General features: G+C 47.7%; 1 protein-coding gene across 1 annotated transcript; it reads right to left on the reverse strand.

The window, feature by feature from the left end:
- Positions 1–9,045: 9,045 nt before the first annotated feature.
- Positions 9,046–90,068, reverse strand: zfand3 (zinc finger AN1-type containing 3). Its single transcript, NM_001017147.2, is given in 6 exon segments — positions 9,046–10,009; positions 17,451–17,615; positions 20,646–20,711; positions 37,815–37,994; positions 57,584–57,624; positions 89,909–90,068. Coding segments are annotated over 6 exon segments (678 nt in total). The 5' UTR covers positions 89,980–90,068; the 3' UTR covers positions 9,046–9,854.
- Between the last annotated feature and the right edge of the window lie 54,111 nt (positions 90,069–144,179).

Raw genomic sequence — 144,179 nt, forward strand, 5'->3', positions numbered from 1 at the left:
AACTATAGCAGGGTGACTGTTACCCCAATGTTTCTATATATCTGTAACCTTGTTATGGGCTAAGGGGGCCCAGCCTGAAGGCCAGTTAGGGGGGGATTTGGGGTGAGTGCTTATTTGTGCCCTGGGTACCCCTGGAACTATAGCGGGGTGACTGTTACCCCAATGTTTCTATATATCTGTAACCTTGTTATGGGCTAAGGGGGCCCAGCCTGAAGGCCAGTTATGGGGGGATTTGGGGTGAGCATATTCCCCCCAGTCCATTTTATCTCTATACAATAAGAACACAAATGAATCCTTATCGATGTAGCGGGGGGGTTGCCCTGTGCCAGTATAATGTGCTTTATGGCCCCATTAGCAGAACCTCCCAGCCCCTGTACTAAGCACAATTCAGCAGGAACAGCCCCCTAAGTTTGCTCATAGCCTGTACAGAGAGATACCATAAAACTATGGCACATAGGGATTCCCCTGTACTAAGCACAATTCAGCAGGAACAGCCCCCTAAGTTTGCCCATAGCCTGTATAGAGAGATACCATAAAACTATGGCACATAGGGATTCCCCTGTACTAAGCACAATTCAGCAGGAACAGCCCCCTAAGTTTGCCCATAGCCTGTACAGAGAGATACCATAAAACTATGGCACATAGGGATTCCCCTGTACTAAGCACAATTCAGCAGGAACAGCCCCCTAAGTTTGCTCATAGCCTGTACAGAGAGATACCATAAAACTATGGCACATAGGGATTCCCCTGTACTAAGCACAATTCAGCAGGAACAGCCCCCTAAGTTTGCCCATAGCCTGTACAGAGAGATACCATAAAACTATGGCAAATTAAGAGAGAGGGGGCGGAGCAGGGAACCCAGGGGGAGGAGACAGTGCCATGGCTCAGGCTGTGGATAAAGGTCACCTGATTAGCCCCTTGCAGCTCGTGCTCCATCTGCTTCCCAACGTTCTGTGCTTACACAGCAGCCAATCAGCTCGCTGGAAATATCCGCCCATGGATTTGTGCTCAAACCATACAGAACCAACCCGCCCGGTGCTGCGGAATAAATGTGGGAAGGTCTGAGTAACGTTGGGTCGCGCCGCACAGCAGGGTTTAGTCCCCCTTTAACCTGCGACCCTTTAGGCAACCATAAGCCGCTACTGCCGCCATCTTGTTCTACTGTAACTACTACTCCTTTACCGACTGTCCCAGATGTCATTGTAAGAATTCTGCTTTAGCGGCTCATTAAAATACACATGTGGGCGGGGCTTATATAGAACCTCCCCTACTGTTTGTTACCTGCATTGCCTTATACTGCCCACTAGGTGTCAGCTGTGATCTCCCATTCAGACTTTAGCATTTTTGGGGGGCGCAGTGCTGGCGTTTGAGTTTGAGGGTACAACAGCCGACCAATGGGCTACTCTCAGTGTTGTTTCTACTCGCCCATTGCACAGAATAGAACAGCTTAGTTCCCCTTTACTTCTATCTGTTACTCAGTCGAGCAGGAACGCTCCCTGTTCTTTCTCTCTCTGTTACAGGGAAGAATTTCTGTTTGTTTGTCCCCCAGTGACACCGCGTTGGCCACAAAGCTGCGAGCGTCCAAGCGCAACTGTCGCCCCATAAAGCCTGTCTGCCCAACCGGCGGCACAAATACCCCCCGCTATTAATTACTGGGACTTGATCCAGACTCCTGGGAGCCGGGAGATAAGGGGCCCATCAGCCGTGTATAGAGAACAAGCAGATTATAGAGTACCCCAAGTGTGGCCCCCGCTGTGCCCCCCCTAATCCTGTCTCATCATGACACGGGGCTTTGTGTCCCACCCTGATAATGGGGGCTGTCGGGCAAATAGAAATGGCACTTAGTGATTAAGTGGCAGCACCCACCTATGGGCCCTGGGTACCCCTGGAACTATAGCGGGGTGACTGTTACCCCAATGTTTCTATATATCTGTAACCTTGTTATGGGCTAAGGGGGCCCAGCCTGAAGGCCAGTTAGGGGGGGATTTGGGGTGAGTGGGTATTTGTGCCCTGGGTACCCCTGGAACTATAGCGGGGTGACTGTTACCCCAATGTTTCTATATATCTGTAACCTTGTTATGGGCTAAGGGGGCCCAGCCTGAAGGCCAGTTAGGGGGGATTTGGGGTGAGTGCTTATTTGTGCCCTGGGTACCCCTGGAACTATAGCGGGGTGACTGTTACCCCAATGTTTCTATATATCTGTAACCTTGTTATGGGCTAAGGGGGCCCAGCCTGAAGGCCAGTTAGGGGGGGATTTGGGGTGAGTGCTTATTTGTGCCCTGGGTACCCCTGGAACTATAGCAGGGTGACTGTTACCCCAATGTTTCTATATATCTGTAACCTTGTTATGGGCTAAGGGGGCCCAGCCTGAAGGCCAGTTAGGGGGGGATTTGGGGTGAGTGCTTATTTGTGCCCTGGGTACCCCTGGAACTATAGCGGGGTGACTGTTACCCCAATGTTTCTATATATCTGTAACCTTGTTATGGGCTAAGGGGGCCCAGCCTGACGGCCAGTTAGGGGGGGATTTGGGGTGAGCATATTCCCCCCAGTCCATTTTATCTCTATACAATAAGAACACAAATGAATCCTTATCGATGTAGCGGGGGGGTTGCCCTGTGCCAGTATAATGTGCTTTATGGCCCCATTAGCAGAACCTCCCAGCCCCGTAATGAATCTGCCTCCTTTATCCCCACTCTGTATCCAGATTTACTGCTTTCCAATAGCCAAACAGATGGAATATCCGTATACCGGGGGGGTCCCTGCGCTGAGACACCGGGGGGCCGGAGCTTTTCCATTTTACTGCCCTAAACTCATTTATTTGGGGCTACGAACCTGTTTCTGTTAGAGACCAATCTCCGCTCCCTAATGGAAACACTGGGACCCGGGCGGATCAATCGGCTTCTAATCAACCCCAGGAACACGGGGCAATTCCTATGTAAATCCCAATAGCTCCAGGTCTCTCTGTATATTGGGCCCCGACCCTGGGCAACGAGACCTGTAACGACTGGGCAGATACAGACCCCGAGACCCTTATTGCCCCCATTGCTGGGGTATATAGATCTATAGATGACATTTGCCTGTATTTCCAAGGCTACAAACAGTGTTTTTCAATCTCACAGGTTATTATCACTTCTGTCCGTGGGTACAAACCATAATACACAGCCCTGAGCCAATCAAACGGCAAATAATGAGGGGGGGGGTCTCCAATAATCATATAGCATTCTGTCACAGTGGCACAGATCCTATCTGATCCCCCCATGTAAGCAGCAGTCCTTGCCCTGCTTTATGGCTGAGATTCTAGCTATCTGTATAACAGAGCATTCTGTCACAGTGGCACAGATCCTATCTTGATCCCCCCCCATTGGTAAGCAGCAGTCCTGCCCCTGCTTTATGGCTGAGATTCTAGCTATCTGTATAACAGAGCATTCTGTCACAGTGGCACAGATCCTATCTGATCCCCCCCCCCCCCATTGTAAGCAGCAGTCCTGCCCTGCTTTATGGCTGAGATTCTAGCTATCTGTATAACAGAGCATTTCTGTCACAGTGGCCACAGATCCTATCTGATCCCCCCATTGTAAGCAGCAGTCCTGCCCTGCTTTATGGCTGAGATTCTAGCTATCTGTATAACAGAGGCATTCTGTCACAGTGGCACAGATCCTATCTGATCCCCCCATTGTAAGCAGCAGTTCCTGCCCTGCTTTATGGCTGAGATTCTAGCTATCTGTATAACAGAGCATTCTGTCACAGTGGCACAGATCCTATCTGATCCCCCCATTGTAAGCAGCAGTCCTGCCCTGCTTTATGGCTGAGATTCTAGCTATCTGTATAACAGAGCATTCTGTCACAGTGGCACAGATCCTATCTGATCCCCCCATTGTAAGCAGCAGTCCTGCCCTGCTTTATGGCTGAGATTCTAGCTATCTGTATAACAGAGCATTCTGTCACAGTGGCACAGATCCTATCTGATCCCCCCCATTGTAAGCAGCAGTCCTGCCCTGCTTTATGGCTGAGATTCTAGCTATCTGTATAACAGAGCATTCTGTCACAGTGGCACAGATCCTATCTGATCCCCCCCATTGTAAGCAGCAGTCCTGCCCTGCTTTATGGCTGAGATTCTGTCACAGAGACATAGTGTTATTCTGGGGTAGTCAATGCTGTTTATTAAATGGTTAAGTTATGGCTGCCATTCATGCGCAAGTTTTCTCTAATCCTAAACAAAGGAACATACCCCCCCCACCCCAGAAATCTCACAGTGGATATGTTACATATTATACACTGATATAAGGAGCTCCCACTATAGCAATGCCTGGCTCACTCCCACCCCAGCACCCACATATACACTGACACCCTCATGAATACACCCCCCCCCACTACCAGCACTTATTAAATCATATTGGGACACTTTCATACCCCCCCCCCCCACACACTTACTGTATAAGCTCAGGCTGCAGGCCACGCCCCTTGTGGTTTCCCGCCATTTCCCAGCAGGAAGTCCCTGTCCTGCCTCAGGGCTCACGTTTCCACCCGTATCTGCTCCAATGGCCCCTGAATGGGAAGGAACATGTGGCAAAACAGCAAAAGGGGCATCAAGCTTTTCCCAGAACTCTCTATGGCAGAGCTGCCCCCGCTATTGGGCCCCTTTCTGCTCAAACCAATTCAGATGTAAGGGAACAGGTAAGTTATAGTTGCACTACGTTCAGGCCAGTAAATTACAATTCTCTCTCACTTTGGGCCCTAATTTGCCTTTTCCCTTCCAGTTCTTTGGGCACCGCTGGCCGACCTGCCCCACGGATGGGCACCCCCTGCTCTATTGGCCGTTCCAGTCAGAGGAAGAGTTGGATGAAGCAGCAACTGTTGCCCAAACCAGACCCAGTAACAAATAGGGCAACTGCATGGCTGGTAAGAAAGGCCGCTTGTTACACGGTAAGTGCTCCCCCACTGAATGTCAGAGGGTATTTCTGCATTAAAATAGCCTCTAAATAATAAGTGCCCCCCTCAGTGATTGCACCTTTCCTAGGTACAATCAATGAGGGGGGGGGTTTATTATTTTGGCACTCCCCAGTTATTGTACCTTTCCTTCTCCTTTAAAGGACAAGTAAACAGCACACACAAAAATCAGTGAACAGCCTTGTTGAAATAATAGTGAGGCTGCAGTGTCCTCTTTATCACTTAGATTTCCTTCTCCTCCTGTAACCCACTCGCCCCCCCTCAAGAATTTGCTTTGGCTCCTGAGCATGCTCAGTTCTTCCCAGCTCAGATTACTAAACACACCCTCCATTCTAGCAGCCAATGAAGACATAGCATTGCTGGTTCCCATAGAAACTCTAGCTGTCTGCTCCTAGTATTCTCTCCTTACCTCCTCTCCTGAGCTAAGCTTAACCATTACAGTGCTCAATCCAAGCAGAACTTTTTATCAGAGTAAGTTCTGCCTGTGTAAGCCTGCATTCTTGATGAAATGGGCACTAAATAGGGGTCTTTGTGTGTGTGTATGCTGTTTGCAGATGTAAATGTCATCGATGATGTCAGAGGGAAAATGGCCGCCGGGCGAACGCTGCTATTTGCTATAGAAAAATGCGATGGTGCTGGGGAACAGAGGGATATACACAGTACAAATGATGCCATTTGGGGGGGCCCATAAGGGGGATTATTATGGGATGCTCCAATCCCTTTCCTTGATACACAGCGATTGAGAGCCAATAGGAGACAATATCCGACATGGGGGACAGGGGTGGGAACCTTCCCGTTAGAGCTCGGTGCTTCCATTACTAACACTGAATTCCCCGGGTTCCTGAGGGGACAATACGGGGCACGATGTGTGTTTCCTCCTATTGTAACCAATCAAGGTGAGACCTCACTCAGACTCTTGGCCTTTTGTATTATTTTGGCATCAGCAGTCTCATATTATAATAAGGCCAACATTGGTCCGGAAAGTTCCACTCTCTGTTTCATGTTGCGTCTTAATAACTGGGTATTTAGACACCGAGAGAGACAAAAGCTTGGAAAGCTATTCATACAGGCACCCATACAGACACCCATACAGGCACCCATACAGGCACCCATATAATCATACAGACACCCATACAGACACCCATACAGGCACCCATATAATCATACAGACACCCATACAGGCACCCATATAATCATACAGACACCCATACAGGCACCCATATAATCATACAGACACCCATATAATCATACAGACACCCATACAGGCACCCATATAATCATACAGACACCCATACAGCCACCCATATAATCATACAGACACCCATACAGGCACCCATATAATCATACAGACACCCATACAGGCACCCATATAATCATACAGACACCCATACAGGCACCCATATAATCATACAGACACCCATACAGCCACCCATATAATCATACAGACACCCATACAGGCACCCATATAATCATACAGCCACCCATATAATCATACAGACACCCATACAGAGACCCATATAATCATACAGACACCCATACAGGCACCCATATAATCATACAGGTACCCATATAATCATACAGCCACCCATATAATCATACAGACACCCATACAGGCACCCATATAATCATACAGACACCCATACAGGCACCCATATAATCATACAGACACCCATACAGGCACCCATATAATCATACAGACACCCATACAAACACCCATACAGGCACCCATACAGCCACCCATATAATCGTATGGAACAAAGTTTTGTACAATTTTAGGACCAACAGTGGGATCCTAATTATCATCTTGACAATTTTTGTACCATGGTGATCTGTCATTTAGTCAGTTGGACGGGTTAGAAAAATTTGGGCGGAAATCAAACCCGCACCGGGCCCTTACCCGCTCTCTAGCTACCCGCACCGGGCCCTTACCCGCTCTCTGGCTACCCGCACCGGGCCCTTACCCGCTCTCTAGCTACCCGCACCGGGCCCTTACCCGCTCTCTAGCTACCCGCACCGGGCCCTTACCCGCTCTCTAGCTACCCGCACCGGGCCCTTACCCGCTCTCTAGCTACCCGCACCGGGCCCTTACCCGCTCTCTAGCTAACCGCACCGGGCCCTTACCCGCTCTCTGGCTACCCGCACCGGGCCCTTACCCGCTCTCTGGCTACCCGCACCGGGCCCTTACCCGCTCTCTGGCTACCCGCACCGGGCCCTTACCCGCTCTCTGGCTACCCGCACGGGCCCTTACCCGCTCCTGGCTACCCGCACCGGGCCCTTACCGCGCTCTCTGGCTACCCGCACCGGGCCCTTACCCGCTCTCTGGCTACCCGCACCGGGCCGCTTACCCGCTCTCTGGCTACCCGCACCGGGCCCTTAACCGCTCTCTGGCTACCCGCACCGGGCCCTTACCCGCTCTCTGGCTACCCGCACCGGGCCCTTACCCGCTCTCTAGCTACCCGCACCAGGCCCTTACCCGCTCTCTAGCTACCCGCACCGGGCCCTTACCCGCACCGGGCCCTTACCCGCTCTCTGGCTACCCACACTGGACCCTTACCCGCTCTCTGGCTACCCGCACCGGGCCCTTACCCGCTCTCTGGCTACCCACACCGGACCCTTACCCGCTCTCTGGCTACCCGCACCGGGCCCTTACCCGCTCTCTAGCTACCCATACCGGGCCCTTACCCGCTCTCTGGCTACCCGCCCTCTATCTTCCCGTGTATGGCCGCCTTAAGTAACGCCAAGAAAGCAGTCGATTGTAATCTGATTGGTTTAATGTTTCTTGTCAGCAGGAAGGAGGGAGGGGGAAAAAAAAGAAAGTTACAGGATTTTTTTGTAATATTTTTTCTTTTTTTTACAATGTTAAACTAAAACAGCGCTAGGCTACGTGTGTTAAGTAAATCTAGAACACAAAATGGTTAAATAAGATTTTCATTTCTTAAAGATACAAGAACTTAAACTTTGCCTTAACTTTGAACAAACTTCACAGAACAGGTAGGAACAACCCAGTGAATTCTCATCATTGTACAGTAAGCCGTCCGTAAAAACAAAAGAAACCCTGGAACGATCGTCGCTCTCTTTACTCCAAAGTTCATCGGGCGCCCAACACACCGGGGCCGTCGGAACGAGGTCTTTGTAATCAGTGAAAAAACAAGTCTTTAGGGTTTAGTTGTAACAAAGTCAAGAAGTGAAACAGCAATGGCTACGAAATACATCGGATTGCGTGATTACTAGTGGTCTCTGTGGCCAATCAGAGAAGATGCAACTGATCTTCTTTGCCTGTTGAGGGAAGATCGATTCCTGAAAGAAACAAGAGTCTGGAAATGGTGCACGACAAACCTAGAAACGACAGCCTAGAACCGAAGAGTTACCTTGGTCACGGGTTTCCCTAATAACGACAAAAACTGGACTCTCCTTACGTTATATTGTAAACTCTTGTATTGTCTCCTAAATGTAACTACGTATGGTGGCCGCTACCAATGACTAGGCACAGAGCGTGTATGAGGAATAGCCACTTTGCCGCCGAAACAGTCGCCCAACTATTTGGCTAATGACTAACAATTCCACAGTGTCCCTTTGGATAAGGAGGTAACGTTATTTATTACTATTGTGAAGCATTTAATATCCGGAGTAAGCCAAGTGGACACTACATTTCTGCTCGTTCAAAGTGCTGTAAGGTAAGAAAGATGCGATTAACTGGGAGAGAGGACTACGTTGGAGAGAGCTCCACGTTGGAGAGAGCTCCAGGTTGGAGAGAGCTCCAGAAGACTCGATGAGAGAAAGCACCTTGGGGAGCCGCTGAGAAGAAAACACTGCTAACAGAGAGTAAAATGGAAAGGCAACAGGAATACACTGTAGTCCTGGGAGTTTGTAGACCTTGTGGTATAAATATATAAACATCCCCTGTAATTAATGCTAACACGTACGTCTATGCTCTCCTCCTCGTCCTCGGAAATCCTGCATATAATATAAAAAGGACTCTTCCATTTCCATCCCTTTATGCTACTCATGGGCTGATGAAGAGAATGTTTCCGAGCCCCGTCCAAATCGTCCCCACCTCTGGCTGCATAGAGATAAGGCTCGTTAGCCCTTTTAATTAGCTTTTTTTTTTATGAACTTGCTAACACTTTGGAGGTGAGGATTAGAATATTGACAAAAGGGGGGGAGTTTTCCTGGTTGTTCCTCAATACTGTTACTGAGTTCCGTTTGCTACAAAAACAAAAATGTCCTTTATCCCCCAATAAATGTAGAGCTACAGAGTCGGCTTGCAGAGTCCAACCGCGGCTACTGCCAATTAGCCTTATTTGACCAGAGACCATCACTTGGCAAATTGCAAACAAAAGCCAATCAGGTTAAGGCTGGTAAGGAAGGGGGCGTGGCCAGTAAAATTGAGTGCTCTGTGTGCTTGTGAAATAGATTGTGTGTGGGGTAATAAGTTTAACTTCTACCTAAAACTCTCTCACTACATCTACACAGGGAGGGTTGAGATACCCAGGTAGGGATCCAATCAAATCACCAGTGGGGCGGGGAATGGGCGGGGGGAACAGTGCATAAGTGGCCAATCACTCTCCGGATTCATTGTTACTCCACACAAAGTTACGGTGAAAATCTAGCTAGCTCGGATAATAGTCATTTATTTCTTCAGTGGAATGGAAATACAAATAAAAATCAAATTACCCCAAATGTTACTGATGCTTTCCTGCTTGCCATTGGGTCACAAGCACAGCCAACAGCCATCTTACAACAACTTGATTTATTAAAGTACCTGCGCGTTCAAAAACAGAAGAAGATAACCTGATTGGCTTGTCGTCTGTCCCTTGCCCAGTAGTGAGAGCCTAGTTGACTTTATCCTAAATAAGGCTAACTGTTGTGAACTAAGAGAAACAGCATTTGGTTGGAGAGTGTGGCACTCAGGAGCAGCCCTCGCCAATGCGCTGGCAAGACCTGCCCACTTTCCGATCTAGTTTCACCATTTTCATAATGGCCTCCTCGCGTCCGCGCCCCATGTGGTCGAACGTGCAGTCGTGCTGTTCTGGAAGTCGATGCAACATACAGAAGACGTAACCTGCGCAGAAAAGAGAGGATGGTCACAATCAACACTTCATAGATGCTTTCTGCACCCCTAACCTGCCCACTGGCGCCCCAAAGTGCCACGGGGGAATCAGTGAAACCAAAATCAAAATGATGCCGAATGGTAATGGGAGTGCAACGGGGGGTTACTCAATTAATCCCACAGGATCGGGGGTTCTTTAAAAGTTGACATCACTGGTTGACCTCCCATCACTCAACGGCACCCATGACCAACGGCACCAAATCACTCAAATCATTGGCCGTAATGAGTGGATCACAAGGCCCTTTATAATGTCTTTCAGCTGCTGCTACAGAGGCAAAAGTCAGAGCGGTCACGTCGTGCCATTCGTTTGTGGGTGTCGGAGAGCGCTGGGTGCTCGCTCGTCACATAAGCAAACAGCTTGATATTTGCATTTGCTAATATTCCAGACTCAGTCGGGACTCAATGTGGATTGTAGCAAAGGCAGTGTGTGCACGTCTAGGCTACGGTCACCTTCCTCGCAGTCCCAGAAGCACAGGCAAGCGTTGTATCTCTTCCAGCCCGTCCCTTTAGGAGAAACGGGAACTTATATTAACTCACAAACCCCTGAGAAACTTACATCTCATCCCAACTGGCATGTTTCTGTTATGTTAGGCCCTTGGGTTCAAGGAATGGACAGACATTACTGCTGTGCACTGCTCATTCCCTGCTGCCCCAGCCTCAGTAGAGTGTATTAACTGGAAAAGATACCCCAAGATGGCTGCATACGGTAGTATGGGTTTTCTGTAAGATACTTGGTCATTTGTGCATAATCTCTAGTAGAGCTGGATAGATGCTTGGTCACTAGAACATGATCTCTGAATAGAGATGAGTAGAGATACTAAGTCATTAGGACATAATCTCTAGTAGAGTTGGGTAGATGCTTGGTCACTAGAACATGATCTCTGAATAGAGATGAGTAGAGATACTAAGTCATTAGTACATAATCTCTAGTAGAGTTGGGTAGACGCTTGCTCACTAGAACATGATCTCTAAATAGAGATGAGTAGAGATACTTAGTCATTAGTACATAATCTCTAGTAGAGTTGGGTAGACGCTTGCTCACTAGAACATGATCTCTAAATAGAGATGAGTAGAGATACTAAGTCATTAGTACATAATCTCTAGTAGAGTTGGGTAGATGCTTGGTCACTAGAACATGATCTCTGAATAGAGATGAGTAGAGATACTAAGTCATTAGGACATAATCTCTAGTAGAGTTGGGTAGATGCTTGGTCACTAGAACATGATCTCTGAATAGAGATGAGTAGAGATACTAAGTCATTAGGACATAATCTCTAGTAGAGTTGGGTAGATGCTTGGTCACTAGAACATGATCTCTGAATAGAGATGAGTAGAGATACTAAGTCATTAGGACATAATCTCTAGTAGAGTTGGGTAGACGCTTGGTCACTAGAACATGATCTCTGAATAGAGATGAGTAGAGATACTAAGTCATTAGTACATAATCTCTAGTAGAGTTGGGTAGACGCTTGGTCACTAGAACATGATCTCTGAATAGAGATGAGTAGAGATACTAAGTCATTAGGACATAATCTCTAGTAGAGTTGGGTAGATGCTTGCTCACTAGAACATGATCTCTAAATAGAGATGAGTAGAGATACTAAGTCATTAGTACATAATCTCTAGTAGAGTTGGGTAGACGCTTGGTCACTAGAACATGATCTCTAAATAGAGATGAGTAGAGATACTTAGTCATTAGTACATAATCTCTAGTAGAGTTGGGTAGACGCTTGGTCACTATAACATGATCTCTAAATAGAGATGAGTAGAGATACTTAGTCATTAGTACATAATCTCTAGTAGAGTTGGGTAGACGCTTGGTCACTAGAACATGATCTCTGAATAGAGATGAGTAGAGATACTAAGTCATTAGGACATAATCTCTAGTAGAGTTGGGTAGACGCTTGGTCACTAGAACATGATCTCTGAATAGAGATGAGTAGAGATACTAAGTCATTAGGACATAATCTCTAGTAGAGTTGGGTAGACGCTTGGTCACTAGAACATGATCTCTGAATAGAGATGAGTAGAGATACTAAGTCATTAGTACATAATCTCTAGTAGAGTTGGGTAGATGCTTGGTCACTAGAACATGATCTCTGAATAGAGATGAGTAGAGATACTAAGTCATTAGGACATAATCTCTAGTAGAGTTGGGTAGATGCTTGGTCACTAGAACATGATCTCTGAATAGAGATGAGTAGAGATACTAAGTCATTAGGACATAATCTCTAGTAGAGTTGGGTAGACGCTTGGTCACTAGAACATGATCTCTGAATAGAGATGAGTAGAGATACTAAGTCATTAGGACATAATCTCTAGTAGAGTTGGGTAGACGCTTGGTCACTAGAACATGATCTCTGAATAGAGATGAGTAGAGATACTAAGTCATTAGTACATAATCTCTAGTAGAGTTGGGTAGATGCTTGGTCACTAGAACATGATCTCTAAATAGAGATGAGTAGAGATACTTAGTCATTAGTACATAATCTCTAGTAGAGTTGGGTAGACGCTTGGTCACTAGAACATGATCTCTAAATAGAGATGAGTAGAGATACTTAGTCATTAGTACATAATCTCTAGTAGAGTTGGGTAGACGCTTGGTCACTAGAACATGATCTCTGAATAGAGATGAGTAGAGATACTAAGTCATTAGGACATAATCTCTAGTAGAGTTGGGTAGATGCTTGGTCACTAGAACATGATCTCTGAATAGAGATGAGTAGAGATACTTGGTCATTAGTACATAATCTCTAGTAGAGTTGGGTAGACACTTGGTCACTAGAACATGAGCTCTAAATAGAGATGAGTAGAGGTAGCCTGGTCATGAGTAGCTGTGCACAATACTTTTACTAGCCACTGCTAATTACTGCTGCAAACCTACTTGTAATTCAGGGAAATTAAAGTTTCTTCTTCTCTATAGAGGTCAGGAACTGTCTACCTTTAGAAACAACAACAAAGCCGCTGTGCACACAATCACACTGTGTTTATGGAGTTACTTATTGCATTTGTATGGGGAAGAGTATCCCCAGGGTGTCTCTCAGGCCAAAACACAGCAGTTCTACCTTGCTTTATGGCCAGAAATCTAGATTTACACCCAGGATCAGGGCTTTGGTCTCCCCAGTCCCATCATTCTGTACTAATGGGGGAGCGGCGTTCGACCCAACACACCGGCGCTGCTTTATACAACTGAAATGACAGATTCTCTTTACAGAACGGATAGAATTAGAATGAAAGCCCCTCGCTGCTCCGGGAAACAAAATGAACGCCGCGACAGGAGAGCCGTATAAATCAGAGCTGCTTTGTATGGATTTGTTGGTACAACTCGGCGTGGACGCGCTGACAGCGCGGCGGATAAATAAAACAGATTGTGGGTCGGAAGAGATTATAAAGCTTCGCACATTCCCAAGGTTTCAATTGTCCATTCTCCGACTTGTTTTCGTGCAGGAATCAAAATGAGTTTCCCACACCGGGTAATGAAATGCAGGAGAATAAATGATGTCTTTGCATCGGCTTGTGCGGGACTACAGGCGGCACCCTGGCACCGCGTTCTGCATACCAACATCGGCCAGGGAAGCGACTGTGTGCGAGAGAGCACCCCTCCTTGCCCGGATCCCAATGGCACCCCTGTTAATGCTGTTACTGACTTTTATATATTCTATAATGAAATATATATAGTAATAAGAGGCGACTGCACGCCCGGGGCGTTCGTTCTCTCCGTGCTGCTCGCCCGGGGCGCTCATTCTCTCCGTGCTGCGCGCCCGGGGCGCTCATTCTCTCCGTGCTGCGCGCCCGGGGCGCTCATTCTCTCCGTGCTGCGCGCCCGGGGCGCTCATTCTCTCCGTGCTGCGCGCCCGGGGCGCTCATTCTCTCCGTGCTGCGCGCCCGGGGCGCTCATTCTCTCCGTACTGCGCGCCCGGGGCGCTCATTCTCTCCGTACTGCGCGCCCGGGGCGCTCATTCTCTCCGTACTGCGCGCCCGGGGCGCTCATTCTCTCCGTACTGCGCGCCCGGGGAGCTCATTCTCTCCGTACTGCGCGCCCGGGGCGTTCATTCTCTCCGTACTGAGCGCCCGGGGTGTTCATTCTCTCCGTACTGCGCGCCCGGGGCGTTCATTCTCTCCGTGCTGCGCGCCCGGGGCGTTCATTCTCTACGTACTGCGCGCCCGGGGCGTTCATTCTCTCCGTACTGAGCGCCCGGGGCGTTCATTCTCTCCGTACTGCGCGCCCGGGGCGTTCATTCTTTCCGTACTGCGCGCCCGGGGCGCTCATTCTTTCCGTACTGCGCGCCCGGGGCGCTCATTCTCTCCGTACTGCGCGCCCGGGGCGTTCATTCTCTACGTACTGCGCGCCCGGGGCGTTCATTCTCTCCGTACTGAGCGCCTGGGGCGTTCATTCTCTCCGTACTGCGCGCCCGGGGCGTTCATTCTTTCCGTACTGCGCGCCCGGGGCGCTCATTCTTTCCGTACTGCGCGCCCGGGGCGTTCATTCTCTACGTACTGCGCGCCCGGGGCGTTCATTCTCTCCGTACTGCGCGCCCGGGGCGTTCAATCTCTCTGTATTGCGCGCCTGGTTACCCAGGGCCCCATACAGAATGTTTCCGAGAGCGAAGCACCTGCTTTCCGATGGGGTAAGTAAAATGATTTGTGCGCGAGCCTATGGGAAAGATGTTTTGGCTGCAGCCATAATTATCCCATCAGGACACAGTACAACGGCCTCTCATTCTAAACATTCCCCCCTCTTCCCGACAGCCTGCGGATTCCTAGGTTTAAAGGGCAAACTAATCATGGCAGGTAGCAGAGAGGATGATGGCAGCGTTTTTTCTAGTTCAGTCACGTAGTGTTGGTGGGGAAGGAGATTACAGGCGCGCGCTGATCCGGCCCGGACTGGGGGAGCCAACAACCTGCCTTTTAACTCTGCTGGTTTCAATTTCTGCTACACTTTCAATTTGGCTCATTTCTAAAGTGCAGGGAGGTGGGCAGTGCCCTCAGCCAGGAGTCACCTTGGCACAAATGCCGCGCCGCAACCGAGAGCGAGAAATGCTGTTGTACTGGGGGGGGGGGGGGGGGGCGGGCGAGACCAGGCAGCTGGGGCAATAAAACAGAATATGATTCCTAAGTGAAACCCGGGTGTGTGTGTAAAGGGGAGACGTCACACTTTATATCCTTATATGAAGGGCTGAGAATAACTAAACCTTGTCTCCTGTGCCTGCCTGATACTATCCCCATATCATGCCAACCTATTGTTTCTCCTACTCCCATGTAACTGGAGGAGTCCCAAGCCGGACTTGGATTTCTTACTATTGAGTGCTATTCTGATACCTACTGGGAGCTGCTATCTTGCTCCCTTCCCATTGTTCTGCTGATTGGCTGCTGGGGGTGAGGGGGGGGGGTATCACTCCTGACTCCGCGGGCAGAGCTTTCAGTATCCGCAGGAACAATTAGCTATTCCTCTCACCTCTCCCAGCCGGCTGGGTAAGGGACGCTCAGAACTCATCTTACAAATTGCTCTTCTGAAGATCAAAGCGGAGCGGAATGTGTCTGTATGCGCCACAGATGAGACTCTAATTTAATGAATTTATTTCTCTCACCCAGCGAGGGCCGGGCAGGGGTGCCATAGCGGCTCCGGGGCACAGATTGGCGGACGCTGCAGTGCAAAAATAGAGAATATGGGGAGGGGGGGACGCGGCTTGGTGACTTCTCCCCTCTCGAGTCCCCGCTCCGGCTTTAATTGGCACCTCATTAAAATGTAATGAAAAACGACAAGCTCTGCTCTGTGGCTCCGGGCTCCGCGCGCTACAAAGGGGCCGAGCGCAATTCACAACACGTTCGGTTTATGCAGCGACGGCTCTTACGCATTATTTATGGAACGAGATTTCCCGTCAGCGCTTAATAACCCGCCAGGGAGGGAGAAGTCACTCGACTGGGAAAAACCCACAAAAAGCACCGTTTTCCCTCCCCGCGACCCGCCGGGATGTTCCGAATCTCCTGTAGAACATTTTAATTCTCCTCCTTTCAACTTATTTCTGCTCCCAATTCATCTCCAATTACTGGCTCCGGGTTCAGTAAGTGAGGCACGTAGCATAAAGGTCTGGATTGGGCAGCTTATCTGCCTGCGTATGGGCCCCCATGGGCCAACATCCGGCCTAGAATTGGGCAAATCTCGTTCTGGCAGGTTCCATCAGATTCTGGACCCGATCAACAAGCCTATGTCGTCCCCGATCCGATGGAAAATCAAACCTGTCAGAATGAGATCCGACGGCGCCAATGGCTGCTGTTGTAATTCAAGCGTTTGGCCCTAGGGCTGAATGACTGAATTAGCCCCATATTGCCCACCTTTAGGTGGCCCATTCTAGCTGCCGATATGGGTCCCTTAGACCGACTCAGCAGATTATCGGCCCGTGTATGGGAACTACCGACGGGCCCGCCCGACCCATATCGGGTCTTTAGTCGGATCAGGGACCTCGTCGGCTCGTTGATGCGGTCCCAGGACTGACTGCGGCTATACCCGTCGTTCTAATTCGATCGTTTGGCCAAATGACAGAATTAGCCTGAAATAGCCCAATATCGCCCTCCTGTGGGTGGGGATATCGGGAGAAGATCTTAACTTGTATGGCCACCTATGGGTGGGCAATATCGGGGAAAATGTAGGCTAATTGGATCGTTTGGCCCTGGGGCCAAACTATTGAATTATAATGGCGGCAATGGGGCAATCGGTTCGGGGACTGCATCAATGAGCCAATGCGGTCCCCAATGCGACTAAATCTTTTAACCTTCCTGCTCTGCCCAATTTCAGGCCAGATAGGCCCCTTGTTCCTGCCCCTGCACGGGCCGATAAGCTGCCAAATCGGTCCAAGGGGCCCATATCGGCAGCTACAATCAGCCCGTGTATGGCCACCTTAACTTACGAGCAAATCTTCCAGTGTGGCCACCTTAAGGCTGAAAGGGTATATGCCCTGGGTTGCCATGGTGAAACGTGGCAACCAGATCTGGTCACTAATGGTCCAACAGACACAGATCAATACACTGACCCCCAGCCTTTCCCTGCTGCATCTCTATCACACTGGAAACAACTGTGCTAGTCCGGTACATATGGATAAATATATATATATATATTTAGGGTGAAGACACACAGAGCTACTAAGTAGCAGCTACTAAACCCCAGAAAATACTCTGCCATAGACAATACTGAGAATATCCTCTGCTAAACACACGTAGAGATAATTATCAGTAAATGATCAGCATTGTCTTTTTCTGTAGCCGCTACTAGTAGCTCCGTGTGTCTTCCCCTTATAGATACGTGAGTGCCCCGAGAGACAGGGATTCTTGGGCTGAAATAATACAATAGGCAATTAATTGCCCCTGCCACCCCCCCCCCCCCCACACACACACTTACCACAGCGGCAGGATCCCAGCTCTTGCTGTACCAACTCCAGTTTTATTTGGCAACGGAAACAGCGACGGCGACTCTTCTGTTTGGACCGACTGCTGTCTGGCCTGTCCCCGCTGTCTAGTAGCCGAGGTCGTTTCATGGGGGAAGCGTCATCCTCTGACTGTGAATCTAATGTCGGGGGAGATATGGTTACGGGGTGAACTGGGAGCAACACCTGGTGACCGGGGGTATGTTCTAAGCACAATTCAGCAGGAACAGCCCCCTAAATTTGCCCATAGCCTGTACAGAGAGATACCATAAAACTATGGCACATAGGGATTCCCCTGTACTAAGCACAATTCAGCAGGAACAGCCCCCTAAGTTTGCCCATAGCCTGTACAGAGAGATACCATAAAACTATGAAAGCATAGGGATTCCCCTGTACTAAGCACAATTCAGCAGGAACAGCCCCCTAAGTTTGCTCATAGCCTGTACAGAGAGATACCATAAAACTATGGCACATAGGGATTCCCCTGTACTAAGCACAATTCAGCAGGAACAGCCCCCTAAGTTTGCTCATAGCCTGTACAGAGAGATACCATAAAACTATGGCACATAGGGATTCTCCTGTACTAAGCACAATTCAGCAGGAACAGCCCCCTAAGTTTGCCCATAGCCTGTACAGAGAGATACCATAAAACTATGGCACATAGGGATTCCCCTGTACTAAGCACAATTCAGCAGGAACAGCCCCCTAAGTTTGCTCATAGCCTGTACAGAGAGATACCATAAAACTATGGCACATAGGGATTCCCCTGTACTAAGCACAATTCAGCAGGAACAGCCCCCTAAGTTTGCCCATAGCCTGTACAGAGAGATACCATAACACTATGGCACATAGGGATTCCCCTGTACTAAGCACAATTCAGCAGGAACAGCCCCCTAAGTTTGCCCATAGCCTGTACAGAGAGATACCATAAAACTATGGCACATAGGGATTCCCCTGTACTAAGCACAATTCAGCAGGAACAGCCCCCTAAGTTTGCTCATAGCCGGTACAGAGAGATACCATAAAACTATGGCACATAGGGATTCCCCTGTACTAAGCACAATTCAGCAGGAACAGCCCCCTAAGTTTGCCCATAGCCTGTACAGAGAGATACCATAAAACTATGGCACATAGGGATTCCCCTGTACTAAGCACAATTCAGCAGGAACAGCCCCCTAAGTTTGCCCATAGCCTGTACAGAGAGATACCATAAAACTATGGCACATAGGGATTCCCCTGTACTAAGCACAATTCAGCAGGAACAGCCCCCTAAGTTTGCCCATAGCCTGTACAGAGAGATACCATAAAACTATGGCACATAGGGATTCCCCTGTAGACACCGAGAGATAGAGACAGACACCGAGAGATAGAGACAGACACCGAGAGATAGAGACAGACACCGAGAGATAGAGACAGACACCGAGAGATAGAGACAGACACCGAGCGATAGAGACAGACACCGAGCGATAGAGACAGACACCGAGAGATAGAGACAGACACCGAGAGATAGAGACAGACACCGAGAGATAGAGACAGACACCGAGAGATAGAGACAGACACCGAGAGATAGAGACAGACACAGAGAGATAGAGACAGACACCTAGAGATAGAGACAGACACCTAGAGATAGAGACAGACACCGAGAGATAGAGACAGACACAGAGAGATAGAGACAGACACCGAGAGATAGAGACAGAGAGATCGAAGTGTTTCACAAAGAGCCCGGAGTGCAGGGAAGGAGCCAATCAGAGTGCAGCTCTCTCAGAACCGAGGATGAAAGCGCCCCACTCGGCCCCACGCTGCTTCCCCTCACGGGGAGACCAATCTAAATGTAAATCCGCCGGCGCCGTGTGATCCAAACAAAAGAACAAACCCGCGGGCGTCTGGCGCCTCCGAGCCACTCGCCAACCCTCACAGGCCACTACATTACCGGCATTAAAGGGAACTCTCACCTCTACCCAGCAACCCCTGGGGCCTCATGTAAATATCTTTGTGCGGATTCTCCCACACTCCCAAGCACGGGGGGGGGCGGCTGTTCCCCAATGGAGCTCAGGCCCATTCTGGCTGTGCTAAGCATGCTGGGAAATGAAGTGCATCCCATTTCAGGGGTCCCCTGTGACTGTGCCCCCCTGTACTTTGCCCCAGCCTCCTGGTTACCCCTAGTTACAGCCCTCTCCATGGTGGCAAACCCGGGTCTCCGTGCCCCAGTAGCGACCAATAATAAATGTGCAAGTGTGAGGGGAAGGTTCCCCTTTAACCGCGCAGCACAATTCGCCCGACGCATTACGGCTGTTTATCTGCCTGTTACTTACAATAAGTGAATAAAGTGCCATTTGCACAAACAGCGAGTTACTCGCACAATGGGAACGTCGAGGCGCCGCTGGAATTATTTAATAAAAGGAAATCAGGATCCATTCACTGCCGGCGCCGCGTAATGATCCCCTTTCAGCGAGTAATTTCTCTGTATCAAGCGCATAATGGAGCCGCTCGCTATTGTGCCGCCGAGAAACAGACACAAGCAGCGCCGCGGCCGACACCCACCCCTACCATCAGCAAAGGAAGGGGTTCCTTACTGTAAGGGCAGTCAGGTTATGGGATTCCCTACCAAGAGAGGGGGAATGAGTGATACATTGGGGGTGGGGAGGAAAGGGGATCTCACCGTCAGCATAGGAAGGGGTTCCTTACTGTAAGGGCAGTCAGGTTATGGGATTCCCTACCCAGAGAGGGGGAATGAGTGATACATTGGGGGTGGGGAGGAAAGGGGATCTCACCATCAGCATAGGAAGGGGTTCCTTACTGTAAGGGCAGTCAGGTTATGGGGTTCCCTACCAAGAGAGGGGGAATGAGTGATACATTGGGGGTGGGGGGGAAAGGGGATCTCACCATCAGCATAGGAAGGGGTTCCTTACTGTAAGGGCAGTCAGGTTATGGGATTCCCTACCAAGAGAAGGGGAATGAGTGATTCATTGGGGGTGGGGGGGAAAGGAGATCTCATCATCAGCATAGGAAGAGGCAAAAGAAAGCAAATAATTCAAAAACTATAAGAAATAATGAAGACCAATTGAAAAGCTGCTTAGAATTGCCCATTCTATAACCTAACAGTTAACGTAACCCTCAGGGAAGATGCTTTTGCCCCAAGGGCACATACCGGGCTCAATTCAATACATTACCTGAGTCGCAGGATCTTTTGGTTGGCGAGGTTAGCGAGACATGAGCGGTGTCTGTACAGGGCCCACCTGGCGAGAGAGAGACAGACATTAGCGCCCCATTATGGGCTGGAGGTGTAACTGCATCATGGGAGAGTAACTGGGATAAAGGGGTTAGACTATGCACTGAGCCCCTAACTCTTCTGTACCCAGGGGTCCCATTCCCTTAGCTACAAACTATATAACTGCAATGAAATGTATATTTGTATTTATACATATGGGTAGGGGGTGCCATAGTGTTTCCCTTAGACAGTACAGTATGGGGGTACAGCTTATTGTGTGCCCAGAACATTCCTTCTCTGTATATTTGTATTTATACATATGGGTAGGGGGTGCCATAGTGTTTCCCTTAGACAGTACAGTATGGGGGTACAGCTTATTGTGTGCCCAGAACATTCCTTCTCTGTATATTTGTATTTATACATATGGGTAGGGGGTGCCATAGTGTTTCCCTTAGACAGTACAGTATGGGGGGTACAGCTTATTGTGTGCCCAGAACATTCCTTCTCTGTATATTTGTATTTATACATATGGGTAGGAGGTGCCATAGTGTTTCCCTTAGACAGTACAGTATGGGGGTACAGCTTATTGTGCGCCCAGAACATTCCCTCTCTGTATATTTGTATTTATACATATGGGTAGGAGGTGCCATAGTGTTTCCCTTAGACAGTACAGTATGGGGGTACAGCTTATTGTGTGCCCAGAACATTCCTTCTCTGTATATTTGTATTTATACATATGGGTAGGGGGTGCCATAGTGTTTCCCTTAGACAGTACGGTATGGGGGGTACAGCTTATTGTGTGCCCAGAACATTCCTTCTCTGTATATTTGTATTTATACATATGGGTAGGGATTTTATTGAAAGTAAAAACATTACAAGTAAAATATAAACATTTCAGAAACAGAAAAGCAAACAAAAATGCATCACATTATTACTCAATGAAATTCAGAAGCAAAGAAGAATCACAAATGAAAATGTACATTTACCCAGAGTGCAACATTCTCTGCCTTTCGCTCAGTCTCTCTGGATTTAATGAAAGCAAGTTCCCTTACAATTGCCCCTGTGACTTGCCCCACTGCTTCTCTCTTCTGACTGAGGGTTAACTTGCAGCGCATATGCCACAGATAATAGCGCATAACAGATATTATAAGATACAGGGTTTCCGTAGTTACCGCGCCAGCACACTCACGCCCCACTATCCCGTACGCCATCTCCGTATAATTCAAGTTCTCCAAAAAACCCAAGTGTAAAGTATTTGCCAGGGAAGATTTGAGGCTCTTGGTAATGACACAGTCTAACAGAAAGTGCTCCTGGGTCTCATCCGTGCCGCAGCCCCAGGGGCATTCCCTGTCCCCCACATTCAGATACCGTAGGTTCCCCCTGACAAACAGTTTCCCCTGGAGGGAGAGCCAAGCGTTATCCTGAAACTTTTTGGGCAGTCTCTTACTGTTTAGGAACTTTAGGCTCAGAGCCAGGGTCTCGCTCGTGCAGTCTCTCAGAGCAAGGGGAACACAAAAGAAAACCTCCAAAATCCTGAAATAAATGTTTTTCCTAGGGGCAGACTTGAGTTCCTCCATCCCTATGTGCCACTTCCTAATGAGCTTCAAGGCCTGAGCTACATGGGGTGGGACACAACCTCCTCTCATCCGGACACTCTTCAACCTATCATTGAGCAGCCAGTCCTTGATAAAAGGCGATACCCAGGCCCTAATACTGCTCTCCCACAGAGAGTCGTTCCCCTGAGCCATACCCCCAAGGTTACATTTGAGGAATATGACACAGAAGAAAGCCACCGGGCACAGCATGCCCAAACCTCCCTCCTTTCTCTGCAGGAAAGTTACTCCCCTTTTAACTGGGTTCAGTCTGCTCCCCCAGAGCATTTGGAAGAACAGACTGTGGACTCTTGCGTAGAAAGATTCTGGCAACAAGAAGATATGAGAGACAAACAGAAGCAGAGGGACCAAGAAAGACTTGATAACGTTAATCCTTTCCCTATAGGTCAGCCTCCAAGCCTTCCATCGCTGAACCTTTGCTGCACAGGCATTCAGTTTCTCATCCCAATTTGCCTTTGCATCATCGCCCTTCCCAAATTTTACACCCAAGATCTTAACCCTCTCTGGGGCTACAGGGAAGTCTTTTAGTTGGAAACCCGGCTCTTCCTCTAAGACCCAAAAAGCTTTCCGATTTTTCTTGGTTGACAAGAGACCCAGAGGCCTCTGAGTAGCTTCTGATGTGCTCCATTACCATAGACGCCTCCTCTGGTCTAGACAGAACAATGGTCACATCATCCGCGTAGGCTACTAACTTAAAGGGCTGACTCAAGGGAAACCGAACACCCTCCAATGCACTATGCTGTAATGCTCTTAGGAAAGGGTCCAGAGCAAACACATACAAAAGTGGACTGAGAGGGCACCCCTGTCTTACCCCTGCTCCCACCTCAAAGTCTTTGCCTCTCCAACCATTAATCAATGGAAAGCTTCTTGCCCCTTGATACAAAGTCTGTAACCATCTGACAAACTGACCCGGAATGCCGTATTTCAGCAAAGCAGCCCATAGGTATTGGTGATTAACTTTATCAAAAGCCTTTGCTTGGTCCAAGGTCAGGAGATACTTTCCCCATTTATGGACTTTGCACCTCTCTAAGGCCTCTCTTATTGTAAGGACTGCTCCAAAAATGCTACGCCCCTCCACTGTGCAGTACTGAAAGGAAGATAGTAAAGTGCCAGCAAACTTACTTAGCCTTGAAAAGAGAATTCTTGCAAGAATCTTTCTGTCAGTGTTAAGAAGAGCAATGGGCCTCCAATTCTCAACATGCCTTGAGTCCTTCCCCTTTGAAAGCAGGATCAAGGAAGAGTATCCCATAGAGGGAGGAAGACTACCCTTCTCCAAACTCTCATTGAAGACTTCAACAAGAACAGGAGCAAGTCTGTCTTTAAATCTTTTGTAAAACTCTGCTGTTAGACCATCAGGCCCTGGGGCCTTTTTCTTTTGCTGTTTGTCTATGGCCTGAATCACCTCTTCCAGTGTTATTTCTGCTTCCAAAGTGGAAAAATCCAAATGATCAGTATTGGGACCTGGGGTCGCCTTCAAGAAAGCCTCGGTCTTTCCCTTATCCAAAACTCTTTCCCTGAAAAGCCCAACATAGTAAGATCTAACGGCTTCCAAGATCCCCTCCCTTGACTTATGAAAATGACCCTGGGAGTCATAAAGACCCTCAACCAGCTTTTTCTCAACAACCTCTTTGCAATTCTGGCAAGGATCTGGGCAAACAGAAGCCCCATAATCTCTTTCCAGAACCAAAGACTTGTACCGGCTGTACTGATGTTGCCTGATCTGTTGCTTGAGTCGGTTTCGCTTTTCAGCCCCCTCCCCTTCCGAAATACAGATCTCTAGCTCCTTTCTCAAGGACTGGTACCTCCTCTCCTTCTCCCTCCCTTTTTTATAAGAGATAGACTTGAAGAGGGACCGGAAAGAATCCTTGGCTGCATCCCACCATACAGATAGAGAATCATACAGCTCAACCTTTGATATCTGCACCAGCAGCAGATCCTCAAAAGATTGTTCTGCCTGTTCTCCTTCCAGGGAACCTACATCAAGTCTCCATAAACCCCTCCCAATCTTGGGCTGGTTCCGGATACCATACAGAAAGGAGAGTACCGAGTGATCTGAGAACTCAACGGCCTTCTCACAGACCTCTGTAAAAGATTCACCTTTCTTAACAAAAATCATATCTATTCTGCTGCTCCTCTGCCCACAGAAATACGTATGTTTGCCTGCCCGACCCCCCCATGTGGCCACATCTACTAAACCCGCATCCTCAGCCAACTTATTCATAAATGAACCCTCATATTTACAGAATCTGCCAGTCCTGTCTACTGCCCTCAGGACTTGGTTGAAGTCCCCTGCCAAAATGACTGGACTTGATGTATACAGGTACGGTTTGATCTCTAATAAGAGTTCCCTTCTCTCTGAGGGCCCCTGGGGGCCATACACATTGATCAATCTGATCAGATTCCCTTGGAATACAATGTCAAGCATCAAACAACGCCCAACCTGGATTTCTATGATTTTTTTAATCTCCAACCCCTGAACATTTTTGAAAAGTATTCCTACCCCTCCTGCCGGCTCCTCAGCAATAGACCAAAAGGAGGGCCCGTGCCACCAATCTCTTTTGGCTTCAAAAATCTCACTTCTGGTTGTGAGCCTGGTCTCCTGCAAGAAAAGGATTTCAGCCTCCACCTTTCTAAAAAAATCAAAAGCCAAAAATCTGGTCTTCCTATTCTTGATGCTACAGACATTGGCTGTAAGGAATGGGATAGGATGATCCATCATTAGGTCTTGTTTTGCTTCTGCCTACCACCAACCCCTTCATCACCCCTTCTTTTCACCTGAACTTTTGGGGTACTCTCTGCCCCCTCCAGGTCAACCACCATCTCCTCCCCTGGGGACTCTGCCTCCTGACTCTCCTCCCCACTCTCTTTCCTCTCTCTTTTTTTCCTGTCCTTCTTTGCCAAGGCCCTAGCCTTCCTCTCCTCTTTCCTCTCCTCTTTCCTCTCCTCCTCCCGCAGCCTCTCCTCCTCTTCCTCAGCGAGATCCCCCCAGGTTTTACCATCTGGCAGGACAAATCTGTTGTCTGTTGCTACCGTCATTTTTGGGGGAATGTTTTTATTTTTCTCTGAGGATTTTCCCCCCGCCACACTCCACTCCCCTTCTCCTCTAGGCTTACTGACCCTCTGCTCTCCTTCCTTTTTCCCACTGTTCCCCTTGGGTAACCTCCCTTGTGCCCCACCCATCACCTTAGTAACTGGGGCAGAGGATTCAGGCTGCACAGCCTCCCTCTCTGGTTCCACTACCTCTGAGGTTTGATCCCCTTCCTCCAGAAGTTCCATTGAGAGGCTCATTTCCTCCTCCAAATTAGAACATTCTGCCACCATATTGTGCCATGCGTCGGGGCAAGAGCTGTGGGCGTGGCCTAACTTTAAGCACAAATTGCAGCGGATTTTCTGGCATTCCTTACTGGGGTGCCCAGTCTCACCACAGAGGGCGCACTTTAGAACTGTGCATTTAACTGCAAAGTGCCTGTTTGATCCGCACTTGAAGCACACCCTGGGTTGGCCGGGGTAGAAACAAACACCCCTGTCCTTCCCAATAAAAAAGGAATTGGGGAGATGCTTGGGGACATGGAGATTCATGTGCAGTTTGACCTGCACCTTCCACCCTCCTACCCAGAAACCCTCCTCATCATACAGTGGGGTGAAGGGGGACAGAACGGTGCACTGTCTCTTTAGCCAGATCAGCACGTCATCCGGGTGCACAGACTCAGTCTTAAACATGATGGTGACTGTCTTGGTGTCGGGCCTGGAGACTGGGGTCACCCTAAACCCCTCCCACTCTGGGGCACCTTTCTTACCCTCATACCTGCGCCAGAAATCATCCAACCCCTGAGACAGTTTGAAGCCAAGATCAAACTCAGTGTCTGTGACACTTATCAGCCCACTTACGTCTGCAGGGGTAAAACCCAGGGACTGTTTGATGAGATTCCTGCCCACAAACCTGCGCCCCGGGAACTCACCCCTCTCCTTCTCCCACTTGATCTTCACTACATTCTTCCTCCTACTGGCCGCACTCTCACCCGCCATAGAGACATTCTGCTGAAACAGTCTCTTACCATCCCAGGCACCTCTCCTCCCTTGTGCCCCTTCACTCCCGGTATTTACAGGGGGATTCCCTGCACCCTCTGTGGCACCACTTTCACCCACTCTTGCTGCAGCATCACATACGGTTTTATCAGTCAATGGTGCAACCATGTCAGTACTCCCTGCAGCCATGCCAGTACTCCCAGCAGCCATATTAGTACTCCCAGCAGCCATATTAGTACTCCCAGCAGCCGTGCCAGTACTCCCAGCAGCCATGTCAGTACTCCCAGCAGCCGTGCCAGTACTCCCAGCAGCCATATGAGTACTCCCTGCAGCCATGCCAGTACTCCCAGCAGCCATATGAGTACTTCCTGCAGCCATGCCAGTACTCCCAGCAGCTATACCAGTACTCCCAGCAGCTATACCAGTACTCCCAGCAGCCATATGAGTACTCCCAGCAGCCATGTCACACTGCACACTCACATGAGGCACACTCCCACCAGACACACTCACAGTATTAACATTATTACATGGCAAAGAATCAGTCAGTGGATCCCAGGAATCCGCACATGACGGACCCCCATTCCCACCCGCAGGAGTCACAGTCCCTTTAGGAAAAGCAAAAGAGTCTTTCAAACCCTTTTTCAGTTGGTTTCTCTCCATTTCCTGGAACCTCCTGCGGTTATGATAAAGCTCTCTCCAGGGCTCTATAACTGCCAGAACCCCGGTAATGTTACTTTCAATGTCCTCCAAGTCTTTATTTAAATAAGCAATTTTTTGAATAGCTTTTGCTCTCTGTGCCCCCCTAAGGGCCCCCAGTCCAGCCACCATATTGTCTATACTCCCCTCCAAAATGTTCCTTTTCTCCTCCAAAATGTTAATGTCTCTCAGAGCCCTGATGATCTGGGTCTGATTGGGCCCAGCTGAGCCCACAGTCTCTGGCTTCCCAGCGCCATTGCTAGCAGCTGTCTCTCCCCCATCACACAGGTGCATTGCTCCTACCTGGGCCATTGCAGCAGTCTCAGAGCTCTCTCTCAGCGCCTCCTCAGCCACTTCCATAGCCACACAGCCTGCGGCCTCAGCACTTTCCATGGCTGCCTCGCAGCCTGCAGCACTTCCCTCCTGGGTCCCAGCATGCCTTGCAGCAGCTTCCTGGCTTGCCTCTGAACTGCAGCTCCCAGCAACAGAACTGCCGTTTTCCGCAGCAGAACTGCAACTCTCTGCAGCAACCTCGGCTTGGTCGTCCAGGGTGTTCGCTCGCTCGGGGACCTCCATTACAGATGGAACGCCGCACGTGCCGGTACTTTCTCCTTCCTTGTCACTCTTAGCCATGGCCTTCACCTCCTTGCGCACCTCACTGCTCTCAGCCGCTGCTGCCAGATTGGGGGGAGCAGCCTTCCTGCTGGATCTCAGGCAGATCCTCACTCCTTTACCCGGAGTTACTACAACTTTCTTCCTCATTTTTTGGAGGAAATGTTTTTTGGGGAAAATGCAGGAAAAAAAAAAAATAAAGAAATCTCCTGAGAGAAATCCTCACAACCTGCAAGGTTTGCAGGTAAAAAACACTCCTCCCAGACCCAAAAAGGGCCTGGGAAACCCTCACAGTCTGGAGCTCACACACACACCTCCTCTCAGTATGGGAGTACAGCTTATTGTGTGCCCAGAACATTCCTTCTCTGTATATTTGTATTTATACATATGGGTAGGTGGTGCCATAGTGTTTCCCTTAGACAGTACAGTATGGGGGTACAGCTTATTGTGTGCCCAGAACATTCCCTCTCTGTATATTTGTATTTATACATATGGGTAGGGGGTGCCATAGTGTTTCCCTTAGACAGTACAGTATGGGGGTACAGCTTATTGTGTGCCCAGAACATTCCTTCTCTGTATATTTGTATTTATACATATGGGTAGGAGGTGCCATAGTGTTTCCCTTAGACAGTACAGTATGGGGGTACAGCTTATTGTGTGCCCAGAACATTCCTTCTCTGTATATTTGTATTTATACATATGGGTAGGGGGTGCCATAGTGTTTCCCTTAGACAGTACAGTATGGGGGTACAGTGTATAATAAGGCAAGATGCTGTCTGAGCCCAAACCATATTTTGATTGGCTACTGGAGTAAAGAGCTAAATGCCGGCAGGGCGCTGCTGCCTGAGGCGCTGGTACAGATTTGGATACAGTGGGGCCCCGGGGGGGGGGGGGGGGGGGGAGGGTGCAGGGGTTGATGTTTCGTTGCTCTGTATCAGTATTTGGGCTACAAATCACTGCTGCCCATGAGCCACCGCCTCCATCTCCCTCTCCTGAGAGCTTGTTAAGCCGATGTGCCAATCCCGTGTATTCGCAGCAGGGCCGAGAAGCGACGCGTTTCACTACGGACGGGTTAAGATGAATGGATCCCCCCAGTAAGTGGCTCCGTGCTGCAGCTCTGATAATTGGGCGGAGCGGGGGGGGGGGGGGGGGAGACAAATTAAAGCTCCTGTTTCCCAGGGACACCGGCATCACTTAACTTCTACAGTCTTAGGGCCGAGAGCGGGGGCAGAATCAATCTCCGGCCCCGGAGCCACCGAGCTACAGAACCCAATGGGTATTCCCTGTATAACCAGCCGGCTGAACTCTATACACCCTCTAACGGAACAGCAACAATACACAAACATAGGGGGAATGCTCTGGGCATGTAGTATGTTATAACCCATACAGTACTGTCTAAGGGAAACACTATGGCACCCCCTACCCATATGTATAAATACAAATATACAGAGAGGGAATGTTCTGGGCACACAATAAGCTGTACCCCCATACTGTACTGTCTAAGGGAAACACTATGGCACCCTCTACCCATATGTATAAATACAAATATACAGAGAAGGAATGTTCTGGGCACACAATAAGCTATACCCCCATACTGTACTGTCTAAGGGAAACACTATGGCACCCCCTACCCATATGTATAAATACAAATATACAGAGAAGGAATGTTCTGGGCACACAATAAGCTATACCCCCATACTGTACTGTCTAAGGGAAACACTATGGCACCCCCTACCCATATGTATAAATACAAATATACAGAGAAGGAATGTTCTGGGCACACAATAAGCTGTACCCCCATACTGTACTGTCTAAGGGAAACACTATGGCACCTCCTACCCATATGTATAAATACAAATATACAGAGAGGGAATGCTCTGGGCACACAATAAGCTGTACCCCCATACTGTACTGTCTAAGGGAAACACTATGGCACCTCCTACCCATATGTATAAATACAAATATACAGAGAGGGAATGTTCTGGGCACACAATAAGCTGTACCCCCATACTGTACTGTCTAAGGGAAACACTATGGCACCTCCTACCCATATGTATAAATACAAATATAGAGAGAAGGAATGTTCTGGGCACACAATAAGCTGTACCCCCATACTGTACTGTCTAAGGGAAACACTATGGCACCTCCTACCCATATGTATAAATACAAATATACAGAGAAGGAATGTTCTGGGCACACAATAAGCTCCACCCCCATACTGTACTGTCTAAGGGAAACACTATGGCACCTCCTACCCATGTGTATAAATACAAATATACAGAGAAGGAATGTTATGGGCACACAATAAGCTGTACCCCCATACTGTACTGTCTAAGGGAAACACTATTGCACCTCCTACCCATATGTATAGATACAAATATACAGAGAAGGAATGTTCTGGGCACACAATAAGCTGTACCCCCATACTGTACTGTCTAAGGGAAACACTATTGCACCTCCTACCCATATGTATAGATACAAATATACAGAGAAGGAATGTTCTGGGCACACAATAAGCTGTACCCCCATACTGTACTGTCTAAGGGAAACACTATGGCACCCCCTACCCATATGTATAGATACAAATATACAGAGAAGGAATGTTCTGGGCACACAATAAGCTGAGGGGAGTGAGTTTGCGGGAGAAGCTGCTTTACACCCCCAGATGTGAGTGTGCGCTCACAGGATCGCCGTTAGCAGAATATAATAGGGGGGCTCACACCAAAGCACCATCTTTGCACAGATTTATGGGGCTTTCAGCATTCTCTTAATTAACATGACATTTACATAACAGTAGCTCATTAATTCCAGGCTACAGGCACTAATTAGTGATACATTACCCCTACTGAAACAGGTTGTCAAATTTGTTCCATTATCAACATCATCATCAACAGCAGCAGCGTCGCATTAAAGATTTAACTTTTCTGCATCAAATGCGCCTCATCCACCCTTTCAGTGCTGGGATTCCTGTTACGCCCCAACAGGACAGGGGGGCAAGTCACCATGGCTACAGATACAAGTCTGTAAGATGGCGATCAAACTGGGATTGGTTACACTGGGGAAGGGGCAGTTAAGGGGGGGGGGTCACTATATATAAATATATAAGGGGGGGCAGTAATGAAATAGAGAAAGTACAGGGAAGAGCGACTAAGCTGATAAAGGGAATGGGCTCAGTTATGGGGAAAGGCTGGCCCAGTTGGGATTGGTTACACTGGGGGGGGGGGGCAGTTAAGGGGGGGTCACTATATATAAATATATAAGGGGGGGCAGTAATGAAATAGAGAAAGTACAGGGAAGAGCGACTAAGCTGATAAAGGGAATGGGCTCAGTTATGGGGAAAGGCTGGCCCAGTTGGGATTGGTTACACTGGGGAAGGGGCAGTTAAGGGGGGGGGGGGGGTCACTATATATAAATATATAAGGGGGGCAGTAATGAAATAGAGAAAGTACAGGGAAGAGCGACTAAGCTGATAAAGGGAATGGGCTCAGTTATGGGGAAAGGCTGGCCCAGTTGGGATTGGTTACACTGGGGGGGGGGGGGGGCAGTTAAGGGGGGGTCACTATATATAAATATATAAGGGGGGGCAGTAATGAAATAGAGAAAGTACAGGGAAGAGCGACTAAGCTGATAAAGGGAATGGGCTCAGTTATGGGGAAAGGCTGGCCCAGTTGGGATTGGTTACACTGGGGGGGGGGGGGCAGTTAAGGGGGGGTCACTATATATAAATATATAAGGGGGGGCAGTAATGAAATAGAGAAAGTACAGGGAAGAGCGACTAAGCTGATAAAGGGAATGGGCTCAGTTATGGGGAAAGGCTGGCCCAGTTGGGATTGGTTACACTGGGGAAGGGGCAGTTAAGGGGGGGGTCACTATATATAAATATATAAGGGGGGGGCAGTAATGAAATAGAGAAAGTACAGGGAAGAGCGACTAAGCTGATAAAGGGAATGGGCTCAGTTATGGGGAAAGGCTGGCCCAGTTGGGATTGGTTACACTGGGGAAGGGGCAGTTAAGGGGGGGGGTCACTATATATAAATATATAAGGGGGGGCAGTAATGAAATAGAGAAAGTACAGGGAAGAGCGACTAAGCTGATAAAGGGAATGGGCTCAGTTATGGGGAAAGGCTGGCCCAGTTCCCAATTCCCAAGCCAAGCCTATACAGTGGAGGAAATAATGATTTGACCCCTCACTGATTTTGTAAGTTTGTCCAATGACAAAGAAATGAAAAGTCTCAGAACAGTATCATTTCAATGGTAGGTTTAACAGTGGCAGATAGCACATCAAAAGGAAAATCGAAAAAATAACTTTAAATAAAAGATAGCAACTGATTTGCATTTCATTGAGTGAAATAAGTTTTTGAACCCCTACCAACCATTAAGAGTTCTGGCTCCCACAGAGTGGTTAGACACTTCTACTCAATTAGTCAACCTCATTAAGGACACCTGTCTTAACTAGTCACCTGTATAAACGACACCTGTCCACAGAATCAATCAATCAAGCAGACTCCAAACTCTCCAACATGGGAAAGACCAAAGAGCTGCCCAAGGATGTCAGAGACAAAATTGTAGACCTGCACAAGGCTGGAATGGGCTACAAAACCATTAGCAAGAAGCTGGGAGAGAAGGTGACAACTGTTGGTGCGATTGTTGGAAAATGGAAGGAGCACAAAATGACCATCAATCGACCTCGCTCTGGGGCTCCACGCAAGATCTCACCTCGTGGGGTGTCAATGATTCTGAGAAAGGTGAAAAAGCATCCTAGAACTACACGGGAGGAGTTAGTTACTGACCTCAAATTAGCAGGGACCACAGTCACCAAGAAAACCATTGGAAACACATTACACCGCAATGGATTAAAATCCTGCAGGGCTCGCAAGGTCCCCCTGCTCAAGAAGGCACATGTGCAGGCCTGAAGTTTGCCAATGAACACCTGAATGATTCTGTGAGTGACTGGGAGAAGGTGCTGTGGTCTGATGAGACCAAAATAGAGCTCTTTGGCATTAACTCAACTCGCTGTGTTTGGAGGAAGAAAAATGCTGCCTATGACCCCCAAAACACCGTCCCCACCGTCAAGCATGGGGGTGGAAACATTTTGCTTTGGGGGTGTTTTTCTGCTAAGGGCACAGGACAACTTATTCGCATTAACGGGAAAATGGACGGAGCCATGTATCGTGAAATCCTGAACGACAACCTCCTTCCCTCTGCCAGGAAACTGAAAATGGGTGGTGGATGGGTGTTCCAGCACGACAATGGCCCAAAACATACAGCAAAGGCAACAAAGGAGTGGCTCAAGAAGAAGCACATTAAGGTCATGGAGTGGCCTAGTCAGTCTCCGGACCTTAATCCAATAGAAAACCTATGGAGGGAGCTCAAGCTCAGAGTTGCACAGAGACAGAAACCTTAGGGATTTAGAGATGATCTGCAAAGAGGAGTGGGACCAACATTCCTCCTAAAATGGGCGCAAACTTGCTCATCAATTACAAGAAACGTTTGGCCTCTGTGCTTGCAAACAAGGGCTTTTCCACTAAGTATTAAGTCTTTTTTTGTTAGAGGGTTCAAAAACTTATTTCACTCAATGAAATGCAAATCAGTTGCTATCTTTTATTTCAAGTTATTTTTTCCATTTTCCTTTTGATGTGCTATCTGCCACTGTTAAACCTACCATTGAAATGATACTGTTCTGAGACTTTTCATTTCTTTGTCATTGGACAAACTTACAAAATCAGTGAGGGGTCAAATCATTATTTCCTCCACTTTATATTATCCCCAAGCCAAGCCTATCTATTATTCCCAAGCCAAGCCTATCTATTATTCCCAAGCCAAGCCTATCTATTATTCCCAAGCCAAGCCTATATATTATCCCCAAGCCAAGCCTATATATTATTCCCAAGCCAAGCCTATATATTATTCCAAAGCCAAGCCTATCTATTATTCCCAAGCCAAGCCTAGCTATTATTCCCAAGCCAAGCTTATATATTATTCCCAAACCAAGCCTATATATTATTCCCAAGCCAAGCCTATATATTATCCCCAAGCCAAGCCTATAAATTATCCCCAAGCCAAGCCTATCTATTATTCCCAAGCCAAGCCTATATATTATCCCCAAGCCAAGCCTATCTATTATTCCCAAGCCAAGCCTATCTATTATTCCCAAGCCAAGCCTATCTATTATTCCCAAGCCAAGCCTATCTATTATTCCCAAGCCAAGCCTATCTATTATTCCCAAGCCAAGCCTATCTATTATTCCCAAGCCAAGCCTATCTATTATTCCCAAGCCAAGCCTATATATTATTCCCAAGCCAAGCCTATATATTATTCCAAAGCCAAGCCTATCTATTATTCCCAAGCCAAGCCTAGCTATTATTCCCAAGCCAAGCTTATATATTATTCCCAAGCCAAGCCTATATATTATTCCCAAGCCAAGCCTATATATTATCCCCAAGCCAAGCCTATAAATTATCCCCAAGCCAAGCCTATATATTATCCCCAAGCCAAGCCTATATATTATTCCCAAGCCAAGCCTATATATTATTCCAAAGCCAAGCCTATCTATTATTCCCAAGCCAAGCCTAGCTATTATTCCCAAGCCAAGCTTATATATTATTCCCAAGCCAAGCCTATATATTATTCCCAAGCCAAGCCTATATATTATCCCCAAGCCAAGCCTATAAATTATCCCCAAGCCAAGCCTATATATTATTCCCAAGCCAAGCCTATCTATTATTCCCAAGCCAAGCCTATCTATTATCGCCAAGCCTATCTATTATCCCCAAGCCAAGCCTATCTATTATCCCCAAGCCAAGCCTATATATTATCCCCAAGCCAAGCCTATCTATTATTCCCAAGCCAAGCCTATCTATTATTCCCAAGCCAAGCCTATCTATTATTCCCAAGCCAAGCCTATCTATTATTCCCAAGCCAAGCCTATATATTATCCCCAAGCCAAGCCTATATATTATTCCCAAGCCAAGCCTATCTATTATTCCCAAGCCAAGCCTATCTATTATTCCCAAGCCAAGCCTATCTATTATTCCCAAGCCAAGCCTATCTATTATTCCCAAGCCAAGCCTATCTATTATCCCCAAGCCAAGCCTATCTATTATTCCCAAGCCAAGCCTATCTATTATTCCCAAGCCAAGCCTATCTATTATTCCCAAGCCAAGCCTATCTATTATCCCCAAGCCAAGCCTATCTATTATTCCCAAGCCAAGCCTATCTATTATTCCCAAGCCAAGCCTATCTATTATTCCCAAGCCAAGCCTATCTATTATTCCCAAGCCAAGCCTATCTATTATTCCCAAGCCAAGCCTATCTATTATTCCCAAGCCAAGCCTATGTATTATCCCCAAGCCAAGCCTATATATTATCCCCAAGCCAAGCCTATATATTATTCCCAAGCCAAGCCTATATATTATTCCCAAGCCAAGCCTATATATTATCCCCAAGCCAAGCCTATATATTATCCCCAAGCCAAGCCTATATATTATTCCCAAGCCAAGCCTATCTATTATTCCCAAGCCAAGCCTATATATTATCCCCAAGCCAAGCCTATATATTATTCCCAAGCCAAGCCTATATATTATCCCCAAGCCAAGCCTATATATTATCCCCAAGCCAAGCCTATATATTATTCCCAAGCCAAGCCTATATATTATCCCCAAGCCAAGCCTAGGGAAAGCTCTGATGTATTCTACAAATTTACCTAATGGGGATTAAGGAGACCCATATATCTAGATAAAACTAGGAACCCCGCAGTAAGGCATAATATCCCACCCAGTATATATATCAGTACAAGATATTTATATTTATGTATATATAGTTCTGAATGGGAACGCTAAAATAAAAACTTACTACAGGTGGAAAGTTCCAGATGTTTCCACCCATATGAAATACACTGATTATCTGGAACTACGTCGTTAGAATAACAAACAGTAAGAAGCTCATTACAGGGCACAATTCTTGATGCGACCATGTTTCTGATGAATCACATGACTGAGCCCCTCCGGCACCCAGTGGGTTTGGGGTTCACAAGGAGCCGTTCCCTCTGAATGTGGAAGAAACCCGTGGCTGCCAACGCAATGCCCCCCCCATGCACTTTCCTGATTACTCTCCCCCCCCCCGTCTCCGGTCACCTTGAGATCTGCATCTTCCCCGCTGGGTGATTGTCGTCCTTCCAGTCTGTTGTTTTCTAATCATTTGCTCAAAAACATCACTTTTTTTCCCCTTTGTTCCGAGCGCCACGGAGCGCCAGGGTTCAGGTGATTAATACGTTCCTAACCGCCGGCGAGCGCACGTTTGCCCAAAAATATTGTTTTAATCGTTAACCTGCAGAAAGAGATTAGTACTGACTAAAGGCTCGTTCCAATTAAATCCAGCGAGCGGCGAGATTGGGTGAAAGTGCAATACGGCGGGGGGCGGCGGCTCATCTCGCTGCTTATACCGTCTGCCTAACGAGCCTTTACATAACGGCTTCGTTTTACAGTTCTGCTGCAAAAAGTTGGGCAGGTTAGTTGGTCAAGATCATCATTCCAGGCTCCATTTATGGGTCGTATCAAGTTGGTCATAACTAGTGACAAAGGGAGCCTGCCCGGGGGGTTACATAGTAATAATACTGCGCAAATGGCTAAGGGAACCCCCAAAATGCCCCCGTCTTATATCAGCGTTAATGTGGGTAACAGGAACAAATATGGGGGTACAATGTGATCTCATCCCTTGGAAAGTGAATCTCTTATTGTCATAGAGCAAGAGAAAGGGAGCCTGCCCGGCTGGGTAGAAGAGCTGATATCCAGAATACTGGGGGGCTATAAATAAAACCCCAATCCCCTGGCGGTTATGGGATGCCAGCGAGCGCAGCGTTAGATGGAAGAGGCGCCCGGAGATTCTATGTCGATGCCAAGAGACACCTAATTTTAGCAGGTGAGTCTCATCTTCGCACGAGAGCTCTCGAGCCCCCCCCACTCGGGGAAACGTATCAGCAATTAATTCCGAGGGCCGTTAAGGGTCGGAAATGAGAATATACAAAGCACGCACTCTCAACGCTGCCAACATCTACTTATATCATTATAAAACTTACACTTATTATAGCCCCGCCTCCAGTTCGTTTATTAATTAATTAAACACCTGGAAAGAGATGACGGCGACACGACTGCCCCCTACTGGTTGCTAAGTGCTGTAGCTCACAGGTACCATGGGTTAGAAGGAACTGGACAAGCAGCAAGCACTTTATTCTGACCCAGGCTATGGGCATCCAAAAGGGCCCAGATCACAAATCAGGGAACATTTGATTGGATAATTCTGGCAGTGATGGCGGGAGGGACCTCTTCTCCTTGTCCGACGGGCCCAGGGATGGACTGAACACAGGGCTTTATGTAGCACAGAATGGGTTAAAGTTTAGTCTCCCAGTGAGAGAATATTTTGTCACAGTGGCACAGATCCTATCTGATCCCCCCATTGTAAGCAGCAGTCCTGCCCTGCTTTATGGCTGAGATTCTAGCTATCTGTATAACAGAGCATTCTGTCACAGTGGCACAGATCCTATCTGATCCCCCCATTGTAAGCAGCAGTCCTGCCCTGCTTTATGGCTGAGATTCTAGCTATCTGTATAACAGAGCATTCTGTCACAGTGGCACAGATCCTATCTGATCCCCCCCCCATTGTAAGCAGCAGTCCTGCCCTGCTTTATGGCTGAGATTCTAGCTATCTGTATAACAGAGCATTCTGTCACAGTGGCACAGATCCTATCTGATCCCCCCATTGTAAGCAGCAGTCCTGCCCTGCTTTATGGCTGAGATTCTAGCTATCTGTATAACAGAGCATTCTGTCACAGTGGCACAGATCCTATCTGATCCCCCCATTGTAAGCAGCAGTCCTGCCCTGCTTTATGGCTGAGATTCTAGCTATCTGTATAACAGAGCATTCTGTCACAGTGGCACAGATCCTATCTGATCCCCCCATTGTAAGCAGCAGTCCTGCCCTGCTTTATGGCTGAGATTCTAGCTATCTGTATAACAGAGCATTCTGTCACAGTGGCACAGATCCTATCTGATCCCCCCATTGTAAGCAGCAGTCCTGCCCTGCTTTATGGCTGAGATTCTAGCTATCTGTATAACAGAGCATTGTGGCACAGTTTGTTAGAGGGGTCTGTTCCCCTGGGAAGGAAGGGGTGGGGGGTCCGACACACTTACAGTCTTCTTTGCTGGGAGAATCTACATTCAGTTCTGTCGGGAGTTGCTGGGTGGGGTTAACAGTCGGTGTGGGTATCGAGGTATTGCCGTTGTCACTATCTGTCTCGCTGGGAAACAAGTCTGATTGGCTGCTGCTTGTGCTGGGGGCGGTGTCCTCATCTGGCTGTTTCTTTTGGAAATCTGAAAAACACAATAAAGTCGAAGTTTGTAAGAAAGCAAATACCAGAAAATGCAGAAAAGATACAAATATTTCCCATAAGTCCCTGCCCCATGGAGCTTACAATTTAAAGCCCCTAGGCAGGTAATGTGCGGGAAGGAAACCCACATCTCTGCAGTTTTATTGGATGGGGGTCTGAATTTTCCTCGTCTTCCCATGATTCTTAGCTAAACTGCACACGGAAGGATATACACCCAGACCCTGGGTGGCACTATAGGCAGCATTATTGCCCGGAGGGGGGTATATTTCCGAGGGCATGGGGGAATCGTTATTTATTTTTGAATAATTCATTTTATTGTCTCTCTGTGGCCTGGGCAATTAGCAGGCAAATAAGTGGCCCCTTGTATAGTGGGAGGGGCTACTGGAGCCAAGCAGCTGAGGGGGGTGGGGCCTTGTACTGAACAGACCTCTATGGCAGTCTGACCCCGGCTAAAGGGGAAATAAGCACAGGTGGCTGAGCAGGTACAACAGGAGGACAGGAGCAGCGAGAGGCGGTTTCTTTACTCGGGGAAAGTTGGGGGCCGGGAAGGAGTGGAGAGGCAGCTTGTCCCAAACTGTCTGGGCCCATCCTTCATTCCGTGCCGCTGCTGCTCACGAGGCCCAGCGCCGAGATGCACAGAGAGACATTTCCATACGCTCATGCATCAAAGTGTCATGGCGCCGGCGCGGCAAGGGGAACTGACCCACATTTCTGCACCCAAAAGGTCAGCGCAGAGAAAATCTTTCTGCATGGGCTCAGCCGGTGTAAAATAACCGCGGCGGGCGGGCGTAACCGCCTGCGCAGTCTGGGAGTCAGCTACTGATTTAAGGGGAAGAAAATAGTATCAACCAAAATGGTGGGCTATAGGTTACTAGAATCAGAGCAAACACTGCGCCTGTTTTTTAATGCCCCGGCCCCGCTAAGCTACATATATGGCACAGAAACACTCGGACCTGCCTCCTAGGAGCCTCTAACAACATCATTTACTCAGAGATACCTGGACCTGCCCCCTAGGAGCCTCTAAAGACATTGTTCACTCAGAGATACCAGTACCCACCCCCCTAGGAGCCTCTAACAACATCATTTATTCAGAAATACCTGGACCCACCCCCAAGGAGCCTCGAAGGACATCATTTGTTTAGAAATACCTGGACCCTCCCCCCTAGAAGCCTCCAAGGACATAATTTACTCAGAGCTACCAGGACCCGCACCCTGGGAGCCTCTAAGGACATCATTTACTCAGAGATACCTGGACCCACCCCCTAGGAGCCTCTAAGGACATCTTTTACTCAGAGATACCTGGACCCGCCCCCTAGGAGTCTCTAAAGACATCGTTCACCCTGGGAGCCTCTAAGGACATCATTTACTCAGAGATACCTGGACCCACCCCCTAGGAGCCTCTAAAGACATTGTTCACCCTGGGAGCCTCTAAGGACATCATTTACTCAGAGATACCTGGACCCACCCCCTAGGAGCCTCTAAGGACATCTTTTACTCAGAGATACCTGGACCCACCCCCTAGGAGCCTCTAAAGACATCGTTCACCCTGGGAGCCTCTAAGGACATCATTTACTCAGAGATACCTGGACCCGCCCCCTAGGAACCTCTAAAGACATCGTTCACCCTGGGAGCCTCTAAGGACATCATTTACTCAGAGATACCTGGACCCACCCCCTAGGAGTCTCTAAGGACATCTTTTACTCAGAGATACCAGTACCCATCCCCCTAGGAGCCTCTAAGGACATCACTTATTCAGAAATACCTGGACCCACCCCTTAGGAGCCTCGAAGGACATAATTTAATCAGAAATACCTGGACCCTCCCCCCTAGAAGCCTCCAAGGACATTATTTAATCAGAAATACCTGACCCGCCCCCTAGGAGCCTCTAAGGACATCATTTACTCAGAGATACCTGGACGCGCCCCCTAGGAGCCTCTAAGGACATCATTTACTCAGAGATACCTGGACTCGCCCCCTAGGAGCCTCTAAGGACATCATTTACTCAGAGATACCTGGACCCGCCCCCTAGGAGCCTCTAAGGACATCATTTAATCAGAAATACCTGGCCCTGACCTCTCGGAGCCTCTAAGGACACAATTTGTTTAAAAATATCTGGACCTGCCCCCTAGGAGCCTATAAAGACATAATTCACTCAAACATAAACTAAATTCAGCATTATAGTCCCTACCAGTATATCTTACATCACTGCTCAAGGGCAAGACCATAAATTACCAAACAATTAATATGTCACTTCAACCCAGAACAGGGGTTCTGGTAAGAAAAGAGTTAAATATTGGGGCCTATAACAAAAGGCTGGTGGGCCCCTCAGATCCTGGGGCTGCAGATTTCCAAGTGAAAAGGCCAAGTATTCTCTAAAAACCCCCGAAGTTCAGCCGCACTGTAAATTAATGTTTCTCCTTCCAATTAGCCGAGAGGCAATAACGAGGCAACTGCAGAGCGAGAATATAAACTTTTATGGGGTGCGTAAATCCCACGGATAAATCATTAATAAACCAGAAGCAGGATATTACAGCGCGAGGCCCATTAGCCGGGGCCCTAAATTATACATTCCCTCTGCGAGAGCACTGCTGCTTTATACTCAGGTATAGATACAGTAATGCCCTAATTAGCATATGGAGCCCCGCCCCCCGTCAGTAAGGCACAACGCAACTCTGCTTGAGCGAATAAACACAAGGTAGGAAAAATACTGAAAAAATAAAAATTGGATAAAAAGGACCAACTGCTACATTAACTACATATTAAATTAAATAGTAAGTTATATGAACTTCCCCTTTAAACTGTGAAAGAGAAAATAATGCGCATGAAATAGAGTCAGAGATGGGCAAATCCCCGAGTGTCCACAGGGGGGAGACAAACAGCACCGGTCTCTGTATCAAGCATTCAGCTGAGAAATGGCTTTATTGTTATAATGTTACAATAATAATAGCCTCTGGGAAGGGACTGGGGCTGTGGGATAGCAGGTATAGTAGGGAGAGATGGTGCCTATAGTAGCAGTGGGGGGATAATAGCCTCTGGGAAGGGACTGGGGCTGTGGGATAGCAGGTATAGTAGGGAGAGATGGTGCCTATAGTAGCAGTGGGGGGATAATAGCCTCTGGGAAGGGGCTGGGGCTGTGGGATAGCAGGTATAGTAGGGAGAGATGGTGCCTATAGTAACAGTGGGGGGATAATAGCCTCTGGGAAGGGACTGGGGCTGTGGGATAGCAGGTATAGTAGGGAGAGATGGTGCCTATAGTAGCAGTGGGGGGATAATAGCCTCTGGGAAGGGACTGGGGCTGTGGGATAGCAGGTATAGTAGGGAGAGATGGTGCCTATAGTAGCAGTGGGGGGATAATAGCCTCTGGGAAGGGACTGGGGCTGTGGGATAGCAGGTATAGTAGGGAGAGATGGTGCCTATAGTAGCAGTGGGGGTATAATAGCCTCTGGGAAGGGACTGGGGCTGTGGGATAGCAGGTATAGTAGGGAGAGATGGTGCCTATAGTAGCAGTGGGGGGATAATAGCCTCTGGGAAGGGACTGGGGCTGTGGGATAGCAGGTATAGTAGGGAGAGATGGTGCCTATAGTAGCAGTGGGGGGATAATAGCCTCTGGGAAGGGACTGGGGCTGTGGGATAGCAGGTATAGTAGGGAGAGATGGTGCCTATAGTAGCAGTGGGGGGATAATAGCCTCTGGGAAGGGGCTGGGGCTGTGGGATAGCAGGTATAGTAGGGAGAGATGGTGCCTATAGTAACAGTGGGGGGATAATAGCCTCTGGGAAGGGACTGGGGCTGTGGGATAGCAGGTATAGTAGGGAGAGATGGTGCCTATAGTAGCAGTGGGGGGATAATAGCCTCTGGGAAGGGACTGGGGCTGTGGGATAGCAGGTATAGTAGGGAGAGATGGTGCCTATAGTAGCAGTGGGGGGATAATAGCCTCTGGGAAGGGACTGGGGCTGTGGGATAGCAGGTATAGTAGGGAGAGATGGTGCCTATAGTAACAGTGGGGGGATAATAGCCTCTGGGAAGGGACTGGGGCTGTGGGATAGCAGGTATAGTAGGGAGAGATGGTGCCTATAGTAGCAGTGGGGGGATAATAGCCTCTGGGAAGGGACTGGGGCTGTGGGATAGCAGGGATAGTAGGGAGAGATGGTGCCTATAGTAGCAGTGGGGGGATAATAGCCTCTGGGAAGGGACTGGGGCTGTGGGATAGCAGGTATAGTAGGGAGAGATGGTGCCTATAGTAACAGTGGGGGGATAATAGCCTCTGGGAAGGGACTGGGGCTGTGGGATAGCAGGTATAGTAGGGAGAGATGGTGCCTATAGTAGCAGTGGGGGGATAATAGCCTCTGGGAAGGGACTGGGGCTGTGGGATAGCAGGTATAGTAGGGAGAGATGGTGCCTATAGTAACAGTGGGGGGATAATAGCCTCTGGGAAGGGACTGGGGCTGTGGGATAGCAGGTATAGTAGGGAGAGATGGTGCCTATAGTAGCAGTGGGGGGATAATAGCCTCTGGGAAGGGACTGGGGCTGTGGGATAGCAGGTATAATAGGGAGAGATGGTGCCTATAGTAGCAGTGGGGGGATAATAGCCTCTGGGAAGGGACTGGGGCTGTGGGATAGCAGGTATAGTAGGGAGAGATGGTGCCTATAGTAGCAGTGGGGGGATAATAGCCTCTGGGAAGGGACTGGGGCTGTGGGATAGCAGGTATAGTAGGGAGAGATGGTGCCTATAGTAACAGTGGGGGGATAATAGCCTCTGGGAAGGGACTGGGGCTGTGGGATAGCAGGTATAGTAGGGAGAGATGGTGCCTATAGTAGCAGTGGGATAATAGCCTCTGGGGAGGGACTGGGGCTGTGGGATAGCAGGTATAGTAGGGAGAGATGGTGCCTATAGTAGCAGTGGGGGGATAATAGCCTCTGGGAAGGGACTGGGGCTGTGGGATAGCAGGTATAGTAGGGAGAGATGGTGCCTATAGTAGCAGTGGGGGGATAATAGCCTCTGGGAAGGGACTGGGGCTAGTGCTGGGCGGTATACCGGTAAAAACCGATCACCGTTTTTTTTTTTTGAAACCGATATGAATTTTCTACATACCGGTGTGCTGAATACTTCCGGGTGCGCACGTGACGTCAGCGCGCACGTGACGTCAGCGCGCACGTGACGTCAGCGCGCACGTGACGTCAGCGCGCACACTCTACAAAAGCGCCATCGCTAGGACGCATTCAGAGTCGGATACCAATGTGAGCTGTCGGGGGGTGCCTGGCCAGTAATTATATTTTATGTGAAGGGGATGGGGTTGTGTTTGGGGGGGTGGGGTGGGGGGTTATATTTATGTGAAGGGGATGGGGGGTGTTTGGGGGGGGGGGGGTGGGGTGGGGGGTTATATTTATGTGAAGGGGATGGGGGGGTGTTTGGGGTGGGGGTGGGTGGGTTATACTTATGTGAAGGGGATGGGGTTGTGTTTGGGGGGGTGGGGTGGGGGGTTATATTTATGTGAAGGGGATGGGGGGGTGTTTGGGGTGGGGGGGGTGTGCGGATGGGGGGTGTTTGGGGTGGGGGGGGTGTGCGGATGGGGGGTGTTTGGGGTGGGGGGTGCGTGCGGATGGGGGGGTGTTTGGGGTGGGGGGGTGCGTGCGGATGGGGGGTGTTTGGGGTGGGGGGGTGCGTGCGGATGGGGGGGTGCGTGCGGATCGGGGGGTGTTTGGGGTGGGGGGTTGCGTGCGGATGGGGGGTGGGGGGGTTGCGTGCGGATGGGGGGGTGCGTGCGGATGGGGGGGTGGGGGGGCTGCGTGCGGATGGGGGGGTGCGTGCGGATGGGGGGTGGGGGGGCTGCGTGCGGATGGGGGGGTGTTTGGGGTGGCGGGGGGGTGCGGGTGGCGGGTGTTTGGGGTGGTCACCTAATCATGCATGGGGAAAAAAAAATACCGTCAAATACCGTGATACCGATATAATTTTGAAAAATACCGTGATATAAATTTTTGGTCATACCGCCCAGCTCTAACTGGGGCTGTGGGATAGCAGGTATAGTAGGGAGAGATGGTGCCTATAGTAGCAGTGGGGGGGGGGGGGGGGGGATAAGTGGCTGTGGGATGTACAGGGTTAAAATGGGAAAGCGAGTGATATAAGAGGGTGATGGAGGGTGATGGAAAAGTGAAAACACAAGAGGGGGTGACTGTCATTTCTCTCACCTCCGTTGGAGCAATATGAGACTGCTCTCTGATCTGATTGGAGATTCCGCGCACGTCCCGCCCCCCCCCCCGGCCCCGTGTCCGTTTCCCATAAATAAAAATTGTGGCTGTGACAGCTCCTTACCGATTCCAAATACCTGTACATAGAGGGCCAGTAAATCAATGATAGCGGGGGGGGGGGGGGGGGGGGGGCGTTACCCAGCATGCTGTGGGGGATACAGGTAACTTCCTGGGAGGTTTCTATTTGCCCCCCACCCACCGGCTGCCCAGGGCAGAATGGTGCTATTAGGGCAATGGGGGTATTTTTTTTTCACCTCTGCATTGGGGGAAACAATAGAACCACTGCCCAATGCTGTATTTTTGTGGGGGAATGAGAAGCACGGGGGGCATTTAGCAGGGGGGCATTTAGCACGGCGGCAGTGAAGACAATGCGATGATGCGGGACCCAATCTGCATGCAGAGCTGCACCCCCCCCCCATGCATATTCATAGCAGCGGCCAAATCTGGGCTCCAGTTAATGAGTTTTATTCCACTCTCAGGCCCATCTGTAATTACCAACGCAAACACCGCGCCGGCGCCGCCGCGCCACCCGGGACAACTGTCACATTGAGAGGCGCCATTTACATATGTCAGGGATTATGTACAGCGAATAAATCAAATATTGCGCTTTCTGCGCCCAAACTCTCCCACTAATATAACCTCTTTCTGCTGTAATGAGCCCAATTAATTATAGCACAGAGCCCCCCCCTGAATCAGTGGTACTGGCAGATACATTAGATAGGTACAAGGAAGGGGAGTTACAGGGGGGCTGGGAAGTTGTGGGATCCCCCCCCTGAATCAGTGGTACTGGCAGATACATTAGATAGGTACAAGGAAGGGGAGTTACAGGGGGGCTGGGAAGTTGTGGGATCCCCCCCCTGAATCAGTGGTACTGGCAGATACATTAGATAGGTACAAGGAAGGGGAGTTACAGGGGGGCTGGGAAGTTGTGGGACCCCCCCCCCTGAATCAGTGGTACTGGCAGATACATTAGATAGGTACAAGGAAGGGGAGTTACAGGGGGGGCTGGGAAGTTGTGGGATCCCCCCCCCCCTTAATCAGTGGTACTGGCTGATACATTAGATAGGTACAAGGAAGGGAGTTACAGGGGGGGCTGGGAAGTTGTGGGATCCCCCCCCTGAATCAGTGGTACTGGCAGATACATTAGATAGGTACAAGGAAGGGGAGTTACAGGGGGGGCTGGGAAGTTGTGTTATCCCCCCCCCTGAATCAGTGGTACTGGCAGATACATTAGATAGGTACAAGGAAGGGGAGTTACAGGGGGGGCTGGGAAGTTGTGGGATCCCCCCCCTGAATCAGTGGTACTGGCAGATACATTAGATAGGTACAAGGAAGGGGAGTTACAGGGGGGCTGGGAAGTTGTGGGATCCCCCCCCTGAATCAGTGGTACTGGCTGATACATTAGATAGGTACAAGGAAGGGGAGTTACAGGGGGGGCTGGGAAGTTTTGGGATCCCCCCCCTGAATCAGTGGTACTGGCAGATACATTAGATAGGTACAAGGAAGGGGAGTTACAGGGGGGCTGGGAAGTTGTGGGATCCCCCCCCCTGAATCAGTGGTACTGGCAGATACATTAGATAGGTACAAGGAAGGGGAGTTACAGGGGGGGCTGGGAAGTTGTGGGATCCCCCCCCCTGAATCAGTGGTACTGGCAGATACATTAGATAGGTACAAGGAAGGGGAGTTACAGGGGGAGCTGGGAAGTTGTGGGACCCCCCCCTGAATCAGTGGTACTGGCAGATACATTAGATAGGTACAAGGAAGGGGAGTTACAGGGGGGGCTGGGAAGTTGTGGGATCCCCCCCCCCTGAATCAGTGGTACTGGCAGATACATTAGATAGGTACAAGGAAGGGGGGTTACAGGGGGGGCTGGGAAGTTGTGGGATCCCCCCCCCTGAATCAGTGGTACTGGCAGATACATTAGATAGGTACAAGGAAGGGGAGTTACAGGGGGGCTGGGAAGTTGTGGGATCCCCCCCCCTGAATCAGTGGTACTGGCAGATACATTAGATAGGTACAAGGAAGGGGAGTTACAGGGGGGCTGGGAAGTTTTGGGATCCCCCCCTGAATCAGTGGTACTGGCAGATACATTAGATAGGTACAAGGAAGGGGAGTTACAGGGGGGGCTGGGAAGTTTTGGGATCCCCCCCCCTGAATCAGTGGTACTGGCAGATACATTAGATAGGTACAAGGAAGGGGAGGTACAGGGGGGGCTGGGAAGTTGTGGGATCCCCCCCCCTGAATCAGTGGTACTGGCAGATACATTAGATAGGTACAAGGAAGGGGAGTTACAGGGGGGCTGGGAAGTTGTGGGATCCCCCCCCCCTGAATCAGTGGTACTGGCAGATACATTAGATAGGTACAAGGAAGGGGAGTTACAGGGGGGGCTGGGAAGTTGTGGGATCCCCCCCCCTGAATCAGTGGTACTGGCAGATACATTAGATAGGTACAAGGAAGGGGAGTTACAGGGGGGCTGGGAAGTTGTGGGATCCCCCCCCTGAATCAGTGGTACTGGCAGATACATTAGATAGGTACAAGGAAGGGGAGTTACAGGGGGGGCTGGGAAGTTGTGGGATCCCCCCCTGAATCAGTGGTACTGGCAGATACATTAGATAGGTACAAGGAAGGGGAGTTACAGGGGGGGCTGGGAAGTTGTGGGATCCCCCCCCTGAATCAGTGGTACTGGCAGATACATTAGATAGGTACAAGGAAGGGGAGTTACAGGGGGGCTGGGAAGTTGTGGGATCCCCCCCCTGAATCAGTGGTACTGGCAGATACATTAGATAGGTACAAGGAAGGGGAGTTACAGGGGGGCTGGGAAGTTGTGGGATCCCCCCCCCCCTGAATCAGTGGTACTGGCAGATACATTAGATAGGTACAAGGAAGGGGAGTTACAGGGGGGCTGGGAAGTTGTGGGATCCCCCCCCCCCTGAATCAGTGGTACTGGCAGATACATTAGATAGGTACAAGGAAGGGGAGTTACAGGGGGGCTGGGAAGTTGTGGGATCCCCCCCCCCCTGAATCAGTGGTACTGGCAGATACATTAGATAGGTACAAGGAAGGGCCGGTTGCTTTACTCAGCAGAAGCCCCTCCCAGCAGATAGGAGAGAGCCAGTCGGATTAGAGGAAAGGAACTGCCCATACCGCGGGCACTCCAAGAGGGCTATATTAAACCTACCCAATGTTTTCTTTTTAAAACGTACTGGTGCTGTAGTTGGTGGGGGGGCTTTAATTCCATATCATTCCCAGCTGATGCCCCGGGCCAGTTGCACCACTAGGGGCTGCAGGGAGTTGTGCTCCTATACAGGGCAAGTTGGCCAGCTGGGCCCATACACACACATAGATATCAGTTACACTGCCCCGGGGCCACTCCCCACACATGGGGCAGATACTATAAGGATACTGTTTATAGCGGGCCCCTATATTATCAGTCGACGGGATCATGTGACGCGAGTGGCGCCCCCCCCCAGCTCATTACTCGCTTGAGCTGAGAGAAAGCCGAGTTAATTTAAGTGATTTTCTTCCTGAAAGCAATTGTAGCAGTCAGCGTGACACCTTATTGGATGTTACTGAGGCGCCTGGTTCTGATGGGACGGAAAGTGGCTCCGACAAATCCTTCTGTTTGGCCCCTTTTGTGCCCCCCCCCCCCCCCCATGGGTATTAATAGAATCCCCCACTGGGGCATTCACTGGGCAGGAACGATTAACCCATTCTTAACTAATGGAGAGAATGGAGAGAATTGCAGCTTCCACCCCTTTCTGGGGTAGCCCATTCCACATAAAGCTATACCCTTGCCAAGCCACCACCCTCTGTGTATATACTGGCCATATGCCTGCGGCACTAGCCCCAGTAAGAATAGGAGAGGGATTCTTGCATGATAAGGGATAATGTACCCCCTACTGTAAATGATAAGGATATTAGCAGTCACTGAGGGGTTCTGTGCCCCCCATATAAAGGCACAAGGCTGCAGGCTGAGTTATACAGGGAACTCTGAGTATCACTCATGTATTATAAGGGATAATGTACCCCCTACTGTAAATGATAAGGATATTAGCAGTCACTGAGGGGTTCTGTGCCCCCCATATAAAGGCACAAGGCTGCAGGCTGAGTTATACAGGGAACTCTGAGTATCACTCATGTATTATAAGGGATAATGTACCCCCTACTGTAAATGATAAGGATATTAGCAGTCACTGAGGGGTTCTGTGCCCCCCATATAAAGGCACAAGGCTGCAGGCTGAGTTATACAGGGAACTCTGAGTATCACTCATGTATTATAAGGGATAATGTACCCCCTACTGTAAATGATAAGGATATTATAAGGGAGTGCATTATTGCTAATTACTTAGCAGACAGGTAGATAAGTAGATCACTGGATGTGACAGAATCTGCCCCTCACTCGCTTTGCTATTTAATCAGACAGAGGGAGTAACAATGGGGGGGTACAATGGGAGGGGCGAGTACAAGGCTATATTTAGGGGGCTCAGGATTTACAGCACAGTCAGGGGGGAACGTGCAGGTTCCTTAGAATAATAAATACTGAAACGGAAATTAATTGCCCCAGGGCTGAGATGAAACAAAGCCTGTGGGGGAAAATCAACCTGTGTGGCCCCGGCGCAATAACTGGGCATCCTACCCCCATCACCAAGGGTAACCCCTCCCAGAGAATGGGCATCAGCCCTGGGGATACAGCAGATGGGCAGCTGGGGGTGAGGCCACTGGGCCACTAAGCAAGGATGCTGGGAATTAATTTTCCATCAGGGGCCCGTTCTGCCCTAAGAGCCCCTTATTCATCGCACAGACTCTCGGGGCAGCTGGAAGCTTTCTGGCAGAGCAGGGCTGCTGCTAAACACAGATATCCTTAGTAATGATCCCCGGGGGCCCAGCTGGCACAGAGCTGTGTTGGGAAATGTTTCAGAAACAGAACAGGAAGAAAGGGCCGAGATTTGACATTTTCACATACACAATAAGGGGGGTATTTTGTTAAACACTGGAGACCAACATCACCAGTGATGTTGCCCCTAGCAACCAATTAGCAATTAGATTTGATCATAATTAAAAGCAAAGATCTTATTGGTTGCTATGGGCAACATCACCAGTGATGTTAATAATTACCCCCCTCAATAGTCAGGGAAAGCAGGTTTTAATAACCGAAATGTCTATCCTACATGAACAGCCAATCATATCGTCCTGTTCATGTTAGCCCAACATGGCCGACTCAGTAGCCGCTGTCTGCTCTCCTGCGCCCTTGGCCGGGAGTCACTGTATAATGAACACAATAAACACCAATTACAACCCCCGGGGAGCTCTGCTTTATCCAATGAATTCTCATGTTCCGGTGAGAGCGGGTCGGGCAGAGCCAGTAATGGGCCGTCAGGGGGATGAAATATTCCCCAATATCCCTGCATGGGAATTACCGCTGCTCCATCCATCAGGAACCCATAAGGCTCTTGACAAATTCATTTGGGTCGGTGAGTTCTGGCTAATGGGCCGGGGGGGAATGATAATGTCAGTAATGGGCACGAATGATACACGGCAACCGGCCTTAGAACTAAAGAAAAGCAAAAACTGCCTGTCCTGGTACCAACTGTCATACAGAACCAACCGGACCCCCTTTCCACAGTGAGTCTTTCTCTAACAGTACCGGCCCAGCCTGTAGCCAAAATAATGCAATGCCCCCTTCCCATCACCAGCCCCTCAGCATTAACTCTATCAACTCCATTGCCATTACCATCTCTGCTGATAGGTGGATGAGCAGTACTACGGGGGAGTAAGCAACTATAGGCCCAAATGTATGATCCGATTATTAGTCCTAGGATCAGCCTCATTCGGCCCACCCTGTTTGGGGAGGTCTGGGCAGCTAAATGGGGGGGGGGGGGGGTTCTTCTTTACATGAACTATTAGTAGGTTATAGAATGGCCAATTCTAAGCAACTCGTCAATTAGTCTTCATTATTTATGTGTTATAATGTTTGAATTATTTGCCTTCTTCTGACTCTTTGCAGCTTTCAAATGGGGGTCACTGACCCCGGCAGCCAATAACCTATTTCTCACTTTAACCAAACAACTGGGTTCTGCCAAAAAAAAAAAAAAAGGCAAAAAAGTGGCCTATGAGTAACGGCGCTTCACTCTACACTCTAACGCTGCTACTGGGCTTGGGGCAGAACTTGCTGTGGGGGTAACAATGGCTCTTGAGTGGGACGCTGTTTGGGTTTGTTACATTTACTGCAATTCCTGCAGCACCAGAACCGCTGCAGCTCTGCGCATCCCACTAAATTGGCCCATATTGTGCTTTCTGCCTGATTGGGTTTCATTCAGCTGCGCGGCGCCTCCATCCTGCGGCTTAATTGGGAGAGAGGCAGCTGTGGCGCAGTGATACGTACAGGGAATGGGACTGGTTGTGCCCCGGGGGATGTGATTGGTTCTGCCCTGGGGAAGATGTGACTGGTTGTGCCCCGGGGGGGGGAGGGATGTCATTGATTGTGCCCTGGTGGTCACGTGATTGGTTCTGCCCCGGGGGATGTGATTGATTCTGCCCTGGGGAAGATGTGACTGGTTGTGCCCCGGAGGGGGGGGGGGGATGTCATTGATTGTGCCCCAGGGGACAGTGAGTGGTTGTGCCCCGGGGGAAGATACATGTGACAAACGCATGTGTGACATCATCGTAAACTAGCAGTGATGTCATAGGAAGCCAGAATGAGACAGTTCCATTACAACTCGAGAAGTGAGAGACAGAGCAGTGGGAATCAGTAATATAAGAGAGAGAGAAAGAACAGGGAGCCCAGCGAGACCGCGGCCCAAGGTCGTCAGCAGAACCGGTAACAAGATATTCCTGCCGCTCCTTTATGAGGCGCATCACTGCCATTAAAAATAGAAATCCATGTAAGCCCGCCCCTCCGCGGTACTGCCAGTAACCACCACCCAATGGGCAGGCTGCACTGAATTCTGGGAGTATATCCCCGTTTGTATTAAATAATACCTGCAGTTTCCATGACGGAGGAGGACTTTTGGCCCAAAGACCCTAAAGGAACCCCCCCCCTCCCAGTGGCCAAGTGCTGCTGCCCAAACAGTAACTTGAATTAAACGTCTCTCCGACCCGGAAATCCCCCCGGGATTTATCAGCAAGGAGCTTGGTACAAATACTCAGCAGTCGTGTTTGGTCACAATAATGTCTCTTTAAACATTTTCTCTAAAAATAACCCCCCCCCCCCCCACCTTGCCCAAACCTGCCCAATCTCTGCCCCACCGAGACAATCCCGCCGCTAATCAGAAAACTCATTTTCAGGCGATATTAGCCGCTCGCTGGGAGCCTCATCAGCCTGGCAGCGCCCGCCGCATATTAATATACCTGTATTAGACTGGGGGTTATTAGTGCCAAAAGCAGCGCCGGGAACCCTTTGTACCCTGGCACCGACACCCACATACACACAGGCGGGTAAACCGGCACCTGATTGTGGGCAATGTGGGATCCCGGGGGCAGAACAGGTTGGCACTATATAAAGGCCCATTATCGGGGGTACAAAAGTGGCAGGGTTATCGCTCTATAACGCAGGAAGGTGCCAATATGGAGGCACAGGGGTTAAACAGAAAGTGCCTGGGGGGGTCCCTGGGGCCCGCGGCCCCTCTCACCGATGCCATGTTTTATTTAAAACCCACTCTCTCTCAGTAACCACTTGTTCTAATTGGCGAGGCACCGGCAGGTCCCCGAAGCGCACAGCTCATTACGCTCGCGGCGGCGGCGGATTACAGAAACACAATGAGACAAACGCCGCCGAATGTACAAATGAAGGGCTCAGGCGCGCACAACACGGACGTGCAATTACACCGCCCCACTGAGCGCCCCCCGCAGGGACCAGGGGGCAGATGTACCGGGCAGGGGGCACCGGGGGGGGGGGACACAATAACGCCGCCGCACCAGCCTAAGCGCTCCCTGCCCATTGTGCCCTTGGCATCTGGGACTACCCCCTGGGGCAGTAAGCGAATGCCCCTATGAGTATAAAGGGCGAGAGGCTCATTCGCACGCGTTTAATCACAGACTCGGTGCCGGTGCCTTAGTGCTGGTGAGCGTCGCCGGGGAACCAAGTGGGCTTTGAGCAGCGAATGGATATTTCTGCAATTTGCGCAGACGGATGATTAACCCTTGTGCTGCTGCTGTATGGTTTAACCCTTCACTGTCCCAATTCGGAACTAGCACCCCCCAACCCTGTCTATGGGGGGCGCAGTGTTAATCCTGCCCTGCAGGGCCACTACAACAGGATCCGGGCAGATAAGAGCAACTTTAAAGGGAAAGTTCACCTTTATAAAGAATATATGTACGTGCCAAAGCCACGAGTTTTCTCCGGCCAGTAGGGGGAGCTCAGCCTTCACGCCGGCCTATGGGCAACGCTGAAATACAGCAGCAGTTCTGAGGCTTCAAAAACAACCAAAAGCGAATTTGAAGCAATTTCCACGGAAATAAAACAAGTTTTACTCTGCAGTGAACAGAATCAATAACACCCAACGCCTTCACCGGGCAGCAGTGCAGCACATAAAGGGAAGGTGAATATATAGGGAACCCCCGCCATAAAGCAAGGCAGGACTGCTCTTTCCCCTTTAAAGGGGAACTCTAACCAAAACCTGTATTTTTTTTTTCTGCGTAAATTGGCTGCCATGTCTGCCGGTCCCTTTCTGTTCTGACTCCTGAAACAGTTTTGCAGTTGTTTCTCATTCTGGCCTGTTATATGTTATAGAATGGCCTATTCCTGGCCACTTTGCAATTGGTCTTCATTATTTATTTGTTATCGTTTTTTAACTATTTCCCTTCTTCTTCTTCTGCCTCTTTGCAGCTTCCAAATGGGGGTCACTGACCCCGGCAGCCAAACCCTATTGCTCTGTGAGGCTCCAGTTTTATTGTTATTGTTACTTTTTATTCCTTATCTTCCTATTCAGCCCCTCCCCCTATTCATATTCCTGTCTCTCATTCAAACCACTCCCTGGTTGCTAAGGTAAGCAAGACCCTAGCAACCAAATAGCTGCTGAAATTCCAAACTGGAGAGCTTCTCAACAAAAAGCTAAATAACTGGAAAACTACACAAAGGATCAGGTGTGGGGGGGCTGGAAGCACAATATAATGCAGCACATTGTGTACAAGTACTAATCGCTAATGTCAGTGACCCTAGCAACCAGCTAAACTTCACACTTCAGGAAGCAGAAGAAAATAGTCGGGGCCGGTCTCCCATGGCAACCAAGCAGCAATCCCTGTATAATAATAGGGCCCGTGCAGTTACAATAACGACGGCAGGGAAATTAAACCTTGAGACTTCTGACTCCGAATCTGACTCCCAAACCTGCAGCCTGTGAGTGTGAGCTCTGGGGGTTCATTTCCCTGCACCTCTGTGCTACAATGGTACCCGTCAGGACTCCTGAATCAATGTAGCACAAGCCAAGCAGACTGACCTGGGGGAGAACTGGCCTTTGCTATATTGTTTCAGGAGTCAGAACCCGGGAACAGAACAGACTGGCGGTTCTGCTAAACCCTCCCCCCTCAGTATATAATAAGGCACCACGATGCGCCATTATTCTTAGCAGAGATGCCGAGTATTGGATATGTACCACCTCTTGCAGGGGGGCAGAGGGAATAAATCCCAGGTATGAGGTGAGGCCCCCACGTCGGTTTGTGCTTCTTTCTGCATCGGTGACTCTCAGACCTTTCCCTCTGCGTCTCTATGGACAGTCACAATGGCAGCAACATTAAAGGGGAAGTAAAGACCCAAGTTCCCAGGTTGTGCCGGAAATGTGTTATTTAATACTGTTTACACAATGCAGAGTGTATGTGCTGGGCTACATTGTGCAGCAATGGCAATGGTTTCATCCTTAAAGGGGATATAAACCCAAACATAACATTATGCCTGGCTGTATGTGTAAATACAATTCTGACTGAGCCCAACGAGTCTGCCTCTCTCTTCTCTGGGGCTTCATACAAACGTTCTGACCTTAATCTCCAAAGGCAGCGAATGGAAAAGGACAGACCGGTACCCGTACCAGTACCGGTATCAGTTACAGACAATGGACTGACATTTTCTTTCTTTGGGCAGAAACCGGGATGTGTGTGGACAGAGACTGCTATTCTGAGACAATTTGCAATTGGTCTTCATTTTCTAATATTTGTAGTTTGTTAGTTATTTCATTTTCAGTTCAGCAGTTTGGAGTTTCAGCAGCTATTTGGTTGCTAGGGTCCAAGTTATCTTAGCAACCAAGGAGTGGTTTGGATGAGAGACAGGAATATGAATAGGGGAGGGGCTGAATAGAAAGATAAGGAATAAAAAGTAACAATAGCAATAAAACTGGAGCCTCACAGAGCAATAGGGTTTGGCTGCCGGGGTCAGTGACCCCCATTTGAAAGCTGCAAAGAGTCAGAAGAAGAAGGGAAATAATTCAAAAACTATATTAAAAATGAAGACCAATTGAAATCTTTGTAAGAATAGACCATTCTATAAGTGCGGAACCCACGTAGGTGTGCAGAAGGGGCTATAGACGGGGGCACTACGTGATGCACAAACAGGAGCCCCCACACCCATAGGATTAGTTGCCTTTGTTTGAATGTTTATAGGGAGGGGGCGGGGGGACGAGGCAGGTTTCCGTGAGTAGAAGGTGACCTTTCTCCAGTGGATTCTTGTAAATAAAAGAATAATGTCAGGCTAATGTCACGGAGGGACAGTGTGCGGCGCGGGGGCAGCGGGGCATTAGGCTGTGCCACGGGGGGGGGGGGGGGGGGGGGGGCGTCGCTATGATTTACCTACAGTAAAGGGGAAGCTACACACACACTGTATCATTTGGGGGGGGGGGTAATAGCGTGGGGAAGCGGGGGAACTGGGGAAACGCAAATGTAATCCCTGTACTTAGTGCCCATCAGGGGGGTAAACTGCAGCCCCCCCAACTTGGCTAAGGTGGGGGGGGAACTAACCCTTTCAGCCCCAGTCCTGTAACTTAGAAAGGAAACTGTATCTGGATAAAACTGATAAACATTCAATTTGCTCCAGTTACTTTGTATCAGAACCGCTTCCCTGTGTGTCAGAATGGGCTTAGTAGGGAACCGTACAGCCGCCCCTCGCACTGACACCAACGGGCGAGTTTGGGGGAGTTTGGGGGCTCATTAGTACGTCGGTCTCTTGCAACAGAACAAATCAACGCGAGACTGGAAGCAAGAAATCAGCTTTCTGGGTCACTTAACCCTATCAGCGCCACTGAGATTTACAGCACTGTGTGTTCCACATGTGATCCCTGCAATTGTCTCACTTTGCTACACACCGACCCAACGTCTCGCTTTACTACACGCCGACCTAATGTCTGCAGCCTTGTGCCTTTATATGGGCACAGAACCCCTCAGTGACTGCTAATATCCTTATCATTTACAGTAGGGGGTACATTATCCCTTATAATACATGAGTGATACTCAGAGTTCCCTGTATAACTCAGCCTGCAGCCTTGTGCCTTTATATGGGGGGCACAGAACCCCTCAGTGACTGCTAATATCCTTATCATTTACAGTAGGGGGTACATTATCCCTTATAATACATGAGTGATACTCAGAGTTCCCTGTATAACTCAGCCTGCAGCCTTGTGCCTTTATATGGGCACAGAACCCCTCAGTGACTGCTAATATCCTTATCATTTACAGTAGGGGGTACATTATCCCTTATAATACATGAGTGATACTCAGAGTTCCCTGTATAACTCAGCCTGCAGCCTTGTGCCTTTATATGGGCACAGAACCCCTCAGTGACTGCTAATATCCTTATAATATACAACAGGGGGTACACAATTCTTGGTATAATAAAGAGGAAGGAGTAAGCTCCTGTACAAGGATGGGGGGGGGGGGGGGTGTAGAAAGGGCAGACAAGCCTGGAAGGTTCCGCTCAGTTACTAAAATGAATAGTATCCGGGGGGACTCTGCGCGGCGTTCCGGTACTCGCAGCCACAGCCGACACGTTAGAAGCGCGAGTGGCTTATTATCCCTTTTTCTAAGTGACATTAAGAGGAGAATTGCACTGAGATTTAAATTTAATTGGCGTTGCTATGGTTACATAAAGAAACTTAATTGGCCACAACAAAAATTAATTGGCGCGCTTGGTTTTTCAGATAGGATATGGTGAGTGATCCCTGTGTGTTTGTGCAATAAATCAGCAGCCCCCACCCTCCCAATAACTTCATCAGGATCTGACTCCCCCGACTCACTACGTGCAGATGTTTATTTCTAATCTGAATATTAAAGGGCAAGTTGCACCACTGAAGTCGCACAATGCAGCCCTCACAGCTCCCTGGGTTTGTTCAGCTCTGCACATTTTACAGGAATGACAAATTCTAAAAATCTTCACAAATTTGCAATGAATTCCACCAAGGCCTCTCCGTGTTTCAGTGCTGTAATCAGAAAGCCTGTGTTGTACAGCTCTGCCGTAAAGCGTGACTGTACTGTAACTTTGTACAAGAATCAAGCACAAGTTAAACGATAACCAAGAGCCAAAGAGGATTAAATATTGTACACGTATAGGATCCATTATGCGGAAACCTGTTATCCAGAAAGCCGTATCACAGGGAGACTGTCTCCCTTAGACTCCATTTATAGCAAATGTTTCTTATCTCCTTCTATAGAAACAAAACTTGTAACTGCCCCAAACTAAACTGCACTGAGCTATATTGGGGGCAAAACATAATAATTGGGATTTACTTAATGTTTATATGATTTTTAGCAGACTTAAGATAGAGATCTAAATTATATAAAGATCCCTTATCCGGAAAACCGCAGGTCCAAAGCATTCTGGATAATAGATCCTATACTTGTACATTCCATTCAAGGCCATGAGGGAGAGGGGGGACAACAGGATGGGAGGGAGGGAGAGGCGGGACACTGGGATGAGAGGCGGGACACTGGACCGGGAGAGAGGGGCGGGATGGGACACCGGGCCGGGAGGGAGAGGCGGGACACCGGTCGGGGGGGGAGGGAGGGAGAGGCAGGACACCGTGCTGGGAGGGAGGAAGAGGCGTGACACCACCTAGAAGAGGCGGGACACCGGGCGGGGGGGAGGGAGAGGCGGGACACCGGGCGGGGGGGAGGAAGAGGCGTGACACCACCTAAGAGAGGCGGGACACCGGGCGGGGGGGGGGAGGGAGGGAGAGGCGGGACACCGGGCTGGGAAGGAGGAAGAGGCGTGACACCACCTAGGAGAGGCGGGACACCGGGCGGGGGGGAGGGAGGAAGTGGCGGGACACCGGGCGGGGGGGAGGGAGGAAGAGGCGGGACACCGGGCGGGGGGGAGAGAGGAAGAGGCGGGCAGTGGAACAACAAGCACTTACCTGCAAAACATTTGGAACACAAATTCATAGTCTTACTGGACCTGAAACAGAAATGAGAGGAAACATTAAACCCCAATAGGAACAGCAACACATTAACCTGTCCTGTGATAGGCCCCTCCCCTTCATATCAACTCATTGTAGCCACGCCTCCATCACTACTGCCCACTGTGGGCTACTGAGGGCACTGCGTATATGGCTACTCATACAGCGAGTACGGCTACTCATTCAGCGAGTACGGCTACTCATTCAGCGAGTACAGCTACTCATGCAGCGAGTGTGGCTACTCATGCAGCGAGTGTTGCTACTCATTTAGTGAGTACGGCTACTCATACAGCGAGTATGGCTACTCATTTAGTGAGTACGGCTACTCATACAGCGAGTATGGCTACTCATTTAGTGAGTACGGCTACTCATACAGCGAGTATGGCTACTCATACAGCGAGTATGGCTACTCATTTAGTGAGTACGGCTACTCATACAGCGAATACAGCTACTCATTTAGTGAGTACGGCTACTCATACAGCGAGTACGGCTACTCATTAAGTGAGTCCGGCTATTCACACAGCGAGTACAGCTACTCACACAGCAAGTACGGCTACTCATACAATGTGTATGGCTACTCATACAGCAAGTACGGATACTCACACAGCGAGTACAGCTACTCACACAGCGAGTACGGCTAGTCATACAGCAAGTACGGATACTCACACAGCAAGTACGGCTACTCACACAGCGAGTACGGCTACTCACACAGCGAGTACGGCTACTCACACAGCGAGTACGGCTACTCATACAGTGTGTACGGCTACTCATACAGTGTGTACGGCTACTCATACAGTGTGTATGGCTACTCATACAGCGAGTACGGCTACTCATACAGTGTGTATGGCTACTCATACAGCGAGTACAGCTACTCATACAGCGAGTACGGCTACTCATACAGTGTGTATGGCTACTCATACAGCGAGTACAGCTACTCATACAGCGAGTACAGCTACTCATACAGCGAGTACGGCTACTCATACAGTGTGTATGGCTACTCATACAGTGTGTATGGCTACTCATACAGCGAGTACAGCTACTCATACAGCGAGTATGGCTACTCATTTAGTGAGTACGGCTACTCATACAGTGTGTATGGCTACTCATACAGCGAGTACAGCTACTCATACAGCGCCCACCCATGTATCCGGGTGCTATTACAGGGTGCTGTGCGGTACGTGACCCCCTTTATTGCCTCGGGTTCAGTGGCGGCGGCCCGACCTGCCCTTCTATTTCAGCTGAAATTGCCCAAAGGCCGGGGGGGCTCAGACCTGCAGATAATGGCGCTGAACTACCAGTCTCTCCCTTCCTGCCAATAAGAACCGTGCAATTAGGAGGAACCGCTGCTTCTAAAAAGCCTTAGCGAGTGTTCCGTGCCCTGTAATTACCCTCCTGCGTCCGGGTAAAAGCGACTATTTAAGTCCCCAAATAAAGCAGTTAAATGCGGCTAAGCCTCGGCTCAATTGCGGGGAACAATCGGCGCCGGCACTCGGCATAAGATGCTTTTAATCGCACCACTCAATAAACCGGCAGAAACCCAACTTCATTTGTCTCACCCCGAGAACCAGCGCCACACTGAGCCCAATAATCCCTTCATGCACGGCCCAGGGCTGGGGAACAGAACTCACTGGGACGAGCGTATTCGCTCTGGCAAACGCCATTATCCCTGCCAGAGACACACACAACCACTCAGTGTTATTATGGGTTTATTTCCTACATTCTACTGATCCGCACAAACAATGGATAGATGTGGCTCTGGGTAAAGGGACGAAGGAAGTGTATTTATATTCTATATATATAACTGCTGCTTTAAAGGGGAACTAAACCCTGCGGCACAGCGCGGCTCAGCTGTTGCCGGACTACAAATCCCAGAATAATGTAACATATAATGAAGGGTGAGGCATGCTGGGAGCTGTAGTCCAGCAACATCAGGGTTGTATTCTTAAAGCAATATTGCACAATAAAACTTTCCCCCAAATCCCCATTAAAATGCACGAAATCCTCCGTCTGAAAAGTTCTGTGCCCCCCAAAAACGTCTCATCGCCCCCATTTTTTTCCATTAGGGTGAAAAAGAACAGAGAACATTCTGACTATCACATGACAGGGGCACAAAGGCGTCATTTGCATGTCTCCGCCTCTAACTCATTAAAGGGGCGGTTCACCTTTCAGTTAACTGTTAGTTGGTTATAGAATGGTCTATTCTAAGCAACTTTTCAATTGGTCTTCTTTATTTATTTATTTTTTATATAGTTTTTTAATGATTTGCCTTCTTGTGATTCCAATTTTCAAATGGGGGTCACTGACCCCGGCAGCCAAACAACGTTTCCACTCTGAGGCTCCAGTTTTACTGTTATTGTTACTTTTTATTCCTTTTCTTTCTGTTCAGGTCCCTCTCCTATTCATATACCAGTCTCTCATTTAATCCACTCCCTGGTCGCTAAGGTAAGTTGGACCCTAACAACCAGATAACTGCAGACATTCCAAACTGGAGAGCTGCTGAACAAAAAGTGAAATAAGTAAAAAACTACAAATAATAAAAAATGAAGACCAATTGCAAATTGTCTCAGAATATCACTCTCTACATCATACTAAAAGTTAACTCAAAGGTGAACAAGTCCTTTCCTTCTGTCCTATTGGCCCAGAGGCTTTGCTGCCCGGCCCCCGCGGGACTGGGCCAAGTACCAATGCCAAGGTATCCGCGCAGTCTCTCCCGGCTAAGCAGCTGCCTAACGAGCCGCTAAATGACAGTTGGAATTAGCGGTGACAGTTACAAGTGCCGGGGGGCGAAGGCCAACTTGCCTATTAACCCATCACTCACCGGGCAGCGCGACCACTCACGCAAAGGTCCCCGGCTCGCAGCGGCACCAATCAGGGTCCGACAAACGACAAGTAGAAAGAGCAGCGCTAATTAGAGCGGGGAAATGAAGACTCGGGCTAATTAGAACCACACTGATATTAACAAAGACAGCGAAGTGCGGGAGATTTTCCGCTAATTGCGAGGAGTGGGCTCCGGAGAAGAACAGTCGCGCCGGATTCACTCTATAAAAAGCTTTTACACCGAGGCCACAGCGAGCAGCAAATTAATTTTCCTCGCCGGCGGGTACAAATACGGGGGGGCAAGTAACAAGATGAACCCGTGTTCGGAGCGGTCTCGGAGACTCGAAGGCAACGCTTCACGGCTGCTAATTAGCGCTGAGAAAAAGGGGGTCTCGACCCTTAATGAACGCACATAATGAGCCCCGTCTCGTCCGACATTCACCAACACACGTCCCATATAGACCCAACGTGGGGGGGAAACGCTCAGCAGCATAGAAACTGGGGGGGACTCTGGTTGTCAGGGAGGGATAATGGAAAGGAACTAAGGTTAAATTATGGAATTTAAAAAGTATCTTTGTTTTCTTGGGACTTTTAAAAATAGTTCAAAAAGCAGGAAATGTACAATTAAGGGTTAACTGCAAAAAAGAAATAAAAACTCAAGATAAAATTAAACGTTACAATAAGTGAGCTTCCCCTTTGCCCCGTTTAGCCAATAGGGTGCGAGGGGAACCGCAGGCAGAACATCCAGGTACGGACTGGCCCAGTGGTACCGCCAACTCCTTGTGCGGATCAGAACTCTCTCTACTGGCTGTAATGGGCCAATGTAGGTTATTTCTGTAAGCAGGATTAGCTCCTCCTCCCCTGGTACCACCTTGCGATTGGTCAGCAGAGCATGTGTCGGATCGGTTTGGTTCAGCCGGAACCATGGATTGGGCCAAGTCTGAAACCTCCTGAAAAAGGCAGAATCTTGGCCAAATCCTGGATTGGGTGCACCCCTAGAATAGTATCTCCCCCCTGCACTGACCCCCATATTATGGGGTACCATCATTTGGGCTTATTATTAGGGCAGAAGCAGGGTTTGCCCCATTCAGTAAGGTCACACACCCTGGGGCGAGCCACAGGCCACTCCCATAGTCACATACCAGTAGCCAGTGGCCAAATTACTCTGCTTCCAGCCATAATAATGAACCGGGGCTGAGGCCAGTCCAACCGGCCGGTGCCGATTCTCCTTGGTTCCTTTGCAGAAACCCAATATGGGCATTTCCTCCCAGAGAAAGAGAGACGTGGGTCGGATATAGACGTAAGGGCAAGTCAGAGGAAGGTACAAGGTTGCCGTATGCCACTTTGTACAAACACCGAGCCATTGGGATAGGCAACAATATGGCGGCTCTGTTCATCTGCTGCTTTGGAACTGGCCAGATGGGAAACCAAAAACAAGCGGCTCGGTTCTGTTGGACAAGTGTAGAAGCCCAATGCCATCTAGAAAGGTTCCGGCACAGAGGGAAAGCAGATTGGCTCTGCCCCCCCAATGTACCCCACCAGCTTGGGTCAGTAGGTGGGCCGGGCAGGGATATCATACGGGCGGCTACAAGTGACGGAAACCCAACTGCCTGGTGGCTTCCCACACAGTGGCAGATGTGGCAGCACAGGTAACATGAGGGTGACCATGCCAATGGCAATCACTAGCCCATGGCTACAAACGGCCACTCTCACCAGAGCACTTAAACCAAGAAAAACAGACACCAAACCAAGGTGCAAAAAACAGGGTGGCCAAGTAGCCGCAATGTGGCGGGAGTAGAGGCGCCGCATCCCAGTGCTCATTTGTATGACACTAATAAGTCCCATTAATGTAGGGATTTCACTTGGCCAATCAGAAGCCAGAGAGGAACTTGATTCCTATGCGAGGTCAGTCTCCAATGGGCTCGTCCGTTATCTCCGTAAGCGTAACGAGCCGGCAGGCATGCAGCGCGCAGCAGTAAAGCATTCATTCTGCGAGCGCAACTCGTTTCTCTTATTAGCAGCCCCTGATTTATACGACTCTATAAACTTAATTACAAACCCGAGGAGCTCATTGAAGGCTGCATGGGCCCCCGCAGGGCAATAGATTCCCGGCCCCAATGCACAAAATAGGCAAACAATGAGAAGACGCATTACCTGCGCCGCCCCACGCACATCACTTAAGGCTGCTGTTTGCAAGTCAGCGAATCAGGAAGTCACATAGTGCGGAGCCAATGACTGAGTGTCTGCCTGTGAGCCGGCTGAGCGCTCCAACGGGCCAACTGCAGGAAAAGGGTGCCCGGGGCAGCACCGCAACCGCAAAATGCAAACAAGGAAATGCAGTGCAGATGTGCCAGACTGAGCCACTGGGGGGGGGCAATAGTCTGACATCTGTAAATACCATGGGGGTCACAGGCAGAGGGCGGGGTCAGCTGATGACTGACATTAAGGCTAAAGGCATCTGCACATCACTAAACTGCCCCTCAGAGCCAGATCTGTCTACATGAGATACTTCGGCCACAGGGCAGGTCAACTCGGGAATGACTAATGGGGTCCTATATGTACAGCAGCAGTCCTGCCCTGCTTTATGGCTGAGATTCTAGCTATCTGTATAACAGAGCATTCTGTCACAGTGGCACAGATCCTATCTGATCCCCCCATTGTAAGCAGCAGTCCTGCCCTGCTTTATGGCTGATATTCTAGCTATCTGTATAACAGAGCATTCTGTCACAGTGGCACAGATCCTATCTGATCCCCCATTGTAAGCAGCAGTCCTGCCCTGCTTTATGGCTGAGATTCTAGCTATCTGTATAACAGAGCATTCTGTCACAGTGGCACAGATCCTATCTGATCCCCCCATTGTAAGCAGCAGTCCTGCCCTGCTTTATGGCTGAGATTCTAGCTATCTGTATAACAGAGCATTCTGTCACAGTGGCACAGATCCTATCTGATCCCCCCATTGTAAGCAGCAGTCCTGCCCTGCTTTATGGCTGAGATTCTAGCTATCTGTATAACAGAGCATTCTGTCACAGTGGCACAGATCCTATCTGATCCCCCCATTGTAAGCAGCAGTCCTGCCCTGCTTTATGGCTGGGATTCTAGCTATCTGTATAACAGAGCATTCTGTCACAGTGGCACAGATCCTATCTGATCCCCCCATTGTAAGCAGCAGTCCTGCCCTGCTTTATGGCTGAGATTCTAGCTATCTGTATAACAGAGCATTCTGTCACAGTGGCACAGATCCTATCTGATCCCCCCATTGTAAGCAGCAGTCCTGCCCTGCTTTATGGCTGGGATTCTAGCTATCTGTATAACAGAGCATTCTGTCACAGTGGCACAGATCCTATCTGATCCCCCCATTGTAAGCAGCAGTCCTGCCCTGCTTTATGGCTGGGATTCTAGCTATCTGTATAACAGAGCATTCTGTCACAGTGGCACAGATCCTATCTGATCCCCCCCATTGTAAGCAGCAGTCCTGCCCTGCTTTATGGCTGAGATTCTAGCTATCTGTATAACAGAGCATTCTGTCACAGTGGCACAGATCCTATCTGACCCCCCCCCCCCCCCCCCCCCATTGTAAGCAGCAGTCCTGCCCTGCTTTATGGCTGAGATTCTAGCTATCTGTATAACAGAGCATTCTGTCACAGTGGCACAGATCCTATCTGATCCCCCCCATTGTAAGCAGCAGTCCTGCCCTGCTTTATGGCTGAGATTCTAGCTATCTGTGTATGGAATATGTTGGGGCTTTATAAAGCAGGTATTTATTACAGGAGTTAGTGGGTGCGGAACAGCAAGGAGATATCTATGAAATTCACGCAGAGGAGACAATAGGGAGGAAAGTCAGTATCTCTCCCCCCCAGGAGCCCAGGGTCCCCCCATATAAAGGCTGCTTTGTTACAGAGGACGGCACAGGAAAATGTGAGATGAAAGAAGGCGAAGAGTTAACCTTTAGGGAACAAAAGGAAGGAGCTCAGGGGACGGACAGGTTCCCAGTAACACTCGGGATTCGGAGGACACAGGGAATCCAGTTTTTATATTAAGCTTTTCACAACAGACTCTGCTGATAGGTTGGAGGGAATTGTCTGTGGCTCCCCATAGATACTGAGTCCTATTGTGCCTCCCGCTATAGAGAAAGGAATTCTACTGTCAGATAAAACGTTAAAGTTACCTGGGTGCCACTGCCTTAATAGTATCCATAGGGGCTGTTCCTGCTGAATTGTGCTTAGTACAGGGGAATCCCTATGTGCCATAGTTTTATGGTATCTCTCAGTACAGGCTATGGGCAAACTTAGGTGGCTGTTCCTGCTGAATTGTGCTTAGTACAGGGGAATCCCTATGTGCCATAGTTTTATGGAATCTCTCTGTACGGGCTATGGGCAAACTTAGGGGGCTGTTCCTGCTGAATTGTGCTTAGTACAGGGGAATCCCTATGTGCCATAGTTTTATGGTATCTCTCTGTACAGGCTATGAGCAAACTTAGGGGGCTGTTCCTGCTGAATTGTGCTTAGTACAGGGGAATCCCTATGTGCCATAGTTTTATGGTATCTCTCTGTACAGGCTATGGGCAAACTTAGGGGGCTGTTCCTGCTGAATTGTGCTTAGTACAGGGGAATCCCTATGTGCCATAGTTTTATGGAATCTCTCTGTACGGGCTATGGGCAAACTTAGGGGGCTGTTCCTGCTGAATTGTGCTTAGTACAGGGGAATCCCTATGTGCCATAGTTTTATGGGATCTCTCTGTACAGGCTATGAGAAAACTTAGGGGGCTGTTCCTGCTGAATTGTGCTTAGTACAGGGGAATCCCTATGCTGCCATAGTTTTATGGTATCTCTCTGTACAGGCTATGAGCAAACTTAGGGGGCTGTTCCTCCTGAATTGTGCTTAGTACAGGGGAATCCCTATGTGCCATAGTTTTATGGTATCTCTCTGTACAGGCTATGAGCAAACTTAGGGGGCTGTTCCTGCTGAATTGTGCTCAGTACAGGGGAATCCCTATGTGCCATAGTTTTATGGGATCTCTCTGTACAGGCTATGAGCAAACTTAGGGGGCTGTTCCTGCTGAATTGTGCTCAGTACAGGGGTATCCCTATATGCCATAGTTTTATGGTATCTCTCTGTACAGGCTATGGGAAAACTTAGGGGGCTGTTCCTGCTGAATTGTGCTTAGTACAGGGGAATCCCTATGTGCCATAGTTTTATGGAATCTCTCTGTACGGGCTATGGGCAAACTTAGGGGGCTGTTCCTGCTGAATTGTGCTTAGTACAGGGGAATCCCTATGTGCCATAGTTTTATGGTATCTCTCTGTACAGGCTATGAGCAAACTTAGGGGGCTGTTCCTGCTGAATTGTGCTTAGTACAGGGGAATATCCCACCCCATGGCCAAAGTAGCGGGACACTATATTGTGTATAGGAATTGTGGGTAATGTTTATTGGTTCATATAGTAACATATTTTTGCACCATGTGACTGGTGCTGATATAGTAAGTGATTTATAACAATTCTGGGCCAACTTTCCTGAAAGCAAGAGGTTCTTTGTGCTCCGGTGGAGCAGCCGGTACTGAGCGCATTCAGTTGACATTATCCGAGCGTCATTAGAGAGCAAATAAAACCCGATCTGAGGAACCAAAAAGCCTTAATTCAACCGCTCCAGGGAGAACATTGAACGGGGCCCACGGTTCCCCCGGAATAAATCTTTAACAAAACTCTGTATAATGAGAGCGACAGAAATGGAAGCTTTTATAGCTCAGCCAATCAGCGCATTAAGTGCCTCCCTGCAGGGCCAGTGGGACGGGAACGGCAAATGGGCCGAACAAAGCAGCGCCAGAACCTGCTAAAAAGGGAAATACAGTAGAACCCCCAATTTACATCCCCGGATTTTAAGTTTTCCCGCTTTTTACACTGTTTTTTTGTGGTCCCACCAATTTTAATGCATTCCTATGGGCTCTATTCCCGGATTTTACATTTGTATTTCCCGCATTTTACACTGTTTTTATCATGCCTCTCCCTAGCAAATCGCTTAGTTTTAAGGTAAAAATACAGCTTACTTTAGGAATTAAAGTTTCCCCCATGTCTTGCGATCACAGGCACCATCTTAGGAAGGTCAGCATCACCACTATCGCCTCATATTTCATACTGCGCATGCGTACCTATACGGGAGCGTACAAAATACCGCGTTGCACAAGTATGGGGAACAGCTGTACAAGGTGCAGATTTTTAAAAGAGTACAGATTTTTGTTTCAGTGCTGTACAGTATTCTTTTCTGCATCTTATTAATTTATAGTGATATTCAAACTTTTAGTAAACACATGCATTAAATGCAAAATGTTTTACTGTACTGTAAAAAGTTGTTTCAGTACTTCTGCTAAAACCTGTGAAATAACTCAGTAAAGGAACTGTGTTGCAAATAAAAAAATATTCCTGTACTTATTTCCTTTAAATCATTGACATTTATATGTCCTTAACACATTTTCCCTGATTTTACATTTTCCCTGATTTTACATCTTTTTTTCATGGTCCCCTGAAAAACGTAAAATGGGGGTTCTACTGTATATATAAGGGGCAAGTACTACCCCCTACCCATATGTATAAATACAAATATACAGAGAAGGAATGTTCTGGGCACACAATAAGCTGTACCCCCATACTGTACTGTCTAAGGGAAACACTATGGCACCTCCTACCCATATGTATAAATACAAATATACAGAGAAGGAATGTTCTGGGCACACAATAAGCTGTACCCCATACTGTACTGTCTAAGGGAAACACTATGGCACCTCCTACCCATATGTATAAATACAAATATACAGAGAGGGAATGTTCTGGGCACAGAATAAGCTGTACCCCCATACTGTACTGTCTAAGGGAAACACTATGGCACCCCCTACCCATATGTATAAATACAAATATACAGAGAAGGAATGTTCTGGGCACACAATAAGCTGTACCCCCATACTGTACTGTCTAAGGGAAACACTATGGCACCCCCTACCCATATGTATAAATACAAATATACAGAGAGGGAATGTTCTGGGCACACAATAAGCTGTACCCCCATACTGTACTGTCTAAGGGAAACACTATGGCACCCCCTACCAATATGTATAAATACAAATATACAGAGAGGGAATGTTCTGGGCACACAATAAGCTGTACCCCCATACTGTACTGTCTAAGGGAAACACTATGGCACCCCCTACCCATATGTATAAATACAAATATACAGAGAGGGAATGTTCTGGGCACACAATAAGCTGTACCCCCATACTGTACTGTCTAAGGGAAACACTATGGCACCCCCTACCCATATGTATAAATACAAATATACAGAGAGGGAATGTTCTGGGCACACAATAAGCTGTACCCCCATACTGTACTGTCTAAGGGAAACACTATGGCACCCCCTACCCATATGTATAAATACAAATATACAGAGAAGGAATGTTCTGGGCACACAATAAGCTGTACCCCAATACTGTACTGTCTAAGGGAAACACTATGGCACCCCCTACCCATATGTATAAATACAAATATACAGAGAAGGAATGTTCTGGGCACACAATAAGCTGTACCCCCATACTGTACTGTCTAAGGGAAACACTATGGCACCCCCTACCAATATGTATAAATACAAATATACAGAGAGGGAATGTTCTGGGCACACAATAAGCTGTACCCCCATACTGTACTGTCTAAGGGAAACACTATGGCACCCCCTACCCATATGTATAAATACAAATATACAGAGAAGGAATGTTCTGGGCACACAATAAGCTGTACCCCCATACTGTACTGTCTAAGGGAAACACTATGGCACCCCCTACCAATATGTATAAATACAAATATACAGAGAGGGAATGTTCTGGGCACACAATAAGCTGTACCCCCATACTGTACTGTCTAAGGGAAACACTATGGCACCCCCTACCCATATGTATAAATACAAATATACAGAGAGGGAATGTTCTGGGCACACAATAAGCTGTACCCCCATACTGTACTGTCTAAGGGAAACACTATGGCACCTCCTACCCATATGTATAAATACAAATATACAGAGAGGGAATGTTCTGGGCACACAATAAGCTGTACCCCCATACTGTACTGTCTAAGGGAAACACTATGGCACCTCCTACCCATATGTATAAATACAAATATACAGAGAAGGAATGTTCTGGGCACACAATAAGCTGTACCCCCATACTGTACTGTCTAAGGGAAACACTATGGCACCCCTACCCATATGTATAAATACAAATATACAGAGAAGGAATGTTCTGGGCACACAATAAGCTGTACCCCCATACTGTACTGTCTAAGGGAAACACTATGGCACCCCCTACCCATATGTATAAATACAAATATACAGAGAAGGAATGTTCTGGGCACACAATAAGCTGTACCCCCATACTGTACTGTCTAAGGGAAACTCTATGGGGGGTATAAATACGAGGAAGTTCTCAGCACAAAAGTTAAAGCTGCCAAAGAGATTGCGACTCCTGACAGAGAAGTAGGAAGCGATACAGTAGCTGCTGAATACTAATGTGTGTGGGGATAATAACCTGAGCGTGACTGGGAAGCTGAAGGGAAAGTATAGAGCGAGAGCTCCTGAGGTTTGGGATGGGGAACAGTTGGACTGTGCTGGTTCCCCACTAGCGGGAATGTCGCCGGCATACGATGGCGCTGATTTGTACTTATTGGCAGGAGCGAGGCTTCCAGAGCAGCAAATGTGCCGGCCGAGTGCCGAGCTCTGCGCCTCTTTATAGAAACATCTTTTTTTATTTGCGGAGAAAGCGAGTTATTCAGATTCTCGGTGTGAGAGAAAATGACTTTTCAGAGATGCTTCCCATGGGGTTGCACTAACGCCTTCCTGTCATTTCTGCCTCAAATTGGCTCTGCCGCCGGCACCGAGTGTAGCCGACCCACAGCCCATGGTGGGGACACGTCTGAAGGTACTCACAATTATTCCAATTAAAAGTTACTGGCCAAAGTGGGGCCGTCTGTAAGCACAGCAGCGAGTCTTCGCTTTCCTGCATTCTCCTGCCATTGGCCCCTCAGGTCACATTCAGACCTTCATCCATCTATGGAAGGGGGTCCCCTACCTTTCTTACTCGGGAGCCACAGGCAAATGTAAAAAGACTTGGGGAGCAACACAAGCACCATAAAAGCTCATGGAGGAGCCAAATAAGGGCTGTGATTGGCTATTAGGGGCCTCTATGCACCCTATCAGCTTACAGGGGCTTTATTTGGTAGGAAATCTTGTTTTTAATCAACCAAAACTTGCCCCCAACTGAGGAATTCAAAAATAACTCCCTGGTTTGGGGGCACTGAGAGCAACATCCAAGGGGTTGGGGAGCAACATGTTGCCCCTGAGCCACTGGTTGGGGTCTCTGATCTATGGGGACAGTTGGTTCCATGTTACTGTTTATCTAGAGACCAAAGGAACGCTCAGTGCTGCTGTTCCAGTGATAACTTTGCAGCAGTGTCGGAGAGGAGTTTTCCTTATGGTTTGTCATCATGGTATGCGCCATCTAGTGGCAGAACACAGAAATCATGCAAAATAGGTTTAAAGGGGAAGTAAACCCAACCATAACGCTGACCCACTGCGCCCCCTAGTTTTGCTATAGAAATTCCCCAATGAGCCTTCTACTGAACAACATGTGACTGTAAGTGCAAGAGAAGTGACCAATGAGAATGCTGATTCCCTGTGTCAGGCCCCTTGCTGGTACCTTACATATAGAGATAATGATGGCATTTTTCCCGTCATTATATGGCACAGGAATCAGACATGGGGATAAAGGGACAGACTTGTTCAGTGCTGGGAAACTGTGCTTATTGCTCCCAACTCCAATTGCAGGAACAGAGAACAGGGAGCCGGATTTACTCACATCAGCTGGGATTCTCATTGGGGGAAAGTTTTATTGGGCAATATTGCTTTAAGAATACAGCCCTGATGTTGCTGGACTACAGCTCCCAGCATGCCTCACCCTTCATTATATGTTACATTATTCTGGGATTTGTAGTCCGGCAACAGCTGAGTAACGTTTGGTTGAGCCGCGCTGTGCCGCAGGGTTTAGTTCCCCTTTAAAAATAAAAACTACTACAGAGAAGTCAGTGAAATATTGATATTACTCCATTAAATATTCTAAAGAGGTTACTGCGCCCCATGAACCCCATACCCTGCGATGCACATTGGTCTGGCCAAAGGCGAAAAGTCATAGATAACAAAATGCCAAAGCTGCCCAAAGTCTATAGGCCACATATGGGGCAGATTTCGGGCAGTTGCTGCCTACAGACACTGAGTTGCATTGGTGCCACCATGAAGGACGTCGTTATCTCGGGCCGACGATCACCGACGAGAACAAACAGAGCCGCATACACTCGCCCTGTATCTGAAGAGGAGCCGTAGGATTTTTACGGCCCATTTAAACGAGTGCCAATAAAACGGGTGCTCGGAGAATAGAGGCGCCAATAAAGCGCTTTAGTATCCTGCGACGGAGGAATAAAGCCAATGCGCGGGAGGGGCGCCCCTTCCTGGGCTTCCGCTACACGGCACCGCGCATTACTGCTAATGAGCCCATTGCTGAACGCGGAGAGAGGGGCTGAGAATAAAGTGGAGATTTGGAGAGAGTCGTAGGAGATCTTACGAGATGGGATCCTAAATAGGGGCCCTAGGGCGCACATAAACCTGCCATTCCCAATATCCCGCCATAATAACGTCTGCAGCCCAATTGCACAGCCCTATCTGCTATGCCTTGGATTATCGTCTCACATAAAGGGGAAGCGCAGGCTACTAAAAGACGGATTATTAGAGTTTATATGGGACCCCAGCGCCCAGACAGCACCCATAAGGTGACGCCAGAACAGAGACCACTGACTTTTGTTCTAAAAACTCCATGGAGAGAGGATTTAAGTGCATCCCACAGACTAAGGTTCAGAAAACCAAAACATTAAGTTGACCCCAGCGACTAGTGCTCATAAACCCAACAAGCTGAGATGATCCCAGTTCATAGACCAATGGATAGTGTCCAAAAACCCCAAGAAGCAGAGATCACTCCAGTAAAGCCCAGTCAAGTCAAGGCCAGCCTCGCTGAAGCCAAAAGTCTTACTGGCCCCTATGGCTGTATTTATAAAATTAAGAGGCTGTGATGCATAGACCAGTGATTAGTGTTTATAAACCCAAGAAGCTGAGATGATCCAAGTGTATCTTGGTGACTATTGTCCATTAACCCAAGAAGCGGAGATGAATGCTAGTCACCAAGATACACTTGGATCATCTCAGCTTCTTGGGTTGATGAATGTTAGTCCCCAGAATACAATAGGTTGTCTCGGCTTCTTGGGTTGATGAAAACTAGTCACTAGGATACCCATGGGTCATCTCAGCTTCTTGGGTTGATGAACACTAGTCACCGGGAGACACTTGGATCATCTCAGCTTCTTGGGTTGATGAGTGCTAGTCACCGAGATACACTTGGATCATCAACCCAAGAAGCTGAGATGATCCTTGTGTCTCCCAGGGACTAATGTTCATCAACCCAAGAAGCTGAGATGACCCAAGTGTCTCCCAGGGACTAACATTCATTAACCCAAGAAGCTGAGATGATCCAAGTGCCTCCCTGTGACTAGTGTTCATCAACCCAAGAAGCTCAGATGATCCAAGTGTATCTCTGTGACTAGTGTTCATTAACCCAAGAAGCTGAGATGACCCAAGGGTATCCCAGGGACTAACGTTCATCAAACCAAGAAGTTAAGATGATCCAAGTGCATCTTGGTGATTAGCGTTCATCAACCAAGTAGTTGAGATGACCCAAGGGTATCCCAGGGACTAGCGTTCATCAACCCAAGAAGCTAAGATTTGCCTTACTGCCTAGTGTGATTAAAACCAAGAGGTTGGTAAGTGTGCCAGTCCATAAAGCAGAAAATGGCACTGTTAACCCCACCAGGACAATTTAACTCGGTACTGGTAACTAGTTAAAAAGCCCAGACGATCCCTCCCCTTATATCCTAGTGACTAGAGCTCGAAACCCCAAGAAGTGGAGGTGACCCCAATGCATCACAGTGATTGCTGATGACCCCTAGTCGAAATGACTTTAGTGCATTACATTAATTAGTGATCATAAACCCACCAGAATTACCCAGGATGCACAGCAGCATACATCTAACTAAATTAACTCATTAAACCCAACGCCAATGAGAAAATGCCACATAGGTGCGATAATTGTGCTTCACTAAGGTCCATAAGGCAAGTGAGAAGGTGCAGCCCAAATGCTTTATAAAATACCACCTCACCTCAGCTGCTCTCTGCCGCCTGGAAAGGACAGAGAGTCCCGGCACGAGCAACGCGCAGAATAAGCAATAGTAAATAATGCAAGGGGACGTCTATGCAAGGGGAACCGGCACTATAACTTGAGTTATTTAGTGGCAGCGCCATGAAGGGCGTTAGAGGAGGGTAGCGTGGCACGGACGGGTATAAATTCCAACCACAGTAAATATACTCGCCATTATTCTGTATCCGGAACAAGTTATTTGCTCACGTAGCAGCCTGGGCCCAATACCCCCACGACCTGCAGTCTGAGTTTGGTTTATAGGGACCGCCGGGCATTAATCTGAGCTTTCCCCGGATCAGAACCGCAGACTTTATTCTTTATGAAGAGAAGCAGAGCACAAATCAGATCGGCGGCACCGGGAGCAGGTACCTGGCCTAGTTCTGTCCGGGGGCGGAGAGAAAGGAAATGAATGCCACTTTATCCCCCACATCTGAACATAAACCATTAGTAAAACCGGGTCACGGGGAAACGCGCGCCGCTATATATTAAACCTGACGCTCTGAAGAATTCCCAGGTCAGGGAAACGGGCCCATAGCTGATATTAATTAGGGTTATAGGTGGGGGGGTATCGCGAAACGTCACTCAGGGCAGGAGCGCTCGCCTGTACAAATAAGCGTAATGCGGGAGTCATTACATTCTCCAGAACCGCCATTATTGTGTCCCTACAGGTCAGGGAAACGGGCCCATAGCTGATATTAATTAGGGTTATGGATGGGGGGGGGGGTATCGACAAACGTCGCTCTGAGCAGGAACGCTCGCCTGTACAAATAAGCACAATGCGGGGGTCATTACGTTCTCCAGAACCAACATTATTGTGCCCCTACAGGTCAGGGATATGGGCCCATAGCTGATATTAATTAGGGTTATAGGTGGGGGTATCACCAAACGTTGCTCGGAGCAGGAATGCTCGTCTGTACAAGTAAGTGCAACGTGGGGGTCATTACGTTCTCCGGAACCGCCATTATTGTGCCCCTACAGGTCAGGGAAATGGGCCCATAGCTGATATTAATTAGGGTTATAGGTGGGGGGGGGGGTATCGCCAAACATCACTCGGAGCAGGAATGCTCGTCTGTACAAGTAAGTGCAATGTGGGGGTCATTACGTTCTCCAGAACCGCCATTATTGTGCCCCTACAGGTCAGGGAAATGGGCCCATAGCTGATATTAATTAGGGTTGAAAGGTGGGGGGGTATCGCCAAATGTTGTTTGGGGCAGGAACGCTCGAATGTACAAATAAGTGCAACGCGGAGGTCATTACGTTCTCCAGAACCGCCATTATTGTGCCCCTACAGATCAGGGAAATGGGCCCATAGCTGATATTAATTAGGGTTATAGGTGGGGGGGTATCGCCAAACGTCGCTCGGGGCAGGAACGTGCACCTGTACAAATAAGTGCAACGTGGGGGTCATTACGTTCTCCGGAACCGCCATTATTGTCCCCCTACAGATCAGTAATGTGAATTTAAACCCTGGCAAGACGAGGCCACGCCCACACTCAGGCCAATCATCACCCAATTTATCCGCAATAAAACCAATTGGCCAACTTTTAGACGTTTAGACCGTCGGCTTTTCATTGCAAAGTTGCTTAGAATTAGGTTTTCTTTTATTAAGTAAAAAATTATATTTTGGGTTGACTTGTCCTTTAACGGGGTCTGTTATAGAGCATTCATTTCTATACACGCAAGCCCAAGTGCGACCATACGCGGGAAAGCGCGTTATCGTATGGAATTTCCGCTGCTGACCTTGACTGGCGCACACCTCTTCCCTATCGAGCCCCCCCTGCCTAATGTATTAATTTATGGGCGGAATATAATTAGCCCAAGACGCTACAAAAGAACAGTTGCTCGTTAAAATCCATCTTCCCCGACAACAATTAATCCGAGCGCCGTGTGATTTACATAGCAATTTCCCGCCGGTGTGGATGAGCCAAAGCGCCGCGGCTAATTTGCAGGAAAGTTTTATGGTGGTCAACTCCGCGCCGAGCTCCAATCCCGCGGGGACGTATCTATCTAGCGCGTCCGGAGGCTGCAGAGCCGCTAATTACAGCCGGTGGAACAAGGACGGCGCCGCAGAGCTCGCCATATGCTGAGAGCGGGGACACTATTAGGGCAAAATAAAATGGGCCCCCCAGAGCCACACAAGGGCCCCTGGGAGCTTTGAGTTAACTTTTAGTATGAAGTAGAGAGTAATATTCTGACAGAATTTGCAATTGGTCTTCATTTTTTCTTTAGTTATTTCATTTTCACTTCAGGAGCTCTCCGGTTTGTAGTTTCAGCAGTTATTTGGTTGCTAGGGTCCAATTTACCTTAGCAACCAGGCAGTGGGTTGAATGAGAGACTGATATATGAATAGGGGAGGGGCTGAATAGAAAGATAAGGAATAAAAAGTAACAATAACAATAAAACTGGAGCCTCACAGAGCAATAGGGTTTGGCTGCCGGGGTCAGTGACCCCCATTTGAAAGCTGCAAAGAGTCGGAAGAAGGAAAAATTATTAAAAAACTATACCAAATAAATAATGAAGACCAATGGAAAAGTTGCTCAGAATTGGCAATACTAAAAGTTAACTTACAGGTGAACCCACCCCTATTAAATTTAAATCCTGATAGTGTACAGGAATGGCCAGAAATGTGATTGGCAGCTCTAATAAAAGCCCAACTTAGACCCACTCTCTTGATTGGATCATCACTGGGCAAAGAGCGCAAGATTGGCCAGGTCACCAAACAAGACTTTAGCCAGTTTGGGCATCAATGCGCTGGGCTAAATTGGGATGATCCTATCTGGCCAATGATCATTAAGGACGTCTACTGTAGAGGGATCTGTTGGGTGAGGACCACGTGAACCACATCTGATGGGATTTTCCAGTCTGCCCAATAGATATCAGCCATATGTTTGGCCAAATATTGGTCAAAAGGTCAAAATACATGAGCCAATAAGGTGTTGGCTTGGTCTGGAGAAGCCCATTGGCTGATATTCTCAGCTCATCAACGGCAACCTTAACAGATCAAAATTAGTTGATCCTCTGGTTGGCCCACTCTGGAAAATATAAATCTCTTTGGCCCATGGGATGATGCTTGGGGGGCCCTTAGGGCACTTCTCTGCCTGCAAAGACACTAAGCGTGCCACTGGCCCGTACCAGTGGCAGTTTTTTTTTTTTTTTTTTTTTTACCCACAATGCAGTGCTTTCCTCAGAATTCCCCCATAATCTGAGGTGTGCACAACTGGGCCTGATCTTTTAATTTGACCCTGAACGCTCAGTGGGCGCAACTGGCGGGGATATAGAGAAGCGAATACAGACCCAAGTCCCTTTAGCTCCGCCCCAGCAGCCCAGAGCCCACTGAGCATGTGCAGTGCCGCTGACACACAACAGATGGCCTAATTAGATCCAAGATGGAGGGGCTGCTGGGTAAATGTAAAGGCCTGGATCATTACTGTTATAGGAGGGCTGTACCTCCGGGCTGGTACAGTAAGTACAGTATATAAAAAACAGCATTACATGTTTAGAATTTAGTTCCCCTTTAAGACACAGTGCTCCATATTATCGACATAATTGCAGTTTAAATTCTCTGCCCAAACCCATCCAATCACGCGACTCGGCAGACTCCCTTCTTTCGGCGTGGGACGTTCCACCCTAATTGTGCATAACCGGCGCTACAGAAACTCCCCGCGCCCCTCCGTGTTAGTAACGCTATAAATAAATGGGGGAGGGGGATATTTCGCAGCCTCCAGTTCTGTTGTAATTGGCCGCCCTGTACGTTGTTAGGCCTGCGAGTCGGGTGTTTACGTTGCGCAGTCAGACTCCTGGAATCATTAGCGTGTTTATACTGAGTGGCAGATTGCAGAGAAATACAGATCTGCCCACGCACTGCCAACTTGGCTATTTATATTCTACCCTCCGTGCCACAGTGGGGATGTAAAGCCTGGAATAAAGCTCTGTCTGATGAGTAAGTAACGGAACAATATTTCAGCTATAAGGGGGCAGGGTACATTAGAACTGCTCTCAGCTAACCTATTGTTTCTCCTACTCCCATGTAACTGGAGGAGTCCCAAGCCGGACTTGGATTTCTTACTATTGAGTGCTATTCTGATACCTACTGGGAGCTGCTATCTTGCTCCCTTCCCATTGTTCTGCTGATCGGCTGCTGGGGGTGAGGGGGGGGGGGAATTTCACTCCAACTTGCAGCGCAGCAGTAAAGTGTGCCTGAGTCTGAGCTTTCAGCCAGCGCTACACATTAGAACTGCTTTCAGCTAACCTATTGTTTCTCCTACTCCCATGTAACTGGAGGAGTCCCAAGCCGGACTTGGATTTCTTACTATTGAGTGCTATTCTGATACCTACTGGGAGCTGCTATCTTGCTCCCTTCCCATTGTTCTGCTGATCGGCTGCTGGGGGTGAGGGGGGGGGGAATTTCACTCCAACTTGCAGCGCAGCAGTAAAGTGTGACTGAAGTTTATCAGAGCACAGGTCACATGGCTGTGGCACCCTGGGAAATGAAGAATATGGCTAGCCCCAATCTGACATTTCAAAATTATAATAATTTTATAAAAAAATCTGTGTTTTTGAAACACGGATTCATCCCTCATTCTCACTGGGTTTATAGTTATGTGTAACTGTCACTGTGTCTGTCCCTTTCCCTTCCCTGCACTGCTGGTTCTGACTCCTGATACAACTCCCCAATACCCATTCATCCCTCATTCTCACTGGGTTTATAGTTATGTGTAACTGTCACTGTGTCTGTCCCTTTCCCTTCCCTGCACTGCTGGTTCTGACTCCTGATACAACTCCCCAATACCCATTCATCCCTCATTCTCACTGGGTTTATAGTTATGTGTAACTGTCACTGTGTCTGTCCCTTTCCCTTCCCTGCACTGCTGGTTCTGACTCCTGATACAACTCCCCAATACCCATTCATTCCTCATTCTCACTGGGTTTATAGTTATGTGTAACTGTCACTGTGTCTGTCCCTTTCCCTTCCCTGCACTGCTGGTTCTGACTCCTGATACAACTCCCCAATACCCATTCATCCCTCATTCTCACTGGGTTTATAGTTATGTGTAACTGTCACTGTGTCTGTCCCTTTCCCTTCCCTGCACTGCTGGTTCTGACTCCTGATACAACTCCCCAATATCCATTCATCCCTCATTCTCACTGGGTTTATAGTTATGTGTAACTGTCACTGTGTCTGTCCCTTTCCCTTCCCTGCACTGCTGGTTCTGACTCCTGATACAACTCCCCAATATCCATTCATTCCTCATTCTCACTGGGTTTATAGTTATGTGTAACTGTCACTGTGTCTGTCCCTTTCCCTTCCCTGCACTGCTGGTTCTGACTCCTGATACAACTCCCCAATATCCATTTATCCCTCATTCTCACTGGGTTTATAGTTATGTGTAACTGTCACTGTGTCTGTCCCTTTCCCTTCCCTGCACTGCTGGTTCTGACTCCTGATACAACTCCCCAATACCCATTCATTCCTCATTCTCACTGGGTTTATAGTTATGTGTAACTGTCACTGTGTCTGTCCCTTTCCTTTCCCTTCTCTGCATTGCTGGTTCTGACTCCTGATACAACTCCCCAATATCCATTCATTCCTCATTCTCACTGTTTATAGTTATGTGTAAGTGTTACTGCTACTGGCAGAAGTTCCTGCCTGGATATACTCTCTGCACTGCTGGTTCTGACCAGCTGAATAACAAGTACGCAGTGCAGTTGCCATTGGATACAAGACCCTGTGTTACTATTGCAGGTAAGAGCCAATGGCGTTTCTGGCGGATCGATGTGCATCGCACCGACGCTCTTTTTCCTATAGATTATTTATCTGCGTAAATGAAGTGGAGCAGAATAAGTTCCTGGAAGAAAGCAGCCGAGATCCATCGGACTTCAGGGTTCCGACTCGGCGCTACACAGGATTGGACCATGAGATCTGAGAGCCCAATCAGCTCCCTCCTTGTTCGGAGCTCAGTGCTGGAAACTGCGGCGAATGCGACTCCCCAGAGGGGCGAATGTGAGCGACGCGGGGCGAGAAGTCGTTACACTGAACACAAACACATAAACACACAGCAGAGAAACAACTACAAGTCATTCCCATGACAGGAACAAAGAGCTGAACAGATGGAACAGCCCGAAACCATAAATCCCTGTATTATCCGGCACAGATATCGGCACAGCCGGCAGGGAACCAGGAGCAAGAATGAGCCCCAAAAGCCCAACATGAATACCGGCTCCATTACAAGCACGGCTGGCTAGCCCGCAGCCTCTGCACTTACACTGCTGTACAACTGGGGGCGCTATCAGGCCCAGTCTGCCTCCACTATCCACCTATCAGCTTGTTTTAGTCTTCCCTTAGCCTCCATTGTATCTAACATTTGGCCACATCATTCCCTATCACCTCCCATATCCCTCCTGTTGTGTTATAATCCCCTTAAATAAATTGTAGAGGGTGGGAATGATGGCGCCACAGGCTCTCTGGAAGAGACTGTCACACTTTCAGTAAATAACCAATCAGAGCTTTAGGATATCATCCCCAGGGAGCCTATTATCAAACCATGTACAGTGCCACCTTTATAGATACCACCCACAGGGTGCCAGCCAGTACATAGGCAGGGGTACTATGTAGCAATAATGATGATAATTACAATGTAGGATTGCACCAATCAAACCTGGGGATATAGCAAACTATGGCACATAGGGATTCCCCTGTACTAAGCACAATTCAGCAGGAACAGCCCCCTAAGTTTGCTCATAGCCTGTACAGAGAGATACCATAAAACTATGGCACATAGGGATTCCCCTGTACTAAGCACAATTCAGCAGGAACAGCCCCCTAAGTTTGCCCATAGCCTGTACAGAGAGATACCCTAAAACTATGGCACATAGGGATTCTTCTGTACTAAGCACAATTCAGCAGGAACAGCCCCCTAAGTTTGCTCATAGCCTGTACAGATAGATACCATAAAACTATGGCACATAGGGATTCCCCTGTACTAAGCACAATTCAGCTGGAACAGCCCCCTAAGTTTGCTCATAGCCTGTACAGAGAGATACCCTAAAACTATGGCACATAGGGATTCTTCTGTACTAAGCACAATTCAGCAGGAACAGCCCCCTAAGTTTGCTCATAGCCTGTACAGAGAGATACCATAAAACTATGGCACATAGGGATTCCCCTGTACTAAGCACAATTCAGCAGGAACAGCCCCCTAAGTTTGCTCATAGCCTGTACAGAGAGATACCCTAAAACTATGGCACATAGGGATTCCCCTGTACTAAGCACAATTCAGCAGGAACAGCCCCCTAAGTTTGCTCATAGCCTGTACAGAGAGATACCATAAAACTATGGTACATAGGGATTCCCCTGTACTAAGCACAATTCAGCAGGAACAGCCCCCTAAGTTTGCTCATAGCCTGTGCAGAGAGATACCATAAAACTATGGCACATAGGGATTCCCCTGTACTAAGCACAATTCAGCAGGAACAGCCCCCTAAGTTTGCCCATAGCTTGTACAGAGAGATACCATAAAACTATGGCACATAGGGATTCCCCTGTACTAAGCACAATTCAGCAGGAACAGCCCCCTAAGTTTGCTCATAGCCTGTACAGAGAGATACCATAAGACAAAGGCTGGATCCCACTGTACATAACTGGGTGGCAGTAGAAGCTGACAGTTGGGCCTGAGTGCCACACAAAGCTATGGCAGGGTTGGGTATTACAGAGAGACAGCAGATTGTACCTGGGGGTTTCACATTACAAGTTAAATAAATATTTAGCTTTACTGATGCAGAATAACAAGGAGTTGCCATTGGGGCAGAGAGAAACCTTGAATGGAGCGAAAAGCTGAACAACAAGGTCGGTTATTTATATAAATGTCACAAAATGCAGATTATAAGTAACAAGTTCAGTGCAGGGAATCAGGGATATCGCCTGGGGGAGAAGCAGATTTGGGGAGTATTCTATAGAAAATACAGCTCCAGCATTGTATCTATCTGCCCCAGCAGCTACCCCCTTACATACACAGAGTGAGGCCCAGCAGCCAATCAGGGAATTGGGGTCAGCTTTGGGAACCCCCCGGGTGCAGAGATCACCCCGATATCCAGCTTTTGGGTTATGAAACCTTATATTTGTACAGGTATGAAACCCAATAGGGCTGTTCTGCCCCCAATAAGGGGTAATTATATCTTAGTTGGGATCAAGTACAGGTACTGTTTTATTATTACAGAGAAAAGGGAATCATTTAACCATTAAATAAACCCAATAGGGCTGTTCTGCCCCAATAAGGGGTAATTATATCTTAGTTGGGATCAAGTACAGGTACTGTTTTATTATTACAGAGAAAAGGGAATCATTTAACCATTAAATAAACCCAATATGGCTGTTCTGCCCCAATAAGGGGTAATTATATCTTAGTTGGGATCAAGTACAGGTACTGTTTTATTATTACAGAGAAAAGGGAATCATTTAACCATTAAATAAACCCAATAGGGCTGTTCTGCCCCCAATAAGGGGTAATTATATCTTAGTTGGGATCAAGTACAGGTACTGTTTTATTATTACAGAGAAAAGGGAATCATTTAACCATTAAATAAACCCAATAGGGCTGTTCTGCCCCAATAAGGGGTAATTATATCTTAGTTGGGATCAAGTACAGGTACTGTTTTATTATTACAGAGAAAAGGGAATCATTTAACCATTAAATAAACCCAATAGGGCTGTTCTGCCCCCAATAAGGGGTAATTATATCTTAGTTGGGATCAAGTACAGGTACTGTTTTATTATTACAGAGAAAAGGGAATCATTTAACCATTAAATAAACCCAATAGGGCTGTTCTGCCCCAATAAGGGGTAATTATATCTTAGTTGGGATCACGTACAGGTACTGTTTTATTATTACAGAGAAAAGGGAATCATTTAACCATTAAATAAACCCAATAGGGCTGTTCTGCCCCCAATAAGGGGTAATTATATCTTAGTTGGGATCAAGTACAGGTACTGTTTTATTATTACAGAGAAAAGGGAATCATTTAACCATTAAATAAACCCAATAGGGCTGTTCTGCCCCAATAAGGGGTAATTATATCTTAGTTGGGATCAAGTACAGGTACTGTTTTATTATTACAGAGAAAAGGGAATCATTTAACCATTAAATAAACCCAATAGGGCTGTTCTGCCCCAATAAGGGGTAATTATATCTTAGTTGGGATCAAGTACAGGTACTGTTTTATTATTACAGAGAAAAGGGAAACCATTTTTAAAAATTGGAATTATTTGCTTATAATGGAGTCTATGGGAGATGGCCATTCCGTAATTCAGCACCCCTGACCCCGGTATTGAGGCATTATTTTATGCAATATGAAACCCCACTGCTGATATTGCCCACCCCATATACCCACCCACAACATTACTGGCTGGACAGTTGAGAAATAAAATCCAACATATAAATCCCAATGCAGAAAGTCCATATATACAGAAACAAAAAAGTAGAGAAATGCAATCAAATTCATCACCATTAGACATCTGGACAGTAAATGAATGCCGGGGGGTATATATATCTAATAGGCACCCCCTTTTTTCCACAAGTTACCCACACGGAGTGACGGAAACATTCACCCTGTTATCAACTTGTTTCCTCAATGCTGAGAGGTGCCAGGCATGAATGGCACACACACTGGCACACACACACTGGCACACACAGGCAAAACATTGGCACACAGGCAAAACATTGGCACACACTGGCACACAGGCAAAACATTGGCACACACTGGCACACAGGCAAAACATTGGCACACACTGGCACACAGGCAAAACATTGGCACACACAGGCAGAACATTGGCACACACTGGCACACACAGGTAGAACATTGGCACACACAGGCACACACAGGTAGAACATTGGCACACACATTGGCACACACTGGAGCACACACACTGGCGCACACATACTGGCACACATTGGCGCACACACACTGGCACACACAGGCAAAACATTGGCACACACATTGGCACACACTGGAGCACACACCCTGGCACACACACTGGCACACACATGCAAAACATTGGCACACACTGGAGCACACACACTGGCGCACACACACTGACACACATACTGGCACACATTGGCACACACACAGGCACACACAGGCAAAACATTGGCACACATTGGCACACACACTGGCACATACAGGCAAAACATTGGCACACACACTGGCACACACAGGCAAAACATTGGCACACACTGGCACACACACTGGCACACACACAGGCACACACACAGGCACACACACAGGCACACACACAGGCACACACCCTGGCACACACACGCAAAACATTGGCACACACACTGGCACACACACACTGGCACACACAGGCAAAACATTGGCACACATTGGCACACACACTGGCACACACAGGCAAAACATTGGCACACACACTGGCACACACAGGCAAAACATTGGCACACACACTGGCACACACAGGCAAAACATTGGCACACACATTGGCACACACACTGGCACACACAGGCAAAACATTGGCACACACACTGGCACACACAGGCAAAACATTGGCACACACACTGGCACACATTACACAGAGTGACGAATGTGCCACCACTTGGCACAGGATCTGCAAGGTCACAGCTTCTTGGATTATAATGTGAAATCACGGCGCTCGGGCCAACAGATGCCCTTACCAACATCAACAGGCCGGCCTGGCACGGATGCCCAGCACTGCCCTTCTAGCTATTGTGAGGTGACAGTAGGGCACAGGGCTTGTGGGACATGGCAGAGAGGTAAGTACACCCCTAGAAACACATCTGCAAATGAGCTCTGTGTAAACAAACCCATACCTTTCCTAAGCTGCAGCCTTTGTTAGGGTGAAGACACATGGAGTTACTTAGTAGCAGCTACTAAATGCCAGTAAATCCCCTGCGTGGGCTTAGGGACAGGGATAGTAGGTCATTATACAGGGGGCTTATCTGGGGACTAGTAATCTACTTCAACTACCCACTCCTCTTCAAACAGTGACTTGGCAGAACAAGAAACTTGAAGTAATGGATTCAATAACTTCTTGAGTGAAATAACGGTGTTTATCTCCAGCCAAATTGTTTAAGATCTGAAGACGTTGAAATTCTGTCCCTTTAACAGACTCAGATGTCAGGGCAGAACATTGGGGTAACTTTTAGTATGATGTGGAGGGCGCTATTCTGAGACAATTTGCAATTGGTCTTTATTTTTTATTATTGGTAGTTTTTTCATTATTTTACTTTTTGTTCCGCAGCTCTCCAGTTTGGGATTTCAGCAGTTTTCTGGTTGCTAGGGTCCAATTTACCTTAGTAACCAGGGAGTGGTTTGGGAGAGTGACTGATATATGAATAGGAGAGGGGTTGAATAGAAAGATAAGGAATAAAAAGTAACAATAAAACTGGAGCCTCACAGAACAATCATTTTCTTTTTAGCTGCCGGGGTCAGTGACCCCCCAATTTAAAGCTGGAAAGTGGCAGAACAAGAAGGCAAATAATTCAAAAACTATAAAAAATGAAGACCAATTGAACAGTTGCTTAGAATTGGCCAATCTATATCATATTAAAAACTGCCCGTGGTTGGTCATTGGCCAAGTCCTACTGGGGAGGCAGCAGGGAATTATCTCTCACACAGGGGTATCTACAGAGGGGGGAATAATAACAGTAAGGAAATCCCTGGGCAGAATGCGGGTACTCCCACAGGCTGACAAGAGTGCCCTACTGTCCGGCCGGGAAGATATCCTCCATATAACCAAACCCCTGCTCACACGTTGGCCAAAATTCCCTATAACCAAATGACAACCAGAACCATCTTGTTTAGACTGGTCATGTTTCCCGGGGCTGCACTATGGCAGCTTCTGGCACCAGAAAGCACTCAAATCACCAGCCATTGCCCACTCGGGTATCCAACGTCAGTGGCGCCATGTTATTGAAAAATGTATACGAGATGCTGCTTCCCACACCAGTTTGGTACCGTGGGGTTCTGCCCGGAACCAAACAGCCCCTCCATTCCCAAGCAAACTCCATGTAACAGCAACCAATCAAGTGCTTGTGCTCATTCATTTAATAGCAATAGATCAGCAAAGCTAGCTGCCGATTGGTTGGCTGTTTAGGCTAATGGTCAATGTTTCTATATATCTGTAACCTTGTTATGGGCTAAGGGGGCCCAGCCTGAAGGCCAGTTAGGGGGGGATTTGGGGTGAGTGCTTATTTGTGCCCTGGGTACCCCTGGAACTATAGCGGGGTGACTGTTACCCCAATGTTTCTATATATCTGTAACCTTGTTATGGGCTAAGGGGGCCCAGCCTGAAGGCCAGTTAGGGGGGGATTTGGGGTGAGTGCTTATTTGTGCCCTGGGTACCCCTGGAACTATAGCAGGGTGACTGTTACCCCAATGTTTCTATATATCTGTAACCTTGTTATGGGCTAAGGGGGCCCAGCCTGAAGGCCAGTTAGGGGGGGATTTGGGGTGAGTGCTTATTTGTGCCCTGGGTACCCCTGGAACTATAGCGGGGTGACTGTTACCCCAATGTTTCTATATATCTGTAACCTTGTTATGGGCTAAGGGGGCCCAGTCTGAAGGCCAGTTAGGGGGGGATTTGGGGTGCTTATTTGTGCCCTGGGTACCCCTGGAACTATAGCAGGGTGACTGTTACCCCAATGTTTCTATATATCTGTAACCTTGTTATGGGCTAAGGGGGCCCAGCCTGAAGGCCAGTTAGGGGGGGATTTGGGGTGAGTGCTTATTTGTGCCCTGGGTACCCCTGGAACTATAGCAGGGTGACTGTTACCCCAATGTTTCTATATATCTGTAACCTTGTTATGGGCTAAGGGGGCCCAGCCTGAAGGCCAGTTAGGGGGGGATTTGGGGTGAGTGGGTATTTGTGCCCTGGGTACCCCTGGAACTATAGCGGGGTGACTGTTACCCCAATGTTTCTATATATCTGTAACCTTGTTATGGGCTAAGGGGGCCCAGCCTGAAGGCCAGTTAGGGGGGGATTTGGGGTGAGTGCTTATTTGTGCCCTGGGTACCCCTGGAACTATAGCAGGGTGACTGTTACCCCAATGTTTCTATATATCTGTAACCTTGTTATGGGCTAAGGGGGCCCAGCCTGAAGGCCAGTTAGGGGGGGATTTGGGGTGAGTGCTTATTTGTGCCCTGGGTACCCCTGGAACTATAGCGGGGTGACTGTTACCCCAATGTTTCTATATATCTGTAACCTTGTTATGGGCTAAGGGGGCCCAGCCTGAAGGCCAGTTAGGGGGGGATTTGGGGTGAGTGCTTATTTGTGCCCTGGGTACCCCTGGAACTATAGCGGGGTGACTGTTACCCCAATGTTTCTATATATCTGTAACCTTGTTATGGGCTAAGGGGGCCCAGCCTGAAGGCCAGTTAGGGGGGGATTTGGGGTGAGTGCTTATTTGTGCCCTGGGTACCCCTGGAACTATAGCGGGGTGACTGTTACCCCAATGTTTCTATATATCTGTAACCTTGTTATGGGCTAAGGGGGCCCAGCCTGAAGGCCAGTTAGGGGGGGATTTGGGGTGAGTGCACAGACTGGGGCTTCCTGTATTACTGGGGATTTCTGGTACTACTGGCCACAGACTGGGACTTACTGGTATTACTGGGGATTTCTGGTACTACTGGCCACAGACTGGGACTTACTGGTATTACTGGGGATTTCTGGTACTACTGGCCACAGACTGGGACTTACTGGTATTACTGGGGATTTCTGGTACTACAGGCCACGGACTGGGAATTCCTGTATTACTGGGGATTTCTGGTACTACTGGCCACAGACTGGGACTTACTGGTATTACTGGGGATTTCTGGTACTACTGGCCACAGACTGGGACTTACTGGTATTACTGGGGATTTCTGGTACTACAGGCCACGGACTGGGAATTCCTGTATTACTGGGGATTTCTGGTACTACTGGCCACAGACTGGGACTTACTGGTATTACTGGGGATTTCTGGTACTACTGGCCACAGACTGGGACTTACTGGTATTACTGGGGATTTCTGGTACTACTGGCCACAGACTGGGACTTACTGGTATTACTGGGGATTTCTGGTACTACTGGCCACAGACTGGGACTTACTGGTATTACTGGGGATTTCTGGTACTAAAGGCCACAGACTGGGAATTCCTGTATTACTGGGGATTTCTGGTACTACTGGCCACAGACTGGGACTTACTGGTATTACTGGAGATTTCTGGTACTACTGGCCACAGACTGGGACTTACTGGTATTACTGGAGATTTCTGGTACTACTGGCCACAGACTGGGACTTACTGGTATTACTGGGGATTTCTGGTACTACTGGCCACAGACTGGGACTTACTGGTATTACTGGGGATTTCTGGTACAACAGGCCACAGACTGGGACTTACTGGTATTACTGGGGATTTCTGGTACTACTGGCCACAGATTGGGACTTACTGGTATTACTGGGGATTTCTGCTACTACATGTCACAGACTGGGAATTCCTGTATTACTAGGGATTTCTGGTACTACTGGCCACAGACTGGGACTTACTGGTACTACTGGGGATTTCTAATACTACAGGCCACAGACTGGGGCTTATTGGTATTACTGGGGATTTCTGGTACTACTGGCCACAGACTGGGACTTACTGGTACTACTGGGGATTTCTAATACTACAGGCCACAGACTGGGGCTTATTGGTATTACTGGGGATTTCTGGTCCTCCTGTCCACAGATTGGGACTCATTGGTATTACTAGGGATTTCTGGTACTACTGGCCACAGACTAGCACTTACTGGTATTACTGGGGATTTCTGGTACTACTGGCCACAGACTGGGGCTTATTGGTATTACTGGGGATTTCTGGTACTACTGGCCACAGACTGGGACTTACTGGTATTACTGGGGATTTCTGGTACAACAGGCCACAGACTGGGACTTACTGGTATTACTGGGGATTTCTGGTACTACTGGCCACAGATTGGGACTTACTGGTATTACTGGGGATTTCTGCTACTACATGTCACAGACTGGGAATTCCTGTATTACTAGGGATTTCTGGTACTACTGGCCACAGACTGGGACTTACTGGTACTACTGGGGATTTCTAATACTACAGGCCACAGACTGGGGCTTATTGGTATTACTGGGGATTTCTGATACTACTGGCCACAGACTGGGACTTACTGGTACTACTGGGGATTTCTAATACTACAGGCCACAGACTGGGGCTTATTGGTATTACTGGGGATTTCTGGTCCTCCTGTCCACAGATTGGGACTCATTGGTATTACTAGGGATTTCTGGTACTACTGGCCACAGACTAGCACTTACTGGTATTACTGGGGATTTCTGGTACTACTGGCCACAGACTGGGGCTTATTGGTATTACTGGGGATTTCTGGTACTACTGGCCACAGACTGGGGCTTACCGTATTACTGTTATTATTAACATTTATTTATAAAGCGCCAACATATCCCGCAGCGCTGTACAATAAGTGGGTTACATACACTGGACATACAGAGTAACATATACAGCAATCAATAACCGATACAAGAGGTGAAGAGAGCCCTGCCCCAAAGAGCTTACAATCTAGGAAAGGACTTGCTATTTTTGGTACCACTGCACACACACTGGGGCTTACTGATACTACTGGCCACAGACTGAGGTTTACTGGTATTACTGGTACTACTGGCCACAGACTGGGGCTTCCTGAATTACTAGGAAGGGACTTGGTATTTTTAGTACCACTGTACACACTGGGGCTTACTGGCATTACTGGGCTTCTTCCCATTACCAAGATTGTCACTGAGCAGCATAAGACGATGGGACCTGGGTACAGGGTAAATGGCCCCCACTATTGACATAATAGTGCACAGTAAAGGCGCCTCGTTTAGGGGCCCTTCCGTTAGACAGCACAGGATTTACTAGCCCCAGTGCAGAGCTGGGGAGGTTTGGGGGCCCTATAACAAAGGCAGCTGATTTGGGGGTATCCAAAGCTTCCCTGTAGCTGAACTGGTAAAGCAAGATGCCATAGGGGTACATTGGCACTAGGGGCCTCCAGCTGAAAGTGCAGGATTTAGGGGCCCTGATATAAAGGTTTGGGAATAACAACCCCCCTGTGGAAAGGGGAATAATAGTTAATGGCCCAGGGGCCCCTATAGGGATGAAATAAGCTTTAGGGGTCCCACTGAGGCAGAACAGGGCCCCCTGTATTGGGAATTAGGCCCCTCCCTTAATGGGAGGATAAGTCTCTAAGGCCCCCCCCTTTGGAGAGGATCAGGCTCTATGGCCCCCCAGTTTGTGGGTTCTGGTTCTAGGGCCCCCCAGTTTGTGGGTTCTGGTTCTAGGGCCCCCCCAGTTTGTGGGTTCTGGTTCTAGGGCCCCCCCAGTTTGTGGGTTCTGGTTCTAGGGCCCCCCCAGTTTGTGGGTTCTGGTTCTAGGGCCCCCCCAGTTTGTGGGTTCTGGTTCTAGGGCCCCCCCAGTTTGTGGGTTCTGGTTCTAGGGCCCCCCAGTTTGTGGGTTCTGGTTCTAGGGTCCCTCAGTTTGTGGGTTCTGGTTCTAGGGCCCCCCAGTTTGTGGGTTCTAGGGCCCCCCAGTTTGTGGGTTCTGGTTCTAGGGCCCCCCAGTTTGTGGGTTTTGGTTCTAGGGCCCCTCAGTTTGTGGGTTTTGGTTCTAGGGCCCCCCAGTTTGTTGGTTCTGGTTATAGGCCCCCCAGTTTGTGGGTTCTGGTTCTAGGGCCCCCCAGTTTGTGGGTTCTGGTTCTAGGGCCCCCCAGTTTGTGGGTTCTGGTTCTAGGGCCCCCCAGTTTGTGGGTTCTGGTTCTAGGGCCCCCCAGTTTGTGGGTTCTGGTTCTAGGGCCCCCCAGTTTGTGGGTTCTGGTTCTAGGGCCCCCCAGTTTGTGGGTTCTGGTTCTAGGGCCCCCCAGTTTGTGGGTTCTGCTTCTAGGGCCCCCCAGTTTGTGGGTTCTGGTTCTAGGGCCCCCCAGTTTGTGGGTTCTGGTTCTAGGGCCCCCAGTGGGGAATGTTAGGCCTCAGGGCCCTGTGTGCGGAGGCTGAGACCCCAGGCTGACTAACACTTGATTGGAAGCCGTAGGGCCCCAGGAGCTGTAGGGAGGGCCCCTGCCCCAGGTTCTTACCCCCAGAATCCGCAGGGGCAGCGGGGAGGGAGGCTGGGTGCGCTGCTGCGTTCGCTGCCGGTGTCTCCCATGTCCGAGGCTCTGCTGCCGGGGGGAGTCGCTCACTGACACGGGGGTCCCTCTCTCACTCTGTCCCGGGGGCTCCCGAGGCTCCAGGGCGCCCAGTCCTAGGATCCAAACCGTGATTCCAGGCCGGTCAGCTGGAGGCGGGGTGTACCAACCGGAAAATAGGGGGGCAGCCACGCCAAAGGGCCCTCACCGGCTCACGGATCCGCTCTGGGACACCCCCTGCCCCCACTAAATGACCAGAATAACAGTTATATAATCCCGGGGACTAGGACTTGCTATTTGGGTGTCGCCTTTCTGTGGGAATAATGACGCTTTTTGGACTGTGACTCCCCCTTTCGCGGAATGGTTCGGCCCTCGCTAGAGTCTTGGTTCAGGCGGAGAGGCACGGACCTGAAATCAGCTGGAAGAGGGAGAAACCATTGCGACTCGGTGTGGGGGCGCTCGGAATGAGGGCGCAGGGTTTATCCCTGGAGTGTTTCTCATGAATCCTACAAAATCGGCAGCACAATGTCATGTTCTGAAACCGATAGCGATACCATTGAACGAGTGGTGGATTCTGTCAGGATTTAACGTACATGTATTTATTGACTGCACCTAGGAACCCCCTGCGCGTAGAATGGTACGTGCGGGAGAGGTTGATGTTTGGCTCAGGTTGGAGATGAGCCCAGAGGAGAAGGGGGACTGACTGGCTCACAGGGGGAGTGGGGAATGTGTGGGGGAATGAGGGGGAGACAGGAGGGGATTCTGGGAGCAGTGGGGAGGGCGTTATGAGGGGAAATGGGATTCTGGGAGCATTGGGGGGTGTTATTAGGGGAAATGGGATTTGGGGAGTATAAAGGAATTGGAAAAGTAATGGGATAATTATGTTGGAATGTGAATAGAACTCATGGGTTACTGTTATTGGGAACATGAGGGAAAGTGGGAATTTGGGTATTGGATTCTGTGATCTTGGGGATGGGGGGGGGCTACATAATGATATCCTTATAGAACTGCATGGGGGTCACATGTATATTGGCGATGCTCTGTGTAGTGCATGTGTGTTAGGGATGGTGCATGTATGTGGGGGGGGGGGGGGTTGGTGCATGTATTGGGGGGGGTTGGTGCATGTATGTGGGGGGGGTTGGTGCATGTATTGGGGGGGGTTGGTGCATGTATTGGGGGGGGTTGGTGCATGTATGTGGGGGGGGTTGGTGCATGTATGTGGGGGGGTTGGTGCATGTATGTGGGGGGGGGTTGGTGCATGTATGTGGGGGGGGTTGGTGCATGTATGTGGGAGGGTTGGTGCATGTGTGGGGGGGTTGGTGCATGTATGTAGGGGGCAGTGCACATGTGGGGGGGTTGGTGCATATATATATAGGAGATGTTTTACATGTAGTGGGGGAGGGTGCATGTATTGGGGGGGGGTTGGTGCATGTGTTGGGGGGGGGTTGGTGCATGTATGTAGGGGGCAGTGCACATATGTGGGGGGGTTGGTGCATATATATATATATATAGGAGATGTTTTACATGTAGTGGGGGTTGGTGCATGTATTGGGGGGGGGTTGGTGCATGTATGTAGGGGGCAGTGCACATATGTGGGGGGGTTGGTGCATATATATATAGGAGATGTTTACATGTAGTGGGGGAGGGTGCATGTATTGGGGGGGTTGGTGCATGTATTGGGGGGGGTTGGTGCATGTATGTAGGGGGCAGTGCACATATGTGGGGGGGTTGGTGCATATATATATAGGAGATGTTTTACATGTAGTGGGGGAGGGTGCATGTATTGGGGGGGGGGGGGTTGGTGCATGTATTGGGGGGGGGTTGGTGCATGTATGTAGGGGGCAGTGCACGTATGTGGGGGGGTTGGTGCATGTATTGGGGGGAGGTTGATGCATGTATGTAGGGGGCAGTGCACATATGTGGGGGGGTTGGTGCATATAAATAGGGGATTTTTCACATGTAGTGGGGGAGGGTGCATGTATGTAGGTATGGTACATGTATGTGGGGGATGTGGACGTGTCAGTAGCATAGGGTCAGGGTCAGGGTTAGGCCTAACAGACAAAGATGCTGAGAGATGCCGCGTGTTATAGTAATTGGGCCCCACGTCTGCCAGTTTGGAATTCAGTCTCTTATTTGACTCTTGGGCTCCCCCTGACCCCTTTGCAACCCGACAGTTTGAAAAAACACCGAGATTAATAGGGTTGGGGCTTAATGGGAAAATTATTGACAGTTTTAAGTTGTCTCAGAATAGCCAATATCTACAGTCCGTCATTCTAAAACTGAATTCCCACATACTTTTCCTCTCTGAATGTGAGGGGACCCCCGACTTGTGCAATTAGTATGAAGTCTCTTGTGCCCTTGAGAGAAATGGCTCCTATTGCCTCTATAATGCAGCGCGGGTATAGCAATTGTGCCCTTGAGAGAAATGGCTCCTATTGCCTCTATAATGCCGCGCGGGTATAGCAATTGTGCCCTTTGTGCCGAACCCCAAATATAAAGTAGGAAAGTGGTAGTTTCACCCACAGGCCAATTCTAATATTTAACCCATTGAGTGCTAGGGGTCTCCTTTTCCCTCAACAAGTGACGCCGTCCCAGTGACGTGAACTGAAGCCCATAAGGCAGTGAGCTGGGGGCCGAGACTGGGACTTCTCACACCTCTAAAGTAGAAATGCATGTCTCTCGGAAAGTAACAGTCTCTAAATGCTCAGTGACTCACATCTTGGTGCCTTTAGCCAATTGGGATGTTCCGCGGAGGCTGTTTCCCCGGAGATTTAATACCAAATAGAGATGGCAGCCCAGGTTGCCCATCCCAATGGGGCGCGAGTGGGATTTTATGAGGAAACCAGGCCAAGGAGAGATGTTTCTATTCCGGAGCATCACGTAACTGAGCATTAATGCACAAGAATAATTAGATATCTGGGAACAATTTTCTATAGAAAAGGATACTCTTCTTTAAATAACCACCTCTGTTTTAACCCAAGTGGCTGCAGTTTGGCATCAGGTTGTGTTGAGCAGCACTTGTAGTTAGAGTGTGAGTGTATGTGTTAGGGGGGGTCAGCAGGTAGATTATACCTATAGGGCAAGATGGACACAGCAGAGAAAATTTGTGGTGGTAGGACAAATAGCGAGTATTATAGTAGGGCAAGACTGAACAAAATGGTGACAGTTAAGCAATATGGAGATACCAATACGAAGATATCAGAACAAGATGGAGACAGCAGGATAAGGTTGAGATGTTAGGAGAAGATGGTTACTGTAGGGCAAAATGGCTAAAATAGGGTCAGAACTAGTAGGACATGATAGAGACAGTAGGGCAACATGGAGACAGCAGAGCATCATGGAGAAAGTAGAGCAACATAAAGCTAGTGGGGCAAGATGGAGGCAGGATGCTGACAGTAGGGCAAGATGGAGGCAGTAGGCCAAGATAGAGACAGTAGGGCAAGATGGAGGCAGTAGGACAAGATGGGGAGAGTAGGGCAAGATGGAGACAGTAGGACAAGATGGAGACAGCAGGGCAAGATGGGGACAGTAGGACAAGATGGGGACTGTAAGACAAGATGGGGACTGTAGGGCAAGATGGAGACAGTAGGGCAAGATGGAGACAGTAGGACAAGATGGGGACTGTAAGACAAGATGGGGACTGTAGGGCAAGATGGAGACAGTAGGGCAAGATGGAGACAGTAGGACAAGATGGGGACTGTAGGACAAGATGGGGACAGTAGGAAAAGATGGGGACTGTAGGACAAGATGGGGACTGTAGGACAAGATGGGGACTGTAGGGCAAGATGGGGACTGTAGGACAAGATGGGGACTGTAGGACAAGATGGGGACTGTAGGACAAGATGGAGACAGTAGGGCAAGATGGAGACAGTAGGGCAAGATGGAGACAGTAGGGCAAGATGGAGACAGTAGGACAAGATGGAGACAGTAGGACAAGATGGGGACTGTAGGACAAGATGGGGACTGTAGGGCAAGATGAAGACAGTAGGGCAAGATGGAGACAGTAGGACAAGATGGGGACTGTAGGACAAGATGGGGACTGTAAGGCAAGATGGGGACTGTAGGGCAAGATGGAGACTGTAGGGCAAGATGGAGACTGTAGGGCAAGATGGAGACAGTAGGGCAAGATGGAGACAGTAGGACAAGATGGGGACTGTAGGACAAGATGGGGACAGTAGGAAAAGATGGGGACTGTAGGACAAGATGGGGACTGTAGGGCAAGATGGGGACTGTAGGGCAAGATGGGGACTGTAGGGCAAGATGGGGACTGTAGGGCAAGATGGAGACAGTAGGACAAGATGGGGACAGTAGGAAAAGATGGGGACTGTAGGACAAGATGGGGACTGTAGGGCAAGATGGGGACTGTAGGGCAAGATGGGGACTGTAGGGCAAGATGGAGACAGTAGGGCAAGATGGAGACAGTAGGACAAGATGGGGACTGTAGGACAAGATGGGGACTGTAGGGCAAGATGGAGACAGTAGGGCAAGATGGAGACAGTAGGGCAAGATGGAGACAGTAGGACAAGATGGGGACTGTAGGGCAAGATGGAGACAGTAGGGCAAGATGGAGACAGTAGGGCAAGATGGAGACAGTAGGGCAAGATGGGGACTGTAGGGCAAGATGGAGACAGTAGGGCAAGATGGGGACAGTAGGGCAAGATGGGGACAGTAGGGCAAGATGGGGACAGTAGGGCAAGATGGGGACAGTAGGGCAAGATAGTGACTGTAGGACAAGTATGTTTTAATGTATGTAACCTTATGTTATTTATAGGGGTATGATTACAGGAAAGGCAAATGCCTGAAAACAAAGAAAATAGGCCCATTTATTCTGTATTGAATTAGGAGGAGTCCATTAATGTGTATAACTGACATATAATAAATGTGCAGTTACATTTTGCTTGGTTGGGCTGGGAGACGTCCGTACCACAAACACTGCACTAACATACAGACTTACCTGCGTAGGGTGCAGAGTCGCAGGCACCTTCCTTACCTCTCGCTTTGTGGCGCCGCTGTGCAGGCATTTTGTCTGGAAAGCCTTTTTGGGACAATTCTTATAAAAATCGAAATGTGAGTAAATTTCTTTAAGTACCTAAAACTACTGACAAATACAAAATAGCTTTTTGTGAGTTTCCCCTGAGATTCCTTTGCACGAATCCTGAAATCTTTCTTTTATTCCGGTTTCTAAAAACATATTGACTAGCCGGCCAAAATACAAATAGTGAAAAATGAAATCATTGATTGGAGGTAAGTGCAGCGGAGGGATGGCGCACTTTGGGGGGGGGGACAGCAAAATCTATTATTTTTGGCTTTTTTAAAATTACTTTTGTATTTCAGCTTTTTTGTTAACCCGAAATACGTTATTCGCTGGTGATTTAGATTAATAGATTGGAAGGCAAAGAAATATGTCGGCGAGTCAGGGGCGCAGGGCGCTTTATTGGAGGGAATCATTAAATCACATTCGTACAGGCCTTCACCCAACCCAAACTCAATGACAATCGTTCCGATGGCCACAAAGAAGCATTGAGTGAAAGTATCGCTGTTATAGGTCAGACCCCAGAATCTGCTCAGCCCATAGCCAGATCTATGCTTCACCAGAACTTATGAGGAACCTTCTATATGTTCCCTTGGTGGGGGGGAAGGTCCATTGAAGGTTTGCACAGAATGGGGCTCACCATAGCATGTCTACAGATAAAGAGAATAATCTTTGATTAGACATTAAAGTTAAGAAACAAGGGAAGAGTAGAAAGGTGTCCATGTTGCCCAGAACTTTTGAGGAACCTTCTATGTGTTCCCTTGGTGGGGGTTAAAGTTAAGGAACAAGGGAAGAGTAGAAAGGTGTCCATGTTGCATGTAGCCACTGTAGGACGATGGTTGGGTGCCTGGGGCAATGGTCTGTACAGTTCTCTTACACCCACGGGTGCCTTTTATCATGGTACAAATAGGACTCTCCCGCTCCTTGTGACGGCCCCAGTACTCTGTAGCCGTAAGGTGCCCATACACATTCAGATTTTAGTCTTCTTCCCATGAACGTTGGAATATTGGTCGTATGTTTAAATGCAATGATCTAAAACTCACATTCAGCCTGAAATTGTAGGATAAAGCCCTAAATATAACCAATGGGAGGGTGTTCTGAGAAGGAAATAGTTACAGGCACCAATCGTACCAAAGTGACTCTCATTGTAGGTCCAGGGTTGGACTTGGGGGTGGAGCGCCCACCAGGGCTTCTGCCTCAGGGGCTCCTGAACCCCTCAATGCCCCCCCCCCGCGGAGGCCCCCAACACCCTCCGATCACCTCCCCTGAGTGCTCTTATCTGTGGCGCGTTGGGGGAGGGAGACTTTGGATCACAGAAGCGCCCTGGGGTGGATCAGATCTGGGCCGCTGGGGCCCAGCAGGATTTTCCTGGTACCCCGGTGGCCCAGTCCAACGCTGTGTAGGGACCCAAGGGTATCGGCAGATACATAATTCTGCGCAGATTTTATCCTTATCCCACCGACATTTTCTAGCCTGTCCGATCAACTAAAAGACTGATCGCCATGGTACGGAAATTATCTGGACAATTTTCTATTCAGCCTCTCTCCTATTCATATACCAGTCTCTCATTTAAACTACACCCTGGTTGCTAAGGTAACTTGGACCCAAAAACTCCTGCTGAACAAAAACTAAAATAATACAAAACAAATAATAAAAAATGAAGACAAATTGCAAATTGTCACAGAATATCACTATTATATCTACATCATACTAACAGCTAACTCAAATGTGAACATCTCCATTAATAGAGCTTAAAAATCCAGAATTTTTCAAAACACCAACTTTGGCTATTTACTAGGCACAAAAAATTTGAAAAGCTCAAATGAAAAACTTCTGCACGTAGGGAGTTTCCTAAGCAAAATGTAAGATTTTTTTCAATTCAACTTTTTCATAAATGTTATAATTTCTGAGAGTCTTCAGACCCAGTAAAAATCGAAAAAGTAGAATATAAAATCATTTTTTTTTTTTAATTCAATTCTTTTATAAATAAGCAAATATTTGAGTTTGGTAAAAGTTCAAACAGAAAAAAACCGCCTCAATTCAATACATTTATGACTTTTCCTTCCGTTTAGGTTCTCTCCTATTAATATTTCAGTCGCTCATTCAATCCGATGCACGGTCGCTAAGGTAATTTGGACCCTAGTAACCAGATAACTGCTGAAATTCCAAACTACACCATACTAAAGGTTAACTCAAAGGTGAACATCCCCTTTATCATGAGAAAACTCCGCCCATTAAAGGGTAAGTATTCCATTAAGGCAGACAATTTATGTGATAGTTTCCCATTGATATTATGGATGTTTGGCAGAATGTCTGTGGCTTCCATCGTATCTCTATGGGCAAAGTATTGGCGCTGACAGCCATTCCGGCTCCTAACGAATCGACGCGAGCGGCGGCGTTTGTCAGAAAGCAAGATTTCCCTTGTTAAAGAACCTTTTCCTGCCAACTGGCGCCTAACTGAATCAAGTCAAATAACATTGCACGGAATATCTATTTCTTCCCCCGTAACAATTCATTTTGATGCAACCTTCAGATCCTTGTAAAAGCGAATATTACATGGGAGCGCGGCGGTGGCGGCGGCTGCGTTTGGAGAAACTATCGCCTTTTTTTACTTCCTTTGATTTATTATTTACGAGCAGACAGTGCAGCCGCCATTTAGCGCAAATCACTTGAAAGAGAGAGACACAAGAGCAGTTTACCTGGTTATACATCACTTTAAAGGCAGTTTTATCACAACAGAGACTTGGGGCCCGCGCGGATAAACAGGGGAGCGCTTTGTACTTTCAATTCATTCCGTCAGCTTTATTTGAATAAGATTCCCATTTACTCAGTGTATATATCCATTTATACATATCGGTGGGAGGTGTCATATTCTGTAGTAAAAAAATCCCTTGGTTAGTGGCAATCTGAGCTCCTCCATAAAGCGGAACAATCCCTGCTTCACAGAAGCCTTTTACCCCCCCCCAGGGTATTTACTGAACTGGATAAGCACACTAGGGTTTGGCAAAGAAGTGGTCAAGATTCCAGGATTTAGGAAAGTCCACAGTGTAAGCTAGAGATGCCAACCCTTGTTTTGTCTGGAAGAGTCAAAGGCTGGAGAACGCCCCAAGATACAGTTCAAGGAGTCTCCTGTGTGGCACAAACCCAACAAGCGAATACAAATTCACAAAGTTCATGAACCAACAATATCTAGAAACAATTTCGTAAGTTTGTAGTAATAGGTCAGATCAACTGGACTCGCTGTGGTTTTCTTGAAGATGTTTCACAAGTAGGGTACCTACAGGACACTAGGGTTTGACAAAGAAGTGGTCAAGATTCCAAGATTTAGGAAAGTCCACAGTATAATACATAGAGATGCCAACCCATGTTTTGTCTGGAAGAGTCAAAGGCTGGAGAAGGCCCCAAGATACAGTTCAAGGAGTCTTCTGTTTGGCACAAACCCAACAAGCGAATACAAATTGAGAAAGATCATGAACCAATATATATATGAAGATTCTCCTTCATCCAGGTCATGATATACAGTATCTAGTAGAATTAAGTCTAAAACAATTTCAGTTCATCCGAACTGAAGAAGCCACTCGGATGAGTGGTGAAACGTTTAATTCTACTAGATACTGAATATCATGAACCAACACTATCTAGAAACAATTTCGACACTTTGTAGTAATAACTTATTATAATAATAATAGTCAGATCAAATGGACTCACTGTGGTTTTCTTGAAGACGTTTTGCTAGTAGGGAACCTACTGAACACTAGGGTTTGGCAAAGAAGTGGTCAAGATTCCAGGAATTAGGAAAGTCCACAGTATAATCCATAGAGATGCCAACCCATGTTTTGTCTGGAAGGGTCAAAGGCTGGAGAAGGCCCCAAGATACAGTTCAAGGAGCACAAACCCAACAAGCGAATACAAATTGACAACAATCATGAACCAACAATATCTAGAAACAATTACAACAGTTTGTAGTAATAAGTCAGATCAACTGGACTCGCTGTGGTTTTCTTGAAGACGTTTCACTAGTAGGGTACCTACTGAACACTATTGTTTGGCAAAGAAGTGGTCAAGATTCCAAGATTTAGGAAAGTCCACAGTATAAGCCATAGCGATGCCAACCCATGTTTTGTCTGGAAAAGTCAAAAGGCTGGAGAAGGCCCCAAGATACAGTTCAAGGAGTCTCCTGTTTGGCACAAACCCAACAAGTGAATACAAATTGAAAAAGATCACGAACCAATATGTCTATGAAGATTCTTATTCATCCAGGTCATGATATACAGTATCTAGTAGAATTAAGTCTAAAACAATTTCAGTTCACCCGAACTGAAGAAGCCACTCGGATGAGTGGTGAAACGTTTAATTCTACTAGATACTGAATATCATGAACCAACAATATCTAGAAACAATTTCGACAGTTTGTAGTAATAACATATTATAATTATAATAGTCAGATCAAATGGACTCACTGTGGTTTTCTTGAAGACGTTTCGCTAGTAGGGAACCTACTGAACACTAGGATTTGGCAAAGAAGTGGTCAAGATTCCAGGATTTAGGAAAGTCCACAGTATAATCAATAGAGATGCCAACCCATGTTTTGTCTGGAAGAGTCAAAGGCTGGAGAAGGCCCCAAGATAAAATTCAAGGAGCACAAACCCAACAAGCAAATATAAATTGACAAAGATCATGAACCAACAATATCTATAAACAATTTTGACAGTCTGCAGTAATGTCAGATCAACTGGACTCGCTGTGGTTTTCTTGAAGACGTTTCACTAGTAGGGAACCTACTGAACACTAGGGTTTGGCAAAGAAGTGGTCAAGATTCCAAGTTTTAGGAAAGTCCACAGTATAATACATAGAGATGCCAATTGTTTCTATATCTAGAAACAATTTCAACAGTTTGTAGTAATAAGTCCGATTAACTGGACTCGCTGTGGTTTTCTTGAAGATGTTTCGCTAGTCATCTGACTATCTGGTTTTCTCAGGTCAGACTTGTACAAGGATCTTTCTGGAATAAATACCCCAGGATGTTGCACCAATCAGGGCAATTGATTTATCATAACCAGCATGGGGTTATCCCAGCCCAGGGGCAGGAAGTACCCCCTTACCCTCCCCCTTACCCAGGGGGAGGTTCCTGTCTGACCATGGGAAAGAGAGCAGCCCAGGAGCAGGAAGTACAGAGAATCAGAGCTCTGTACCTGGGTAAGTACTGAGGGGAGATTGGATTCACTTACCCAGGGGGGGTTTCCTGCCTGACCATGGGAAAGAGAGCAGCCCAGGAGCAGGAAGTACAGAGAATCAGAGCTCTGTACCTGGGTAAGTACTGGGGGGAGATTGGATTCACTTACCCGGGGGTGGGGTTCCTGCCTGGCCATGGGAAAGAGAGCAGTCCAAGAGCAGGAAGTACAGAGAATCAGAGCTCTGTACCTGGGTAAGTACTGGGGGGAGATTGGATTCACTTACCCGGGGGGGTTCCTGTCTGACCATGGGAAAGGGAGCAGCCCAGGAGCAGGAAGTACAGAGAATCAGAGCTCTGTACCTGGGTAAGTACTGGGGGGAGATTGGATTCACTTACCCAGGGGGAGGTTCCTGCCTGACCATGGGAAAGAGAGCAGCCCAGGAGCAGGTAGTACAGAGAATCAGAGCTCTTTACCTGGGTAAGTACTGGGGGGAGATTGGATTCACTTACCCGGGGGGGGGTTCCTGCCTGGCCATGGGAAAGAGAGCAGCCCAGGAGCAGGAAGTACAGAGAATCAGAGCTCTGTACCTGGGTAAGTACTGGGGGGAGATTGGATTCACTTACCCAGGGGGAGGTTCCTGCCTGACCATTGGAAAGAGAGCAGCCCAGGAGCAGGAAGTACAGAGAATCAGAGCTCTGTACCTGGGTAAGTACTGGGGGGAGATTGGATTCACTTACCCAGGGGGGGTTCCTGCCTGACCATGGGAAAGAGAGCAGCCCAGGAGCAGGAAGTACAGAGAATCAGAGCTCTGTACCTGGGTAAGTACTGGGGGGAGATTGGATTCACTTACCCAGGAGGAGGTTCCTGTCTGACCATGGGAAAGAGAGCAGCCCAGGAGCAGGAAGTACAGAGAATCAGAGCTCTGTACCTGGGTAAGTACTGGGGGGAGAATTGGATTCACTTACCCAGGGGGAGGTTCCTGCCTGACCATGGGAAAGAGAGCAGCCCAGGAGCAGGAAGTACAGAGAATCAGAGCTCTGTACCTGGGTAAGTACTGGGGGGAGATTGGATTCACTTACCCAGGGGGAGGTTCCTGCCTGACCATGGGAAAGAGAGCAGCCCAGGAGCAGGAAGTACAGAGAATCAGAGCTCTGTACCTGGGTAAGTACTGGGGGGAGATTGGATTCACTTACCCAGGGGGAGGTTCCTGTCTGACCATGGGAAAGAGAGCAGCCCAGGAGCAGGAAGTACAGAGAATCAGAGCTCTGTACCTGGGTAAGTACTGGGGGGGATTGGATTCACTTACCTGGGGGGAGGTTCCTGCCTGACCATGGGAAAGAGAGCAGCCCAGGAGCAGGAAGTACAGAGAATCAGAGCTCTGTACCTGGGTAAGTACTGGGGGGAGTGGATTCACTTACCCTAATATAAAGGAAAGTTCCCCTTTAAAAGAAGTGAAACTATATCTACTGCAAACGGTTCTATTGCCTGAGGACCAATCCAGAGAAATTCGCCTTTTCGTCATCTGTACATTTGGAGCAATTAGCCTTAATCTCACATCAAGAATTTTTTTTTCCATCGGTAATCTCCGTAATGAGAATTTCTTCATAATTAAGATAAAAAAAAAAATCAATTGCGCTGAAAGTGTCGACACGGCAGAGTCAGAATCTCCATTTGCTCAATATTTAATGATGCGCGAGGCCGGCTCCCTAATCATTATCTACTCGCGGATACCCACATCTATCTGGGAACTATGCAATTAGGGTTCTATTTTTACCCCCGCAGAGGTCTAATGACAATTAGCATAATTATTCCACTTCATAAATATCGGCATCAAACTAAAATATATATGCGGCTGCGCTTTATTTATTCATAATGTCATTTATTGGCACGTGGAGAGCGCGGCACCTTGGCAGCTGGCGAGGGAAATATAGCGATCAACTGCCAGGGGCGGGCTTTGTACTCTACCAATCACAGGCCCCCCAGGAGCCTGCTGGGAAATAATGTAACTGGGGGGGTGGATGTGCTCTAGAGTGGAATTACCCACAGTACACCCCATGTGTTTGCACCCAGGCCGACGCTGTGGCTCCAAGTTGCCACCATTTTTTCTTTAGAAAACTGCCCCTCGGGTTTGGGGGGCAGGTAATGATGTCACTTGGGGGCGGGCAATGAAATCATGGGGCAGGGATATGGGTGTATGGGGTGGGGAGATGGGCGTGTGGGGGCGGAGAAATGGGCAGGCTGGGCGGGGATATGGGTGTATGGGGTGGGGAGATGTGTGTGTGTGTGTGTGGGGCGGAGAAATGGGCAGGCTAGGTGGGGATATGGGTGTATGGGGTGGGGAGATGGGCATGTGGGGGCGGAGAAATGGGCAGGCTAGGCGGGGATATGGGCGTATGGGGTGGGGAGATGTGTGTGTGGGGCGGAGAAATGGGCGGGGTGTATGCTGTCTCTATTTAAAAAGGGCTGATTGGACATTTATGGCCTGTGTAATTGTAAGCAACTATCGGGTTGCTTGGGTCCAAATGACCTTAGCAACCAGGCAGTGGTTTGAAAGAGAGACAGTATTATCAATAGGGGAGGGGCTGAATAGAAAGATAAGGAATAAAAAGTAACAATAACAATAAAACTAGAGCCTCACAGAGCAATAGGGTTTGGCTGCCGGGGTCAGTGACCCCCATTTGAAAGCTGGAAAGAGTCAGAAGAAGCAAATAATTCAAGAACTATAAAAAAAATAAATAATGAAGACCAATTGCAAAGTTTCCATCTCCCCCCATGTCACTGCCCCGCGCCCCTGGCACATCCGGGTGGCACCGTCCCCCAGCGAGCGGCACCGCAGACTCGAGGTCACACTGGCAATAAAAGAAAAGAAAGGTTGGCAGAATATTAACAGCGACGCACGGTGTAATTCGCTCATCCTTCAAATGAAATGCACGCTTGGGCTGCCGCCGATCAGATGCCCTTGTGAGACATCACCTCAAGGCTGCGCCAAGTGTGCGACTTCACTCGGCTCGTAATTAAGCGTAAATACGAGAAAGAAAGATGGATACGGCAATGTATTTCCTTAATTATCCTAATGCTTTCTTAATACGCAGCTTGGGTGACGTTAATGGGCGCAGTGATGGAATAGAAAGGAGCCCTGGGGCTGGGGGCACCTTCCCATGTACCCTTGGCTACTGATACGGCTAATGGCCGCCCTTCCATACAGAACCGCAGCCCAGTCCTACAGGCTTCCTTTATTGCAGAGACCAAGGCCTGTGGCACAAGGGGCCCCATTGGCTTCCAGGGTGCTCCGAATGCCTAATAGCACCTGTGCCTGAACCCAACGTACAGGTTCTGTTATCCAGAATGCTAAAAATCATTTAACCATTAAATAAACCCAATAGGGCTGTTCTGCCCCCAATAAGGGGTAATTATATCTTAGTTGGGATCAAGTACAGGTACTGTTTTATTATTACAGAGAAAAGGGAATCATTTAACCATTAAATAAACCCAATAGGGCTGTTCTGCCCCAATAAGGGGTAATTATATCTTAGTTGGGATCAAGTACAGGTACTGTTTTATTATTACAGAGAAAAGGGAAAAATTTAACCATTAAATAAACCCAATAGGACTGTTCTGCCCCCAATAAGGGGTAATTATATCTTAGTTGGGATCAAGTACAGGTACTGTTTTATTATTACAGAGAAAAGGGAATCATTTAACCATTAAATAAACCCAATAGGACTGTTCTGCCCCAATAAGGGGTAATTATATCTTAGTTGGGATCAAGTACAGTACTGTTTTATTATTACAGAGAAAAGGGAATCATTTAACCATTAAATAAACCCAATAGGACTGTTCTGCCCCAATAAGGGGTAATTATATCTTAGTTGGGATCAAGTACAGGTACTGTTTTATTATTACAGAGAAAAGGGAATCATTTAACCATTAAATAAACCCAATAGGGCTGTTCTGCCCCAATAAGGGGTAATTATATCTTAGTTGGGATCAAGTACAGGTACTGTTTTATTATTACAGAGAAAAGGGAATCATTTAACCATTAAATAAACCCAATAGGACTGTTCTGCCCCAATAAGGGGTAATTATATCTTAGTTGGGATCAAGTACAGGTACTGTTTTATTATTACAGAGAAAAGGGAATAATTTAACCATTAAATAAACCCAATAGGGCTGTTCTGCCCCCAATAAGGGGTAATTATATTTTAGCTGAGATCAAGTACATCATTTTTAAAAATTAGAATTATTTGCTTACAATGGAGTCTATGGGAGATGGCCTTTCCATAATTTGGAACGTTCTGGATAACGGGTTTCCGGATAAGGGATCCCACACCTGTATAGGAAATGCTCGTTCAATGGGGGATAGAATCAGGACTGAAATATACGCCCCCCCCCCCCCCAGAACTGGCACCCAAAGGTGCAACGCAGCCACAAACCCCTGTCATCACAAAGAAATAGATACACAACATTTTGGGGGGCACTGGGCATGTACCTCATCTGCCTTCCCCTAATGTCTGCGCTTCTCTGATTGGCTATGATCTAGTTATTAATCTACTACTGAATATAAACCAGTGTTTTGAATAATATCTACAGAATTGATCTTTTCTGAGCACAATTATAGTTTTCTTGCATTATTTTATCTTCCCCCAATCCCTGACATCGTTCCCTGCCCCCTTATCTATGTCACCCCCCCCAAAAAAGTACATCATTTAAATATATCATTTATTACCCATGCAACATTTGGGTCACTATTGCTACTATTTCCCAGTTATGTAAATGCGACACCCGGGGGGGTCTCCTATAGAGAGAAATGGCAGCAGCGGCCCCCGGGGAGCCTATAAATCATAGGAATGGCAGCGACAGAGTGGGAATGTGGGGAAAAGAAAGTTACTTTACATACAAATAAATTGGAAATACAGAATTATTGCAAATATGAGTGGCGCCTCCCTGTATAACTGCACGTGGGGTGTAAAGGGTGGGGGGGCTGAATATGGCACAAAACCCTGTTTCCAATTATATTTGTGTATTATTATTGTGTGTTGTTTTTTATGCATTGGAAGTTGGAAATAATATCCAGGATAAACATGACATGACACCCCCCCCCCATTCACACGTATAATAAATATGATTTTACAGGCAGATACTGTTTATTTAATTAAAACAAACTGTCATGTAATTAAAGCTGTCCATAGATGGGCCAATAAAAGCTGCTGTCCCTACAGACTGTGCTGGCAGCTATTGCCCTCCATTAGTCACGTAGCCATTATATCACTGGCGTAGCCACAGAAACATCTGCAAAGGTCAGGTAGGAATTACAGATTTGCCTAAAAGCACTGCCCCCCCAAACCAGCACTGCCCCACCCCAGAAACGTCACCACCCTCAGATCTCACCATCAGCATAGAAAGGGGTTCCTTACTGTAAGGGCAGTCAGGTTATGGGGTTCCCTACCAAAAGAGGGGGAATCAGTGATACATTGGGGGTGGGGAGGAAAGGGGATCTCACCATCAGCATAGGAAGGGGTTCCTTACTGTAAGGGCAGCCAGGTTATGGGGTTCCCTACCCAGAGAGGGGGAATGAGTGATACATTGGGGGTGGGGAGGAAAGGAGATCTCACCATCAGCATAGGAAGGGGTTCCTTACTGTAAGGACAGTCAGGTTATGGGATTCCCTACCAAGAAGCAATTATTTGCCCCCTGTGGATCTGCATGTGGATTTGTGTCTTTATCCATCTGACCCTACTATTTGCAGTCAGTATAACAATATGTGATTATATTGGAGCTGCTGTAACAGGGGAACTTGTTCCAGGCTCTGATCTAATTGCTAAACATAATTCTCTATGGGGGGGGGGGCACTGGGCTTTGATTATTAGTTGCTTTCCCTGCAGAGTTACCAGTAGATATGAGTAATTTACCAGCGGATTATTGCCCCAGTCCAGAGAACAATCCCGTTAGAAATATGAGCTGTCATCCGAGGGAAGAACATTTCCATCAGTTCCTAAGTGGCGCCCCCCGGCTGCATCTCGGGGCCGGTATTTATAATTAAACCTGTGAGGGTGGCTGTGCCGCGCTGAGTGGGAGTCGATGCGCTCGGAGTAACGACAAATGTTCCAGAGATAAAGGGGAAATTAAAAATGTCTGAATAATAAGGGATATAAACCACCTCCCACACTCCCTCATCAGCAGTCATTGGACTAGAAAAAAATCAGGCTGGGAGATGTAGTTCAACAACATCAGGGTTGGATTCTTAAAGCAATATATTTGATAAAGCTTTCCAGGGCCAGAGGTCTCATTAACATGCAAAATATTCCTCCAATGAGAATCCCAGATGATCGGTTCCAATCTGGCAACATGTTCTGGAGCTGGAAGGGTAAGATAGAAGACAGTAGGGCAAGATGGAAACAATAGGGCAAGATGGAGACAGTAGGGCAAGATGGAGACAGTAGGGCAAGATGGAAACAATAGGGCAAGATGGACACAGTAGGGCAAGATGGGGACAGTAAGGCAAGATGGGGACAGTAGGGCAAGATGGAGACAGTAGGGAAAGATGGGGACAGTAGGGCAAGATGGAGACAGTAGGGCAAGATGGAGACAGTAGGGCAAGGTGGAGACAGTAGGGGAAGATGGAGACAGTAGGGAAAGATGGGGACAGTAGGGGAAGATGGAGACAGTAGGGCAAGGTGGAGACAGTAGGGCAAGATGGAGACAGTTCTCAATTTCTGTGATGCCCCTGGAAGGGATCCCTGCTGGAAGAGACTTCCTGTATTTGTACTTTGTACTCGACTGTATTTGTACTTTGTTCTCGACTGTATTTGTACTTTGTTCTCGACTCTATTTGTACTTTATTCTCGGCTGTATTTGTACGTTGTACTCGACTGTATTTGTAATTTGTACTTGACTGGATTAGTAATTTGTACTTGACTGTATTTGTATTTTGTACTCGACTGTATTTGTACTTTGTTCTCGGCTGTATTTGTACTTTGTTCTCGACTGTATTTGTACTTTGTACTCGACTGTATTTGTACTTTTTACTCGACTGTATTTGTACTTTGTTGTCGACTGTATTTATACTTTGTACTCGACTGTATTTGTACTTTGTACTCGACTGTATTTGTACTTTGTACTAGACTGTATTTGTACTTTATTCTCAACTGTATTTGTACTTTGTTCTCGACTGTATTTGTACTTTGTTCCCGACTGTATTTGTACTTTGTACTCGACTGTATTTGTACTTTGTACTCGACTGTATTTGTACTTTGTACTCGACTGTATTTGTACTTTGTACTCGACTGTATTTGTACTTTGTACTCGACTGTATTTGTACTTTGGACTTGACTGTATTTGTACTTTGTTCTCGGCTATATTTGTACTTTGGACTCGACTGTATTTCGACTTTGTTCTCGGCTGTATTTGTACTTTGTACTCGACTGTATTAGTAATTTGTACTCGACTGTATTTGTAATTTGTACTCGACTGTATTTGTACTTTGTACTCGACTGTATTTGTACTTTGTTCTTGACTGTATTTGTACTTTGTACTCGACTGTATTTGTACTTTGTACTCGACTGTATTTGTACTTTGTTCTCGACTGTATTTGTAATTTGTACTCGACTGTATTTGTACTTTGTACTCGACTGTATTTGTACTTTGTTCTTGACTGTATTTGTACTTTGTACTCGACTGTATTTGTACTTTGTACTCGACTGTATTTGTACTTTGTACTCGACTGTATTTGTACTTTGTTCTCGACTGTATTTGTACTTTGTACTCGACTGTATTTGTACTTTGTACTCGACTGTATTAGTAATTTGTACTCGACTGCATTAGTTATTTGTACAAGATGGAGACAGTAGGGCAAGATGGGGACAGTAGGGCAAGGTGGAGACAGTAGGGGAAGATGGAGACAGTAGGGCAAGATGGGGACAGTAGGGCAAGATGGAGACAGTAGGACAAGATGGAGACAGTAGGGCAAGATGGAGACAGTAGGGCAAGATGGGGACAGTAGGGCAAGATGGAGACAGTAGGGCAAGATGGGGACAGTAGGGCAAGATGGAGACAGTAGGGCAAGATGGAGACAGTAGGGCAAGATGGGGACAGTAGGGCAAGATGGAGACATTAGGGCAAGATGGAGACAGTAGGGCAAGATGGGGACAGTAGGGCAAGATGGGGACAGTAGGACAAGATGGAGACAGTAGGGCAAGATGGAGACGGTAGGACAAGATGGAGACGGTAGGGCAAGATGGAGACAGTAGGGGAAGATGGAGACAGTAGGGCAAGATGGAGACAGTAGGGCAAGATGGAGACAGTAGGACAAGATGGGGACAGTAGGGCAAGATGGGGACAGTAGGGCAAGATGGAGACAGTAGGGCAAGATGGAGACAGTAGGGCAAGATGGAGACAGTCAGATTTGTATTAAACACTATGTTGAACTGCATCAGGCTCAGCTCCCCCTGGTGACTGCAAAAACACTGCCCTTATGGAGAAAAACTTGGCGAGTGTGTCTGAAATTGCACTTTGCACACAACAGTCGTAGTTTCAGGGTATAAGAGGATAGAAGCTTCCCACGCAGCAACTGTTCTCAATTTCTGTGATGCCCCTTGAAGGGATCCCCGCTGGAAGAGACTTCCTGTATTTGTACTCGACTGTATTAGTAATTTGTACTCGACTGTATTTGTACTTTGTTCTCGGCTGTATTTGTACTCGACTGTATTTGTACTTTGTTCTCGATTGTATTTGTACTTTGTTCTCGGCTGTATTTGTACTCGACTGTATTTGTACTCGACTGTATTTGTACTTTGTACTCGACTGTATTTGTATTTTGTACTCGACTTTATTTGTACTTTGTACTCTACTGTATTTGTCATGTACTTTTTGCCCCGAGAGAGAGAACAAATATCTTCATCTTCGCAGACACATCCCCCCCTTTGCTTTATTGGACACTCTCCGCTAAACTAAATGAAAGCCCGGGGGTCCCCCGCGCAGGAAGGATGAGAGCTCAGCTCCGTGACCCTCAATGTATTCATCTAAATCAATCCTATTACTTTGGATCCAATTCTTTGCCGATGGTAAACAGCCCTGATTCAGCTTATTCTCCCCGTGCCGTGTCGGTGCCCGGCTCCTAATTACATCGGCTCCTTCCTCTTCCCACAAAGTCATCTTCACTCGAGACACAATTTTACTCCATATAATATGGAAAAAGTCTTGAAATTACTAAACACCCCAATGGCCCAGAAGGAAAATAACAGTTCTGGTCCCTTTCAATATATAAAAAAAGGGCTTTCATTTTATTCTATGAACAAGGAACATATAATTATTCCCATGATCCCAGTATGTTCATTGGTTGATATTGGCTCCACCCACAATTATATTGACCTTGGGGAGAGAATTTACCCTCTGTACAAGTCACATGACCGGTAATCGGCTATTAAAGCTTTATAGGGGGTCATTTACTTGCCACACCACAAAGTGCATCTATTAGGGGCAATTGCCATGTTTTTTACCCACAATCCCGATCATTATTCTGGTCATGAGGGGGAGAAGCATGAAAAATTGGCTGCAACTGCATCAGGTGCATCTCCCCGTCATGAATTATGATGGGGATTGCGGGTAAAAAACATGGCAATTGCCCCTAATGCACTTTGCGGTGCGGCAAGTAAATGGCCCCCTACTGAAAAATGTGCAAAATGCACTGAAGTCAATAGGCGACTTATTTTACACTAAATTTTTGCCAAATTTTTGCAGCAATTCCACGAAAACCTTACGGTGTAATGGACGTGCGGGGGGGGGGGGGGGCGTCACGGCGCCTTCTACTAACTCTCCCAGCAGATTATCGATCAAGAGGTTTGTACAACAGCAAAATCCTCTCAGACGGAGACTTTTACCCTTTTTTTTTTTATTTTAGCCATTCTGTATCGATTAATGAATTGCTGCATTTGGAGGCTCTGAGAACCTTTTAGAAACATAAAAAGTCTTTCTGTAGAAAGTGATTAGACATCAAACAGTACGGAGCTGTCTCTGCGCTCTCGGGCTCTCCCAGAGAATCCCACTGATTTGTTTTACTGGTCTCCGGTGAAATCAACATGAAGCGGCTTTGCCTTCTTACTAATCCTCCGTTATATATATATATATATATATGCATGTATTATACTGTGTCCCCCCCAGTGGTGCCCTCCTGTCATGGGCAAATACACACACATAAACCAGTACAAACCTCTGGTTCCACCTAGATACACACTGGGCCGGGGACCAGGGGCAACTTTACCCCCTCCATGGTTTCTAATCATTAATTGCACCCTAAAGGGGACGTATTGTGTGATAAATCATATTGTCCCAATGAATTGTACTCATCTAAATATATAGGGTCGGACTGGGGGGTACAGGGCCCACCGGGCTGCGCACCCCTAAACCCCCCCTGCAGGGGCCCCTGTCCGACGTCCTCCCCTGAATGCGTATGTCAACTGCGTCAGGGGAGGACATCGGAGGCCAGAGGAAATAGCAATAGGATTGGGTCTGGGCCGCTGGGGCCCACCCGTGCTGGGGCCCACTGGGTATTTTTCCCCCAAAACCTCACTAGCCCCACCCATCTGTGCCACTTCCTGCTGCCTCCTTTCCCACGCTGTGCAGGGGGGGCCGGCCGCACTGTAGGATAGGAACCAATCAGCAGCTAGGCTGACCTGATAGGGAACTGAAGCCTGTCTTTGCTTGTGTTAGTGGAGGGCTGTGATTGGCTCTCCCCCTCCTACTGTGAGTCTTCTCAGTTTGCTCCTCTCTCCTCCTCCCTTCTCCTCCTTCCCTCTCTCCCCCTCCCATCATCTGTCACTCCCCCTCCCATCTCTGCTGTGTAATCTGAGCTACCAGCAGCCAAAGCTGCAGCAGGAAGCTACTGAGACCAAGCTAAAATGGCAGCTGCTATCTTAAACAAACAGAGGGAGCTTCTAGGGCTGTTACTCAGGCAGGTAATGCTTTCTGCAGAATAAATATAGGGTTCTAGGTGGCACTAATGTGACTAATCTATTGGCAGTAAAAAGTGGCCAGAATGCATTTCCTTCTCCTTTACCCCTTACTATTTATGGGCCATTTCCATCCCCACCAAGACAAAAAGGGGGGACTTTGCAACAATAAATGATCAAGTTCCACATGAGAGATTTGCTTTGCATTTTGATCAAAACAACAAATTAACAGTAATTGTGTAATAAATGCAGAATCTAACGAGAAGCCTCAAGAGAAATGTAAAATGCGTCGCCGCCATGTGTTTCCCAGGGCAGTGAGGGCAGAGAGGGCAGAGAGGGCAGTGAGGGCAGTGAGGGCAGAGGGGCAGTAAGGGCAGAGGGGCAGAGAGGGCAGCGAGGGCAGTAAGGGCAGAGGGGCAGTAAGGGCAGAGGGGCAGAGAGGGCAGCAAGGGCAGAGAGGCAGCAAGGGCAGAGAGGGCAGCGAGGGCAGTGAGGACAGCGAGGGCAGAGGGGCAGTGAGGGCAGCGAGGGCAGTGAGGGCAGAAAGGGCAGAGGGGCAGTAAGGGCAGAGGGGCAGTAAGGGCAGAGAGGGCAGGACGAGCTATGGGCACTGGCAGAAACCCATGTCACGCGCTTTACTCCGTTACTAAGGGGAGTTCCCCTTGGAGACAATAAAGGGCTGTTACACAACTTCCTTCCTTTGCTTTAGAGCAGTGCTGTCCAACTGGCGGCCCGCGGGCCGCATGCGGCCCGCGACCCCCCTCTGTGTGGCCCCCCACCTGTCTGGCTGCTTTGATGGCTTACTCTTGTGTAAACTTTAAATGGTATCAGTACTGTGATTAACTGCCCTCCCTGCATGGTTCACACCTCAGATTCAGGCTGTAATCAGGCTGTATTGTTTAAAAATGTAATCCCCTGTGTTGTTCACACCTTTTAATCTTTTAATTGTTCACCCCCTGCAGTGTTCACACCTCAGGCTCAGGCTGTAATCACCCCCATTGTTCCCCTGTTCACACCTCAGGAGCAGTAGAAACCCACAAATAATCCCTGCACACTACAAAAAGTTTTTTAATATATAGTTATTGTGCAGACTGTAGGAGCAGTGCCAGCATTGTGTCACTATAGGCTGCCTGTGTGTGCCATACACACAGGCAGCATAGGGCAAGCAGAGTATGGACACACAGGCAGGGTAGGGAAGGCAGAGTATGGCACACACAGGCAGGGTAGGGCAGGCAGAGTATTGCACACACAGGCCAAGTATGGCACAAACCAGCCAAGAATGGCACACACAGTGAAAGTATGGCACACACAGGCAGGGTAGGGAAGGCAGAGTATGGCACACACAAAGGCAGGGTAGGGCAGGCAGAGTATGGCACACACACAGGCAGGGTAGGGCAGGCAGAGTATGGGAGGTTTTTGCTGTACTACAACCATTAATATGGGTATGGTCATGTGATAACATGGGTGTGGTTTCAAGTGGGTGCGGTTTCAAAAAGGGGAGTGGTCAAAACTGGCTTCCATTATCGGCCCTCCACCACGTAGGTCGGTAAAATTCCGGCCCTCGGTACAACAGAAGTTGGACAGCACTGCTTTAGAGCAACGATTTCCCTTTTTGCTCCGACCCATTTGGACAAAGTGCAATTTCCCCCGGAGAAGCTGCTGCGTTTGAGTCAGGGAAGCTGTTTCCCTGCTGATGTGGCCCTAACCATACGTTGTTATTATTATTATATCACCCCCAAACCATCATTGTGAGTATAATTTCTAGGTATTGCCTCTTTGCCCCAGGGCAGTACTGGCAGAAGCTCCTTGGTGCCAACCTTTCTGCCCGACAACCACCGGTTCCGCTGAAAAACAGAGCAGGAATCCAGAATAAATCAGCATTTGGGTCAACTCTGGTCCCGAGGGAACCCTAACACTCCGTACAAAGAAGGACACTTACCCTTTAATGCATGGATGATAAATTACTCTCCCCCCTCACTGTTCTATGGACCAAAGATCTTTCTAGAAACCTGATTGGCCCTTCAGTCACCATGATGCAATAGCTCAGCTTAACCTTGCTAATTCCTACCGCCAATAAAAATGATGGGTTACAGCAAAAACCTGGCATTTAGTCACATTTTCTCTGCTATAATGACAGTGTAGGCGGCAGTTTCATACTTTGCATTCAGTTGGGCGTCGGCCATTGGGACTTTTATATTTAATAAGTGAATATGGGATTTGTCCTTCTAACAGCCCCTCGCTACTGGTTTGGAGCAGGGAGTTTGGGCCAAACACGACTGGAATAATCGCGGCTTCTAATATTCTCTTTGGAGCAATGTTGGAATAAGACGTTCTAATGACTCGGGGTTTCATTGACTTTACATTACTGGTATTTCGGAGATCAAAGGAGTTTCTTGAAACATCTTGTTATGAATAAGAAATACATCAATTAGATCATCAGGAACTGGCAGAGATACGTAGCCCGTATATACCGTATATACACCTGCCTGTGTGGTGCTTAGGGTCTGCTGGTACTACTGGTCAGTGTGGGGTCAGCACTGGGTTGGGCAGTCTCTTGTGCTGGGTGGGGGTCTCGGAGAAAGGATAAAGGGACCCTGCCATGATATTTATGGGGCACTTTTTATCTCTAAATGACACTGTTACACAGCAAATAATTCCCTCTGCCATTTAACCTTTTATTCTTCAACCAACAAATGTATTTGTAGCTGTAATATTGGTGTGTAGGCGCCATCTCAGTGCCTTGTGCCTGAGTCTGAGCTTTCAGCCAGCGCTACACATTAGAACTGCTCTCAGCTAACCTATTGTTTCTCCTACTCCCATGTAACTGGAGGAGTCCCAAGCCGGACTTGGATTTCTTACTATTGAGTGCTATTCTGATACCTACTGGGAGCTGCTATCTTGCTCCCTTCCCATTGTTCTGCTGATCGGCTGCTGGGGGTGAGGGGGGGGGGGATATCACTCCAACTTGCAGCGCAGCAGTAAAGTGTGCCTGAGTCTGAGCTTTCAGAAGGAGCCGGTGCTACACTTTAGAACTGCTTGCAGCAAACCTATTGTAACACTTGTTTGGCTTAATAGGGGTATATTACCAGGCTAGTTGGGCACTTAGAGCATGGGTTACATTCAACCCCCTTTCCCAGGAATGGGCCTCCGCTATATGGGAGCTATGTCAGGGCTAGATGATGTAGTTGAACTACAACTCACACTGGTGTTGTGCAATATAGTAAGTGATTGGACGCCAGGAGCTCTTGCAGTTAACTGAAGGATACTTTATTTGGACAAGGCACATATAGAATAGTGCATCAGGGTATATACTCACAGTCACAGCAGTATAGAACTTGGTCACAGAGAATACAGCAGAAGTGACACTCAAGGTAACAGTATAGCCCACTTGGAGGATATGCAGAGTATTAGCTGTATACCAGGAATGGATGCCCTTTACTGGAACGGATCCCCTCCAGCCAACTATGGTTCAGGGTAAGGAACTGCCTGAATCCTGCGTCTTAACTGGGGTCCCTACAGCAAGGCATACAGAGCCTGGGTTAGACTAAACCCTTACAGTCTCCTTTGATGGGGCTAGTGCTGCCCTTACTAAATAAGCTATCTATGCTCACCACTCCTAGAGGGCGCTATTACATATAACTGACTGTGCTGGCTTTATCTCATTCACGGGGCCCTGTCCCCGACTTACAAATCAGCAGTTCTCTTTACTGGGGCCTAATTGCCTCAGGCTCAGTGACATGAAGCCTCAGGACAACATCAGCCAAAGAGGAAGACACTTCCTTGTGCCAGACACTATATAGTCTGCACAAGGGGAGTGGTCAACCTGGCTAAACCTATAGGGGGCAGCCTAATAACTGTAATCTGAGTGTAGAGGGCTCTGCCCTATTACAACACAGATAACATAAAGATAAGGGATAACACCATAGGGAGCTTAACCCTATGGGTCCCTACATTCACCCGGGGGAAGAATCCATTCCGACCCGGCAATGGTAAATAATAATAAGTACACTTTTCAAGCAATAACAGTAGTGCATTGAGTTAGTGCAAAAATACAGTACCCATACATCCGTTTCTGATACCCTCTCCTGAGGAGTATCTGGTACATTGGATATCTGCAAGGAAAAGATTAGGCACATACAGCAACTTGTATTGAATCATATACACTTTGAGTGTCCTGTAGGATCACCCCAGTGCACACATGGGAAATGCTCCTGAAGTACAGGTTCCCAGGCACCTTCTTAGCTGTAACAGAATTTTGATTTAAACAAAATATTAACTGTTTCGTTGCTAGTTACGTTACTGTAAACCATATACAATCATGAGTGTCATAATAGATCACTCAGGCACTTTACTTATAGATCCATGACACACCATCTGACTCTGCAACAGAGGTATGACAGGCACAATACTTAGAGCAATTCTTGAGTCACCTTCCTGCCCCTAAACAGGGGTGCTCAGGCACACACTTAAGAGATCCTTTATATACCACCTGTAACCTGTAACAGGGTATAACAGATACACTTACACATGGGAACGATCCTGCCTTCATTCAGGTGTCCCAGGTCTTTAGCTTAAAGAGAAAAAAAGGTTAATGCAAACAATAGTTAACTCTTTAGACATTCATGGCCCCACCCAAGCCAACTTTATTAGTCCATTGCTTCCCACCCTAGCCCAGTGTTCATGAATCTCCCGTCATGCACTTCGTAGGTGTGGATTAGGCAATGGATCCTCCCTGGTGAGGTTGAGGTAGAAGTTGTAGTGAGGTGGGGGCTCAGCAGTCTTTTTAGAGCCAACTATGTACACAAATTAATGTCTCAGCAGTGCCTCCTTTTGGAGGAGAACAAACCCACCACTGAGGGGTAAACGAAGGAAGAAGTCTCTGTATGCTCAAAAACGTGAGTTCAGAGTGGGGAAATTTTCCCAAATGCAAAATTTTCGGGGTACTGGCCAGACGCTCAGTCCCTTCAGAAATGAAATTTACAGTGCCCAGCCGGTGCCACTGTGGAATACTCACGGACGTACCCCAAATCTCTTCAGGGTCTCCTCGTAGGAAAGGTAGTAAGAAGGATGAGGCTTGTCAATCCTTCCCCCTCCGGGGAGTTGAGCATTCATGCTGAAGAACTTGTCTTCATGAAATTTGCCGCAACTTTTAACGAAGTGTTTAAGGATGGTTCTCCCATACCACCACTCGTGCATCATGTTTCCTACGAACTCTACATCACGGCCGCGTCGCTCGGCGTCACTGTGGAATACTCCCTCAGTGCCAATCTCTGCGCGCCTGATGATTTCTCCATACAACCATTCTTGTACCCTTTTCTCAACCTCGTCAAAAACCCACTCTGGGGCATATGGCATACAAAAACCCCAGAGGTCCATTACACGGGTATTTATCATCCTCTGTACCCTGGACACTGACCGCATCTTTGCTGGGTCTCCCCGTCCGGGCAAAACCCAAAAGGCTTGATTTAGGCCTGGCACAGCCCCTTTAAATGGTACAGTAGGCAATGACAAGACCGGCTCCGCTGGATGCTGGTCAGGTACTGGTGGTGTAGGCATTGGTGTGGGTGATGGTTTATCTACCCAAATTGTAGTGGTCCCATCAGTGGCCCAATCTGTAGGCTCCTCTGAAGGACTCTCTGTGGGTGGAGAGGAAGGCTTGTTGGCTACAGCCTGTACTCGACCCCTCCCCCTAGCAACAGCCTTACGATCCAGCATTACTGGAGGCTCCTCCCCCGAGCTGGTTCCACGAGGGCTATTCTTAACACCTCCCATGGGTGGCGAAATAGGCTCCTCTTTTATGGCCTTGGCAGAAAGAACACTACGTGCTGGTGAAGATGCTGGTGTGAAAGGCTCCGCCTCCGCGGAGAGATCTGACTGCACAGACAGTTTGCTTATTCCCAATATCATGGGGCCAGGCAGTGGGCGACCCCTAGGGGGCCTTGTTTCCTGGTATGGGCCAATCCAGCAGCCATAATAACATAAACTGCAGTGGCTCTGAAAATTCTTTGCCTCCTCTATGAGGGTAGTGCCACACCTGCCACAGAATGGTACAGTCACCCTTTCTCCTTCACCATTTAATCTCTCCCCAAATGTACCCACCCATACGTAGTGGGCACCTGCGTCTATCACTGGGGGGTCTCTGAGGGTGAAAGCTTTTGGTTTGTCCTCATCAAGAACCTCCCAGCCATCCCAGCCTTTATCTGCCATTTCTGGGGTAGACGTGGGGTAAAAATTAAGCACAATTAACCTGGCCGCAGCCGCTGGCTCAGGTAATACTGGCACAAATAGAACAACCACCCGCTCCAAAGAGAGCTGCCCCACTATGTGGCTTGGCTGGGCGCGGTGGCAAACAGTGTCCTTATGCTCAGCCACAGCCGCGGTCTGAGCTGATAAATGCAAAAAATGTTATGCTGGGGTACCCCCGTATGATCCCTCGCAGCCGCGTAGGGCGGTGTAGTACCCAAAATTCGGCACAAATTATTGTATGGCCGGCCGCACTGTTTAGGCCGCCCCACTATGTGGCTTGGCTTGTGCGGTAATTTACAAACAGTCCCCCTCCTTGGAGAATCTTACCCGCAGCCGCGGTATAAATGGAGAGTGAGGCACTGTTGCTGAGTTGCGCAGCCGCGCTGGTACTCAGTATCGCTTTGTGAAGAGGTAGCCCTTGTCCCTAATGCAGCCGCAAGAGGTCTCTAGGCACAGCAGTGAGGAGCTAGCTTGCACGCGTCCGCTCTCTACAAAGTCTCTTCACAAAATGGCGGCGGTGACGTGCGTCCGGGAGCCACCCTTTGAGATCTCGCATCTAGACTAGTCTTCACGCGAGACTCCCCCTTCGCGCCAAATACCTCCCGCGTCACTCAGAAAGTGCGCGAAAACAGCAGGGATTGATTGACAGCGCAGGGAAACCAATGGGAAACGGTCTAAGAGCTCCAAAAGAACCAAACCCACGGCCAATTACAATTTCGATTTTTTCAATGCAGGCTAGCCTTTTTGCCTGTCAGTGATTTTAGAAGCACAATTTACACACAGTGTTTTCCAGCCCCACAATTACGTTGGGCGCCAAAATGTAACACTTGTTTGGCTTAATAGGGGTATATTACCAGGCTAGTTGGGCACTTAGAGCATGGGTTACATTCAACCCCCTTTCCCAGGAATGGGCCTCCGCTATATGGGAGCTATGTCAGGGCTAGATGATGTAGTTGAACTACAACTCACACTGGTGTTGTGCAATATAGTAAGTGATTGGACGCCAGGAGCTCTTGCAGTTAACTGAAGGATACTTTATTTGGACAAGGCACATATAGAATAGTGCATCAGGGTATATACTCACAGTCACAGCAGTATAGAACTTGGTCACAGAGAATACAGCAGAAGTGACATTCAAGGTAACAGTATAGCCCACTTGGAGGATATGCAGAGTATTAGCCGTATGCCAGGAATGGATGCCCTTTACTGGAACGGATCCCCTCCAGCCAACTATGGTTCAGGGTAAGGAACTGCCTGAATCCTGCGTCTTAACTGGGGTCCCTACAGCAAGGCATACAGAGCCTGGGTTATACTAAACCCTTAGGCTGATGCCACACCAGGCGTAGGGCTGATTTTTTCGGCAAGCGGAAAAACGCTTGCCGAAAAATCAGCCCTACGCCTGCTACTTGTGCCTGCACCCGAATGAATGGAATACGCTCGGGTGCAGGCACATGTAGCCGATATACGCACGAAAACGCGCGAGAATGCAAAGTCTCGCGTTTTCTTGCGTATATCGGCTACATGTGCCTGCACCCGAGCGTATTCCATTCATTCGGGTGCAGGCACAAGTAGCAGGCGTAGGGCTGAATTTTCGGCAAGCGTTTTTCCGCTTGCCGAAAAAATCAGCCCTACGCCTGGTGTGGCATGAGCCTTACAGTCTCCTTTGATGGGGCTAGTGCTGCCCTTACTAAATAAGCTATCTATGCTCACCACTCCTAGAGGGCGCTATTACATATAACTGACTGTGCTGGCTTTATCTCATTCACGGGGCCCTGTCCCCGACTTACAAATCAGCAGTTCTCTTTACTGGGGCCTAATTGCCTCAGGCTCAGTGACATGCAGCCTCAGGACAACATCAGCCAAAGAGGAAGACACTTCCTTGTGCCAGACACTATATAGTCTGCACAAGGGGAGTGGTCAACCTGAGCTAAACCTATAGGGGGTAGCCTAATACTGTAATCTGAGTGTAGAGGGCTCTGCCCTATTACAACACAGATAACATAAAGGTAGGGGATAACACCATAGGGAGTCCCAAGCCGGACTTGGATTTCTTACTATTGAGTGCTACTCTGATACCTACTGGGAGCTGCTATCTTGCTCCCTTCCCATTGTTCTGCTGATTGGCTGCTGGGGGGGAGGGGGGGGGATATCACTCCAACTTGCAGCGCAGCAGTAAAGTGTGCCTGAGTCTGAGCTTTCAGCCAGCGTTACACATTAGAACTGCTTTCAGCTAACCTATTGTTTCTCCTACTCCCATGTAACTGGAGGAGTCCCAAGCCGGACTTGGATTTCTTACTATTGAGTGCTATTCTGATACCTACTGGGAGCTGCTATCTTGCTCCCTTCCCATTGTTCATTAACATTGGTTCCTCCCCTTTAACCCCTGCATCTCCCCTCCTCTCTGATTTCCCTTCCCATCCAACCAAGTCCTGTACTTGCCAAAAACTCCCAGACTGTGTTTGCCGGCAGCATGGTAATTAGTGCTGGGATAATTGGTAATTATGTGTTATTTACACAGTTCTTGAAAATGTGCCCAGGTTTTTTTTTGCTCTTCTTGCTGTTTTTCTAAGAAGATCTCCCTGACTCTCATTGGTTTCCCTCACTATCAGCGCTCATACGAGCCGCGGCATCAGGGAGGGACCCGATACGGGCAGCGAGGCGGCCAATAAAGGGTAAGTCCTGTACAATTACATGTCTGTATGTGCAGAAACCCAAATAAGTATTTAATGGGCCAATTTATCAGGCAGAGCATAAATAAACCCCGTGGAACCCGACCCATATCTGTGTAACTGCCAATGGGAATTCTGACTCTATAATCTCTGAATCTGACCCGGAGGAGTCTATGGCAGGGCACTGCGGATAAGCGAGACCTTGCTGCTGTGCTTAGAGGCGGGCCTCTGCCTAGTTAAGTTCAGCCCCTATGAAAAACTGTTTTAACAGTAAGGGGTCATTTACTATGTGCAAGGTGGGGGGCAAAGTGCAAACAATGCGGGGGTAAAGGTGCAATGGGGGTAAAGTGTTAAATTGGTGTTAGGGTGTGATTTTTTTGGGGGGGCACTATTGGCACAACCTTATGTGCAAGCCATGGAATTACTGCTATGTTTAAGGTGCCAGTGGCCCCTTGTGGCCCTTATTGTTTGCCAGCCAGACACTCTGCCTATGCCCATACTGCCTAAGGGGCATTAGAAAGGAAGAAAAAGTACAGAGAAGGGCAACAAAGTTAATAAAGGGACCTGCGGTGAGGTATAACCCCTATGTATATATAGTACTGTATATATGGCCCAGAGGAGAGTAGGAACTCCCCGCACCTCCCGGGAGTCACAATGCTGCCGCCATGACAATTGCCCCGTGAATTCCCTACGCGGAGGGGAGAACATTCCGTGCCGGAGAATCTGACTGTAATATATTCCCCCTGTTTTATGCACACGGAGAAGCGTTCAAGGCCTAAAGATTTGTGCTTTGTTTTTATTGTAGAAGTCTGAATATTTATTCGAACGTATATTTATATCTGTGTCCCAGGAAAAGCCGAATAATCGCCGTCTGGGAGGCGGAATTCTGATTCAGCCAGAGGTTGCTTTTTCAAAACCCTCTTTTTTTTCTGGTAAATTGAAGGAATATTCATGTGGCCCCTGCTGGGAAATGGCAGCTCTGTGCCAGGGCCACTATGTCTTGAACTGGGACGCTGGGTCCTGTATAGATCCGTATTCTGCACGTGGGTCCCATGGGGGGGTCTGTAACGATAGGAACAGTAGGAAAGATATAGGTCTGTCAGATATAAACAGGGTCGGACTGGGCTGGCCCCAGCTCTAATGGGCCCCAGCAGCCCAGACCCGACCCCTGTTGGCGCTTCCCCCGCCCGCTGGTGTCCCCCCTTATGTGTGATCTGGGGAGGGTTAGGGAGCACGGCGGGGGCCCCTGGGGGGTGTGGGGGGCCCTTCACCCCCCAGTTCAACCCTGGATGTATAGGCAAAACCCCATCAGGGTCATCTTCCTTCTCCTGTGTGCCCCCAGCACCATTATCTTGGGGTTGAATCCCCTTAGGATCAATAATCTTCCAGCCTGAGGTCTGGTAAACTCATCCCTGTGCTGTATAATCACTAAACGAAATGGATAAAGAGCATATTAACCCCAGACAAGGCAGTATAATCACTAAATGAAATGGATAAAGGGCATATTAACCCCAGGCAAGCCAATATGATCACTTAATGAAATGGATAAAGGGCATATTAACCCCGGACAAGCCAGTATAATCACTAAATGAAATGGGTAAAGGGCATATTAACCCCAGGCAAGCCAATATAATCACTAAATGAAATGGATAAATTACATATTAACCCCAGGCAAGCCAGTGTAATCACTAAATGTAATGGATAAAGGGCATATTAACCCCAGGCAAGCCAATATAATCACTAAATGAAATGGTTAAATGACATATTAACCCCAGGCAAGCCAGTGTAATCACTAAATGAAATGGGTAAAGGGCATATTAACCCCAGGCAAGCCAATAAAATCACTAAATGAAATGGATAAATGACATATTAACCCCAGGCAAGCCAGTGTTATCACTAAATGTAATGGATAAAGGGCATATTAACCCCAGTAAATCCTGCAATTGGAGTTGGGAGCAATAAGCACAGTTTCCCAGCACTGAACAAGTCTGTCCCTTTATCCCCATGTCTGATTCCTGTGCCATATAATGAGGGGAAAATGCCATCATTATCTCTATATGTAAGGTACCAGCAAGGGGCCTGACACAGTGCTGGGAATCAGCATTCTCATTGGTCACTTCTCTTGCACTTATAATCACATGTTGCTCAGTAGAAGGCTCATTGGGGAATTTCCTTGCATCTAGAATTACGTTTTTCGACAACTTCTATAGCAACACTAGGGGGCGCCGTGGGGCAGCGTTTTGGTTGGGTTTACATCCCCTTTAATAAACTGATACAGAGTGAACCCATCCCAAGTGAGGGGTCCGGGGCAATTTAATAAAGTGGTGAAGGAGGTTATAGATATCTGTAATTAATAGTGAAGTTGGGGGAAGAAATAATTTTAAGGATAGGCTTTCAAGCAAAGTGTTTATTAAAAGTTGAACCAATCAAATTGTTGCATTCATTATTCTACCTGCAGCTGGCTGAGGAAAGCCAATCACTGATCGGTTGCTATGGGTTGCTGCCAATGAGCAAATGTGCCCAGTGTCGATAAATGAGAACCACCGAGTATAATGTAAAAGAGAAAAGTGCCCCCTATTGTAACATATAGGGATATTATAAGTCCCCGAGGGGTTCCTTATAATATATAGTGAATAAAGTGCCCCCTATTGTAACATATAGGGATATTATAAGTCCCCGAGGGGTTCCTTATAATATATAGTGAATAAAGTGCCCCCTATTGTAACATATAGGGATATTATAAGCCCCCGAGGAGTTCCTTATAATATATAGTGAATAAAGTGCCTCCTATTGTAACATATAGGGATATTATAAGCCCCCGAGGGGTTCCTTATAATATATAGTGAATAAAGTGCCCCCTATTGTAACATATAGGGATATTATAAGTCCCCGAGGGGTTCCTTATAATATATAGTGAATAAAGTGCCCCCTATTGTAACATATAGGGATATTATAAGCCCCCGAGGAGTTCCTTATAATATATAGTGAATAAAGTGCCCCCTATTGTAACATATAGGGATATTATAAGCCCCCGAGGGGTTCCTTATAATATATAGTGAATAAAGTACCCCCTATTGTAACATATAGGGATATTATAAGCCCCCGAGGAGTTCCTTATAATATATAGTGAATAAAGTGCCCCCTATTGTAAAAAATAAGGATATTATAAGTCACTTTGGAGTTCCATGACCTTTTATATGATCATGGAACTCCAAGGTGACTTCTAATATCCCCATATTTTACAACAGGGGCACTTTATTTATTATAATACAGCTATGGGATCCATTATCTGGAAACCTGTTATCCAGAAACCTCCAAATTGCAGCCATCTCCCATAGACTCAATTTTAATAAAATAATTTAGAATTTTTATTGGGGGCAGAACAGCCCTATTGGGTTTATTTAATGGTTAAATGATTCCCTTTTCTCTGTAATAATAAAACAGTACCTGTACTTGATCCCAACTAAGATATAATTACCCCTTATTTGGGCAGAACAGCCCTATTGGGTTTATTTAATGGTTAAATGATCCCCTTTTCTCTGTAATAATAAAACAGTACCTGTACTTGATCCCAACTAAGATATAATTACCCCTTATTGGGGCAGAACAGCCCTATTGGGTTTATTTAATGGTTAAATGATCCCCTTTTCTCTGTAATAATAAAACAGTACCTGTACTTGATCCCAACTAAGATATAATTACCCCTTATTGGGGCAGAACAGCCCTATTGGGTTTATTTAATGGTTAAATGATCCCCTTTTCTCTGTAATAATAAAACAGTACCTGTACTTGATCCCAACTAAGATATAATTACCCCTTATTGGGGCAGAACAGCCCTATTGGGTTTATTTAATGGTTAAATGATCCCCTTTTCTCTGTAATAATAAAACAGTACCTGTACTTGATCCCAACTAAGATATAATTACCCCTTATTGGGGCAGAACTGCCCTATTGGGTTTAATGAATGTTTTATTGATTTTCTAGTAGACTTAAGGTATGGAGATTCAAATCATGGAAAGACCCCTTATCTGTAATACCCTTGGTCCCGAGCAATCTGGATAACGGTTCCTATACCTGCATACAAGTGTTAGTGAGTCATGTGACATGTGATCCCCACTCCATGTCTCCATCCATAATTGTGCTACTTCCCCTTTAAGACACAGGTGCAAGAAATACAAAAAGCCCAAAACAACAACAACAAATATATTATTTATTCTTTTTTCCCAATTTTCATCTTCTCTTTTCTGTAAATCACTCGTCCTTCTGTGTCAGAGCGGATCGAGCATCAAAGACAATCTATTTCCTTTGTAGAAAGCGGAGAGGAGAGAACACTCCGCCCCCCCCCCCCCCCCCGTGTCCATTAAAAAAAAAAAAGAGAGAGAACGAAAGGCAAAAAGAACTCAAGGTTCCGCAATAATTCATTGTGGGGAGCGGAAAAACATTGATACGGAATTGGGAAGGCAAATCTGGGGACCCGCTGCCCCTGAACCTGCTACAACTCCCGGCACCCTACTACCTTAAATGGGGGGGGGGGGGTCATCTTTTAATTTAACTTTTAGTATATTATAGAATGGCCATTTCTAAGCAACTTTTCAATTGGTCTTCTTTATTTATTTCTTATAGTTTTTGAATTATTTGCCTTCTTCTTCAAACTCTCTGTTGCTTTCAAATGGGGGTCACTGACCCCGGCAACCATCATCGTCATCATTATGATTTATACACAGAGCATCGCAATAAATTTAAACAAACAGGGATCTTAAAAAGTTTAACAAACAAAGTTATACAGATTAACAATAGGATCAGAGGGCCCTGCTCGCAAGAGCTTACAATCTACAGGGAGAACTCTACAGCCAAAAACCTATTGCTCTGTTATTGTTACTTTTTATAACTTTTTTTTCTATTCAGCCCCCTCCCCTATTCATATACCGGTCTGTCATTCATGGTTGCTAAGGTAACTTGGACCCTAGCAACCAGACAGCTGTTATACCCTAAACTGGAGAGCTGCTGAACAATTATTGAAATCATTCAAAAACGGCAAATAATAAAAAATGAAGACCAATTGCAAACTGTCTCAGAATGTTACTCTCTACATCATACTACGAGGTGAACTTCCCCTTTAATAGGTGACAGGTTGTTTTATAATTAGAGCCTCTGTATTTCTGTAAATACCAAATAAAATGAATGATATTCTGATTGCTGGGCTTTCTCTCACTTTTATAAAGGAGTTAGACTATACCAGATCATGTGACAGTGATAGTTTACACGCAATATGGCAGCATGGCATCTGATGGGTTAAAGTCCCATCTAGCGTGTGACAGCCTCTCATAGGCTTATTGACCAGTAAAGGGAAAATAACCCGACGCACTGATGATTGAGCTGCAGCCACTCACTCCTTCCTATTGATTCATATTTACATAATAACGAGCGACTGTCAGCTCCCATTCTGACATTTAATGGATTAACTTCATCTTCTTACTCTTCCTCCTGAATCATCTGAGCTCTATGGCAGCAGCTGCATTACTCTCCATTGGCTCCAATTGTGTCTTAACTTGGCAGCTTGTAGGGCTATTAGTATTCCCTCTCTGTATATTTGTATTTATACATATGGGTAGGAGGTGCCATAGTGTTTCCCTTAGACAGTACAGTATGGGGGTACAGCTTATTGTGTGCCCAGAACATTCCCTCTCTGTATATTTGTATTTATACATATGGGTAGGGGGTGCCATACTGTTTCCCTTAGACAGTACAGTATGGGGGTACAGCTTATTGTGTGGCCAGAACATTCCTTCTCTGTATATTTGTATTTATACATATGGGTAGGGGGTGCCATAGTGTTTCCCTTAGACAGTACAGTATGGGGGTACAGCTTATTGTGTGCCCAGAACATTCCTTCTCTGTATATTTGTATTTATACATATGGGTAGGGGGTGCCATAGTGTTTCCCTTATACCGTACAGTATTGGGGTACAGCTTATTGTGTGCCCAGAACATTCCCTCTCTGTATATTTGTATTTATACATATGGGTAGGGGGTGCCATAGTGTTTCCCTTAGACAGTACAGTATGGGGGTACAGCTTATTGTGTGCCCAGAACATTCCTTCTCTGTATATTTGTATTTATACATATGGGTAGGGGGTGCCATAGTGTTTCCCTTATACCGTACAGTATTGGGGTACAGCTTATTGTGTGCCCAGAACATTCCCTCTCTGTATATTTGTATTTATACATATGGGTAGGGGGTGCCATAGTGTTTCCCTTAGACAGTACAGTATGGGGGTACAGCTTATTGTGTGCCCAGAACATTCCTTCTCTGTATATTTGTATTTATACATATGGGTAGGGGGTGCCATAGTGTTTCCCTTAGACAGTACAGTATGGGGGTACAGCTTATTGTGTGCCCAGAACATTCCTTCTCTGTATATTTGTATTTATACATATGGGTAGGGGGTGCCATAGTGTTTCCCTTAGACAGTACAGTATGGGGGTACAGCTTATTGTGTGCCCAGAACATTCCTTCTCTGTATATTTGTATTTATACATATGGGTAGGGGGTGCCATAGTGTTTCCCTTAGACAGTACAGTATGGGGGTACAGCTTATTGTGTGCCCAGAACATTCCCTCTCTGTATATTTGTATTTATACATATGGGTAGGGGGTGCCATAGTGTTTCCCTTAGACAGTACAGTATGGGGGTACAGCTTATTGTGTGCCCAGAACATTCCCTCTCTGTATATTTGTATTTATACATATGGGTAGGGGGTGCCATAGTGTTTCCCTTAGACAGTACAGTATGGGGGTACAGCTTATTGTGTGCCCAGAACATTCCTTCTCTGTATATTTGTATTTATACATATGGGTAGGGGGTGCCATAGTGTTTCCCACACACAGTACATTAGGGGGCGGAGCTTATTCCGTGTATATGGAGTAATGAAGGCAGTTCCTACAGACATGAGCAGTTAATCAGACTATGATTGATTTCTCTGTGTATCAATTAGCGCCTTGATGCACTTTAATTAGTCTGTAATAATGGATTAATAAACTCATTTAACAGGAATGGACATGGGACACTGAGGGCCTTTGTGGCGCTGGATCTTTAATAAATGGCAGCAGGTATCCGGGGGGGGCACTTGGTAACTGGCAGCCAATTAAAGGATTTGTAAAATCTCCATTAAACTGTCCCCCTGTGCCCCCAGCTCGTGTAAACAGTCGGCCTAAACATAATTACAGATGAATAGGAATTATACTCCCCAGCAATGTCGGCCATCTTATTGTGATGTGACATAGGGAGATTACTGGGCCCTAATATTCTGTAACAGCAGAAGGGGGAGAGGCGGCTGCTCATCTACAAATAATGAGAATAAAGCTTCCCGCGCAGTCACAGCAGCAATAACGGACTGACACCGAGCAGCTGCATTCTCATTGGAGGATTCTTTTGCAATTTAATGAGGCTGCTGAACTTGCTGAGTGTAGTGTAGGTAGGTATATAGGTACGTAGGTAGGTATATAGATATATAGGTAGGTATAGAGGTGAGTAGGTAGGTATATAGGTGGGTAGGTATGTATATAGGTGTGTAGGTAGGTATGTAGGTATGTAGGTCGGTATATAGGTGTGTAGGTAGGTATATAGGTATGTAGGTAGGTATATAGGTGGGTAGGTAGGTATATAGGTATGTAGGTAGGTATATAGGTGTGTAGGTAGGTATATAGGTATGTAGGTAGGTATATAGGTGGGTAGGTAGGTATGTAGGTAGGTATATAGGTGTGTAGGTAGGTATATAGGTATGTAGGTAGGTATATAGGTGGGTAGGTAGGTATATAGGTATGTAGGTAGGTATATAGGTATGTAGGTAGGTATATAGGTGGGTAGGTAGGTATATAGGTATGTAGGTAGGTATATAGGTGGGTAGGTAGGTATATAGGTATGTAGGTAGGTATATAGGTGTGTAGGTAGGTATATAGGTATGTAGGTAGGTATATAGGTGGGTAGGTAGGTGTGTAGGTAGGTATATAGGTATGTAGGTAGGTATATAGGTGGGTAGGTAGGTATATAGGTAGGTATATAGGTGTGTAGGTAGGTATATAGGTATGTAGGTAGGTATATAGGTGTGTAGGTAGGTATATAGGTATGTAGGTAGGTATATAGGTGGGTAGGTAGGTATATAGGTATGTAGGTAGGTATATAGGTGTGTAGGTAGGTATATAGGTATGTAGGTAGGTATATAGGTGTGTAGGTAGGTATATAGGTGGGTAGGTAGGTATATAGGTATGTAGGTAGGTATATAGGTGGGTAGGTAGGTATATAGGTATGTAGGTAGGTATATAGGTGGGTAGGTAGGTATATAGGTATGTAGGTAGGTATATAGGTGGGTAGGTAGGTATATAGGTATGTAGGTAGGTATATAGGTGGGTAGGTAGGTATATAGGTATGTAGGTAGGTATATAGGTGTGTAGGTAGGTATGTAGGTAGGTATATAGGTGGGTAGGTAGGTGTGTAGGTAGGTATATAGGTATGTAGGTAGGTATATAGGTGGGTAGGTAGGTATATAGGTATGTAGGTAGGTATATAGGTGGGTAGGTAGGTATATAGGTATGTAGGTAGGTATATAGGTGGGTAGGTAGGTATATAGGTATGTAGGTAGGTATATAGGTGGGTAGGTAGGTATATAGGTATGTAGGTAGGTATATAGGTGTGTAGGTAGGTATATAGGTATGTAGGTAGGTATATAGGTGGGTAGGTAGGTGTGTAGGTAGGTATATAGGTATGTAGGTAGGTATATAGGTGGGTAGGTAGGTATATAGGTATGTAGGTAGGTATATAGGTGTGTAGGTAGGTATATAGGTATGTAGGTAGGTATATAGGTGTGTAGGTAGGTATATAGGTATGTAGGTAGGTATATAGGTGGGTAGGTATATAGGTATGTAGGTAGGTATATAGGTGTGTAGGTAGGTATATAGGTATGTAGGTAGGTATATAGGTGTGTAGGTAGGTATATAGGTATGTAGGTAGGTATATAGGTGGGTAGGTAGGTATGTAGGTAGGTATATAGGTGTGTATGTAGGTATATAGGTATGTAGGTAGGTATATAGGTGGGTAGGTAGGTATATAGGTATGTAGGTAGGTATATAGGTGGGTAGGTAGGTATATAGGTATGTAGGTAGGTATATAGGTGGGTTGGTAGGTATGTAGGTAGGTATATAGGTGGGTAGGTATATAGGTGGGTAGGTATATAGGTAGGTTCAGAGGTTTAAATGATGTGGAGCTGCACTGCTGTCTCTCTGTCTCTGCAGGCCGCTCTCCCCAGGGCCAATAGGCAGTGAGCGCAGGGGGTGGGATGTCTGGCACCTTGTTGCCCACGTAGACCGGGCCCTTTGGTTGCTCATTGACACGGAGTCAAGAACCCCCCCTGTCAATTTGCCCCGAGCATAACGGGGGGGAGATACCAACACTTACAGCCGAACAGCCGCTACTCAAACTGGAACTAAATCAGGTAATAATGGGGTTATTATGACAGCCAGAAACCAGTTTGTAGTCTGAACTCACTGTCGCTTGAGGCTGGGGGGCAGTTTGTAAGGGACACAGGGGGGTAAGTGTCAGCGGCTGCACCAGTACTAGGGCAGCACAGAGGGGCAATTGGCACCCATAATATGTCAATGTTCAGCACTAAATTTTAACCATTAGGCGGGGGGGGGGGGGGGGGGGGGGGGCAATGAGGCTGTGACCCCAAAATTCATACAAATAACAAGAGCCCCTCTGCCCTCCCCCATTATCAGTATATACAGGGCATTAACCCTTTCTGTGCAAGAAGCTACCAAGCAATGCCCATTGGGATTGTTTGCCCATATATTGCATTATACTTCAATCTGCCCAACTACGTCTTATTGCCCTATAGATCCATAATGGGGGAGGGCAGAGGGGCTCTAGTTGTTGTTGGTATGAATTCTGGGGTCACATTGCCCCCCCCGGCTAATGGTTTACAATTTAGCAGTGAGCGCAACTTTCCCTTGTTTGCTGTAGTTTATACAGGAGCTCAATATGAATTGTTTTGCAAGTGGGATTACTTGCCCTTTAAAGAGTACGTGGGCTGAGACCTTGCACTGAGCTTTGCCCATGGATACCGGCTCAGCGTTGCTATGCGCTCGGCTGGACGACACCCGTGAGATTGGGAGATAATGGAGCGAGGAGCCAGGTCTCACTTTTAAATTATCCGCCGTGCAGGGATGTCAGGGCCACACACTGGCGCCATTCCCGGGGTGAGAATGAGATCCCTCGCGTTTATTTGCGCCTTCCCCTCGCCCCAAATGCCCTGGTTCTGCTGTGTAACCTGCTCGCTCGCCGCCACCGCTGCAAACACTGACACTTTCAAAGGCAACGCTGGCCCCAAGGAAATGAATTCAGGGAATAGAATGCGTTTATTGGTGGATTTGTATTGCCAAAGAGACGGATTTTAGCAGTTTTGTACTCCCATTTAGCATTCAGGTTAAATAAATAACTGAAAAACCAAAAAAAAAGAAGACCAATTGCAAATATCAATGTCTACATTATATGAAAAGTTAATTCAAAGGTGAACTTCCCCTTTAATGATGTGGATACAGTGCTCCGCCGTTCTGCGGCTGCTGTTCCTAAGCTCCAGATCCTTCTACAAAAAAAAAAAAAAGACCAATTGCAAATATCAATGTCTACATTATATTTAGTTAATTCAAAAGTGAACTTCCCCTTTAATGATGTGGATACAGTGCTCTGCCGATCAGCGGCTGCTGTTCCTAAGCTCCAGATCTTTCTACCTGAACCCCCAAGTCATTAACTGCCCCCCCCGGCAGATGACATCACCAGGAAGGCCAATAAAGTGCCTTCGCTCATATGGCCGAGTTTGGTCGGAACATTGGGCAGAGAGCATAATAGTTCCGGACGGGGGCTAAACACACGCGTTGCTCGGTCGGACAAGTGGGGGGCCCTTGGGGATGCAGGGGGGGCTGGGGCCACAGGCGCTTGGACTTGCAACATGACAGTTGCTGAAACGCATAAAAATACCCAGAATTCCTTTATGTTTGGGCCGAATAAATGAAAACCATGTAAATAATATTTATTGCCATCTGCTGCGATGGGACCGGCTCGGATTTCTTCTTCCTCCGCTTCCCATTAATCCCCCCAAGCTGTTCCTTATTCCTTTAATTACTGCCTTAACTGCACCGGCAAAAAGCACCGCCGCTTCCGACTCATGAGCAATATTACGGCTCTTTGTCTCCTAACATTGTCAGCGCCGGCAGCTGTATTAAAGGGGAACTAAACCCTGCGGCACAGCGCGGCTCAACCAAACGTTACTCAGCTGTTGCCGGACTACAAATCCCAGAATAATGTCACATATAATGAAGGGTGAGGCATGCTGGGAGCTGTAGTCCAGCAACATCAGGGCTGTATTCTTAAAGCAATATTGCCCAATAAAACTGCATTAAAATGCAAGAAATCCCCCAATGAGAATCCCAGCTGATGTGAGTAAATCCGGCTCCCTGTTCTCTGTTCCTGCAATTGGAGTTGGGAGCAATAAGCACAGTTTCCCAGCACTGAACAAGTCTGTCCCTTTATCCCCATGTCTGATTCCTGTGCCATATAATGAGGGGAAAATGCCATCATTATCTCTATATGTAAGGTACCAGCAAGGGGCCTGACACAGTGCTGGGAATCAGCATTCTCATTGGTCACTTCTCTTGCACTTATAATCACATGTTGCTCAGTAGAAGGCTCATTGGGGAATTTCCTTGCATCTAGAATTACGACTATAGCAACACTAGGGGGCGCCGTGGGGCAGCGTTATGGTTGGGTTTATATACCCTTTAAATAGAAATCGCCAATAATTCGCTCAAGTGAAGATTTCTCGCTAATTGGCTGAATTGTGTAACGAGTTCCTTGTGCATAAAAATGGGGACCACCATGGTTTTTGCACTTTGCGCCCCACCTTGCACCCTGTGTTCCCCCCAATGAATTCCCCACCATGTTGTCATTTGCTTTGCAGGGCAAGTGGGATATTGGGGGCCACAGGAGCCCCCCGTCAGGCTAGTGAAGTCATGTGACTTTTATATGAAGCCGCCAAACTTCATCCTTTCAATACAAATGAAGAGGCGCCAGATGCAGCGCAGTGAAGCATAATATGAATCTGGGGGAGAATGAGTGTCTCTATCAGTTCCCCGGCAGCGGGATTTCCTTTTACTCTCACATAAAAACAGCTTCAGCCTTAACGACTCGGTTCATTTTAGTAACATTAATTACTCTCATTAAGGTGGCGCTGACGGTTATTCCGCTGGCACCTGCGCTGGGTATGAGCCGCGGGTATTAAAGGGGAAATAAGCCCAACGTGACAGAGCTCAGAGGCAGCGGAACCAGTTAGTTATAGGCAGTTATTGACTGTCAATTATTAGCAGTTATAGGCAGTTATTGACAGATAATTATTAGCAGTTATAGGCAGTTAGTTATAGGCAGTTAGTTAAAGACAGTTAGTTATTGACAGTTAATTATTAGCATTTATAGGCTGCTGGTTATTAGCAGGTAGTTATTGCCAATTAGTTATTAGCAGTTAGTTATAGGCAGTTAGTTATAAGCATTTATTTATAGGCAGTTAGTTATTAGCAGTTAGTTATAAGCAGTTAGTTATAGGCAGTTAGTAATTAGCAGTTAGTTATAGGCAGTTAGTTATTAGCATTTATTTATAGGCAGTTAGTTATTAGCAGTTAGCTATAAGCAGTTAGCAATTAGCAGTTAGTTATAGGCAGTTAGTTATTAGCAGTTAGTTATAGGCAGTTAGTTATTAGCAGTTAGTTATAGGCAGTTAGTTATTAGCAGTTAGTTATAGGCAATTAGTTATTAGCAGTTAGTTATAGGCAATTAGTTATTAGCAGTTAGTTATAAGCAGTTATTGACAGTTAGTTATTAGCAGTTATAGGCAGCTGGTTATTAGTAGTTAGTTATTGCCAATTAGTTATTAGCAGTTAGTTATAGGCAGTTATTGACAGTTAGTTATTAGCAGTTATAGGCAGCTGGTTATTAGTAGTTAGTTATTGCCAATTAGTTATTAGCAGTTAGTTATAGGCAGTTAGTTTGAGATCTAATAGATCTTGGATTTCATCTCGGAAGCTGTTCTTTACAGGCAGTGGGATATCAGCTCATCCAAACAGGGACCCCGGGATGGAGTCAGTGGCCCCAAGTACAATTGGTTTATTTCATACTGATTCGCGTTGATTGCGACTCCAGACATTATTTAGTAAATAATTGCTAGAACTTATCTGTGTTTTAATTGCCTCTTCTACGTTTGAACCAAGCGATGGGGGCAATGGGGGGGTAAATAAGGAGAGTGTATGTAACAGTTGTGTGACGGGGCGAAGGCACAAAGAAGGTGGGGGGTTCCCCCTGTGTCGCTTGGCGGCGCCGCTGCCCCCCGAGACTCTCCCCTCACAGAGCGATAGCAAAAAGCTGATTAAATTCTCTGCTAAAGGCTCCGCCGACCTATTTTATAGCCGTAACTCCTTCAGCAAAGGTTTTATCTACTGTCTCATCCATGTAATCACTCCCGCCCACACCCAGGGGCAGTTACAAGAAGTGGGGCAGTTGTGCATGAACTAATACCCCAATGGGATTCTATGGGGTATTTACTGCCAACACTTGCCCTCCTCCTCCCCCAGAATACTGAATGGGCCAATTCCCTGCTTTCCTCATATGGAAACACTAAATGGCCAAAAGTATCCGGAGACGTTTATTGCAAAAAGTACCCGGAAGATTTAAAGGGACAGTTCACCTTTTAGTTAATATGTTCTAGAATGTCCCTATTCCTAGCAACTTTTCAATTGGTCTTCATTATTTATAGTTTTTAATTATTTCCCTTCTTCTTCTGACTCTTTACAGCTTTCAAATGGGGATCACTGACCCCGGCAGCCAAACCCTATTGCTCTGTGAGGCTCCAGTTTTATTGTTATTGTTACTTTTTATGACTGGTTATTGGGCCCCACAGCAACATCATTGGGCCCCGACGCTTATGCAATTCACGTAACTTGTGCTAAAACTTTCAAAGAAACTGACGTATAAACCCCACCGACCCCACCGACCCCCCAAGTAAAATACTGACATTCATTATTTTTACTATTAGTATTAACTACTACTGACTAGTTATTGGGCCCCTAAACTTACGCAGTTTACGTAACTTATTTAAAAACGTACGTAACGTCCATATCAAGCAATGACGGCGCAGGCAGGGGCAGGTAGGTGGGAAGGGGTTAAACTTAGGGCAAACCCCACTGACCCCCAATAAACTGACTAATTAGTGCATTAATCAATGGAACTCTTTATATGAACGGCTTATTATAAAGTTGTTTTTATTGCGCACACAAGGGCCAACATGTAGGTATTGGGCCACGGGGGGCCCCATAGAAATAATTTATGTGGGGCCCCAAAGTTCCTGATGGTGACCCCGGTTCCGAGGGAAACCGTCTCCAGTGCCCAGAGAGCCGGTGATGTGGCCCAAGTGCAGCGGATGTTCATTAGCCAATTGGCACAATATATTATAAACGCTGATACATCAACGCGACTGATGCTAAACTGGGAAATCAGCCCCTCGACAGTCCAATTTGCCGGCTCGTGCCGTTCCCAAATATCCCCCGGGGCTTATTCTTCCCTCGGTGCCAAGTCTCAATGAGACGGACCTTTCCGGAGGCGCTGTCCCTCTGCGGTGACATTGGACGCAGCTTTGCCGCCGGTTCCCACGTATATTCGAGCTATTTATGAGAGAGTCGGGCGTTTGTCAGGCAAGCGATTACTCAGGCTCCGATCGGGACCGGCAGAAAGTGCTGATGTTCTTTCTTGTCTGCAGAATTAGCCCGACGGGGGGAAGAGGGATCCTCAGAACCGGGGGGAATGGAACCTTCTCCGCTGTCACCTGTCAGGCCACTTACTGTGCTGACACATCAGCCAACGGCGGCGGCGGAACTTTCTGTGCTGATTAATGCCTTTTGTTTTCTCCTCGGAAACTTCTGTGGGGAGAAACTTTTGCCAAAGTTCTGATTGAAACACGACCGGGGGCTTTTCCTTCGTTCCCAGGGCAGCGGGTAAAGCGGTTTGTTGCCCCTGCAGAAATCTGCCCCAAGCAGCCCCGCATTTGTCTTCCTGGCGCCCCAAGGAGAACCCCCCCCTGCCCCAAGCAGCCCCGGATTTGTCTTCCTGGCGCCCCAAGGAGAACCCCCCCCTGCCCCAAGCAGCCCCGGATTTGTCTTCCTGGCGCCCCAAGGAGAACCCCCCCCTGCCCCAAGCAGCCCCGGATTTGTCTTTCTGGCGCCCCAAGGAGAACCCCCCCCTGCCCCAAGCAGCCCCGGATTTGTCTTCCTGGCGCCCCAAGGAGAACCCCCCCCTGCCCCAAGCAGCCCCGGATTTGTCTTCCTGGCGCCCCAAGGAGAACCCCCCCCTGCCCCAAGCAGCCCCGCATTTGTCTTCCTGGCGCCCCAAGGAGAACCCCCCCTGCCCCAAGCAGCCCCGGATTTGTCTTCCTGGCGCCCCAAGGAGAACCCCCCCCTGCCCCAAGCAGCCCCGGATTTGTCTTCCTGGTGCCCCAAGGAGAACCCCCCCTGCCCCAAGCAGCCCCGGATTTGTCTTCCTGGCGCCCCAAGGAGAACCCCCCCCTGCCCCAAGCAGCCCCGGATTTGTCTTCCTGGCGCCCCAAGGAGAACCCCCCCCTGCCCCAAGCAGCCCCGGATTTGTCTTCCTGGCGCCCCAAGGAGAACCCCCCCGCCCCAAGCAGCACTGGATTTGTCTTCCTGGCGCCCCAAGGAGAACCCCCCCCTGCCCCAAGCAGCCCCGGATTTGTCTTCCTGGCGCCCCAAGGAGAACCCCCCCCTGCCCCAAGCAGCCCCGGATTTGTCTTCCTGGCGCCCCAAGGAGAACCCCCCCGCCCCAAGCAGCACTGGATTTGTCTTTCTGGCACCCCAAGGAGAACCCCCCCCTGCCCCAAGCAGCCCCGGATTTGTCTTTCTGGTGCCCAAAGGAGAACCCCCCCCCTGCCCCAAGCAGCCCCGGATTTGTCTTTCTGGCGCCCAAAGGAGAACCCCCCCCTGCCCCAAGCAGCACCGGATTTGTCTTTCTGGTGCCCAAAGGAGAACCCCCCCCCCGCCCCAAGCAGCCCCGGATTTGTTTTTCTGGTGCCCAAAGGAGAACCCCCCCCCTGCCCCAAGCAGCCCCGGATTTGTCTTTCTGGCGCCCAAAGGAGAACCCCCCCCTGCCCCAAGCAGCACCGGATTTGTCTTTCTGGTGCCCAAAGGAGAACCCCCCCCCCCGCCCCAAGCAGCACTGGATTTGTCATGTCGCCCCTACGTTTGTGCGCCCTAGGCCCGGGCCTTTGTGGCCTCCCCAAGGTGAGCGATACCAGTAAGGAACCAGTAATAATCACCAGTACAAGATGTTTCGTCATAGCAGCCATGCCGGGGCTTCTGGGTAATGGTAATGTTGCATAAATTAGAATATTCATTTGTCAGTTTGGCCACAGAACTCTGGGATATTATCCTCTGATCAGGTGGAGAGAGTTATCCAATGAGAAGAGAGACATGAGAGGCCTATTCTGCAGCCAAATGAGAAGTTGCTTCTCCCCCCCAACAGAATCTATATCCCCTGTGACCCCCCGAGAACATTATCTATTTCATTTCACATTCAGCCCAAAGCACCCCAAGCTTAGCAGCGAGGCTACAGATATCAGCAAATGCTGCCGAGGTGCCAGTCCGGACTTTACAGCAGTGTCTCTAGGAAATCCCCCCGGGGCAATAAACCTCCTTTCTTTATCTCTTTGCCCCCAGAAATGCGTTGGTGCCGCCAGCAAATGCCACAATAACATTGAAATCCGTGATTTATTTAGCTCTGCGCTGGCACCGGATCATGTGTTTGCCTGGGTATCTGGCCGGGGGGGGGGGGTTCTTTTTATTGGAGATGGGGATTTGGTAAGAGGCCGGCATGTAGTGTTGCTACCTATTGGGTTTTAACCCGAACAGTTCAGTTTTCCTTAGGCCTGTTTGGGTCTCAACTGTCTGTTCTGTTTTCAGCCTTATTACTGTCCATAATCTGAACAATAAGTGAAAAACATTTATATATTGGGGATCCTGGGGGGGGAACCTCCAGATTCCAGAATCCACATAAATGTTATGCCCATTGGGTTGGAGCGAATCTGTCCCATTTTGCTCTGCCGAAAAATTTGCAAAATGAACGGAAAATTTGCGAAACGCGTTTGCTGCGCGTCTTTTTTTTTGTCGTCCGCGTCTTTGTTTCGTTGCAAGCGTTTTTCTTTTGTTGCGGTTGTGCCCATTTTGACATGCCTGCGCCTATTTTGACGCGTGACAAATTTTTCCACTGCAAATTTTCGCAAATGGCGAAATGCGGAAATTTTTTGCGAATCCCTGGCTACCGAAAAAATTTGCTCATCACTTATTATCCCAATGGCAGCTCTAAACACAGATCTCAATACATTTTGTTAGGACAACATTGACATTTTGGATGTTTCTATAGGAAACAATGTACTACAGATATAATCTGTCTGCTTCCTCCTCACTTTTCTCATCTACCGTATATACTCGAGTATAAGCCGATCCGAATATAAGCCGAGGTACCTAATTTTACCTAAGAAAACTGGAAAAACCTATTGACTCGAGTATAAGCCTAGGGTGGGAAATGCAGCAGCTACTGCTAAGTTTCAATAATCAAAATAAATACCAATAAAATGACATTAATTGAGGCATCAGTGGGGTATATGGTTTTCAATATTTATTTCAAAGAAAAACAGTAAACTAGCTCTGTAAGGTCAACAAAAACAATAGGCACTGGAGGGTCTGGTTGCGGGGGGCCTAATTTGCACACAAAGGACAGAGGGTGCTAGTCTGGAGGGACCCATGGCACCCAACTCGAGTATAAGCCGAGGGTGACTTTTTCAGTGCATTTTGGGTGCTGAAAAACTAGGCTTATACTCGAGTATATACAGTAATTAAAAAAAACCCCATGACTTGGTGAGAGACCCCCAACTAATATCCCTAATGGGGCCCAATTGGGACCATTTTGGCGGGGCCCATACACAAGGAGTTGCCAGTTGGCACAGGGTTAGGGCAGGGGGGGCAAATAGTCCTTTTCTCTCGCTCTGTGACTGATGGTGTAACCCCACCTTTTCCACTCTCTTTCTCTTGTTCCATTGGCCCCCAACATTTCATGGCACAATGTGGCCCCCAAGCACTGGGCACATATACACCAAGCATACAATATACAGTGTGATTATTGGCCCCTCAGGCACACTATATACAGTGAGGGTACCCTGGGGTAGCAGTATGGATCCACTTTGGGTTTGATGTATTAATTACCCCTGGTGCAGGGCCCTATATGTCCAGTTGGCCTAAGGCCAGCCCTGTGCCCAACGTTCTGTAGCCGATACCCTGACAGCCTAGAGCCGGGCCCCTTGCTGTGCGCGTGGCTATAACATGGAATCCGCCCATGAAGCAGATGGAATAATACAAATTAATACTCGGCTTTATGAGACCCCGGGACAGTTTTACCGGTTTAGCCTCATTTTATGTATAAACCAAACAGGCAAATGGATTACATTGTCACTTTTATTGCTTTAGTTACGGCTTTTCTTGCACCTTAGATTGGCGCTGGGTGTGCGGCTCGGTGTCTAAAACCCGGAATGATGGATTCCGAGCAACTGGCGAAGTGACTGCTGATTTACTGCGGGACCATACGGCGCTGTTATAGGGACCTACATGAACATAACGAGTGTCAACATAATAAATGTGCTGAATAATTATGGACTGAAATAGTCGTAAGAGCAAAACATAAATCCGAGTCTGATGTGGGTCACTGGGAGCGGAGGGAACGCTCGGCTTTTATCCCAGTTTGCTGTATCTGGGGCCCAGCAAATACCAGTAAGGTACGGGGTCCCGGGAATGGACCAATGAAATTCACTGATCCGTATCCCCTATGCACAGCGCATAGTAACGCGGAAGGAAGGCAAAATGCACCCCATGTCTCTCTAATTTGACTCAAAGGGGGGAAATATTCCTTCCAAACCCCAACATGGCAACGGGACCAGTTACTGGAGTTGATATGAGTAACCCCGAGAGATAACGTCCTCGCCCTCAGCTTTCCCCTCAGTTTCTGGAAATCATTCTTGGGGACTCCCCCTTTTTCTAACTTTGTTTTTGGTACCAATGTGCACCCCAAATGCCAGGCCATCACAAGCCCCTTGCAAAAATCTGCCCCCCCACTCCCTACATGCTGAACCCCAGAACCAGACAAACAGCAGACAGCTGGGCATGTAGGGTGTCTGTGCCAGTTTCCCCATCCGCCTTCCTAATAACTGAATCCCCTATATCTGCTTGCCCCATACATGCCAGGGAAGAGCTGTCACCCAAAATGGCCAATCTGTTGGTGGGGAGCAGCCCCCCTGCCACCTTTAGACCCATGTGACCTTAAGGTGTGGCTCCAGGGGTCACTTGCTCCCCCTCTCAGCACCTTGCACCCCAAAGACCAACTAACACCTACAAAACACAAAACTTGCTGCCGCCACTCTCATACGTCTCACACTAGCCAAACACTCCGATAGTGAAGGGGTTAATGTAACTGACACACCCACTCTCCCTACCAGCAGTCGAATAGTCAATCAGCATACAGCATGCAGAGGGTTAAGTCAAATCATCGCAAGGCCAGGTCGGCAAACGAGCAAATCTTCTCCTGATAGACCACCTAAAGGGGAGAGATATGGGGCTTATTCCATTGTTTGCCCCTAGAGCCATGTTACATGGCAGCATAGATACCAGTGCAGTCTGCATCAGAATTGGTTCACAATCAGCCCCGTGACATCAGCTTCTATGACCTCACTTCCTGCTTTTGCCACACTCCCTAAGCCCAGCTCCTCCCCAGCAGCCCAGAGCCCACTGAGCACGTGCAGTGCCACTGACACACAACAGACGGCCTAACAAGACCCAAGATGGGGGGCTGCTGGGGGCAACTGTGAAGGGCTGGATCATTACTGTTATAGGGGGGCTGTACCTCTGGGCTGGTACAGTGAGTACAGTATATAAACTACAGCATTTCTAGCCATATTCTTTTTTAGGTTTAAGTTCCCCTTTAAGTCTAATCGTACCTAGGAGGGAAGCACCAGTGCATGCCATTGGCTTTTATTGCATTAAACCAACCTGCTTTGTTACATGGGATAATGCGTTGGGGCTTTGCTGGGCTGTTGCTATCGCAGTGACGCACGGAGACGCGTCTTGATTTATTTTCGTGTGTTTTCTGTTGTTTTGTTAAATATCCCCAAGGCGCCGCCTTGTTCAATCACGACTCCCCCCGCGCCCCCCCAGCGCCCCCCCGCCTATTTAACCAAAATACATTTACATAAACTCCTGCCGTACCTGTAATAGGGTTTATTTGCCCTTTAACCAGCGCTGCATTATTTAAGGGCCCATTTGCAGGAGAATTCCCGCGTCCCTTTGATGTCGGCGGCCGCCGCGCACACAGGCAACGAGAAAAGCTCCGCCATTAAATATGGATGCGCCTAAATATTTAATGTCTTATTCATTTGTAATACACGATCCCAACAAAGACATCAAATTAAGGGAAACAAAGGAGACAGAGAGCGTAAAGGGGAAATAAACCCAAATATATCAGATGGGGATCATTCCCACGAGCGCCCCCAGCAGGGAGATACGGGGCCGACATATGGCGACCCAGGCGCAGAAATAACGTTCGGCCCAAGTGTGTTTGTAACGGAACAGCAGGATTGGCTAATTGTATCCAATGGGGAAGGAGCCACCGGCCTTAAGGGTGTGAGAATAGAGATTCATTGGCTAAAAACAACCTTAGAGTAAATAATAATATAGTAGGGTAAGATGGAGAGAGTAGGGCAAGATGGAGACAGTAGGACAAGATGGGGACTGTATGGCAAGATGGGGACAGTAGGGCAAGATGGAGACAGTAGGGCAAGATGGAGACAGTAGGGCAAGATGGAGACAGTAGGGCAAGATGGAGACAGTAGGGCAAGATGGAGACAGTAGGGCAAGATGGAGACAGTAGGGCAAGATGGGGACAGTAGGGCAAGATGGAGACAGTAGGGCAAGATGGAGACAGTAGGGCAAGATGGGGACTGTATGGCAAGATGGAGACAGTAGGGCAAGATGAAAACAGTAGGGCAAGATGGAGACAGTAGGGCAAGATGGGGACAGTAGGACAAGATGGAGGCAGTAGGGCAAGATGGAGACAGTAGGGCAAGATGGAGACAGTAGGGCAAGATGGAGACAGTAGGGCAAGATGGGGACTGTATGGCAAGATGGAGACAGTAGGGCAAGATGAAAACAGTAGGGCAAGATGGAGACAGTAGGGCAAGATGGAGACAGTAGGGCAAGATGGGACAGTAGGGCAAGATGGAGACAGTAGGACAAGATGGAGACAGTAGGGCAAGATGGAGACAGTAGGGCAAGATGGAGACAGTAGGACAAGATGGAGACAGTAGGGCAAGATGGAGACAGTAGGACAAGATGGAGACAGTAGGGCAAGATGGTGACAGTAGGACAAGATGGAGACAGTAGGGCAAGATGGAGACAGTAGGACAAGATGGAGACAGTAGGGCAAGATGGAGGCAGTAGGGCAAGATGGAGACAGTAGGGCAAGATGGAGACAGTAGGGCAAGATGGAGACAGTAGGGCAAGATGGAGACAGTAGGACAAGATGGAGACAGTAGGACAAGATGGAGACAGTAGGGCAAGATGGAGACAGTATCTGTGTTGCCCAACACTTCACTTATTGTCAAAACACAGCTAACACCCATTCTTACTATATTGTGGGGATCTGTGATTTGTAGTTTAACAACAGCTGACACAGTTACGGCACAATCCTCACTCACGCCAAAGACATCCCTGTTCTTATCCTTCTGTGATTGGTCAGTGAATAAGGAGTCGCTTTATTCCCGGCAGTGACAGATTCAGAACAAAACCCGGACAGTGGGGGGGAATATAATGAATCTTTTTTTTGCTTAAATAATGCAAATGTGAGAAATAATAAAGCCGCTTGTTACGTGCGAGATGATTGGACGGCGGCAGAAGGGAGCGAATAAGATGCAGCTTTTCTGCGTTGGATTTCTGTCGAGCCATCGCTATGGTAATGAGCATATTGCGCCCCTTCCCTGCACCATCTGGAACCCCCCCCCCGCTAACTGCTCCGGAACGTCACAGGGGCAACAGACTGTTCTGTTGTTTAGCTGAGCCCATTATCTACTGTATTGTCTTATAGTTAGAGTTAGAGTTAGAGTTAGAGTTAGTTAGAGTTAGAGTTAGAGTTAGTTAGAGTTAGAGTTAGAATTAGAGTTAGTTAGAGTTAGAGTTAGTTAGAGTTAGAGTTAGTTAGAGTTAGAGTTAGAGTTAGAGTTAGAGTTAGTTAGAGTTAGAGTTAGAGTTAGTTAGAGTTAGCGTTAGAGTTAGTTAGAGTTAGAGTTAGTTAGAGTTAGAGTTAGAGTTAGTTAGAGTTAGAGTTAGTTAGAGTTAGAGTTAGTTAGAGTTAGAGTTAGTTAGAGTTAGAGTTAGTTAGAGTTAGAGTTAGAGTTAGTTAGAGTTAGAGTTAGTTAGAGTCAGAGTTAAAGTTAGAGTTAGAGTTTGTTAGAGTTAGAGTTAGTTAGAGTTAGAGTTAGTTAGAGTTAGAGTTAGTTAGAGTTAGAGTTAGTTAGAGTTAGAGTTAGTTAGAGTCAGAGTTAAAGTTAGAGTTAGAGTTAGTTAGAGTTAGAGTTAGTTAGAGTTAGAGTTAGTTAGAGTTAGAGTTAGAGTTAGTTAGAGTTAGAGTTAGTTAGAGTCAGAGTTAAAGTTAGAGTTAGAGTTAGTTAGAGTTAGAGTTAGTTAGAGTTAGTTAGAGTTAGAGTTAGTTAGAGTTAGAGTTAGTTAGAGTTAGAGTTAGTTAGAGTTAGAGTTAGTTAGAGTCAGAGTTAAAGTTAGAGTTAGAGTTAGTTAGAGTTAGAGTTAGTTAGAGTTAGAGTTAGTTAGAGTTAGAGTTAGAGTTAGTTAGAGTTAGAGTTAGTTAGAGTCAGAGTTAAAGTTAGAGTTAGAGTTAGTTAGAGTTAGAGTTAGTTAGAGTTAGTTAGAGTTAGAGTTAGTTAGAGTTAGAGTTAGTTAGAGTTAGAGTTAGTTAGAGTTAGAGTTAGTTAGAGTCAGAGTTAAAGTTAGAGTTAGAGTTTGTTAGAGTTAGAGTTAGAGTTTGTTAGAGTTAGAGTTAGAGTTAGTTAGAGTTAGTTAGAGTTAGAGTTAGATAGAGTTAGAGTTAGTTAGAGTTAGTTAGAGTTAGAGTTAGTTAGAGTTAGAGTTAGTTAGAGTTAGTTAGAGTCAGAGTTAAAGTTAGAGTTAGAGTTAGAGTTACTGGGTATCATCCAACCCTCCCCTATTCTCACCATGTGACATATAATCCTATAAATCCCAATTCTTCCAGATATTCTGCAATTTTTCTGTTTTCTAATTCTTTTCTGAGGGAGGAGCCCTGTGCCCTGACGCTGCCTATTGGCTGTCAGTCTGCCCTATTGGCACAGCTATGGGCCCTTCTCAGAAGTGGGGTTTTCTGGATTACGGGTCCCATCCCTGTACTGATAGGGAATAGACTCCTATTTATGTTATGGAGGGGAGAGCAGGGGTCGGTAGGAAGCAGAATATTGAGAGGATAGAGGAGAGAATGTAGGGGGACAATAAGGATTCCCCTGTACTAAGCACAATTCAGCAGGAACAGCCCCCTAAGTTTGCCCATAGCCTGTACAGAGAGATACCATAAAACTATGGCACATAGGGATTCCCCTGTACTAAGCACAATTCAGCAGGAACAGCCCCCTAAGTTGCCCATAGCCTGTACAGAGAGATACCATAAACCTATGGCACATAGGGATTCCCCTGTACTAAGCACAATTCAGCAGGAACAGCCCCCTAAGTTTGCTTATAGCCTGTACAGAGAGATACCATAAAACTATGGCACATAGGGATTCCCCTGTACTAAGCACAATTCAGCAGGAACAGCCCCCTAAGTTTGCTCATAGCCTGTACAGAGAGATACCATAAAACTATGGCACATAGGGATTCCCCTGTACTAAGCACAATTCAGCAGGAACAGCCCCCTAAGTTTGCCCATAGCCTGTACAGAGA

The sequence above is a fragment of the Xenopus tropicalis genome, chromosome 5, assembly GCF_000004195.4.
Source record: "Xenopus tropicalis strain Nigerian chromosome 5, UCB_Xtro_10.0, whole genome shotgun sequence".
Taxonomy (NCBI): domain Eukaryota; kingdom Metazoa; phylum Chordata; class Amphibia; order Anura; family Pipidae; genus Xenopus; species Xenopus tropicalis.